Source organism: Stegostoma tigrinum, chromosome 14, assembly GCF_030684315.1.
Source record: "Stegostoma tigrinum isolate sSteTig4 chromosome 14, sSteTig4.hap1, whole genome shotgun sequence".
Classification (NCBI taxonomy): Eukaryota; Metazoa; Chordata; class Chondrichthyes; order Orectolobiformes; family Stegostomatidae; genus Stegostoma; species Stegostoma tigrinum.
Genome location: NC_081367.1, coordinates 57,986,286 through 58,117,547, shown reverse-complemented (window position 1 = coordinate 58,117,547; position 131,262 = coordinate 57,986,286). Strand labels below are relative to the sequence as shown.

At 46.5% G+C, this 131,262-nt stretch overlaps 1 protein-coding gene across 1 annotated transcript; it reads left to right on the top strand.

Moving 5' to 3' along the window:
* The first annotated feature begins 37,546 nt into the window (after positions 1–37,546).
* ghsra (growth hormone secretagogue receptor a) lies at positions 37,547–85,164 on the top strand. Its single transcript, XM_048542469.1, has 3 exons — positions 37,547–37,748; positions 39,056–40,027; positions 83,439–85,164. The coding sequence occupies exons 2-3, from the start codon at positions 39,247–39,249 to the stop codon at positions 83,741–83,743; spliced, it is 1,086 nt and encodes a 361-aa protein (XP_048398426.1). The 5' UTR covers positions 37,547–37,748; positions 39,056–39,246; the 3' UTR covers positions 83,744–85,164.
* Positions 85,165–131,262: the final 46,098 nt, after the last annotated feature.

Genomic DNA, 131,262 nt, shown 5'->3' with positions numbered 1-131,262 from the left:
GTACACCAACTAAAGGAAAAAAAAATCAAAGAAGAAATCAAACAAAGCAAAGAAAACACCCCGGCAGTCGTCATCCCGCACAGTCCCAGTTGGCCCCCTGACCAGTTGGGGAAGGCGCCAGCTGGGCCCAGTTACCAGATAGGGTTCTTTTACCTATTCTGGACGAGGGGGTTCATACAGTGGTCTTTCCTCACTGTGCCTTGGCGGCAGCTGCCCCAAGCTTTAGCGCGTCCCTCAGCACGTAGTCCTGGACCTTGGAGTGCACCAGTCTGCAACACTCGGTCGGGGTCAGTTCTTTCAGCTGGCAGACCAGCAAGTTGCGGGCAGACCAAAGAGCGCCTTTCACCGCATTGATGGTCCTCCAGGCGCAGTTGATGTTGGTCTCGGTGCGCGTCCCCAGAAACAGCCCGTAGAGCACGGAGTCCCGCGTCATGGAGCTGCTCGGGACGAACCTCGACAAATACCACTGCATCCCCCTCCAGACCTCCTGCGCATAGGCACACTCCAGTAGGAGGTGATCGACAGTCTCATCCCCCCCGCAGCCACCTCGAGGGCAGCGTGCGGTGGCGCAGAGATTCTGGGCATGCATAAAGGATCTCACTGGCAGAGCCCCTCTCACCGCCAGCCAAGCAATGTCCTTGTGCTTGTTTGAAAGTTCTGGCGATGAGGCATTCTGTCAAATGACTTTGGCAGTCTGGGTGGGGAACCACGCGACGGGATCCACCCTCTCCTTTTCCCGAAGGGTCCCGAGGATACTACGTGCTGACCACTGCCTGACAGCCTTGTGGTCAAAGGTGTTTCCTTTCAAAAATTTCTCCACGAAGGACAGGTGGTACGGAACGGTCCAACTACTCGGAGCGTTCCGCGGCAACGAGGCCAGGCCCATCCTTCGCAACACCGGGGACAGGTAGAACCTCAGCAAGTAGTGACACTTGGTGTTTGCGTACTGAGGATCTACGCACAGCTTGATGCAGCCGCACACAAAGGTAGCCGTCAGGGCGAGGGTGGCGTTCGGTATGCCCTTTCCCCCATTTTCCGGGTCTTTGTACATGGTGTCCCTGCGGACCCGGTCCATCCTCGACCCCCAAATGAAGTGGAAGATGGCCCGGGTGACCGCAGCGACGCAGGTCCAGGGAATAGGCCAGCCCTGCGCCACATACAACAGTACCGAAAGCCCCTCGCACCTGACAACCAGGTTCTTACCCGCGATGGAGAGGGACCGGAGCGTCCACCTGCCCAGCTTCTGCTTCAGTTTGGTGATAAGCTCCTCCCAAGACTTAGTGCACGCCCCAGCTCTACCAAACCAAACACCCAGCACCTTCAGGTAGTCTGTCCTGACGGTGAAGGGGATGGAGGAGCGGTTGTCCCAGTTCCCGAAGAACATGGCCTCGCTCTTACCCCTATTGACTGTGGCACCCGAGGCCAGTTCAAACTGGCCGCAGATGTCCAACAGTCTACTCACAGACCGACGATCCGTGCAGAAGACGGCAACATCGTCCATGTAGAGGGAGGTCTTGACCTGAAGGCCTCCACTGCCTGGGATAGTCACGCACTTCAGGCTCACATCCTAAGTAATGGATGCGGCGAAGGGCTCCACACAGCACATGAACAAGGCAGGAGAGAGCGGGCAGCTCTGCCTGACTCCAGATCTCACAGGAAAACTGTCCGATTCCCACCCGCTGATCGAGACTGCGCTAACAATGTTGGGGTAGAGCAGCCGGATCCAATTGCGGATGCCCTCCCCGAACCCCAATTTGGAGAGGACGTCCCTCATGTTAGCATGAGAGACCCTGTCGAAGGCCTTCTCCTGGTCCAGGCTGACGAGGCAGGTGTCCACCCGCCTGTCCTCCACGTAGGTGATCGTATCCCTGATGAGCGTGAGGCTCTCAGCCATCTTCCTGCCCGGTACAGCACAGGTTTGGTCAGGGTGAATCACTGACTCCAGGACAGACCTGACCCGGTTGGCTATAACCTTGGCCAGGATTTTGTAGTCCACGTTCAAAAGTGAAATGGGACGCCAATTCTTAATTTTTTCCCTCTCCCCCTTCCTCTTGTAAATGAGGGTGATGATGCCCTTCCTCATGGACTTGCACATTTCCCCTGCCCGAAGCGCACTAGCGTACACCTCCAGCAGGTCCTGGCCGACCAGGTCCCACAGAGCGGAATACAGCCCGACCGGTAAGCCGTCGCTCCCGGGAGTCCTATTCCTCTCCAAGGATTTGAGGGGTCTGGTAAGCTTGACCAGGGATATCGGCCGGTCCAGCCACTCCCTCGTGCCGTCGTCTAAGACCTCCGTGATAGACGACAGGAACGACTTGGAGGCCCTGCTGTCCGTGGGCTTCGTGTCGTACAGTCCGGCATAGAAGGATCTGCTGATCCTCACAATGTCGGGCCGAGACGACGTCACCGAGCCGTCGTCCTCCCTCAGCCGGCTAAGCCCAGAGCTCTCTTTGTGCACCTTCAGAAAGAAGAAACGCGAGCACATCTCATCCTGCTCCACGGAGTGGACCCTGGACCAGAATATTATCCTGGAGGCCTCCGCGGCAAAGAGCGAGGCTTGCTGGCCCCTCACCTCGCGGAGGTCCTCTGTGACATCGACCCCCGTCAACTGCAGAAGGAGCACGTTCTGCACCCTTTTCTGGAGTCGCGACAGCTTTCCCCGCCTCTCTCTCGCCTTCCGAACACCCTTGAGGACAAAGGACCTCTTGATGTTCTCCTTCACCGTCTCCCACCAGTCACCTGGAGACTCAAAGAGGGGTTTCACGGTTCTCCAACCGGCATACTCCCTCTTAAGCTCCTCGACGTTCTCTGGGGTCAACAGAGTCGTGTTCAGCTTCCACGTCCCCTTGCCGGCCGGCTGGTCATCCTGTAAGTGACAGTCGGCCAGCAGGAGGCAGTGGTCAGAGAAGAACACCGGCTCGATGCCGGTGGACCTGACCGAGAACGCCCGTGACACAAACAGGAAGTCTATCCTTGAGCGAATAGACCCATCTGGCCGCGACCAGGTGTACCTCTGCTGCGCTCCGTCTGCAGGGGTGCTGAAGACGTCGAGCACCTTGGCGTCCTTCACCGTGCCCATCAGGAATCTGGACGTGACGTCCAGTTGACTCCCCCCACCCGCTGTCCCCACGCCGGATCTTCCATCTGCATCGATGATGCAGTTGAAGTCTCCGCCTAGGATGACCGGCCTGGGCGTAGCCAGCAGGGGTGGAAGCCGCTGCAGGACGGCCAACCGCTCACTCCGTACCGCTGGGGCGTACACGTTGATCAGCCTCAGGGGAGCGTTCCTGTAGATGAAGTCAGCCACTTAGGCGCCCCCCCACCACCACCTCCTGAACTTGAGAGATGGTGAAGTCGCGCCCCCGCAGCAGAATAGCCAGGCCCGAGGAGCGACAGTCGTTACCCCCCGACCAGATCGAAGGCCCACGGGTCCAGGCGCCGGACCATTTCCCGTACCTGCCGAGGTGCGGTATCCCGCACTCCTGCAGAAACAGGAGGTCCGCCTTGATGGTGGTCAGGTAGGCCAACGTGGAGACACATCTTGCGGTGGACTGGACACTACGCACATTAATGTTTGCAACTCATATCCCCATTGTGGGCAGTGACCGTAGTACCCTCCCCAAGTCCAAGGTCCAGCACCCCCATCTGTCCCTTTATGCCCATTGCCCGGGCTGACTGCTGGACGCTCTCTGGGCTCAGGAAACCGTCCATACTGCCTTCCGGGTGGCATCCCCCCATCGGGGGTGCGGAGGCAGGAGGATCCGGCTCTGGGTCAGGCTGGGGACGCGCTGTTTCCTCCTTCCCGCCTGGAAGCTCCGGGCGGCCCTCCAGGGCCCCAGCGGCACTTGACTGGGTGTCGGAGGGAGCCTCAGGACGCCTCCCGTCACCTGGAAGCGTGGTGCTGCTTTCCTTCTCCCTCGAGATCTTTAACTTCTGCTTCGGGTGGGCCCTCTCCGAATCCCCGTCGTCAGAGGAGCTCTTATAGCCCCCCTGTAGCTGCCTCTTCCCGCCTGATGCTTGCAGTTCCTGGGCCCGTCGACGTACCTTCCTCCTCGCTTTCCGGACCGTTGTCCACTCCCCTCGGTCGCCTATTGCCGCCTCCATCGACTCTGGGTTGTCGGGGGGGGAGCGGACCCCGCAGCGGCGCTTTGCTGGTCTCGGGCCAATCCTGCGGGGCTGGGCCCTCCTGCACGACCTGGCCCTCCTGCACATTAGTGGGGTCCTTGCTGGGCCCTGGTGCCTTCCTCTCCTCCGGTGGAGCTGGCCCCGCATTGCCCTTGCCGGCGACCTGGGCGTAGGTGGTACCCCGCCGCGGGCATGCCCTATAGAAGTGGCCCGCTTCCCCGCAAATGTTGCAGCTTCTCTCTCGTGGGCAATCCTTTGCAAGGTGTCCCTCCTCCCTGCAGATGGTGGTTTTGCAGTCGGCCGCCACGTGACCTGACCTACCACAGGCATGGCAGACTTTAGGTTGCCCTGCATAGGTCAGGTAGCCCTTGCTCCCGCCGATCGCGAAGCTGGACGGTGGGTGTATGACGTTCCCGTCCACACCCATCCTCAGTATCACCTTGACTTGCCTCTTACTGGTCCAGATGCCAAAGGGGTCCATGATGTCAGTTAGGTCCCCTTCCACCTTCACGTACCTTCCAAGGAAGGTCAGGACATCAACTGCTGGCACATGCCGGTTGTACATGTGTACAGTCACCATACGGCTCCTCTGTGCTGGCATCACGAACAGCGGGACAGCGGTCAATACAGAGAGGGGGCCCTCACCTCCTTTCTCCTTGAAAACCTCCAGGAAGCACTCGCAAAGCTTGGCAGTCCTGAAGATCACATCGTAAAAACCTCCTCCGGGGAAATCCTGCAGGCAGTAAATGCCCGCATCAGCGAACCCACAACAGCCCAACAGGGCCCTCTTCACGAAGAAGGTGCGGTCCACAGGTGCACCTTCATCCACCTTCTTTACAGAAACACGGATGGTGTTCCGGACCCCCTGACCTGGGGCGTGAGTACTTGCCGCAGCCATCGTTGCAGGTTGGCTGCTCCCCTGAACCAGTGTTAGTCCGAAGCCAGCATTAAGATCCACTGGTCGCAAGGGTGCGCAGCCAACCCGACGTCTTCCTTTCACCTCCAACACAGCGCTCTCCTCCTCTCGGTCCACAAGAGAGTGGGTCTTTATTTTGTTCCAGATGTAAGCTGGTTCACTGAGCTGGGAAGTTTGTTCCCAGATGTTTTGTCACCTTTTTTTTTATTTGAAAAAATATACTTTATTCATAGAATGTACAAAAAATAAAACATTTATACACCTACCCAGTCATGCAAGCCACTCCGGGTTACCCGGGGGTACGTACACCAACTAAAGGGAAAAAAAAAACAAAACAGAGAAAAAAGAAACAAAGCAAAGAAACCGCCCCGGCAGTCGTCACCCCGCACAGTCCCAGTTGGCCCCCTGACCAGTTGGGGAAGGCGCCAGCTGGGCCCAGTTACCAGATAGGATTCTTTTCCCTTTTCTGGACGAGGGGGCTCATACGGTGGTCTTTCCTCACCGCGCCTTGGCGGCGGCTGCCCCAAGCTTTAGCGCGTCCCTCAGCACGTAGCCCTGGACCTTGGAGTGCGCCAGTCTGCAACACTCGGTCGGGGTCAGTTCTTTCAGCTGGCAGACCAGCAAGTTGCGGGCAGACCAAAGAGCGTCTTTCACCGCATTGATGGTCCTCCAGGCGCAGTTGATGTTGGTCTCGGTGTGCGTCCCCGGAAACAGCCCGTAGAGCACGGAGTCCCGCGTCACGGAGCTGCTCGGGACGAACCTCGACAAATACCACTGCATCCCCCTCCAGACCTCCTGCGCATAGGCACACTCCAGTAGGAGGTGATCGACAGTCTCGTCCCCCCCGCAGCCACCTCGAGGGCAGCGTGCGGTGGTGCAGAGATTCCGGGCATGCATAAAGGATCTCACTGGCAGAGCCCCTCTCACCGCCAGCCAAGCAATGTCCTTGTGCTTGTTTGAAAGTTCTGGCGATGAGGCATTCTGCCAAACGACTTTGGCAGTCTGCATGGGGAACCACACGACGGGATCCACCCTCTCCTTTTCCCGAAGGGTCCTGAGGATACTACGTGCTGACCACTGCCTGACGGCCTTGTGGTCAAAGGTGTTTCCTTTCAAAAATTTCTCCACGAAGGACAGGTGGTACGGAACGGTCCAACTACTCGGAGCGTTCCGCGGCAACGAGGCCAGGCCCATCCTTCGCAACACCGGGGACAGGTAGAACCTCAGTAAGTAGTGACACTTGGTGTTTGCGTACTGAGGATCTACGCACAGCTTGATGCAGCCACACACAAAGGTAGCCGTCAGGGCGAGGGTGGCGTTCGGTACGCCCTTTCCCCCATTTCCCAGGTCTTTGTACATGGTATCTCTGCAGACCCGGTCCATCCTCGACCCCCAAATGAAGTGGAAGATGGCCCGGGTGACCGCAGCGGCGCAGGTCCAGGTAATAGGCCAGGCCTGCGCCACATACAACAGTACCGAAAGCCCCTCGCACCTGACAACCAGGTTCTTACCCGCGATGGAGAGGGACCGGAGCGTCCACCTGCCCAGCTTCTGCTTAAATTTGGAGATACGCTCCTCCCAAGTCTTAGTGCATGCCCCAGCTCCACCAAACCAAACACCCAGCACCTTCAGGTAGTCTGTCCTGACGGTGAAGGGGATGAAGGAGCGGTCGTCCCAGTTCCCGAAGAACATGACCTCGCTCTTACCCCTATTGACTTTGGCACCCGAGGCCAGTTCAAACTGGCCGCAGATGTCCAACAGCCTACTCACCGACCGACGATCGGTGCAGAAGACGGCGACATCATCCATGTACAGGGAGGTCTTGACCTGAAGGCCTCCGCTGCCTGGGATAGTCACGCCCCTCATGCTCACGTCCTTCCTGATGGAGGCGGCGAAGGGCTCCACACAGCACACGAACAAGGCAGGAGAGAGCGGGCAGCCCTGCCTGACTCCAGATCTAACAGGAAAACTGTCTGATTCCCACCCGTTGATCGAGACTGCGCTAACGATGTTGGCGTAGAGCAGCCGGATCCAATTGCGGATGCCCTCCCCGAACCCCAATTTGGAGAGGACGTCCCTCATGTAAGCATGAGAGACCCTGTCGAAGGCCTTCTCCTGGTCCAGGCTGACGAGGCAGGTGTCCACCCGCCTGTCCTGTACGTAGGCGATCGTATCCCTGATGAGCGCGAGGCTCTCAGCAATCTTCCTGCCCGGCACAGCACAGGTTTGGTCAGGGTGAATCACCGACTCCAGGACAGACCTGACCCGGTTGGCAATGACCTTGGCCAGGATTTTGTAGTCCACGTTCAAAAGTGAAATGAGACGCCAATTCTTAATTTCTTCCCTCTCCCCCTTCCTCTTGTAAATGAGGGTGATGATGCCCTTCCTCATGGACTTGCACATTTCTCCTGCCCGAAGCGCACTATCGTACACCTCCAGCAGGTCCTGGCCGACCAGGCCCCACAGAGCAGAATACAGCTCGACCGGTAAGCCATCACTTCCGGGAGTCCTATTCCTCTGCAAGGACTTGAGGGCTCTGGCCAGCTTGTCCAGGGATATCGGCCGGTCCAGCCACTCCCTCGTGCCGTCGTCTAAGACCTCCGTGATAGACGACAGGAACGACTCGGAGGCCGTGCTGTCCGTGGGCTTCGTGTCGTACAGTCCGGCATAGAAGGATCTGCTGATCCTCAAAACGTCGGGCCGAGACGACGTCACCGAGCCGTCGTCCTCCTTCAGCCGGCTAAGCACAGAGCTCTCTTTGTGCACCTTCTGAAAGAAGAAACGCGAGCACGTCTCGTCCTGCTCCACGGAGCGGACCCTGGACCGGAAGATTATCCTGGAGGCCTCCGCGGCGAAGAGCGAGGCTTGCTGGCCCCTCACCTCGCGGAGGTCCTCCGTGACATCGACCCCCATCAACTGCAGAAGGAGCAGGTTCTGCACCCTTTTCTGGAGTCGCGACAGCTTTCCCCGCCTCTCTCTTGCCTTCTGAACATTCTTGAGGACAAAGAACCTCTTGATGTTCTCCTTCACCGTCTCCCACCAGTCGCCTGGAGACTCAAAGAGGGGTTTCACAGTTCTCCAACCGGTGTACTCCCTCTTAAGCTCCTCGACGTTCTCTGGGGTCAACAGAGTCGTGTTCAGCTTCCACGTCCCCTTGCCGGCCGGCTGGTCGTCCTGTAAGTGACAGTCGGCCAACAGGAGGCAGTGGTCAGAGAAGAACACCGGCTCGACACCAGTGGATCTGACCGAGAACGTCCGTGACACAAACAGGAAGTCTATCCTTGAGCGAATAGACCCATCTGGCCGCGACCAGGTGTACCTCTGCTGCGCTCCGTCTGCAGGGGTGCTGAAGACGTCGAGCACCTTGGCGTCCTTCACCGTGCCCATCAGGAATCTGGACGTGACGTCCAGTTGACTCCCCCCACCCGCTGTCCCCACGCCGGATCTTCCATCTGCATCGATGATGCAGTTGAAGTCTCCGCCTAGGATGACCGGCCTGGGCGTAGCCAGCAGGGGTGGAAGCCGCTGCAGGACGGCCAACCGCTCACTCCGTACCGCTGGGGCGTACACGTTGATCAGCCTCAGGGGAGCGTTCCTGTAGATGAAGTCAGCCACTTAGGCGCCCCCCCACCACCACCTCCTGAACTTGAGAGATGGTGAAGTCGCGCCCCCGCAGCAGAATAGCCAGGCCCGAGGAGCGACAGTCGTTACCCCCCGACCAGATCGAAGGCCCACGGGTCCAGGCGCCGGACCATTTCCCGTACCTGCCGAGGTGCGGTATCCCGCACTCCTGCAGAAACAGGAGGTCCGCCTTGATGGTGGTCAGGTAGGCCAACGTGGAGACACATCTTGCGGTGGACTGGACACTACGCACATTAATGTTTGCAACTCATATCCCCATTGTGGGCAGTGACCGTAGTACCCTCCCCAAGTCCAAGGTCCAGCACCCCCATCTGTCCCTTTATGCCCATTGCCCGGGCTGACTGCTGGACGCTCTCTGGGCTCAGGAAACCGTCCATACTGCCTTCCGGGTGGCATCCCCCCATCGGGGGTGCGGAGGCAGGAGGATCCGGCTCTGGGTCAGGCTGGGGACGCGCTGTTTCCTCCTTCCCGCCTGGAAGCTCCGGGCGGCCCTCCAGGGCCCCAGCGGCACTTGACTGGGTGTCGGAGGGAGCCTCAGGACGCCTCCCGTCACCTGGAAGCGTGGTGCTGCTTTCCTTCTCCCTCGAGATCTTTAACTTCTGCTTCGGGTGGGCCCTCTCCGAATCCCCGTCGTCAGAGGAGCTCTTATAGCCCCCCTGTAGCTGCCTCTTCCCGCCTGATGCTTGCAGTTCCTGGGCCCGTCGACGTACCTTCCTCCTCGCTTTCCGGACCGTTGTCCACTCCCCTCGGTCGCCTATTGCCGCCTCCATCGACTCTGGGTTGTCGGGGGGGGAGCGGACCCCGCAGCGGCGCTTTGCTGGTCTCGGGCCAATCCTGCGGGGCTGGGCCCTCCTGCACGACCTGGCCCTCCTGCACATTAGTGGGGTCCTTGCTGGGCCCTGGTGCCTTCCTCTCCTCCGGTGGAGCTGGCCCCGCATTGCCCTTGCCGGCGACCTGGGCGTAGGTGGTACCCCGCCGCGGGCATGCCCTATAGAAGTGGCCCGCTTCCCCGCAAATGTTGCAGCTTCTCTCTCGTGGGCAATCCTTTGCAAGGTGTCCCTCCTCCCTGCAGATGGTGGTTTTGCAGTCGGCCGCCACGTGACCTGACCTACCACAGGCATGGCAGACTTTAGGTTGCCCTGCATAGGTCAGGTAGCCCTTGCTCCCGCCGATCGCGAAGCTGGACGGTGGGTGTATGACGTTCCCGTCCACACCCATCCTCAGTATCACCTTGACTTGCCTCTTACTGGTCCAGATGCCAAAGGGGTCCATGATGTCAGTTAGGTCCCCTTCCACCTTCACGTACCTTCCAAGGAAGGTCAGGACATCAACTGCTGGCACATGCCGGTTGTACATGTGTACAGTCACCATACGGCTCCTCTGTGCTGGCATCACGAACAGCGGGACAGCGGTCAATACAGAGAGGGGGCCCTCACCTCCTTTCTCCTTGAAAACCTCCAGGAAGCACTCGCAAAGCTTGGCAGTCCTGAAGATCACATCGTAAAAACCTCCTCCGGGGAAATCCTGCAGGCAGTAAATGCCCGCATCAGCGAACCCACAACAGCCCAACAGGGCCCTCTTCACGAAGAAGGTGCGGTCCACAGGTGCACCTTCATCCACCTTCTTTACAGAAACACGGATGGTGTTCCGGACCCCCTGACCTGGGGCGTGAGTACTTGCCGCAGCCATCGTTGCAGGTTGGCTGCTCCCCTGAACCAGTGTTAGTCCGAAGCCAGCATTAAGATCCACTGGTCGCAAGGGTGCGCAGCCAACCCGACGTCTTCCTTTCACCTCCAACACAGCGCTCTCCTCCTCTCGGTCCACAAGAGAGTGGGTCTTTATTTTGTTCCAGATGTAAGCTGGTTCACTGAGCTGGGAAGTTTGTTCCCAGATGTTTTGTCACCTTTTTTTTTATTTGAAAAAATATACTTTATTCATAGAATGTACAAAAAATAAAACATTTATACACCTACCCAGTCATGCAAGCCACTCCGGGTTACCCGGGGGTACGTACACCAACTAAAGGGAAAAAAAAAACAAAACAGAGAAAAAAGAAACAAAGCAAAGAAACCGCCCCGGCAGTCGTCACCCCGCACAGTCCCAGTTGGCCCCCTGACCAGTTGGGGAAGGCGCCAGCTGGGCCCAGTTACCAGATAGGATTCTTTTCCCTTTTCTGGACGAGGGGGCTCATACGGTGGTCTTTCCTCACCGCGCCTTGGCGGCGGCTGCCCCAAGCTTTAGCGCGTCCCTCAGCACGTAGCCCTGGACCTTGGAGTGCGCCAGTCTGCAACACTCGGTCGGGGTCAGTTCTTTCAGCTGGCAGACCAGCAAGTTGCGGGCAGACCAAAGAGCGTCTTTCACCGCATTGATGGTCCTCCAGGCGCAGTTGATGTTGGTCTCGGTGTGCGTCCCCGGAAACAGCCCGTAGAGCACGGAGTCCCGCGTCACGGAGCTGCTCGGGACGAACCTCGACAAATACCACTGCATCCCCCTCCAGACCTCCTGCGCATAGGCACACTCCAGTAGGAGGTGATCGACAGTCTCGTCCCCCCCGCAGCCACCTCGAGGGCAGCGTGCGGTGGTGCAGAGATTCCGGGCATGCATAAAGGATCTCACTGGCAGAGCCCCTCTCACCGCCAGCCAAGCAATGTCCTTGTGCTTGTTTGAAAGTTCTGGCGATGAGGCATTCTGCCAAACGACTTTGGCAGTCTGCATGGGGAACCACACGACGGGATCCACCCTCTCCTTTTCCCGAAGGGTCCTGAGGATACTACGTGCTGACCACTGCCTGACGGCCTTGTGGTCAAAGGTGTTTCCTTTCAAAAATTTCTCCACGAAGGACAGGTGGTACGGAACGGTCCAACTACTCGGAGCGTTCCGCGGCAACGAGGCCAGGCCCATCCTTCGCAACACCGGGGACAGGTAGAACCTCAGTAAGTAGTGACACTTGGTGTTTGCGTACTGAGGATCTACGCACAGCTTGATGCAGCCACACACAAAGGTAGCCGTCAGGGCGAGGGTGGCGTTCGGTACGCCCTTTCCCCCATTTCCCAGGTCTTTGTACATGGTATCTCTGCAGACCCGGTCCATCCTCGACCCCCAAATGAAGTGGAAGATGGCCCGGGTGACCGCAGCGGCGCAGGTCCAGGTAATAGGCCAGGCCTGCGCCACATACAACAGTACCGAAAGCCCCTCGCACCTGACAACCAGGTTCTTACCCGCGATGGAGAGGGACCGGAGCGTCCACCTGCCCAGCTTCTGCTTAAATTTGGAGATACGCTCCTCCCAAGTCTTAGTGCATGCCCCAGCTCCACCAAACCAAACACCCAGCACCTTCAGGTAGTCTGTCCTGACGGTGAAGGGGATGAAGGAGCGGTCGTCCCAGTTCCCGAAGAACATGACCTCGCTCTTACCCCTATTGACTTTGGCACCCGAGGCCAGTTCAAACTGGCCGCAGATGTCCAACAGCCTACTCACCGACCGACGATCGGTGCAGAAGACGGCGACATCATCCATGTACAGGGAGGTCTTGACCTGAAGGCCTCCGCTGCCTGGGATAGTCACGCCCCTCATGCTCACGTCCTTCCTGATGGAGGCGGCGAAGGGCTCCACACAGCACACGAACAAGGCAGGAGAGAGCGGGCAGCCCTGCCTGACTCCAGATCTAACAGGAAAACTGTCTGATTCCCACCCGTTGATCGAGACTGCGCTAACGATGTTGGCGTAGAGCAGCCGGATCCAATTGCGGATGCCCTCCCCGAACCCCAATTTGGAGAGGACGTCCCTCATGTAAGCATGAGAGACCCTGTCGAAGGCCTTCTCCTGGTCCAGGCTGACGAGGCAGGTGTCCACCCGCCTGTCCTGTACGTAGGCGATCGTATCCCTGATGAGCGCGAGGCTCTCAGCAATCTTCCTGCCCGGCACAGCACAGGTTTGGTCAGGGTGAATCACCGACTCCAGGACAGACCTGACCCGGTTGGCAATGACCTTGGCCAGGATTTTGTAGTCCACGTTCAAAAGTGAAATGAGACGCCAATTCTTAATTTCTTCCCTCTCCCCCTTCCTCTTGTAAATGAGGGTGATGATGCCCTTCCTCATGGACTTGCACATTTCTCCTGCCCGAAGCGCACTATCGTACACCTCCAGCAGGTCCTGGCCGACCAGGCCCCACAGAGCAGAATACAGCTCGACCGGTAAGCCATCACTTCCGGGAGTCCTATTCCTCTGCAAGGACTTGAGGGCTCTGGCCAGCTTGTCCAGGGATATCGGCCGGTCCAGCCACTCCCTCGTGCCGTCGTCTAAGACCTCCGTGATAGACGACAGGAACGACTCGGAGGCCGTGCTGTCCGTGGGCTTCGTGTCGTACAGTCCGGCATAGAAGGATCTGCTGATCCTCAAAACGTCGGGCCGAGACGACGTCACCGAGCCGTCGTCCTCCTTCAGCCGGCTAAGCACAGAGCTCTCTTTGTGCACCTTCTGAAAGAAGAAACGCGAGCACGTCTCGTCCTGCTCCACGGAGCGGACCCTGGACCGGAAGATTATCCTGGAGGCCTCCGCGGCGAAGAGCGAGGCTTGCTGGCCCCTCACCTCGCGGAGGTCCTCCGTGACATCGACCCCCATCAACTGCAGAAGGAGCAGGTTCTGCACCCTTTTCTGGAGTCGCGACAGCTTTCCCCGCCTCTCTCTTGCCTTCTGAACATTCTTGAGGACAAAGAACCTCTTGATGTTCTCCTTCACCGTCTCCCACCAGTCGCCTGGAGACTCAAAGAGGGGTTTCACAGTTCTCCAACCGGTGTACTCCCTCTTAAGCTCCTCGACGTTCTCTGGGGTCAACAGAGTCGTGTTCAGCTTCCACGTCCCCTTGCCGGCCGGCTGGTCGTCCTGTAAGTGACAGTCGGCCAACAGGAGGCAGTGGTCAGAGAAGAACACCGGCTCGACACCAGTGGATCTGACCGAGAACGTCCGTGACACAAACAGGAAGTCTATCCTTGAGCGGATAGACCCGTCTGGCCGCGACCAGGTGTACCTCTGCTGCGCTCCGTCTGCAGGGGTGCTGAAGACGTCGAGCAGCTTGGCGTCCTTCACCGTGCCCATCAGGAATCTGGACGTGATGTCCAGTTGAATCCCCCCACCCGCTGTCCCCACGCCGGATCTTCCATCTGCATCAATGATGCAGTTGAAGTCTCCGCCTAGGATGACCGGCCTGGACGTAGCCAGCAGGGGTGGAAGCCGCTGCAGGACGGCCAACTGCTCACTCCGTACCGCTGGGGCGTACACGTTGATCAGCCTCAGGGGAGCATTCCTGTAGGTGATGTCAGCCACTAGGAGGCGCCCCCCCACCACCTCCTGAACTTGAGAGATGGTGAAGTTGTGCCCCCGCAGCAGAATAGCCAGGCCCGAGGAGCGACAGTCATTACCCCCCGACCAGATCGAAGGCCCACAGGTCCAGGCGCCGGACCATTTCCCATACCTGCCGAGGTGCGGTATCCCGCACTCCTGCAGAAACAGGAGGTCCGCCTTGATGGTGGTCAGGTAGGCCAACGTGGACACACATCTCGCGGTTGACTTGACGCTGCGCACATTAATGCTCGCAATTCGTACCCCCATTGTGGGCAGTGACCGCAGTACCCTCCCCAAGTCCAAGGTCCAGCCCCTCCATCTGTTCCTTCATGCCCATTGCCCGGGCTAACTGCTGGACGCTCTCTGGGCTCAGGAAACCGTCTGTGCTGCCTTCCGGGTGGCATCCCCCCGCCAGGGGTGCGGAGGCAGGAGGGTCCGGCTCCGGATCAGGCTGGGGACGTGCTGTTTCCTCCTTCCCGCCTGGAAGTTCCGGGGGGCCCTCCAGTGCTCCAGCGGCACTTGACTGGGTGTCGGAGTGAGCCTCAGGGCGCCTCCCGTCACCTGGAAGCGGGGTGCTGCTTTCCTTCCCCCTCGAGACCTTTAACTTCTGCTTCGGGTGGGCCCTCTCCGAATCCTCCTCGTCAGAGGAGCTCTTATAGCCCCCCTGTAGCTGCCTCTTCCCTCCTGATTTTTGCGGCTCCTGGGCCCGTCGACGCACCTTCCTCCTCGCTTTCCGGACTGTAGTCCACTCCCCTGGGTTGCCTGCTGCCGCCTCCATTGGCTCCGGGTTGTCGGGGGGGATCGGAGCCTGCAGGGGTGCTTTGCTGGCCTCGGGCCCATCCTGCAGGGCTGGGCCCTCCTGCACGGCCTGGCCCTCCTGCACATTAGTGGGGTCCTTGCTGGGCCCTGGTGCCTTCCTCTCCTCCGGGGGGGCTGGCCCCGCATTTCCCCTGCCGGCGACCTGGGCGTAGGTGGTACCCCGCCGCGGGCATGCCCTATAGAAGTGGCCCGCTTCCCCGCAAAGGTTGCAGCTTCTCTCTCGTGGGCAATCCTTTGCAAGGTGTCCCTCCTCCCTGCAGTTCCTGCAGATGGTGGCTTTGCAGTCGGCCGCCATGTGACCTGACCTACCACAGGCATGGCAGACTTTAGGTTGCCTGCGTAGGTCAGGTAGCCCCTGCTCCCGCCGATCGCGAAGCTGGACGGTGGGTGTGCGACATTCCCGTCTGCGCCCATCCTCAGCGTCACCTTCACCTGCCTCTTACTGGTCCAGATGCCAAAGGGGTCCACGATGTCAGTTAGGTCCCCTTCCACCTTCACATACCTTCCGAGGAAGGTCAGGACATCAACTGCTGGCACATGCGGGTTGTACATGTGTACAGTCACCATACGGCTCCTCTGCGCTGGCATCACAAACAGTGGGACAGCGGTCAATACAGAGAGGGGCCCTCACCTCCTTTCTCCTTGAAAACCTCCAGGAAGCGCTCGCAAAGCTTGGAACTCCTGAAGGTCACATCGTAAAAACCTCCTCCTGGGAAATCTTGCAGGCAGTAAATGTCCGCAGCAGCGAACCCACAACAGTCCAACAGGACCCTCTTCACGAAGAAGGTGCGGTCCACAGGTGCACCTTCATCCACCTTCTTTACAGAAACACGGATGGTGTTCCGGACCCCCTGACCTGGGGCACGAGCACTTGCCGCAGCCATCGTTGCAGGTTGGCTGCTCCCCTGAACCAGCGTTAGGCCGAAGCCAGCATTAAGATCCACTGGTTGCAAGGGTGCACAGCCAACCCGACGTCCTCCTTTCACCTCCAACACAGCGCTCTCCTCCTCTCGGTCCACAAGAGAGTGGGTCTTTATTTTGTTCCAGATGTAAGCTGGTTCACTGAGCTGGGAAGTTTGTTCCCAGATGTTTTGTCACCATTCTAGGTAACATCAACAGTGAGCCTCCGACGAAGCGCTGGTGTTATGTCCCGCTTTCTATTTATCTGGTTAGGTTTCCTTGGGTTGGTGATGTCATTTCCTGTGTTGGTGATGTCATTTCCTGTTCTTTTTCTCAGGGGATGGTAGATTGGCTCCAAATCAAGGGGTTTGTTGATGGAGTTCCGGTTGGAATGCTATGCTTCTAGGAATTCTCGTGCGTGTCTCTGTTTGGCTTGTCCTAGGATGGATGTGTTGTCCCAATCAAAGTGGTGTCCTTCCTAATCTGTATGTAAGGATATGAGTGATAGTGGGTCATGTCGTTTTGTGGCTAGTTGATGTAAGAGGCAGGTCAAGGTGACGCTGAGGATGGGTGTGAATGGGAACGTCGTACACCCACCGTCCGGCTTCGCGATCGGCGGGAGCAAGGGCTACCTGACCTATGCAGGGCAACCTAAAGTCTGCCATGCCTGTGGTAGGTCAGGTCACGTGGCGACCGACTGCAAAGCCACCATCTGCAGGAACTGCAGGGAGGAGCGACACCTTGCAAAGGATTGCCCACGAGAGAAAAGCTGCAACCTTTGCGGGGAAGCGGGCCACTTCAATAGGGCATGCCCGCAGCGGGGGACCACCTACAACCAGGTCGCCGGCAGGGGCAATGCGGGGCTAGCCCCCACCCCCCCGGAGGAGAAGAAGGCACCAGGGCCCTGCTAGGACCCCAGGATGGGCCGGAAGCCAGCAAAGAGTCCCTGCATGCTCTGCTCCCCTCCAACAACCCGGAGTCGATGGAGGAGGCGACAGGTGACTCAGGGGAGTGGACGACGGTCCGGAAAGCGAGGAGGAAGGCACGTCAGCGGGCCCAGGAGCCACAAACATCAGGCGGGAAGAGGCAGCTTCAGGGGCGCTATACGAGCGCCCCTGATGAGGGAGATTCAGAGGAGGCCCGCCCAAAGCAGAAGCTAAAGATCTCAAGGGAGAAGGAAAGCAGCACCCCGCTTCCAGGTGACGGGAGGCATCCTGGGCTCCCTCCGACACCCAGTCACGTGCCACTGGGGCAGTGGACGGCCCCCTGGAACTTACAGGCGGGAAGGAGGAAACAGCGCTACCCAGCCTGACCCAGAGCCGGCCTCTCCTGCCTCCGTACCCTCCTGTTTCTGCAGGAGTGCGGGATACTGCACCTCAGCAGGTACGGAAAATGGTCCGGCGCCTGGACCTGTGGGCCTTCAATCGGGTCGGGCGGTAATGACTGTCACTCCTTGGGCCTGGCTATTCTGCTGCGGGGGCGCAACTTCACCATCTCTCAAGTTCAGGAGGTGGTGGGGGGGAGCACCTCCTAGGGGCTGACGTCACCTTCAGGAACGCTCCCCTGAGGCTGATCAACGTGTACGCCCCAGCGGTACGGAGTGAGCGGTTGGCCGTCCTGTAGCGGCTTCCACCCCTGCTGGCTACATCCAGGCCGGTCATCCTAGGCGGAGACTTCAACTGCATCATCGACAGCGGGTGGGGGGAGTCAACTGGACGTCACGTCCAGATTCCAGACTCCGGGTTGTTGGAGGTGTACTATAGTGATGGGCACAGTGAAGGACGCCAAGCTGCTTGACATCTTCAGCGCCCCTGCAGATGGAGTGCAGCGGAGATACAACTGGTCACGGCCAGGCGGGTCTATTCGCTCAAGGATAGACTTCCTGTTTGTGTCACGGGCGTTCTCGGTCAGGTCCACCGGCGTCGAGCCGGTGTTGTTCTCTGACCACTGCCTCCTGCTGGCCGACTGTCACTTACAGGATGACCAGCCGGCCGGCAAGGGGACGTGGAAGCTCAACACGACTCTGTTGACCCCAGAGAACGTCGAGGAGCTTAAGAGGGAGTACGCCGGTTGGAGAACCGTGAAACCCCTCTTTGAGTCTCCAGGCGACTGGTGGGAGACGGTGAAGGAGAACATCGAGAGGTTCTTTTTCCTCAAGGGTGTTCGGAAGGCAAGAGAGAGGCGGGGAAAGCTGTCGCGACTCCAGAAAAGGGTGCAGAACCTGCTCCTTCTACAGTTGATGGGGGTCGATGTCACGGAGGTCCTCCGCGAGGTGAGGGGCCAGCAAGCCTCGCTCTTTGCTGGGAAGGCCTCCAGGATAATCTTCCGGTCCAGGGTCCGCTCCGTGGAACAGGACGAGACGTGCTCGCATTTCTTCTTTCAGACGGTGCACAAAGAGAGCTCTGTGCTTAGCCGGCTGAATGAGGATGACAGCTCAGTGACGTCGTCTCGGCCTGACATTTTGAGGATCAGCAGATCCTTCTATGCCGGATTGTATGACGCGAAGCCCACGGACAGCAGGGCCTCCGAGTCATTCCTGTCGTCTTTCACGGAGGTCTCAGACGTCAGCATGAGGGAGTGGCTGGACCGGCCGATATCCCTGGATGAGCTTACCAGAGCCCTCAAGTCCTTGGAGAGGAACAAGACTCCCGGGAGCGATGGCTTACCGGTCGAGCTGTATTCCGCTCTGTGGGACCTGGTCGGTCAGGACCTGCTGGAGGTGTACGATAGTGCGCTTCGGGCAGGGGAAATGTGCAAGTCCATGAGGAAGGGCATCATCACCCTCATTTACAAGAGGAACGGGGAGAGGGAAGAAATTAAGAATTGGCGTTCCATTTCACTTTTGAACGTGGACTACAAAATCCTGGCCATGGTCATAGCCAACTGGGTCAGGTCTGTCCTGGAGTCGGTGATTCACCCTGACCAATCCTGTGCTGTACTGCGCAGGAAGATCGCTGAGAGCCTCGCGCTCATCAGGGATACGATCGCCTACGTGGAGGACAGGCGGGTGCACACCTGCCTCGTCAGCCTGGACCAGGAGAAGGCCTTCGACAGGGTCTCTCATACTTACATGAGGGACATCCTCTCCAAATTGGGATTCGGGGACGGCATCCGCAATTGGATCCGGCTGCTCTACACCAACATTGTTAGCGCAGTCTCGATCAACGGGTGGGAATCGGACAGTTTTCCCGTCAGATCTGGAGTCAGGCAGGGCTGCCCGCTCTCTCCTGCCTTGGTCGTGTGCTGTGTGGAGACCTTCGCCGTATCCATCAGGAAGGACGTGAGCCTGAAGTGCGTGACTATCCCAGGCAGCGGAGGCCTTCAGGTCAAGACCTCCCTCTACATGGACGATGTCGCCGTCTTCTGCACGGATCGTCGGTCGGTGAGTAGGCTGTTGGACATCTGCGGCCAGTTTGAACTGGCCTCGGGTGCCACAGTCAATAGGGGTAAGAGCGAGGCCATGTTCTTCGGGAACTGAGATGACTGCTCCTTCATCCCCTTCACCGTCAGGACAGACTACCTGACGGTGCTGGGTGTTTGGTTTGGTAGAGCTGGGGCGTGCACTAAGTCTTGGGAGGAGCGTATCACCAAACTGAAGCAGAAACTGGGCAGGTGGACGCTCCAGTCCCTCTCCATCGCGGGTAAGAACCTGGTTGTCAGGTGTGAGGGGCTTTCGGTACTGTTGTATGTGGCACAGGCCTGGCCTATTCCCTGGACCTGTGCCGCTGCGGTCACCCGGGCCATCTTCCACTTCATTTGGGGGTCGAGGATGGACCGGGTCCGCAGGGGCACCATGTACAAAGACCTGGGGAATGGGGGAAAGGGCGAACCGAGCGCCACCCTCCCCTGACGGCTACCTTTGTGTGCGGCTGCATCAAGCTGTGCGTAGATCCTCAGTACGCAAACACCAAGTGTCACTACTTACTGAGGTTCTACCTGTCCCCGGTGTTGCGAAGGATGGGCCTGGCCTCGTTGCCATGGAACGCTCCGAGTAGTTGGATTGTCCCGTACCACCTGTCCCTCATGGAGAAATTTTTGAAAGGAAACACCTTTGACCACAAGGCCGTCAGGCAGTGGTCAGCACGTAGTATCCTCGGGACCCTTCAGGAAAAGGAGAGGGTGGATCCCGTCGTGTGGTTCCCCATGCAGACTGCCAAAGTCGTTTGGCAGAATGCCTCATCGCCAGAACTTTCAAACAAGCACAAGGACATTGCTTGGCTGGCGGTGAGAGGGGCTCTGCCAGTGAGATCCTTTATGCATGCCTGGAATCTCTGCGCCACCGCACGCTGCATTCGAGGCGGCTGCGGGGGGGATGAGACTGTCGATCACCTCCTTCTGGAGTGTGCCTATGCGCAGGAGGTCTGGAGGGGGATGCAGTGGTATTTGTCGAGGTTCGTCCCGAACAGCTCCGTGACGCGGGACTCCGTGCTCTACGGGCTGTTTCTGGGGACGCGCACCGAGACCAACATCAACTGCGCTTGGAGGACCATCAATGCGTTGAAAGACGCTCTTTGGTCTGCCCGCAACTTGCTGGTCTGCCAGCTGAAAGAACTGACCCCGACAGAGTGTTGCAGACTGGTGCACTCCAAGGTCCAGGACTACGTGCTGAGGGACGCGCTAAAGCTTGGGGCAGCTGCCGCCAAGGCGCGGTGAGGAAAGACCACTGTATGAAACCCCTCATTCAGAATAGAAAAAAGGGCGCTATCTGGTAACTGGGCACAGCTGGCGCCTTCCCCAGCTGGTCAGGTGGCCAACGGGCACTGTACGGGGTGACGACTGCCGGGGTATTTTCTTTGCTTTGTTTTTTTTCTTCTTTGTTTGTTTTTTTCCTTTAGTTGGTGTACGTTCCCCTGGGTAACCCGGAGCGGCTTGCATGACTGGGTAGGTGTATAAATATGTTTTATTTTTTGTACATCTTATGAATAAAGTGTATTTTTTCAAATAAAAAAAAGGTGATGAAACGTCTGAAAACGAACCTTCCAGCTCAGCGAGCAAACTCACATCCAGAACCTCAACCTGAGCTACAAATCTTCTCAAAACTCGCTGACAATTGCACGTCCAGATTGTCGCTCAGAGACTGAGATTGTTCGAGAGAGGAAGGCACTGTCACACACACTTACATACGGAGGCTAGCTTCTCACTGACAGACTAAGTAAGGAAGACAGGACACTGTCAAGTCGCAGACAAATAGGTCAGGATCTTCCAGGCCTTAAATGATGTTAGCACTGGCAAGTAATTTAGGAGAATCATGTGAAACTCAGCTTCCCACTGTTAAAAGTAAGAAGTCCCATTTTCCAACCAAGTGAGGAAGAGAGGGATGTGATTTTTGTTCGTGGGCAACAAGTGGGCTATTTGTTGGAGCAAGTTACTGCAGATGCTGGAATCTGTCCTGGAACTAAAAAATGCTGGAAATCACAACCAGTGAGGCAGCATCCATGGAGACAGATCGATCTAACGTTTCGAGTCAAGATGACATTGGTGGTGGGCAAGGTTATTGGTTGGAATCCTGAGGCCTAGGATTTACACGTATTTGGAAAGGCAGGGACTGATTAGGGATGCCAAGATGGCTTTGTGCATGGGAAATCATATCCCACAAACTTAAGTTTTTTTGGAGAAGTAATAAAGAGGGCTGATGAGGACAAAGCAGTGGATGTGATCTTTACTCATTTTTGTAAGGCATTCGACGAGGTTCCTCATGGTGGACTGGTTAGTAAGGCTCAATCACACAGAACAGAGGGAGAACTGGCTACTTGGATACAGAACTGACTCAAAGGTAGAAGACAGGGAGTGGTGATAGAGATAACAAAGTTAACAAAGGAGCACAAAAGCTGACGTTTCGGGCCTAGACCCTTCATCAGAGCTGATAGTGAGTGATCGAGAGTTGCTTTTCAGACTAGAGGCTTGTGACCATTGTGCCGCAAGGATTGGTGTTGGTCCACTGCTTTTTGTCATTTATATAGATGATCCGGGTGTGAACATGGGAGGTATGGTTAGTCAGTTTGCAGATGGCACTAAAATTGGAGGCGTAGTGGACAGCAAAGAAGGTTATTTCAGAGTACAATAGGACCTTAATCAGATGGGCCAATGGGCTGAGGAGTGGCAGATGAAGTTTAATTTAGATAAATGTGAGATAGAAAGGCAAGTCAGGGCAGGGCTTATACACTTACTGGTAAGGTCCTGGGGAGTGTTGCTGAACAAAGAGACCTTGGAGTATGGGTACATAGTTCCTTGAAAGTGGAGTCATAGTTAGATAGGATAGTGAAGGAGGCATGTGACATGCTTGCTTTTATTGGTCAGTGCATTGAGTGGAGGAGTTGGGAGGTCATGTTGCATTCTCTTCACAAAACCTAGATGGTGATAACTGCTGACATGAATGTCGGAGTGAACAGTTGGATAAATCATACAATCCTTACAGTGTGGAAGCAGGCCATTCAGCCCATCGAGTCTAAAGTGACCGTTAAAAATGCATCCTACCCTATCCCTGCATTTCCCACCCTGGACACTATGCCCGGAGGAAACCCACGCAGAAATGGGGGAGAATGTGCAAGCTGCACACAGGTGGAATAAAACACAGGTGCCTGGCACTGTAAGGCATCAGTGCTAACCAGTGAGCCACTGTCCCGCCCTAATCACAGAATCCCTACAGTGCGGAAGCAGGCCACTCAGCCCATATCAACCCTCCAAACAGCATCCTGCCCAGACCCACCCGTTACTGTTTAACCCTGCATTTCCCATGGCTTTCGACACAGCCTGAACATCCCTGAACACTGTGAGCAATTTAGCATGGTCGATTCACCCTAACCTGCATGTCTTTGGACTTTGTGAGGAAACTGGAGCACCCAGAGGAGGCCTACGCAGCCACGGGGAGAATGTGCAAACTCCACACAGACAGTCGCCTGAGACTGGAATCGAACCCAGGTCCCTGGTGCTGTGAGGCAGCAGTGCTCACCACTGAGCCGCCCTCTGTGCAATCTTGGTGACTGCAGCTCAATGCTTGCTCCTGTGGACATCCATCAGATGCCAATTTCTTGGGACACACTCTGTGGGCACTGACTGCATGTGTCCCCTGATCTGCAGAGTCTCCAGATCCTCATTGGCAAAGACAATTACTGCCAGTCTGACATGCCTGGGGCAAAGAAGACAAGCTGATCTTCGAATTTAGCTCTGGCATTAAGAATCTTGAGTAGTCGGTGCCATAAGGGGGCTCAGGTAATGAGCTAAGCTTTGGAAGATGGAGTGAGGAAACTCAATTGACCTTACAGTGAGAAATCTCTATGAATTTCACCAAAAAATGACAATTGTCTGATTTCTGGCAAGTTTCATCGATAAGTTTTGCATTCAAAAGTTGCACTGCAGAGGCTAACAGTTTCAGGGAGCTGCCAGTAAGTGGCACTGTGAGACCAGAAACTTTCAGACATTCCTGCGCAATGCTCCCTTCTCGAAAGCCAAACTGAAATGAAAAGATATCGACCAGCAATGGAATATTTTTGGGAAACTGCAGTCTGCCTGGAAATGAATTAATACATAGTTTCAAACCACAAAGGCGGCTGATGTTCTTGACTGCGCTGATCTTTACGTAATCTCATTTTTCTCCTGAAATTGCTATACCGTGTGATTAGGAGCTCATTTCGTGTGTGACAGAAGGAATCAAGGGCTGTGGGGAGAGTGCAGGGAAGTGGAGTTGAAATGCCCATCAGCCATGATTTAAATGGCGGAGTGGACTTGATGGGCCGAATGGCCTTACTCCCACTCCTATGTCTTATGGTCTTATGGTCTTAACAGAAGGAGTGAAATTGACTTTGGGATAAATGAAAATGAAAAGGCGGATTGCCACACTTACTTCCTGACCTGAGTGGAAGTGAAACTAACCAGAAGAGCTGCCAGAAGAAATTTAACTGTCACCTTGTTCTGGTGTTGGTTTAAATAACTTCTGGCAGGTCTTCTGTTCAGTTTCCAACACCAATTCTATTATACCCTCTGTGACTCAACTTAGCATGAAAGTTTTAATCCAAAATGTCACCTCTTTAAACTTAATTTGCCAACAATATTAGCCAGCCATACTTCATTTATATAGCGCCTTTCACAACCTCAGGATGCTCCAAACCACTTTTCTGGCAGTGAAGTACTTTCATAAATGTAGTCTCTGTGTAACTGTTGAGGTCAAAACATTGAAGATTTTCAAGAAAGATGTTGATATTGTTTTTAAGATTAAAAGATATGAGGAGGAAGCAGGTACAAGGTACTGAGTACGATGACGAGCCATGATCATATTCAATGGTGAACTTATAACCATTGTATTTAAATGGCAAGTCTCTGGTCAATGGTAACCCCCAGGATGTTGATAGCAGGGATTCAGTGATGGTAACACCATTGAATGTCAAAGGCTGGTAGTTAGCTTGTCTTTTGCTGGAGATGGTCATTGCCTGACATTTGTGTGTTGCAAATGAGACTTGTCAGTCCAAGCCTGGATACTGTCCAGGTTTTGCCGCATGTGAACATGGACTGCTTCAGTTTCGGAGGAGTCGCAAATGGTGCTGAACATTGTGCAAACATTGGCAAACATCCCCACTTCTGACCTTATGATGGAGGGAAGGTCACTGTTGAAGCAGCTGAAGATGGTTTGGCCTAGGACACTACCCTGAGGAACTCCTGCATAGATATCCTGGAGCTGAGATGACTGACATACATCAACCATAACCATCTTCCTATGTGCCAGGTCTGACTCTAATCAGCAGAGAGTTTGCCCCTGAATTCACATTGATGCCTGTTTTGTTAGGGCTCCTTGAAGCCACACTTGATTGAATGGAGCCTTGATGTCAAAGGCTACAACTTTCACCTCACCTCTAGGCTTAAGCTGTTATGGTCGTTGTTTGACCAAGGCTGTAAGGAAGTCAGGAGCTAAGTAATCTGAGTGGAGCAATCCTTAACAATCTTGAATCTAGTGGAGTTGTGACCACTGTCTGCAAAATGCTTTCCCACTGCTACTTCAATCACTTATCCCGGCATCATTTTCAAAAATTAAGTTCAGGACCACTCCATCTACTGTTCTGACTAAACCACACACCCCCGGCCCCTGCCCTGGATGCATTTTAAGAGTTCTGCTCTCATCAAACGTCTCATACTTCAACCACCCCAGTTAATGTTTGGGAAGTTGGAATGCCACTCTCATTATTACCTCTCTGCAATGTGCTTAGCTACTTTTCTGTTTTTGTCTTGTGACCCAGTTGATCTAATCACATTTACCCATATGACTGTCCCGAACCTTCAGCCCCTCTTCCTTGATCTAGTGTAATTGGATCAGGAGTGTTGCTTCTCATGCTGGAAGCGAATTCCAAATTGGTTTCAATTTAAATCTCCAGTATTCAATCTTGTAATCATGGCAGAATTTTACAACCCCAAAGGTGGGTTTTTGCAGGTGGAAAGGCCCTCAGACTTCTGTGGATATCCTAACCATTGCCTGTCCCTAATCCGGCCACGATTGTACAGATACTGAGTGGAAAAAGGCCAATCGGCCCCTCGAGTCCATATCAACCCTCCGAAGAACATCCCACCTGCTACCCTCTCCATCTTACTCCTGTATCTAATCCATTTAGCCTGCACATCCCTGGATTCTGAGCAACTTTAGTACCGCCAATCCAGCTAATCTGCACATCTTTGGACTGCGAGGGGAAACTGGAGCACCCAGAGGAAACCCACGCAGACACAGGGAGAATGTGCAAACTCCACACAGACAGTCGCCCGAGGGTAGAAATTGAACCCGGGTCCCTGGTGCTGTGAGGTAGCAGTGCTAACCACTAAGCTGCCATATGTATTACGGGAGATTACGGCTGCCTGATTGTGATTCTACTGAGACACAGAAGATGATGTATTACAGGATCTTACTCTCTCTTGCAGCCCTGTAGCAAGATGAAGTGATGAAAAGATGTTTCTTAACTAAAATTAGTGTTTTCTTCCTTCAGCACACTCTGCAAATATTCATTAGCAGCACATCGATAGTAAGATTATTATAAAACTAATACTCTTCAGGCCAGGATAAGCACTGATGTTTCTCCTGAGCCCCACCAAATTTCTCCTGAATCCCTGACTGAATTATTTAGTATGTGGTGTACTGTATCCACTGTACCCAGTGTGGCTTCCTCTACATTGGGGAAATCAAGCGGAGGCTTGGGGACCGCTTTGCAGAACACCTCTGCTCGGTTCACAACAAACAACTGCACCTCCCAGTCGCGAACCATTTTAACTCCCCCGCCCATTCTTTAGACGACATGTCCATCATGGGCCTCCTGCAGTGCCACAATGATGCCACCCAAAGGTTGCAGGAACAGCAACTCATATTCCGCTTGGGAACCCTGCAGCCCAATGGTATCAATGTGGACTTCACAAGCTTCAATATCTCCCCTTCCCCAACTGCATCCCAAAACCAGCCCAGCTCGTCCCCTCCCCCCACTGCATCCCAAAACCAGCCCAGCTTGTCCCCGCCTCCCTAACCTGTTCTTCCTCTCACCTATCCGCTCCTCCCACCTCAAGCCGCACCTCCATTTCCTACCTACTAACCTCATTCCACCTCCTTGACCTGTCTGTCCTCCCTGGACTGACCTATCCCCTCCCTACCTCCCCACCTATACTCTCCTCTCCACCTATCTTCTCTGCTATCCACCTTCGGTTAGCCTCCCCCTCTCTCCCTATTTATTTCAGAGCCCTCTCCCCATCCCCCTCTCTGATGAAGGGTCTAGGCCCGAAATGTCAGCTTTTGTGCTCTTGAGATGCTGCTTGGCCTGCTGTGTTCATCCAGCTTCACACTTTGTTATCTGGGATTCTCCAGCATCTGCAGTCCCCATTATCTCTGGATTATTTAGTGACTGTTTTATACTGATAGTCCTCAACATGCTCTGCATATGCAATCTATGCAAACTCTTTATCAAAACAAAGATTTCATTTTGTTCATGCTGTTACATTTTATTTTCAAGAGGACAGACTCCAATCTGTCCATCCTCTCCAAACGTGTAGAACCTCACAGTGTTGGTTCTATTCTGCGAATAAAATTTGAATGAAAATGAGGACAAAAAGTCTGGCATGGGGATATTTTTGAAATATTGAATAGAGAAGCCCAGAAAAAAAGTAGACCTGTCAGCCTGGCTGTCTATGAAAGTGGATGGAATGATATATAAAAGTTCAGGGTGTGGAGGGGCCAAATGCTAAAGGATAAGGTGTTTGGAGTTGTACTCCTGATGTTCGGACTGGCTCAGGCCCAGATAGATTTAAATGAGGTCCAGGAGCTGGAATCAGCATGGCCTTTTCTCTTTGTTAAACAGCCCAGTCTCGGTTGCCCTTGAATTAAAGTTGGCATAAATTCTCCCTTCAATGACAAGATGGTTCTACATGATTTTACAGCTATCCCTACTTACCCATCCCTGCTGGGTATAGCCTGAAAAATGCAAAACTATTGACTGAAATCTCACTCATAGAAGCCAACAATATACCGAGTTGAAAAATACGTCATACTAGTACAGAATCCTCTGCCTGCAATGCATGTGTTTTGTAAAGCATGGGTTAAGTACTGAGTAAAACTCTCTCTACACTGACCTAACGAAACTCCCCAACAGCAGGTACACCTTGGGTTCATGTACACAGTAAAGCTTCCTCTACACCGTCCCATTGAACAATCACAGGATAGGTAAAGCACGTAGTCAGATACAGAGTAAAGCTTCCTCTACTCTGTCAAACACTCTCAGGAGGGGTAAAGCACACAGTTAAATATGAACAAAGCTTCCTCTACACTCTCCCCATCAAAAACTCCCAGGACACACCCAACACAGAGTTAGATAACAGAAGCAAAGTTTCTGTGGCACTGTTCCTGTAAAACAGTCCCAGGACAGGTGGGGGCAGCACCGAGTTACAATGTAACAAAGTTAACATTTTAATTCTTTATTTCAAATCACTCATGGAATTGCTTGGACTGTGGAGTAGTTGAATCTGAAACTAGGGCCCTCAATCTAAATAAAGCAAACTCCAAAGATATGAAGTTTGAATAGTAGAGAACAGATAGAGAGCGATTCGTAAAATGGTTGACATTGGATGGCAATAGTTCATATTGAATGAACTTGTGCATGAATTACAACAATTATTCATTCCTGTCTGGCACAAATTAAGGTAGAAAGGTGGCTCAACCACGTTGAGGAGGCTTGCAAAAGAAATTATGGATTGTTTAGATCCAAAAGAGTGGCATAAAATCGCTCAAAAAAAGTCAAAGGACTGGGGCCAAAGCGTTTGACCAATAGGGAAAAATAACAGAAGACAATAAATTTGCAAAAGCTGACAGTAAAAGCTTCTATAAATATGTGAAGAGAAAAAGATTAGTAAAGAGTTACTCCCTTACAATTAGAAACCAGGGGAACTATAATGGGGAACAAAGAAATGGCAGCAGACTTGAAGACATACTTTGGTTCTGTCCACACAAAACAGGGTACAGATAACCCCCCTTAATGTTAGGGAACTGTGAGTCTTGTGAGAGGGTGCAACTGAAGTTAATCAGTATTCACAAGAATATAGTTTAAAGGAAATTAACGGGTTTAAAGGCTGACAAATCACCAGAGCCTGACAACTTATATCCCCCGACTACTATAGGATGTGGTCCTGGAAATATTGAATGCATTGGCGGTTATCTTTCAAAGTTCTATAGACTCTGGCGGTTTTTACAGATTGGAGTGTGGAAAATGTAACGTCACTATTTAAAAAGGGAGGGAGAGAATAAAATTGAACAACAATTGCTTTTTGTGTTTTATATGAATCACCTGGTTGCGAACATGGTATGGTTGGTAAGCTAATAAAATGTGAGGCTGGATGAACACAGCAGGCCAAGCAGCATCTCAGGAGCACAAAAGCTGACGTTTCGGGCCTAGACCCTATCCTCTCTGATGAAGGGTCTAGGCCCGAAACGTCAGCTTTTGTGCTCCTGAGATGCTGCTTGGCCTGCTGTGTTCATCCAGCCTCACATTTTATTATCTTGGAATCTCCAGCATCTGCAGTTCCCATTATCTATGGTTGGTAAGCTTGCAGGTGACACTAAAACTGGAGGTGCAGTGGGCAGCAAAGAAGTTTACCTCAGGGTACAATGGCATCTTGATCAGATGAGCTATTGGGCTGAGGAGTGGCAGATGGAATTTAATTTAGATAAATGTGAGGAGCTGCATTTTGGAAAAGCAAGTCAGGGCAGCACATCCACACTTAATGCGAAGTGCTGCTGAACAAAGTGGCTTTGGAGTGCAGGTTTGTAATTCCTTGAAAGTGGAGTCATAGGTAGAAAGGATGGTGAAGAAGGCATTTGATATGCCATTATTGGTCAGTGCATTGAGCCGAGGAGTTGGGATGTCATGTTATGGCTGTATAGGACATTGGTTCGGCCACTTTTGGAGTATTGCTTACAATTCTGGTCTCCCTGCTATAGGAAGGATATTGTGGAACTAGAAAGGGTTCAGAAAAGATTTGCGAAGATGTTGCTAGTGTTGGGGCTTTTGAGCCTTAGGGAGAGGCTGATTAGCCTGGTGCTAATTTCCCTGGAACATTGGAGGCTGAGGAGTGACCTTGTAGAGTTTATAAAATCACGACAGGTATGGATAGGGTAAATAGACAAGGTCTTTTCCGCAGAGTTGGGGGTCCAAAGGTTTAAGGTGAGAGGGGAAAGATTTAAAAGGGACCTAAGGGGCAACATTTTCACTCAGAGAGTGGTGTGCGTATGGAATGAGCCAGAGAAAGTGGTGGAGGCTGGTACGATTACAACATTTAAAAAGCTTCTCGATGGGTATATGAATCGGAAGGGTTTAGAGGGATATGGCCCAAATGCTGACTAATGGAGCTAGATTTATATAGGACATCTGGTTGGCATGGACGGGTTAGACCGAGGGGTCTGTTTCCATGCTGTACATCTCTATGACTCGATGATTCTCTAACTAACTAGTTAGACAAACGTCACGAGTGGGGAAAGTACCAGAATCAGTTACAAAAGACAAAATAACAGAACATTTGGAGATCATTAACAGGATTGGGGAAAGCCAGTATGGGTTTATGAAAGACAAATCATGCTTTAAAACAAAAATTACTGGAGTTTTTTGAGAATGCAATCAGTAGAATAATAAGGAAGAGCCAGTGGATGTGTATTTGATTTTCAGAAAACATTTGATGACATCCCACATAAAAAGTTAGTGGCCAAAAGTAAAGCAAATGGGATGGAAGTAATATGTTGGTCTGGACTGGGAACTGGTTGACAAACAGGAAACAGAGTAGGAGTAAATGGGTCTTTATCCAAATGGCAAGCATTTTCTTGTCAGGTATCGTAAGGAACAGTGCTTGGGCTTAAGCTATTCACAATATTTTTAAATGACCTGGATGAGGGACACAATGCAACATTTCCAAGTTTGCTGTTAACACCAAGGTGGGCAGGATTGTGAGTTGTAAGGAGGATGCAAAGAGGCTTCAAAGTAAATTGGAGTTGAGTGAGTGGGCAAGCATAAAGTAGATGCCGTACAAATGGTTAAAGGTAAAGTTATACAGTTCAGTGTGAAAAACAGAAAAGTGGAGTATTATTTAAATGGTGGTAGATCGGAAAAGTGGATATACAATAGGATCTTGTATGTTCTTGTACACCTAGCAATGGAAGTAGACAGGTAGGTGTAGCAAGTAATTAAAAGGGCAAATGGTATACTGGCCTTAGTTGCAAGGGGTTTGGAGTTCTGAAGTAGGTCTGTTTTATTGTAGTTATACATGGGCTTGGTGAGATTCCACCTGGAATACAGTGCACAGTTTCACTCTCCCTACCTCAGAAATGATGTACCTGCCATCAAGGGAGTGCAGCAGAGGTTCTTTGGGTCAATACTGGGGATAGTGGAACTGTTCTATGAGAATGGATTGATTTCATTATGCTCAATAGATTTTAGTAAGGTCAGAAGGGATCTGAGTGAAGCAACTAACATTCTAACAGGGCTGGACAGATTAAATGCAGAAAGCCCTGTTTTCCCCGGTTGGGGAGTCTTGAATAAGGGGTTACAATCTCAAGATGGGGAGAAGGCTAGGTCATTTATGATTGGGTAGTCAACCTGTTGAATTCTCTATCACAGAAAGTAGTGGAGGCTAATTGGCTAAATATATTCAAGAAAGAGATTACTTTTTTGAGATTTTAAATGCATCGAGGGATATGGCAAGAAAACAGGAATATTATATTGCATTAGAGGATCATCCATGATCATATCGTTTGGCAGAGCAAAGGGTGGAAGGCCTATTCCTGCTCACAGTTTCTCTGTTTACTCTCCCAGATCTCTGCAATGCTCTAACTCTGACCTCCTGTGAACCACCATTTGTTTTAACTAGCCATCCTTTCAGCAAAGAGTATAAACTCTGGGATTACTCCCAAACCGTCTCCCAAACTCTCGCCCTTGAAGATGCTCCTTAAGGCCCAGTTCTTTGATGTAGCTTTAAATGCCTGGTCCATATCTTGGGGAGAGATAGTAGGAACTGCCAATGCTGGAGAATCTGAAATAGCAAGATGTAGAGCTGGATGAACACAGCAGGCCAAGCAGCATCACAGGAGTACGAAAGCTTTCCTGCTCCTCTGATGGTGCTTGGCTTGCAGTGTTCATCCAGCTCTACACCCGGTCCATATTTTGGGTTTTTCTTTGGTCTGGTTTCATTCCCCTAAAATGCTTTGGGCATTAGAATTGCTGTATTAGACTCCAATATTTAATCACATATAAGTTCCTGCTACATTTAAGTGTTTCAGATCGTTGTGCATTAAATTGGTGCTTAATGTAAATACAAGATGGTATAAAACCAGCCCACCTGCTTTAGTCATGGACACTGACTGACATACAGATTTGAAGAAACTCAGGAAGGGTCTTCAATGGTCTCACTGATTGTCTCTGTATACACGACTGTGCCAGAAACCAGAACATTGATATTCAAATACATTGGTACCCAGCTCAGAATATTTTAGCCGATTCGTTTCTGTGACTGGCAGTGATGATGAGGTTTGCATGAGGACTGATCAGGGTGAATCAGAGCTATGGGATCAATGAAGCTTATCTCTGGAAGTTTTCAGTTATTTCTTTGATAAGCTGCTCTCCTCTTTCCATACAGAGCAATTGGTCCTGTTATCTACGGGACCAGCTGTTCTCTCTGGCTTTAATAGTTTGCATTTCAATCGTAGATTTCACCAACTCAGAACATCCCAAGTGCTATGGAAATGCTGAAGGGTTTTTGAAGTGTAATATATGAAATTTGGCAGATAATTTAATAAGAGCAAGATACCTCCAATAGTCTTGTGATAATGGCGAGATAATGTATTTTAGAAACATACAACATGAGCAGGCCATTCGGCCCACTGAACCCACTCTACCATTCAACATGATCATGGCTGAATTCTAAGTCAATGCAATTCTTTTACTCTTTTCCCATTCCAATTGATGTCTCTGGCCTTTAGAAATTTGTTTCTTTCTTAAATATATTCAGTGGCTTGGCTGACATAACCTCCTGTGATAGAGAATTCCATGTGTTCACTACCCTCCGAACAAGGCCATTTTTCCTTCTCTCAGTGCAAAATGACTCACCATGTCCAGGGGTGACATCACTTCTGCACCTTGTCTTTCCAGCCCTGTCAGATTTTTGTGTATTTCAATGAGGTGTCCTTTTATTCCTCTAAGCTCTGTCAGCCCCAGTCAACCCAATCTCTTCTTATAGGACAAAGGCGCCATCCCAGGAAACAGTCTGATCGCGTTGTTTGAGGGATGAATACTGGCGGCAGAATTATGTTGAATTAGTCGATTAGCCATGGCCATTTTGAATGGCAAAGTGGGCTCCCTGGGCCGAATGTTTTGCTCCAACTTTTATTTTCTATGTTTCTAAATAGCTGATCTGGCCATTATCATAATGCCACTTGTGGCCAGCACAATGGTTGGGAGATCCCTTGTTGATGTTCCTCCTAGGAGGACAAGCGGAGCCTCAGTTTAAGGTTCCCTTGGAGAGTTAGCATCTCCAATCGTGAAGAATTCCCTGATGACCAACATTGAGAACCATTAGCCTATTTATTTTGTAAAGCCTATCTGGGAATGAATGGAAAGTGCAGTTTGATATTTCTCAATAATTTTCTTCCTATTCTCTCAGATAACAATAAGCACCATCCTCATTGCCAAGTCCTGAAGGTTATGGTGCCCTGATAGGGAGAGACCCTCATCTTTACCATCTTGACAGTTCATTTTGGTGAGCTATTTAACTGCTTGTGGCATCATTTTTCAAGCTGCTGCAGTCCACACACAATCCCAATGTGGGTTCAATGGTCTGCCTATGATTGGCCCAGATCACTGTGGACTCTCCTACCTGTAAACCTTCATAATCTTTTGATGAACCTGAATATTTGAAGATGGTTCTGAGAGTCAAATTTTCCAAGGCAGCTCAACCTGAGCAGGATAAAGATACAACATGCTGGAAATACTCAGCAAGTCTGATGGCACCTGGAGATAGAGAAATAGAGTTAACTTTTCAGATCAATAACCTTTCATCACAACTCCTATTCAGGTCTCATACACATATGGCCCAATGCCTACGACTCAGTGTGTGAGTGTGTACCATTTTATATGCTGCTGCCAAGAATTCAATACAGGCTTGAATGTACAGCTGCACAGATAAGAACTTAAGAAGTGGGAGTAGGAGTTGGCAACTCAATCCCTCAAATTTGCCCCACCATTCAACAAGATAATGTCTGATCTTCCCCCAACCACTACAGCTCTTTTAAGCCAGCTCCTCAGAACCCTCACCTCACCCCTATTTCAGCAATCTATTTACCTCCTCTTGGACCATAGCATTTTGTAACAACAGATGTTAGGCCAACTGACACTTACCTGGAGTGGTGTGGTTTCAATAATACTCAAAGAACTCCACACCATTCAGGACAAAGCAGCCCGCTGATTGTTATCTTGTGCACCCACCTTCTTCATTCATTCTTTCCACCCGTAATGCACCCCAGCAGCAGCAGCTGTATGTACTGCCCACATGACACGTTGTATTAAATCATCAAGGATCCTCTGAAAGTACCTTCCAAGCCCATGACCACAACCATCTAGAAGGATAAGGGTAGCAGATGTCTGGGAACACCACAACCAAACTACTCACCATCCTGACTTGGAAATATTATCACTGTTCCTCCAGTGTTGGCAGGTCAAAATCCTGGAATTCCACAATCTATTTGGATTTGTGGAAGGCCTTTGACAAGTTGTTACATAAGTGGCTGTTAAATAAGATAAAAGTCTATGGTGTTTGGTGCACAGATTAACTGACTGGCAGAAGTCAGAGAGTGGGGATAAAGGGGTCTTCTTCAGGATGGCAGCTGGTGACTCGTGGAGTTCCGCAGGGGTCAGTGTTGGGACCACAACTATTCACAATATATGTTAATCCCAGCTGGGCAAAGGAGCCGATGGCATTGTTGCTAAGTTTGTAGGAGGCACAAAGATGTGTAGTGAGACAAGTAGTATTGCAGGGAGGCTGCAGAAGGACTTGGACAGGCTAGGAGAGCAAGGTAAAGAAGTGGCAGATGGAATGCCACGTGGGAAAGTGTGAGGGTGTGTACTTTGTTCAGAAAATTAGAGGAAAAATAGTCGACTATTTTCAAAATAGAGAAAGCCTTTAGAAATCTGAAGCGCGAAGGGAATTAGGAGACCTCGTTCAGGATTCTTGTTTTGTTAACAGGCGGGCAGTTAGCAATTCGGAAGACAAACGCAATTTTAGCATTCATTTCAAGAGGACGAGAATGCAAAAGCAGGGATGAGCTGCTGAGGCTGCTTTAGGCTCCGATCAGACTGTATTTAAAACATTGTGAGCAGTTTTGGGCCCAGTAACTAATGAAGAATGTGCTGCCTTTGGAGGGAGTCCAGAGGAGATTTACAGGCCTGTCACATGAGGAGTGATTGAGGACTCTGGGTCTGTATTTGATGAAGTTTAGGACAATGAAGGGGAGATCTCATTGAAACATACAGAATACTGAGAGGCCTGACTAGAGTGGACGTGGAGTGAATGTTCCCACTAATAAGAGAGACTAGGGCCTGAGAGCTCAGCCTCAGAGTCAGGGGATGACCCTTTAGAACTGAGATGAAGAGGAATTTCTTTGGCCAGAATGTGGTGAATTGGTTAAGCTAATTACTGTGTAGGCCATGTCATTGAGTATCTTTAAGACAGAGATAGATAGGCTCTTGATTAATAAGAGGGCTACCGAGGAAAGGCAGGAGAATTGGGTTGAGAAACACATAAGCCATAACTGAATTGTAGAACAGGCTCAATGGGCCAAATGGCCTAATAGTTCCTCTATATCTTGCAGTCTTATGGAAAACACTTTCCTTGGCTGGTGTACACAACCACAATGGCCAGCAGCTTAGTAATAGGCACCAGTGGTACAAACAACAACCCAGAATGACAGAGATAGTAGGAACTGCTGATGCTGGAGAATCCGAGATAACAAGGTGAAGGGCTGGATGAACACAGCAGGCTAAGCAGCATCAGAGAAGCAGGAAGACTGATGTTTCAGGTCTGGACCCTTTGTCAGAAATCAGAAATTCAGAAATTTCTGAAGAAGGGTCCAGATCTGAAATGTCAGCTTTCCTGCTCCTCTGATGCTGCTTGGCCTGCTGTGTTCCTCCACTCTGCACCTTGTTAACCCAGAATGACACTATGTAGCTGCACAGAGCTGAACGTATTTATTAAACATCAGCTCTTCAATCATCAGCAACCTACACCACGTGAAGACACTTTGTTTGAAATGCATTGTTCACTGCATGACGGTTATCTGCCGTAGCGTGAAGATTAACAAAGCTCCTTAGACAGGACCTTCCAAACCCATTACCAACACATCCCAGAAGGTCAAGGACAACAGATACACAAGAACAGCACCACCTTGAAATTCACCTCCAAGCCACACGCCATTCTAACTTGTTCCTTCAGTGTCACTGAGACAAAATCCTGGGTCTCACTGTTCGACTATATCTCTCAATAACTGTGAATCTAAAATTACTTTACATTAAAATCAGATAAGGTGTGAAGAGGTGCCATAAACTGCTTCCATTTCTGTTCAAAACTGAGAGAACTGTGGATACTGGGAATCAGAAACAAATTCAGAAGTTGCTGGAAAAGCTCAGCAGGTCTGGCAGCGTCTGGAGAGAGAAATCAGTTAATGTTTCAGGTCCAGTGACTCTTCCTTAGAGGAAGGGTCTATTTCTGTTCGGCAAGCTAGGTTAAAATCATGGAATTTGCGATATTTGTCTACTTGCATGTGCGCTTGTACAAAGCTATCTCTAACTGCCTGCATTGTTTGTGTGCGAGTGGCACGCAGAGAAAGGGAGAGTTCTTCCCTTTATTCTTTCAAGCTGTTGCTGGCAAGACCAGCATTTGATGCCTATCCCTAATTGCCCTCATCATTAGGCAGTTAAGAGTCAGCCACATTGTTGTACATCTAAAATCATCCAGATTAACAGCCCAGTGATGCATCTAGACCTGCTGAGTTTCGCTGGCAATTTATCTTTTGTATAAAGAATCACAGAATTGTTAAAGTACAGAAGGAGACCATTGAGGCCATTAGGAAATGAACATCTCACCTCATGTCTTTCTTCTGTCTTTTCTCCATCTTTTTCAAATGATAATTTAATTCCTTTTGGAAATCCCCAATTAATTGTAGCTACCTCTACCACACTCTCAAGCAGTCCATTCCAGACTCTAACCATTTGCTGCATGGAAAATGTTTCATGAAATCATCTTTGCTTCTTTTATAGACTACTTTGAATCTGTCTCACCATACTTAAAATTCTTTAAATGGGAACCTTTTCTCACTGTTCAGTCTGTGCACACACCTCTTCCCCACCCCACGTTTAACACAGACAATCCAGCTAACCTGCACATCTTTGGACTGTGGGAGGAAATTAGAGCACCCAGAAGAAGCCCACACAGAGACGGTGCGAATGTGGGGTAAACTCTACACACACACACACACACACACACACACACACACACACACACACAGGAACTGAGAGGCAGTGGTGCTAACCACCGAGCCACTGTGTTGCCATGGTTTTAAAGTAAACCAATCCCTGCTTCTCCAATCTATCCTTACACCTGAAGTGCCTCAACCCCGGCTCCATTCACATAAACCTTTCTCCAATGCCTTACCTCCTTTTCAGATCTGAATGCAGTACTCCAGCTCAGGCCAACATAGTGCCTTTGCAAGTTATGCATCATGTACTTGATCTTGTGCTCTCTTCCCCTATTTATGAAGCCCAGAATACTGTATGTATTTTTAACGGCTCACTCTCTACTATCCTACCAACATTAATGACTTACACACATAAACCCCTAGAAATTATATTTCAGAATTCCAATACTTGCAGTCCTTTTTTTCTGTTTTTTTCTTCAAGTTAGGGGAAATTAGGAGACCTGCCAATGTTGTTTGCAGCAGCCTAGGCAATTTAGCTCTTTTTTGATAAAACCTCGTGAAATTGATCAGTCGAACATCAGTCATTTCTCCTTTGCAACTTTCTCTCCAATGAGAGGAGCCATTCATTGAAACAGTTTGTCTCCCACCCCCAGGCTGTGCCTTACTCCAAACCTGCTGTCCAAGATTTATAATCAGACAGTTTGTACACTAACCTGCACAGTCTGCGTTTTCACCCCTCCCCCTGCTCCCCACTGGCCCCCACCCTCTCTCTCTCTCTCTCTCTCTCTCTCTCTTTCTTTGAGTAATTGTGTGTGAGTTAGCTGGGAATCTATCAGTTAGGAGCTGCAATCTCCTTCGTTGGTTGTGGCAGGGCAGAGCTCTCTGTCTGTTTATCAGTTGGGGGATAATGAGAGACTGTGATCTGCTTCGCGTTCCTTTCTCTTTGTGGTTCTCCTCCAGTAACTATTTCACACAAAACAGCCACTTATTTAGTGTTTCAATGGATTTCCATTCACGCTCAGACCAAAGGGCCAGTTAAAATCTGGACAAAAGGTAAGAATCCTTCAGTACTCAGCATAGAGAGTGGCCTCTCAGCATCTCTATCTGAGAGATTTATTGCTTCTGCAGTTTTTTTTCACTTTGCCAATGTTTAATTTTAGTCATTATCAATAATTTTATCATTTGACTACTAATTTCATTTGTTTTCATTTTTGGTAATTTGTTTTGATTATTTTCAGTATGTTTATCATGATTGCTTATAATCTGATGAATATCTCTGTTTGTTAACTTTCAATGTGAGCTTTCCAGTAACTCTGTCTCTATTCCTGGATTATTGTTTTTGTCTGTCAGTGTCTCGGTCTCTATATTGTTGCCTCTCTCTCTCTATCTCTGTCCCTGCATACTTGCTTCTCTCTTTCTGCATGTTAGCCTCTGTTTCTTTCTGGTTTAATCTGTCTCTCTCTCTCTCTGCTGGTCTCAGTCTCTCTCTGTTTCTGTCTCTCTCTTCGTGTTAGCCTCAGTCTCTCTCTCTCTGTGTGTGAGCCTTTGTCTCTCTCTCTCTGTGAGCCTTAATCTCTCAGTCTTTCTGTCCTAGCTTTGTTCACTTTTCCTCTGAGTTAGCCTCAATTTCTCTCTGTCTTTGTCTCTGTGTTAGCCTCAGTCTTTGTCTCTCCCTGTGTGTTAGCCTCAGTCTTTCCCTCTCTCTTTTTTAGCCTCGGTCTCCCTCTGTCACTCTATCATTCTGCTTTAGCTTAATTTTCTCTCTGTCCCTCTACTTCTATGTGACAGCCTATGGTATTATTTGCCCCTCTTTCTCTGGCTTGAATTTGGGTTTCTCTTTGAGCGCAGCTCTCCTTCTCTCCCTCTTTCTCAATCTTTCGTTTTGTCTCAGGGAAATAAAGCAAGCACAGACTCTGTGCAGGATTTTGGTTCATTTTTGAGCTGGATTTTGTTTGTGGAATATGAGACGTTTTCTTGAATCTGAAGGGAGCCCATAGCCTGGGAAGACAGGAACTCTGGCATGCAGGGAACGGGGTCTGGGACGATGGGTGGGTGCCTGTAAAATGCAGTTCTTGAGCTGAGGACAGTACGACAAAGAGGAACATAATTACCCACGGACAAAATACAGGAGAAGAACAGGGAACTACGGAGAGTGATAGAGCCAGTGGTAGAGACATCAGTGACAGGGAACTGCAGGGGTAGAGAAAGATGGAAAGAAAGAGATGGATGTAGGTAATTAAAGAGGTTCAGACATGAAAAGGAAAGAAACTTGTGGAGAAAGAGAGAGATAGAGAGACACTGTTTCTGGGCAGACCAAGTGCCTGGCTGTGAATGGTAATTTTCTCCCTCCTCTCCTTTAGAGATAAAATGTGGCCAGAAGATGTTCCTAACTCTGGGATTCGGCAGATTGGTCCAGTCTTCAGTTTCCTGCGCTCTCCTAACTTCCTTTGGCTGCTGAGATGGTGAGGACTTCTAACAGTCTTGCCCATGCAGTCTGACAGTGCACTTGGACTTCCTGCCAATTACCCCAGGCCCATGTTGTGTTAGCAGCATGTCCAACCGCTCCACCAACATGAACTGTAGTCAGAACTGCAGCTTCTACGACATAGACTATTTCGATGTTTACTCTGCTTATCCTGTCAATCTCTTCCCCATTCCTATCTTGACCGGAATCACCATTACCTGCATTCTGTTGGCATTGATTGGCATCAGCGGGAATGTCATGACTATCCTGATTATGCTGAAGTTCAAGGACATGAGGACCACGACTAACTTCTACCTATCCAGTATGGCTTTCTCCGACCTCTTCATCTTTGTGTGCATGCCCCTGGACTTGTACAGGATTTGGCAGTACAGGCCCTGGAACTTTGGCAGTTTGCTCTGTAAGCTGTTCCAGTTTGTCAGTGAGAGTTGCACTTACTCCACAATTCTCAACATCACGGCCTTGAGTGTGGAGAGATACTTTGCCATTTGCTTCCCACTCAAGGCCAAAGTGGTCATCACTAAGAGCAGGGTCAAAGGGCTTATCTTTTTCCTCTGGTCAGTGGCGTTTGTCAGTGCAGGGCCCATCTTTGTCTTGGTTGGGGTCGAGCACATAAATGGAACTGACCCCCTGCTGACTAACGAGTGCAAAGCCACGGAGTACGCTGTCAAGTCTGGCCTCCTGAATATCATGGTGTGGGTGTCCAGCATCTTCTTCTTCCTGCCCGTCTTCTGCCTTTCAATACTCTACAGTTTAATTGGGAGGAAGTTGTGGCGACGCAAGAGGGAGAGCGTTAGACCCAGCATCAGCAGCAGAGAGAAGAACAACAAGCAGACGGTGAAAATGCTCGGTAAGCATGCAGAGAAAGGGCCTATCTTTCAGTAGCGTCTTTCACAACTGTGGGGCATCCCAAAACCTTTCCAGCCACAAAGTACTTTATAATCACAAGCACCAGGATTTTGTTTTCTGCAGTGTGTCTCGATTATTTTGCTACTCTTCAATCTAATACCACAGGATTCCTGATTCTATGTTCCTGAAAAGCAGAGGCTCTGAGTATTTTCAAAATGGAGGTAGATCGATTCTTGATAAGCAAGATGATTAAAGGTTCTCAAGGGTAGGTGGGAATGCAGATTTAAAATTACAACCAGATCAGCTATGATCTTATCAAATGTTAGTCTGGAGGGCCTGAATTGCGTATTCCTGCGCCTAATTTATATGTTTGTATATTCCTGAAGCTGAGTGATAAAGGATAACGTCGGAGTCAATCTTTATACATATTTGTGTATTTATGCTAAAGATATAAAGCAAAACATACACCTCGTAATCCAATGGTTGCCATTTCAGTCAAATTATGAAGGTACAAGTGACAGGGAGCCCCAACCCAGATTTCTGTGTTTCTTTCTCTTAACTCTAACTTGAACACACAGCCTTCTTGACCAAGCTGTATGTGTTGTACCTTACACTTGAGAGAAAGATTGTACACAGAAACAAGTCTCTTGAGTCTTCAAAGTGTGTCCACTGTTGACAAGGCCTAAGTTAGGAATGTGACAGAATACTCCCCATTTGCCTTGATGGGTGAAGTTTCAACAACAGCCAAGTAGCTTGACAATATCCAGAACAAAGCAGTCCTGTTGATTGGCACCCCAGTGATCCCTGTCAACATTCACTCACTTTGCTATCAATGCACAGTGGCAGTATTATGTGCCATCCAGAGGATGCACTGCAAAAACTCACCAGTCCCTTTTGACAGCATTTTCCAAGTCTGTGACATCTACCATGTAAAAGGACAAGAGCAGTTGTTTCATGGAACATGATTAATGAGGACAGAGCAATGGATGCTGTCCACATGGACTTTAGCAAGGTCTTTGAGGAGGTCCCTCATGACAGGCTGATACACTAAGTCACATGGGATCTGTGGTGAGCTGATAAGATGGACATAGAACTGGCTTAGTCATAGAAGACAGAACATAATGATGGACGAGCATTTTCTGACTGGAGATCAGTAATTTCCACAGTGATCAGTGCTGGGACCCTGTGTTGCTTGTAATATATATAAATGATTTAGAGGAGAATCTAGATGGTCTTATTAGGAACTTTGCGGATGCAACAAAGGTTGATGGGAGCTGGGGACAGTGAGGAGTATTGCTAGAGGATACAGCAGGATATAGATAGACTGGTTACTTGAACTGAGAAATGGCAGATGGAATTTAATCCAGACAAATATTTTTTGGAAGGTCCAATACAGTAAATGGTAGAGCCATTAGAAACAATAACATCCAGGGCATACAGGCCCACAGTTCCCTGAAAATGGCAACTCAAGTCGATAAGCTGGCTAAGAAGGCATATAACATGCTTTCCTATATCAGTCAGGGCACTGAGTAGAAAAATTAGCAAGTCATGTTGCAGTTAGTTTTAGTTAGACCACATTTGGAATATTATATACAGTTCTGGTTGCCACAGCACCAGAAGAATGTCACTTTAGAGAGGGCACAGAAACAGTTTACCAGGATATTGCCTGGTTTGAAGCATATTAGCTATGAGGAGAGATTGGACAAGCTTGGTTTGTTTTCACCTGAACATCAGAGGCTGAAGGGTGAAGTTTACAAAATTGTGAGAGACATGGATAGAATGGGTATTTAGAGTCTTTTTCCTGAGTTGGAATGTCAATTACTAAAGGAGACAAGTTGAATATAACAGGGGTAAGTTTAAAGGAAATGTGAAAGGCAAGCTTTTTACACAGAAAGTTGTAAATAGCTGGAATGCGCTGCTGGAGGAGGTGGTAAGAACAGATGTTATAGCATGAAGCAACTTGACATATACATGCATAGACAGGGAATAGAAGGATAACGACTGCACAGTTGCATAAGGTTTTTGGTGCAGAAAGGCGTAAAGTATTGGCACAAGGTTGCTGTGCTGTACTGTTCATTGAACTTTGTTCTCTGTATCTCCACCTGCAAGCTCTCATCCCAGTCATACACCATACTGCTGGTCCTTCGCATTGCAAGCTCAAAATCCTGGAACTTGTCCTCTAACAGCACTGCGTGTAGCAGCTCACATTGACACTGAAGCAGCCATAAATTTCCAAGTCAGGACGGTAAGTGGCTTAGATGGGAACTCACAGGTGGTGGTGTTTCCATGTATGTGCTGCTCTTGTCCTTCTACATGATAGGGCTAGAGGACTTGATGGACCCTTTGAGAGAAATTTGATGTTGTGCATTGTATAGATGGTATACTTTGCCACTATGTTGCGTACATCGAGGAGTGAGCAACATAATAATTGAGCCAGTTTTACTATTTGAGACATTGAGCACCTCATTTTCACAAATAATAGCAATGAGCAGAAAACCATGGCTGAAGCACAGAGGTAGTGCATGGTCAGATGTCAATACTGATGGATTACTGTACTGTCAGATTCCATTACAGCAAGAGTGCTGCACCATCAGTTGGCCAGTATTGAATGAATTCCATTCTATAGCAGGATCAGTACTGAGGGAATGCTGTGCTGTAAAAGAGCCAGTATTGAGGGACTCCTGCTCTGTTGCAGTGTCAGCAGGGAGCACTGATCAGTGCGGAGGGAGTGTAGCACTGTCAGAGGATCATTACTGAGGTAGTGTTGCATAGTCAAAGGGTCAGTACTGAGGGAGCGCAACACTGCCAGAGGGTCAGTACTGAGGGAGCGCAACACTGCCAGAGGGTCAGTACTGAGAGAATGCAGCACTGTCCAAGGGTCAGTGTTGAGGGAATGCTGCACTGTTGGAGGGTGAGTACTGACAGAGCACTGCATTTTTAGAAGGTCAGCACTAAAGGCGTGCAGTTCAGTAGGAGATCAATACTGAGTGAGTGTTGCATTGTTGGATGGACAGCAATGCCATAAAATATTATGCATTATGCTAAGGAGATGTGCTTATAGCAAAATGAGATCAGACATGACTTATCAAACAGTGTAGCAGGCCTGAGCGGCCAAATGGCTACAAATGACTCTAAACCATATATATGTATTTGTGCTGATCAACATATGTTCCTAAACCAACATGATTTGAGCAGCTGTGTGAGAACTTTCCATCTGTGACTATGCTTCAAGAAGTGCTTTGTTGGCGAGGAAGCTCTTTGAGACACCTGGTGGTCACTAAATACATTACAGAATCTCAAGACCTTTTTGTCTGGTTGATGACTGCATTAATGCTCAGGCTGATGTAGTGTGCAACGAAAAAACATACAGTTATAATAACCCAGGCATTGTGGTTGAAGCAACAGTGAACTGTCAGCATTTGCGGTCATTACACTCTGAAACTGACAGTGGCTTCTGGTATCCACCTACGCTTAGTGCAGTGTGAAAATTTAGATAGATCTCTCCTCCAGAATATGCAGATGATTTTCTAGCAAGCAGAAATCTTGGGAAATTACTTGATTTGCTGTGAAACTCTTCTGTTTATGCTGTCAATCTCACTCTAAAACTCTTGAAAAAGTTGCTCCTTATTGAATGAGGTGTAAGTGGGTTTTTGAAGATGCACTGGATCATAATTACTTCTGAAAATATTAATTCTATCATTGGGAAATGTCAATGTTAATCCAATATGTTAAAACAATTACATTTATTTTTAAAAAATTCCTATGGTATTTCAGCTTCGACTTTATTCCAATGCCATCTTTTCTTTCCACTCTCTGTGAAAAGAGTAAAAGATGATGGATTCAGTGCTTAATGCTCTAGTTTGCTCTCTGTGAGAATTCTCTAATACGATTGGTTGCTTAGCTCATACATTGTTGCTGATGTTGAGGGTCCCAAGCAGCAGATCCTGGAACTGAATTATTATCTTGAAAGGTGAAAATCTATGCCATAGAAGTTGCGAGATAATGCTAATTATCTTAAAGGAGCTGTTCGTGTGGCTATTTGCACACTTGTGACTGTTCAGCAAATGCTGCCCAATCACAGAATCACAATTTCCAATCTTTACTGTGTCACTAACTACAGAGAACCAACTTCCGATAATCATTTCAATTTACAATATGATAAAACAAAGAACTGCAGAGGCTGGAAAAATTGCTGGAGAAACTCAGCAGGTCTGGCAATGTCTGTAAAGGGAAAGCAGAGTTAAAATTTTGGGTCTAGCGACCCTTCATAGGAACTGACAGTAGCTAGGGAAAAGTAGTATTAATGCTGACAATGGGAGAGGAAGTCCAGAAAGACACAAAGACAGATATGGCCTCAGCTATGTGTGGCCCATTTCCTGCGCTTCCACCCTCACCCCTTCTCTTTCCTCCACAACAGGGATGGGCTCCCTCCAGTCTTTATCTGCCAATCCCCTAATGTCCTCATTCAAAGAATCATTAGCTGCCATTTCCACCATACCCAGTCGCATGCCACTGCCAGATACATTGATTGATTGAAGTACAGTGAAAAGCTTTGTTTACATATTCCCCTCCCCTCCCTTGTCAGCATTCAGCAGGGACCGTTCCCTCCAGGACACTGTGATCCAATCTTCCTCCACTCCTAACACCTTTCATAGCCCCATGGCACCTTCCCATGCCATCCCAGAAGGTGTAACATCTGTACTTCCTCCCTCGTCATGATCTAAGCCCCGGACACACCTACCAGGGGAAACCTGCACTGCATTCAGTCTGGACTACCGGATTCGCTTTTCACAATGTGGTTGCCTCTGCACTGGAGAGGCAAAATGCAGACTGGGCAACTGCTTTGTGGAACACCTACATTCTACGCACAAAAATGACCCCAAGCTCCTAGATAATGGGAACTGCAGATGCTGGAGAACCCAAGGTAACAAAGTGTGGAGCTGGATGAACACAGCAGGCCAAGCAGCATGATGGAGAGGTCTAGGCCTGAAACGTCAGCTTTTGTGCTCCTGAGATGCCAAGCTCCTCGATGCCTGCTACTTCCACACACCAATATTGGCCAACATCTCTGCCTCAGGTTTGTTGGAGTGTTCCAGTGAAGCTCAATACAAGCTGGAAGAACAGTGTCTGATATTCCGCTTGGAGACCCTGCAACCATCAGGACTCTATATTGAATTCAATGATTCTAGAACTTGAACACCTTCTCCCATGCTATTTGCCCACTCCCACACCACAGGCTCTGTCATGATACTGGCTTTTTTGAGGACAGCCAACCCACTTCTGTCTGGTTATGTTTCCCATTATCAAGTTTTTCTCCTGAGCATTCCATCACCTATTCCTTGTTTCTGCTGAACTATCATTCTCTATTTCAGGGCTCCATCTCCAGCTGCCTGCTCACACCTTTTTCTCTACAGTCTCTGTCATCAGTATAAGCTCCACTTTTCCTAGATATCATCAAATCTAAAAAAGGGCCATTGGACTCAAAACATCAATTCTACTTCTCTCCACAGATGCTGACCGACCTGCTGAGATTCTCCAGCAATTTCTGTTTTGAATTTATAATATGATTCATTTATGTTTGCTCGAAGCAACATGTATTTGTGTGCAGGAATACGTTCTCTGCAATCTAAAGGCATATGTTCAAGCCTTGGACATTTTCTGAATTATGCTGGACCTTCAGAAGCCTATAATACCAAGTTGCTTTTTCCAGGGCAGCAGCTCTGCCAATCAGACTTGATTTGACAACCTACCAGCACCCTGTTCTCTTATTGCACAAGCTGTCATGATCATTTGACATTTGGCATTCTTGTGTTGGTCCTGAAGTGTGCAAGATTAAAAAAAAATGCTGTGACGACATCACTCTCTTTTCAGCTATTTTCAAAATCTGCACTGCCAACATCGAAACTGAAAAGTTTAGAAATGATCAAACTGGCTGAGACCCTCATCATTGAAAAAGACTGAGAGACGCTGCTAAATGTATCAAATGGTTTAATCGGGTAGGTTCAGAGAAGATGTTCCAACTCGCAGAGTGACAAGAACTAGATGTCATAAATACAAGATAATTACTAACAAATCAAAAGGGATTGAGGGAAAATGTTCTTACGCAGAGAGTATCTACAGAACTTGCTACCACAAGGGAGGGCTGTGAAGAATAGTATTGACAAACTGAGGGGAAAATTGAAAACAATGATGTGCTGAGTGGGAGAGATGGATTGAGAGGAGGCTCAATCGCATCATAAATAGTAGAATAGTCCAGTTGGGTCGAATGGCCTGTTCCCATGATATCAAACATTCTGCCTAAGAACTCCAGGATATCATAATTTATTTGAACAAGCAGGTTGCTGACTTTTAATAATAGCAAGTAATTTTAAACAGGCTATAAAGCTGTGAATATCCAGAGGAAATTATTTCGCACAGTTCATTTGACCCTCTGTTCCTGTGCCAATCCTTGTAAACTTTAAACTCCATTTCCTTTGAGATTATCAGGTAATGAGGTTAGTAATTGGGCACACCAGTCTGACCTCAAACACTCCCAAGGCAGGCACAGAGCAGTATTTACAATTTAGCAAAGAGGCCTGTACATTGTCACCATCAAATTCTCTCAGGACAGGTACTTCTTGGGATTAGGCTCGAAGTAAATGTCCCTCTGCTCATTTAAACTGAAAGTAAAGCTTCCTCGACACTGTCTCAATCAAACAGGTGTGGCATGATTTAGATGTAGTGTAGAGCAGTGTTTACGGTGTGGGATTTGTAATCCAGATCCATGGATTAACAATCCAGAGGGTAGGAGTTAATATCCCACTGTGGTGCATTGAGAATTTGAATCTCAGTTCTAAAACTGGGGAATTAGAAAGCTGGTATCTGCACAATCGACCATAAATCTATTGGAATAAAGACAGTATGCATTGGAGATACTCAATGGGCTTTGCAGCAACAGTGCAGTAGTAAATAGACTCAATGTTTGAAGCTTTATGTGACTCTTTTTAAGATCTGAGGGAAGGTAGAAGTGCAATGGATTAAATGCCATTGAAATGGGAAGGAGAACCAAAACGAAAGGGAAGGTCTGGGACAGGATGAAAGTGATTAGTTAACAAAGATGTCATGGAATGAAAGGTTAAGGATTGATAATGATTGTAGTAAACAGACAAAATATTTTTCCAGAGTGAGTGATATTGGTAGAATAATTAACAGCTGTTCCTGAAGGCAAAAACAACAGAAACAAAACTTACAATTGGTAAGCGTGAAAAAACAAAATGATTTCAAAAAAATCCAAATTAAGGATTCATGCCCTGAAGTTGTACAACTCAGTGTTGAAGCTGAAAGGCCGTGAAGTGCCCACATTGGGGAATGAGGGTGCTGTTCCTTGAGGGAGGGTTTCACTGGAGCACTGCAGTAGGCCAGAATTGGGCTAAAATTGTCGGTCATGCTTGCAGACTGACCGGGCTGTTCCACAAAACTGGGTTCGCATTGTCTCCCCATCGTACAGCATACTGCATTGAAAGAAAGACAAGCAAATCGTTCCTACAAAAAACTGAAAGGACTGCAGATGCTGGAAACCTGAAATAAGAACAGAAATTGCTGGAAAATCTCAGCATGCCTGGCAGCATCTGTGGAGAGGAATCAAAGTTAATGTTTCGAGTCCCGTGACCCTTCTTCAGAACTGATGGTAGCTGGGAAAAGGATGGTTTTTATACAGAAGATAGGGTGGGTTGAGGTGCAAGTATAAACAATAAGCGGAGATAGAGCCCAAAGAGAGAGAAACACAGTTGTACCGACAAAAGAGTGGTTAAAGGTCAGTCTGGGGGAATGAGCAACTACTAATGGGGACTATTAGTGGCTGACAATGGGTAGTGTGTGGTAGCAGCCCATGTGATGCCAAGGTCTAGTGTATGGTGATGGGGAAAAGCATGGGGAAAGATGCCTCCACCCCTAATGTTGTTGAGCTTGATACTGAGGCCAGAAGGCTGCAGGGTTCCCAAGCAGGAAATAAGGTGTTGTTCTTCCAGGTTGCACTGAGCTTCACTGGAACACTGCAGCAAGCTTGAGACAGGAATGTTGACCAAGGAGCAGGGAGGTATGTTAAAGCGGCAGGCAACTGGAAACTCAGGGGCTTTTTTGCAAGCAGAATGTAGATGTCCTGCGAAGTGGCCACCCAGTCTGCGCTTCGTTTCCTCAATGTACAGGAGTCCACACTGTGAGCAGAAAATGCAGTAGACTAGATTGCAGGAAGTGCAGGAAGTGAAGCCACTGCTTCACCTGGAAGGTATATTTGGGCCCTTGGGTACTGAGGAGGGAGAAGTAAATGGGCAGGTGTTACACTTTCTGCAGTTGCAGAGGAAGGTACCATGGGGCTGTGGGGGGTTGTTGAGTGTGAAGAGGATTAGACCAGGGTGTCCTGGAGGGAATGGTTCTTGCAGAAGGCTGACAAGGGAGGGGAGGGGAATATGTGCCTGGTTATGGCATCTTGCCGGAGGTGGCAGCTAATGATTCTGTGGACATGGATGCTGGTGTGATGGTAGGTGGAGACAATAGGATCTTATCACTGCTGTGGGAGGGAAGGAGGGGGTGACACATGGCCACTTTTTGACCTGCGTGGGCCGCAGTTATGCCTGTCTCTTTGTGGGGTATGTGGAGCATTCCTTGTTCCAGACCTATTCTGGGCCCACTGACAACTCTTTCTCGAGTATATTGATGACATTATCAGTGCTGTTTCCCGCTCTTGTCTGGAATTAGAAAAGTTTATCTATTTCGCTTTCAATTTTCACACTGCCCTCACTTTCAGAGGGTCCGCCTATAACTCTTCCGTTCCCTTCCTCAATATCTCTGTTTCTATTTCTGGAGATAGGTTAGCCATCAATTTGCATTACAAGCCCACCAACTCCCGGAGTTATCTTGACTATACTTCCTCACCCCTTGCTTCTTGTATTCCGTTCTCCCAGTTCCACTGTCTCCATGACGTCTATTCTAATGACATCAACTTTGAAAAGAGAACCTCCGAATGTTTACCTCCTTCCTCAACTGAAGATTCCCCAGGACAGTAGTTGATACAGCCCTCAGTTGGGTCCGACCCATTTCTTGTACAATTTTACAGCTTAAAGCACTTTCCCCATGCTTTCCCCCACACCCACACACCGAGCCTTGGCATCACACAGGCTGCTATCACACACAGAACTCAATGTCAGTCCCTACTAGCCCCCATCCATTCCCCTAGACTGACTTTTAACCACTCCTTTGTCTTTCCAACTGTTTTTTTCTACCTTTGGACTCTCTAGTGTAGACCTATTGTTCACACCTCTCCCTGCTCCCAGCCCACCTTCTGTATAAATCAATCTTTATACCAGATATCATCAGTTCTGAGGAAGGGTCACTGAACCTGAAATGTTAACTCTGATTTCTCCCCCCTGATACTGCTGGACCTGCTGAGCTTTTCCAACAGCTTCTGTTTTTTTGTTTCTGATGATTCCTTTAGTTGGAAGGGGTGTTAAGTCCTTGGGTAGTGAGGAGGAAGGCAGTAAAAGGACAAGTATTAAAGCCCCTGCAATGACATGGGAAGATATCATGGGAGGAGAACGCAGTGCTGGTTGTGACTATTTCAGTGAGGGGCTGATCCCTCACAAATGGTGAAAGGGGAGAGCTGGGGGCCTGAGGAAGTTGTGTGAAACTTTCCAATTGCAGTGAAAATCAAACTATCTTATCAATGTCCTTCCAGGTAGTACCCCTGTTGTTCCGACCCACCCAAATCTATATGTGACTCCAGTCCAAAGCCAATGTGGTTGATTCTTTGCTTTTCTTTCGTGGCATGGTAGCTCAGTGGTTAGAACTGCTGCCTCACAATGCCAAGGACCTGGATTCAATTCCAGCCTTGGGTGACTCTTTGTGTGTTTTTTTGTTCTGGGTGCTCCAGTTTCCTCTGATTGCCCAAAGATATGCGGGTTAGGTGCATTGACTAAGTTTCCCATAGTGTCCAAGGAGGTGTAGATTAAGTGCATTAGCCATAGGAAATGCAAGGTTACGTGGATCTGGGTAGGACGGCCAGTGTCAACTCAATAGGCTGAATGGCCTGTAGAGATTCTTTGATTCTTTGAAGTGGGCTAGCAAACCTTTGTCTCAAACTTCCATGAGGAGATCAGGAAGGAGTTAAACATCTTCCACCCATAACCCATTACCTTCTTAGCTCCGTTAGGGATGGGTAACAAATGGCAGCTTTGGCATTGACTCTTAATCCTAAAATAAATGAAGAGAAAACACCATGAAGGTCTGAATGTGAAAGGCTAACATGTACATTCTTTCATTACCATTGGCATCCCTATAAACCAGTTGGAATGCTCTTCGGAATTGCAATCCAATCAGTGCAGGAGAATCACTCAATAATGATAATGATATTAACAATATTTCCTCAGTGATGGATGCAACTTCAGATTTAATGAATAAAAATGGGTAATTTGCCTCAATAAACATCTTGATCCTTTCCTGATGCATCATCTTTCTCCAAAAGACTGCCTGGCTGTCTCTGAAACCCAATTTGCACAGTCTGATTCAACTCCCATTCCCAGACTATCTCATAAAATCTGATGACATAGAGTCATAGAAAATGGAGAAGGTGGCATAAGGCAGTGGGCCCTGAGGAATAGATGAGGGGCTACTTCAGGATAGTGCCCTGATGGAATCCCAGTTCTGGTGGTGGGGTGTTTGGTGGGGGTTGGATGGGGGATTTCCAGGGTGTACTGGGACAGCTGCCCACCACAGAGACAGGCAACGAATCAATCCAATAAAGAGCCATTCAGCAACAATGAATTCCTAAGGAATGAAGGGATATGGGGAAACAGGAAGCTGGAGTTGAGAAAGAAGATCAGAAATGACTTTACGGAATGTGGAGTAGTATGAAGGGGGAGAAATGATTGAATGACTGATTATCAGATTGAAAACACAAGTATAAAACACACTGTCTTCTGGGGAGTCAGGGGGGACATGGGAAGAATTTAAAGCAGCAAAGAGTAATTATGAGCAGAGATTAGCAACTAATATAAAAGAGAATCTAAGTCTTCCCAAAGCATGTTACTAGTAAAAGGATGGCAAAATATAGTGTGGGACTGATGAGGAAGGAAAAGGGCATTTATACATGAAGGCAGCAAGTATGACTGAGATTGCATCTATTTTTAATAAGGAAGAAGCTACTCGCAAAGTCATAGTGCAAAAGAAAGTAATTGAGAAACTGAAAAGGATAAAACATTGATAAACTGGAGGTATTAGAAACTCTGGTTGTATTTACAGATGATAACTCACCAGGACCATATGAGATGCATTTGAAGATGCTGAGGTGAGTAAGGGAGGAAATTGTGGAGGCACATGACATCTTCTTCCAAACCTCTTAGAGAAATGGTGGTGACACAGGAAAATTACAAATGTTGTGCCCTTTGTTGACAAAGTATGTAGGGGTAAGGAATAAAGATATTTAGGAAAAGAGGAACAGATAAAGCTCTAGAGTGATACGGGTCTGCCAGAAAGGAGCTGAAGAAAGGGCTTAGGTGAGCTATAAGGGGCCATGAGAAAACCTTGGCAGATAGGATCAAGGAAAATGCCAAGGTTTTTTACATATATGTGCAGAATAAGAGAATGACCAGAGAAAGGGTAGGGCCGATCAAGGATTGTAAAGGAAATTTGTGCACGGAGCCTAAAGAGATAGGAGAGGTCCTTTTCTTCAGCATTCACAACTGAGAGGGATCTAGTTGGAGAGAAGGATGTTGTGAAACAGGCTTGTAAGCTAGAGGAGGTCGATGTTAGTAAGGAAGATATGCTAGGAATTCTGAGGAAGTTGAAGATAGATGAGTCCCCTGGGCCTGATGGGATTTATCCTAGGATTCTATGGGAAAGAAGGGACGAGATCGTACGGTCGTTGGCGATGATCTTTTCGTCCTCGCCCTAAGTGGATATAGTGCCAGCAGATTGGAAAGAGGCAAACATCATTCCCTTGTTCAAAAAAGGGAACAGGGACAACCCTGGAAATTACAGACCAGTTAGTGGTGGGCAAATTATTGGAAAGGGCTCTGAGAGACAGGATTTATGATCACTTGGAAAGGCACAGTTTGATTCGTGATAGTCAGCCTGGATTTGTGAGGGTAGATCATGCCTCACAAAAGTTTTGAATTCTTTGAAGAGGTGACCGGATACATGGATGAAGGTGGAGCAGTGAATGTGGTATACATGGATTTAAGTGCGGCGTTTGATAAGGTTCCCCATGGTAGGCTCATGCAGAACATAAGAAGGCATGGGATAGGGGGAAATATGGCAGATTGGGTTCAGAATTGGCTGACCCTTAGAAGACAAAGGGTGGTAGTGGATGGAAAATATTAAACATGGTGCTCAGCTATGGGTGGTGTACCACTAGGATCTGTTCTGGGTCCTCTTCTATTTGTGATTTTTGGAAATGATTTGGATGAAGGAGTGGAAGGATGGATGAGCAAGTTCGCAGATGATACAAAGGTGGGTCACGTTGTGGACAGTGGGGAGGGTTGTTCTAGGTTACAAAGGGACATTGATAGGATGCAGAGCTGGGCTGAGAAATGGCAGATAAAGTTTAACCCTGAAAAGTGTGAGGTGATTCATTTTGGAAGGACAAACTTGAAAGCAGAATACAGGATTAACGGAATGATTCTTGGCAGCGTGGAGGAGCAGAGGGATCTTAGGATTCATGTTCACAGTTCCCTGAAAGCTGCCACCCAGGTAGATAGAGTTTTTAAGAAGGCGTATGGTGTGTTAGCTTTCATTTAAGACGGATTGCATTCAAGAGCCATGAAGTTATGCTCCAACTATACAAAAGTCTGGTTCGGCCACATGTGGAGCATTGTGTCCAGTTCTGGCCACCTCATTACAGGAAAGATGTGGAAGCATTGGAAAAAGTGCAGAGGAGATTTACCAAGATGTTGCCTGGAATGGGGGGAAGGTCTTACAAGGAAAGGCTGAGAGAGCTAGGGCTTTCCTCTTTAGAACAACGAAGGATAAGAGGTGACTTGATAGAGTTGCACAAAATGATCGGAGGTATAGGTAGAGTGGACAACCAGAGACTTTTTCTTAGGGTGGAGGTAGCTTTTACAAGGGAACATAGTTTTAAAGTGAATGGAGGTAGATATCGGGGAGACGTCAGAGGTAGGTTCTTTACTCAGAGAGTGGTCGGGGTGTGGAATGCATTGCCGGAGAGGGTAGTGGAGTCAGCGTCATTAGGGGCATTTAAGCGGCTAACAGATAGGCATATGGATGATAGTATAAGGTAGCGGTGGAAGTGAGATAGACTTTAGGATTAGGGTAAATGTTTGGCACAACATCGTGGGCTGAAGGGCCTGTACTGTGCTGTACTGTTCTATGTTCTATGTTCTATGTTCTTTAAATCAAATAGATGCAGATCAGTCAGTTTAAATTAGGTGGTGGGAAAGCCTTCAGAAACAATAATTTAGCACAGAGTTAATCATCACTTGGGCAATTAAGAAAAACCATCAGAGATATTTACTTAGGGCAACTTGTATTTGACTAACCTTATTGAGATTTTGGGGAAGTAACAGAGTGGTTGATGAGGGCACTGTGGTTGATGTGGTATACATAGACTTCCAAAAAGCCTGTGATAAAGTGTCACATCATAAGCTTGTCCACAAATTTGATGTCCAATGTTAATACAAATATAAAATAGGTTACGTGACAGCGAACAAAAGAGTAGCAGGGGATGGATTTTTCCTCTGGTCTGGGAGGAAAATAAATAGTGTAGCCCTTCAAGGGTTAGTATGAGATTCAAAGCTTTCCTCCATCTATATTAATGATGCAGACTTGAACCTATGGGACACAATTTCAAACTTAGCAGAGCACTCAATATTTGGAAATATTGTGAATTTTGAGGAGGATTGTGGTAGAGTTCAGGAGGACAGAGAGAGCTTGGTGGAATGGTTAACAAGTGGCAAATGAACTTTAATGCAGAGAAGCGTGAAACGATTCATTTTGGCAAAAAGAGTGAGAGGCTATGTGAAAACATAGGCATTATTCTCTGTTGTGTACACCAACTCCATTTACTTACCTTTGCTCTACAGAGTTTGACTGGTACAGACTCAGTTGGCTGAGGAGCCTTCTTCGGTGCTATAAACTGCTACAAAGCTATGACTCTAAAATTTCAATTCTTTTCTAATAGTTGGTACAACTAAATGACTTGCTAGGCCAGTTCGGAATCAACCATAGTTCTGTGGGTCTGGAGTGATATGTAGGCTAGACCAGGTAAGGACAACAGATTTGCATTGGTAAGCATATGGGATTTTCATAGAGTCATAACAGTGTTGAAATAGGCCATTCAGTCCAACAAGTCCACACCACCCCTCTGAAGAGCATCCCACCCAGAGTCATTCCCCTAATTTCCCCATGTCTAACCCAAACGTCCCTAGGGCACTATAGCATGGCCAATCCACCTAGACTGCACATCTTTGGACTGTGGGAAGAAACTGGAGCACGCAGAGGAAACCCACACAGACAGACAGAGAGAGAATGTGCAAACTCCACACAGACAGTCGCCCGAGGGTGGAATTGAACCTGGGTTCCTGGTGCTGTGAGGCAGCGGTGCTAAACACTGAGCCACCATGTCACCCTTTACAGCAGTCAACGATGGTTTTATGGCCATCATTAGACTTGTAAGCAGCTCACCATCACCTTCTGAAGGGCAAGTAGGGACGGTCAATAAATGCTGAGCCATTACATGGAAATGAAACCACAGCTTATTAAAGGGATATTTACACTGTCAGGATTCATGCCACATTCTTATTGAGAGGGGTGAAGAGCCAGCTGGGAACATTTCAACGTGATACGGCTTCTTTTAACATGCTTTATGTTTTACCTTTATTCGTTCAGATGATGTGGGCCTTTCTGGCTGAACCAGAATTTATTGTTCATCCCTGATTACCCTGAATAAGTGGTGGCTAGTTGCTTTCTTGAACCGCTGCAGTCCATTTTGCGTATCTACCCTCACCATGCCTTTAGGGAGGGAGTTCCAAGATTTTGACCCAGTGACATAGAAGGAACAGCGATATATTTCCAACTCAGGGTGGTGAATGCCTTGGAGGGGAACTTGAAGGTGGTGGTGTTCCCATGTATCTGTTACCCTTGTTGTTCTAGATGGAAGTGAGTTTGGAAAGTATTGTCTAAAGAACCTTGGCGAACACCTGCAAATACAGCTTGGAAATGCAATGCCTGCTGCTGCATGCTGGTGGTCGAGGAAGTGGATGTTTGTGGTGCTAATCGAGCCAGCTACTGCCGGATGTTGTCAAACTTCCTGAGTGTTGTTGGAGCAGCATTCATCCAGGAAATTAGGAAGTATTCCATCATACTCCTGACTTGTGCCATGTAGATGGTGAATAGACTTTGGGAGACAGGACGTAAGTTACTCCCTGCAGAATTCCTGGCCTCTGAACTGCTTTTGTAGCCGCACCAAGTCCAGCTCAGTTTCTGATCAATGGTAACCCCAGTAAGGATGTTGAAATGGAGGATTCAGTGATGGTAAAATCATCAAAGGGTGATGGCTAGATTCTATCGTGCTGGATCTGTGAATGGTGCTGACCTTTGAACAGTCAGCGGGGATTGCACATCCCCATCTCTGACCTTATGATAGGGCAAAGTCATTGATGAATCATCTGGTGATGGTTGGCCCTAAGGCACTAACCTGAGGAGCTGCTGCAGAGATGGCCTGAGCTGAAATGACTGACCTCATTGCTCCAGCAATGTTTAGGAAGCTTGACATCACCCAGGACAAAGCAGGCTTGTTTGGCACCACATCCATAAATATCGACTCCCTCCACCACCAACACTCAGTAGCAGCTGTGTATACTATCCACAAGATGCACTGCAGAACTTTGCCAATGATCCTTAGAAGCCAATGAGATAATGGGAACTGCAGATGCTGGAGAATCCAAGATAACAAAGTGTGGGGCTGGATGAACACAGCATGAAATGTCAGCTCTTGTGTTCCTGAGATGCTGCTTGGCCTGCTGTGTTCATCCAGCTCCACACTTTGTTACTTCCAAGCCCATGACTAGTTCCATTTAGAAGGACAAAGGCATTAGAGACATGGGAACACCACCTCCTGCAAAGAATTGGAATGATATTAGGAATTATGGATTTTAGATACAATAAAATTTTAGAGAAATTAGGCTTATTCTCATTGGAGCAGAGAAGATTAAGTGGATGTTATTGAGGTGTTCAAAATTATGAACGATTTTGACAGCATAGAAGATACTCCGGTTCCACTAGTCGGTATGTCGGTAACTAGGGGGTCACAATTTCAAGACTGTCAGCAAGAGGGCTAGGACTGAGATGTGGAGAAACTTCTGTACTCAGAGAAGCTCGGATTTGGAATGCGCTGCCTGGGAGAGTGGTGTAGGTAGATGCCATACAAGGGTTAAGAGGAGAGCTGAATATATAATTGAAAGTGACGAATTTAGAGGGCTCTGAATATAGGGCTGGACAATGAGACTGGCTGGGGAGCTCCTTCAAGAGCTGGTACTGTAAAAGTCAATGATTTTAAGTTCCCCTCCAAGCAACTCACTATCCAGACTTGGAATTATATTGTTGCTCCTTCACAGTCGCTGGTTCAAAATTCTGGAATTCCCTCTATTAGGGCACTGTGCAACAACTTCCAACACATGGACTGCAGTGGTTCAAGGAGACAGCTCACCAGCTCCTTCTCAAGGGCAGCCAGTGATGGGCAATAAATGCTGGCCCAGCAAATAATGTCCATGTCTCATGAATGAATACAAAAAAGCCCACAACCATCTTTCTTTGTGCTAGGTGTGGGTTCGGCCTGTACAGTGCAACCCCCTGCTATCCCCCGGCCTTTATTTGTTTTCCCCAAATCAACCTGTTCAGAAATGCTATTACAGACTTTTAGAGCAGGTGGGGCTTGAACCTGGGTCTACTCATTCCAGGGGCAGGGGCATGCACACCGCATCACAACAGTCTTCTATGGCCCTTTAAGAGTCTCCCTAAAACAATCAAGCTTTTGAACATCTGCCCTGCACCTTGCTTTGTGGCCTTTGATGTCATTTCTTTCTCATAATAGACCTGTTGAGCCCAAGGGATAATTTGCTGTTTTAAGAATGGTATATAAATACAAATGCTTAAATATTTCCTTCAATTTAGCAATCAGTGAATAATCCAGATTAAATAAAATGATAATTATCACATGATATCATCACAGCCTCAATATTCAGGGCATTCAGCCATCTCCAGCACAGTCTGCTGCCTTCCAGCTACACTGAGTGACTCATCACCTTGGTGATATTGATGCTTTTTTGCTGATAAATAATAACTACCCTTGCTACATATTGTGTGCCAGGTGCTGGCTTAGTGCAGCTCTAAGTATGAAAAGGGAGTGTGAGCTAATGGAGCCAGCTCACTGCCAATTATCTTGGCATGTGAGAACTAAGATCGATCGCACCCCAAGTCTAGTCAGGGACAGAGTGAGGTCAATCACCTGTTATTGTCAGGTGGGCTTCAGATTAAAAAAGCAAGAGAACAAGGGAAAAATTGATTCAATGTACAGAACAGTGAGATTGATCGTTGAACTTAAAAAATATTCAAAAAAGATACAGTTTGGATTCCTGATGCATATTTGACAACATCAAGACAATTATTAAGGACTCTACAGACAGTGATGTAGTTCCTTAAGTGTAAGAACTCTTGCACTGTTGGAAACACGTCAGCTAATTTACCTACAACAAGATCCCAACAACTTCTCCATCAGTCAACCTCCCCCAACAACATAGCACTCCCAGTTGGATGTAGGACTGGATTTTGTAGCCAAATCAGTGGAGCTGGGGTATGGGTGGGGCAGGGAAGTGGAGTCCATAAGCTACCATCAGCCCGTAAGGCAATGATACATAGGAGTAGAATTTGGTTATTCAGCCTATTGAGACTGCTCCATCATTCGACCATTAGGCCCCATTCTCCTACCTTTTCCCTGTAATCTTTGATCCCTTTACTAATTAAAAATCATCTATCTCTGCCTTGAAAACTCTTGACTTGGCCTCCACAACTTTTTGTGGCAATGAGTTCCAGATTCACCACCGTCTGGTTGAATAAATTTCACGTCACCTGAGCTCTAAAGTGTTGTCTCTACATTCTGAAGCTGGGCCCTCAGGTCTTAGTCTGTCCTACAAGTGAACACATCTTCCCCATATCCACTCTATCCAGGCCTTTCAGTATTTTCTAAGTTTCAATCAGATCCCTCCCTTATCGTTCTGAACTCCACACCCAAAGTCCTCAACCTCTCCTCAAACGACAAACCCTTCATTGCTGGCATCATTCTTGTAAACATCGTCTGGACTCCCTCTGAGGCCAGCACATGCCTCCTTAGACAAGGGACCTAAATTTGCTTACAATATTCCAAATGCGATCTGACCAGAGCCTTATACAGATTCAGTAATACATTCCTGTTCTTTGTTCTCTGCTCCTGTATTCTAGCTCTCTTGAATTGAATGATTACATTGTATTTGCCTTTCTAACTGCTAGTTAAAACTGCATGTCACCCATAACAAAATCCTGAAGTAGGACTCCTAAGTTCCTTTATGCTTCATATTTACAAAGCTTTCTCCATTTAGAAAATAATCTATGCCTTTATTCTTCCTACCAAAGTTGGAAGTAATGTCACACTTTCCCACTTTGTATTCTATCTGCCACATTGTTGCCCACTCTCCTAGCGCGTCCAAGTCCTTCTGCAGGCTCTCCATTTCACCAACACTGCCTGTCCCCCACCTATCTTTGTGTCATCTGCAAACTTAACAACAATGCCATCAGTTCCTTCATCCAGATTTTTGGTGTTTAACATAGGTCATTGTGGTCCCACCATTGATCCCTGTGGAACTCCACTAGTCACCGGCTGTCATCCTGAAAAAGACCCTTTATCTCAACTTTCTCCCTTCTGCCAGTCAGCCAATCCTCTGTCCATGCCCATACCTTGCACCAAACACCATGGGCTTTTATCTTATTCATCAGTCCTTTGTGTGGCGCCTTCTGGAAATTCAAATAGATCATGTCCGCTGCCTCTCCTTTATCTAACTTGCTCGCTACCTCCTCAAAGAGGGAATCATACTATCTACAGAGCCACAACCTGTCTAAAACTGTCAAGGGACAAAATTTCATTCAACAATCTGCCCTGACCCCTGTTTCCAACCATTGAATGGATAATGAGAATGGGGAATTCTCTCCTTAATTCCTATAGCACATGGACTGCAGTGGTTCAAGGAAGCTGCTCACCACCCCTTCTCAAGAGCAACTAGACACGGGCAATATATGCTGGTCAGCCAGCGACACCCATGTCCCAAAAATGAATAGAATAGAAAGAAAATTCTTTCCACTAAACTTCTGTACATTAACATTAACTCATGCAACAGACAAAAGATACTATGGAAACCATTCTCCCCCTCCCCCACTGCATCCCAAAACCAGCCCAGCTCGTCCCTGCCTCTCTAACCTGTTCTTCCTCACACCTGTCCCCTCCTCTCACCTCAAGCCGCACCTCCATTTACCACCTGCTAACCTCATCCCGCCTCCTTGACCTGTCCGTCCTCCCCGGACTGACCTATCCCTTCCCTACCTCCCCACCTATACTCTCCTCTCCACCTATCTTCTCCTCTATTCATCTTTGGTCTGCCTCCCCCTCTCTCCCTATTTATTTCAGAACCCTCTCCCATCCCCCTCTCTGATGAAGGGTCTAGGCCTGAAATGTCAGCTTTTGTGCTCCTGAGATGCTGCTTGGCCTGCTGTGTTCATCCAGCTTCACACTTTGTTATCTATGGAAACCATTGACTTGTTGTAAATAGCCATCTCACTCACTGGTGCCCTTCAGAGAAGGAACTCTATCATCATTCCCTGGGCCTTCATGTGAGCCCAGACCCACAACAACGTGATTGACTCTTAATGGCTCTCTGGGAATTAGGAATGGGCAATAAATGATGGCCTAGCTATTGATGCCCACATCCTGTGGTGTCGGAATTGCTGAGTGTATCTGTCATTTTCTCCCTTTAATTCAATCAGACTAGAGCTGCCAGGTTTGCAAAAGGAGGAGGCCATTGAACTCCCCAAAGCTGCTTTGCCATTCATTGAGATTGTGGCTGCTCTGTGAGCTAACTCCATATGCCCATCTTAGACTCCAAATCCCTGAATGCTTTATAATCATAGAATCTCTACAGGGTGGAAGCTGGCCATTTGGCCCAGCGAGCCCACACTGACCCTCCGAACAGCATCCCACCCAGACACACCTCCTAACCCTATAACACTGCATTTCCCATGGCTAATCCATCTAACCTGCACAAACCTGAGCACCCGGAGGAAACCCACGCAAACATGGAGAGAATGTACAAACTCCACACAGTCGCCCAAGTCTGCAATTGAACCCAGGTCCCTGGCACTATGTGGCAGCAGTGTTGCAAACAGAGTCATTGTTTAGCTTGCAATAATCTATCAATTTTATATTTAAAATTAAGAATTGACTTAGAACGAATTGCCATTTCCGGAAGCAAGTTCCACTTTTCTATCACGGTTGATGCAGACGTCAATTTCTGAGGCACATTCCTTAAAAGGTTTTGGATTTATTTCTCTCATTCTACACTCTGCAACCAGTGCAATTCCCCTTATTATTTTGCAAATTTTTATCTGATCATCGCTTAACCTTTTGAGTTTCATGGGAATATTACCCTCGAAGTTTCTCCTCCCTTAGGAAAGTTCTGTGTTCCTGGGAGATTCTTTACCCTTCGGATGGGTTTTTGTTCATATGAACAGAAGGAGGCCATTCAGCCCTCTGTGTGTTTTGTGGATACTGTCTGGACTGGCATTGACTTTCAACCAATTTTCTCACAAGTGGCTACACAAACATTTGAGTTAACCCCAATTGCAAGATGCAGTCAAAAACATTTTCAATAATCTCTCTCCCAATAACTGAATTGGTTCATTGAGTGAAAAATCAAACGTGGAGCAAAGATAGGCCAGGGGCTCATACTCTAAGGATACAGGGTAAGTCATTTAGGACAGAGATGAAGAGAAATTTCTTCATGCAGAGAGTGGTGAGCCAGTGGAATTCATTCCCACTGAAAGCGGTTGAGAGGAAAAAATTGTATGATTTCAAGAAGAAGTTGGATATAATATTTGGAGCTAAAGGGATCAAAGGATAAGGGAGGAAAGCAGGAACAGGCTATTGAGTTGGACAATCAGCCATGATCATAATGAATGGTGGAACAGGCTTAATGGGCCATGGCCAACTCCTCCTGCTATGTTTCTGAAGAAGGACCCAGACCTGAAACGCCAGCTTTCCTGCTCCTCTGATGCTGCCTGGCCTGCTGTGTTCATCCAGCTCTACACCTTGTTATCGCCGATTCTCCAGCATCTGCAGTTCCTACTATCTCTCCTGCAATTTTCTGTGTTTCTATGTAAATGGAGTTCGGATTAACCAGGAACTAAATCAGTGAAGGACTGGCCTGGAGGGGCATTTAAAGGTGAAAGGCAGGAGGACATTTGAGGAAAGCATTTTACATCCAGTGGGTATGGAATGCACAGACTGGAAGGGTAGTTGAGGCATGTAGTCTCACAACCTTTAAAAAGTATTTGTTTGAGGATTGAAGTTAAATTCTTGAAATTAAATTCTTGATCTCACAAGGAATCAAGGGCTATGGGGAGAATGCAGGGAGGTGGGGTTGAAATGATTTAAATGGCGGAGTGGACTGGATGGGCTGAATGGCCTTACTTCCACTCCTATGTCTTATGGTCTTATGGAAGTCATAACTTCAAGCTTCATGCTGGAAAATAGGACTAGGGTACATTTAATGAGTCTTTTTGGCAGAACACCATAGATTATCTTCCATACAGTATGATTCTAAGATTCTATGAATGCCTTCTTACTGTTCCTGTGTTGTAATAAGATGCACAGAGCATGTGTGTCCCACATTTTGTTTGCACTGATGGTGCAGATTTGCCCTTTCCAGGTTGAGGTTCGGGTTAGTTTTATTCCACACTTCCAGTTCCGCTGAGACACCGAGCACCTTTAAACTGTGACCTTTGCTGCATGGGCTCATTGGGGAAAAAAAATTCACCTTTATAAGTCCTCCTTAAGCATTTTGCCCCCCTTTTCTTTACTAACTGCTTCCCCACTAATCTCTGTTTCTATGATTCTTTGAAGAATTCTCTGACAACTCAATTATTGGATTAGACAAGATCCTGGATACTTCAACTGCAAATACCAGAGAGAAAGACTTAATTAAAAGGTCACCATGACTTTCACTTCAGTCTGTCTTCCTACCTTTGCATGCAGAGACTATTCTTTTCTAAAACTACTTACAACGTGGCCAAATCTTGTTTTGCTCTCAAGAATTGTTTCTCAATTTTTCTTTTTTGACTCCTATAGCTTTCTGTAAATTTTAATGATTGTTTTTGAGGAAGATTCCTTCCCCACCATGAATCATTTCAAATTCTCTTTATTTCTTTTAACTTGTCATTTTGCCTCCACTCCCATCTTTGCTACATAACTTCTGACAGGTCTCCCATTCTACCTACGAACAGCTATTACTCTCATGTGGGTTTTCAATCATGTATGCTGAATAAAGCAACAACAGTCTGCAATACAACTCCTGCATCAGTCTTCCAGTGGAAGATATCATTGGGTATTGGTCACATAGAAATCCTTGAGGGAAGGGGAGCTGGACTAATTCAACAGTTTCTTTCAAAGAGATAAAATTGACATGATGGGCCAAATGGCCAATCTTGCAGACATCACTACCACCATCTCCCACCGACAGGACAAACCCAGCGGAGATGGCAGCACATAGGTAGGAGGGAGTTGCCCCGGCAGTCCTCAACAGAGACTGTGGAATCCCATGGCATCGGGTCATACTGGGAACCTCCTGCTGATTACCACCTACTTTAGGCCCCACCCTCCTTCCTGACGGCTGATGAATCAGTACCAATCCAAGGTGGAGACTGCTCGGAAGAGTTTCTGCAATTAGAGGGTTTATTGTACGCTGTTTGGCTTGAAATCTCAATGGCCATCACCAAGATTAGCTCAGCAGTACCACTACTGACCAATGCTGGTCAAGTCCGAAGGGACATTGCTCCAGACTAGATCTGCGGGAGGAGGTAGGGGCATCAACAAGAGGAGGAATGTGCTTGACCTGTTCTTCACATATCTGCCAGTTGTACAAATGTCTGACCTTGATGGTATAAGTAAGAGTGACCACATCACAGTCCTATGGAGACCATCTTCACATGAGGATACCATGCATTTTGTTTTGTGGAACTATCACCATGCTAAATGGGATAGGCTTCAAACAGATCTAGCAACTCAAGATTGGGCAATCATGAGGCACAGTGGACCATCAGTTGCAGCTAAATTGTACTCAAAAACTGTCTGAAATCTCAAAGCCTCGCATATCTTCTTTAGAATTGTAACCTTTATTTTATGTTGCCTCTCTGGTTTTTCCTAATCAAATGAATCACTTCACACTCCTCTACTTTAAATTCAATCTAATACTTGTCCTCCCATTCCACCAAAATATTTATATCCTTTTTGAAGCTCTACACTGTCTTCCTCAAGATCAGAATGCTTCCAAGTTTCGTATCATTAGCACAGTCTGAAATTATGCCCTGTACAGAATGGCCTAGGTGATTAATATTAAAGATCAGGAATGGCAGGGGCCCCAGTGCCAATTCCTAGGAAACTCCATTACAAATCTTTCTCAAGTCTGAAAAGTAACTGTGAACCACTTCTCTCAGTTTCCTGTTACTCAGCCAGTTTTGGATTAATGTTTCCATGGCCTGTTTTGTTCCATTAATTCTAACTTTGCTGACAATTCTGTTGTATGACACTATATCAAATTAGTTTGGAAGTCTATATACACCAAAGTGGTTATGCCACTGAACTACTAATCCAGAATCCCAAGCTAACCATACTGGGAACATGAGTTCGAAAACTACTACAACAGATGGAGAAATTTGACTTCAGTTGAAAATCTCTGATGAAGAATGCTGGACTCATGGTGACTACAAAAATACTGTCCATTGTGGTAAAAACCCATCTAATTCACTGATAGCCTTCATAGAAGGAAAATGCCACTGTTACCTCATTTGACCTAAATGTGATTTCTGACCCACCAGAATGTGGTTGAATTTTAATTGCCATCAGAAATGGCCTGACCGAGCCACCCATATTAAGGGTCAATTATGGGTGGACAATAAATGTTGGCTCAGCCAGCTGAAATAACTCCACAGAGGCCAGTAGCCCATCACCAAGTCAGCCTTTATTTACACTGATTGACACTGATCCAGTCAGAGCCAGCTCTCAGAGTGAACAGGATGTCTCATATTCCTGTTTATATCTGTCAGCCTGGGCTCCCTGATGAGACCAGATTATCAGATCCAATCAGGGCACTCATATTCTATGAGGTCTATCTGGCAAACCTCATTACACCAGCAACACACACATCCCACAAGTAAATAAAACAAAAACATTAATTGCTTTCATCCTCCGTGTTACTTTATCAGAAAAAAAACTTAAGCAGCTAAGTTAAACATGACTTGCCCTTCACAAACCCATGGTGGCTCTCCTTCATTAACCTGCATCTGCCCAAATTTTGATTACTGTTTCTAAAAGTTTCCCCAAAGTGTGGTCAAACTGTCTGACCAGATAGTTGCTGAACTTATCTGTAAACCCTGTTTTGAATTTGGAATTCTCCGTTCCTTTGGTACCAGCCCTGAGAGGCAAATGGGAAGTAATGGCCAGTGCCTTACATATCAGACATTAACCTGAGGCATTCAACTCCTGGAATGGATATACCCTTGACAGTGTGGATGTGGAGGATATTTCCCCTCATTGGAGAATCTAGAACAAGGATTACGGTTTAAAAATTAGGAACTGACCATTTAAACATAGAACATAGATCAGTACAGCACAGCACAGGCCCTTCAGCCCATGATGTTGTGCCAACTTACTATCCTACTAAGATCAAACTACCCTGCATAGCCCATATTTTAATATCCTCCAGATCCCTATCCTAGAGTCGCTTAACAGTCTCTAAAGTATCTAACTCCACTATCACTGCCGGCAGCGCATTCCACATGCACAACACTCTCTGTGTGAAGGGATTAGGCCAATTTTTTTTCTTACCATGATGTCATAACCATTAATTGCTATCGGAAATGGCCTTACCAAATCACTCAGATTAAGTGTCAATTATGAGCGGACAATAAATAAACCATTAAAAACTCTCCTCCTGAAAAGGTGGTGGAAACAGAGTTCTTGAATAATTTTAAGGCAGATGTCGATAGATTCTTATTAAACAAAGCATTGAAAGGTTATCAGGATGCTGATTTCAGGTTACATTCAGACCAGTCACTATCTTATCGAAATGTGGAGCAAATTTGTGAGCTGAACAGCCTACTTATGCTCCAGATTCATATGTTTGTAAACAATTCCCACTGTTATGACCTCAAAGCAGAACTTAGATGAGCAGAGTGAATGCAAGATGAGGCTAAATTTAAAGATGACACCAAAATAGGTGCAGAATATCTGTTGGGAGACAAATATATGAAGCATGCAGACAAATAAATTGACTGTGTGCAGAAAACAGTCTGGCAGATGGAGTACACTGTGGGAAAGCTTGAAGGTGTGTGCTTTGGCAGGACAAATAAAAAAGCAGGGTATTATTTTAATAGAGAACAACTTCAGAAGTCCGAGGTGCAGAGGGTTCTAGGCTTTTCAGTGCAGGAGTCACAGAAGGTTGCAACTACATGCAACTTCACGAGTAATTAAGAAGACGAGTGGGATGCTATCTTATATCAAAAGAGGAATTGAACATAACTGTAAGGATTTATGCTTCAGTGATACAAGGCATTTGTGTGACCACATTGTGAATACTGTGTGCAGATTTTGCAATTATTTAAGGAAGGATGTAAATGAATAGGAGGTGGTTTGGAGGAAGTATACTCGATTGAGAGCCAGAATGAATGGGTTATCTTAAGAGGAAAGATTAAACAGACTGCAATTGGAAAGAGTGATGGATGAGTTGGGTGAAGTATATGGGGGAGGCAATGGTCTAATGGCATTATCACTGGACTGTTAATCCAGATACCCAGATAACTTCTGGGCACCTGGGTTTGAATCCCACCACAGCAGATGGATTTGAATTCAACAAATATCTGGAATTAAGAATCTGATGATGAATCTGTGAGTCCATTGCCGATTGTCAGGAAAATCTCATCTGGTTCACTAACATCCTTTGGGGAAGGAAACTACTGTCGTTACCTGGTCTGGCCTACATGTAACTCCAGACCCACAGCCATGCAATATAATAAAGTGTGAAGCTGGATGAACACAGCAGGCGAAGCAGCATCTCAGGAGCACACCTGAGATGCTGCTTGGCCTGCTGTGTTCATCCAGCTTCACACTTTATTATCTTGGATTCTCCAACATCTGCAGTTCCCATTATCTCTGATGCCACAGCCATGCAGTTGACTCTTAACTGCCCTCTGGGCAATTAAGGATGAGCAATAAATGCTGCCTAGCCAGAGACACCCTCATCCCATGAATAAACAAAAATAGAAGGCCCTGAACACCAGGATCTTTGTGGTGCAATGAACCTGTTCCTATCCCTGAACCAGAAAGGCTAAGTTCAAATCCCATGTGCTCCAGTGTTAAGTCATAACCTCTCTGAAAAGGTTGTTGTTTTTAAAAATAAAGACTGTAAATGGTCTTGACAAGGTGGATGTGGAAGTGGTGCGTCGTGCTGCGTGTGAGTCCAGGGGACACAGCTTTAAAAATTAGGATTGCTGTGTTTTTCCTCTGTCAGAGGACTTTGTGACTTTGGAACCTTTTGTCTCATTGGCGATGAGGATCATTTAATATTTTTAAGGGAGAGATAGATAAATTCTTGTTAGTGGAGTGAATTAAAATTATTGGGAGAATTCGTGGAAATATAGAATTTGAAACCAGACAAATTAATGAATGGTCCACATCTGCTCTTACTTTGTATATTCACAATGTAACTTGGTTTATTCTAGTCACTACTCATCCCTCAACTAATGTCACAAAAAGTTCGGATGATTTGATCATTATCACATTGTTGTTTTGTGCCCAAGTTGGTTGCTATGTTTTCTGCTTGACAGAAGTGGCTAGGCTTTGAGATGTCCAGTGGTTGTGTATAGCAAGATATAAATGCCAATCTCTGTTTTCCCTTTCAGCGATGCCAACATGGATTGTGTTGTCTGTGGGATTACCAGTCACATTCCCAAGTGGTGACAGCTCGCTGCCAGTCCACATCACTACCCGCAAACTGTCCAGGAACAACTGTTAAAGTCCATCCAGGTCCCCTCTTGCTTTTCCTTCTGTTCTTGGAAAGGAACTGTGCAGTCAGAGTAGATGTTGGAGATATTTTAAACAGACGAAGTCTATACTGTATGGGAGATATTTAATCAGGATTAGCCCTGTCAGATACAACAGCTTGTAAAGGGTCTAGTCAATTTAATTAAGCCTAAGTTTATGCAGCACTGAAAACCTATTTATCACCATCTGTGTACTGGCAGCTAGAGCACAATTATTAAACTCTATGGTTCGGAGTCATTTTTAATTAATCTAATTTTCTCTTTAAAATGAAATCGAATGAGCTTAATTCTTTAATTGGCAATGGCTAAAAGGTTACCTGCAAACTTTCACAAACAGTTACACAATAGACATGTGGCAGCAAGAAATATTCGGTATAAACTCTTCCATTCTCAATGTAATAGGCCCTGATCCCATCATCAGGCCAACTCTACATATCCATACAGATACACATAAACATACTCACTCACAGATGTACACATAGACACCATCACTCACACTGTCTCACATAGACACGGACCACATTAAAACTCTTGAAAATATGATTCACATTCACACACAGAGACTGATACAGTGAAACAAAATCATTCGTACTCACAGTAATGCACTCAAACATACTCACGTTCCCAACTGTACACACTCTCAAACACGTACCTTCACGCACAGAGATATGTTCACACATACTCACTCACACCTACACATACCCACAAACATACTTGCACTGACAAATGCCCTTACAGATACACTTAAAAACATACTTACTCACATTCATGCACACACACTCACACATACTCCCTCACACATTCATTTATCTACACACACTCATTCAAACAATGCACATTTGCACTCACACTGAGGTACAAAGAGAACAAAGAACAAAGAAAATTACAGCACAGGAACAGGCCCTTCAGTCCTCCAAGCCTGCGCCGATCAAGATCCTCTGTCTATCCTGTCATCTATTTTCTAAGGGTCTGTGTCCATTTGCTCCCTGCCCATCCATGTAGCTGTCCAAATATATCTTAAAAGACGCTAATGTGTCTGCGTCTACCACCTCCGATGGCGACACGTTCCAGGCACCCACCACCCTCTGTGTAAAGAACTTTCCACGCATATCTCCCTTAAACTTTCCTCCTCTCACTTTGAACTCATGACCTCTAGTAATTGAGTCCCCCACTCTGGGGAAAAAGCTTTTTGCTATCCACCCTATCTATACCCCTCATGATTTTGTAGACCTCAATCATGCTCCCCCTCAATCTCCATCTTTCTAATGAAAATAATCCTAATCTACTCAACCTCTCTTCATAGCTAGCACCTTCCATACCAGGCAACATCCTGGTGAACCTCCTCTGCACCCTCTCCAAAGCATCCACATCCTTTTGGTAATGTGGCGACCAGAACTGCACACAGTACTCCAAATGTGGCTGAACCAAAGTCCTATACAACTGTAATATGACCTGCCAACTCTTGTACTCAATACCCCGCCCAGTGAAGGAAAGCATGCCATGTGCCTTCTTGACCACCCTATTGATCTGCATTGTCACCTTCAGGGAACAATGGACCTGAACACCCAGATCTCTCTGTTCATCAATTTTCCCCAGGACTTTTCCATTTACTGTATAGTTCACTGAAGGTAGTGCACTGAAATCAAATCAAATTTCTGGAGTCATCACAAATAAGAAACTCTGATCAAACCACCAAATTGCCTACTTTACCTGCATAATTCAGTTTAAAAGAATATGCACACTCAGCTTTTCATCAACAGGAAAATAATTATTTCTTGCAATCAAGCTGTTTATAAATGGTAGCAAGAAAGATGAATTTTAATTTATAAATCTAAATCTTAAATTCTACTCCTTTTTAAAAATTCCATGCACATACAAACAGACACACAGAAAGACAAGACAAGCCACGCATATTACAGGTAGTGAAGGACCATCATTAAAGCAACACCATTCTGGGATCAGTGCAGGTCACCAACATCAAAAGCTTGTTTTATTTCACTTGTTGCCTCGTCCTTGCAAAATACCGGAGGTTGGAGATACACTGATTCTCAGTCTTTCACTCACTGGTTGAGGTTTTTCCCTTTCAGTATCTCTGAAGGGGTTTTCTTTTTACCTTTCTTCCCTTCAAAAAGGGGTTTTACAGAGTGCCATTCACAAGAAAATGGAGAGTGAGACCAACTCCTCGGAGATTTGCAATTTGCAATTCCAACTCCTGACAAGAGGGACAGAGAGACTGAAGTGCTTTCTCTTTGCAGGCCTGCATCTTCTCTTCCATTGTTTGGATGCAAGACCGTAATCACTTGTCCAAGAGCCAACCAGGAAGGTGTTACCGTGCTGAGCTGTCCTGAACTCACATAGCCAGACAAGAAAAACAAAGCAAATAACTGTCTCTGAGAAAAAATGCCCTGAAAACAAAAACACACACACACGTGCAGACACACAAAATTCGCACAGACACCCCCATACTCAATTTGCATGCACTCACACACACACTACTGAGACATGCTGTCACACATACACTCTCACTGTCAATCCTGTGCACACATATTCCCCCACTCTCACATATACACACACAAATCTAGAGTCAAATATTCATTTATTCTTACACTCAGACACACAATTATTTTCCCAAATTCATCTACGTCATTCATTCAGCTGCTCACTTTCTCATACACACAAACACAAGCACAACCCATAGAGGCTTTCCAGTGGGAATCATTGCTGATAAGTAGGAGTAACAATCCCTTCCTGAGCTGAAGTCTTTTCATAGTCCCATGCCTCCCAAATTGATAATCTTATTTGGAACTGTGATTCTGGGGAATCCTTTCATTCTGGCCACTTGTCAATTCATCATTTGAATTTTTGTTGAATGAGGTAATGGGCTCTGAAAAGATCAATATTGGAAACTACAGTCAGCTTCATCCAGTCTGATGATATCATGCTGGTTTGAATGAGGATAAGGAGGAACAATGTAGGCTCTCACCCGGGTCTCCCCACACCCTTAGTAACAATATCTAACATATTAATGGAACATGTCTGTAGTTGCTATCTTTGCAATAGACCATATCTTGTTCAGACAAGATTGTCTTCTTGTTAAGACTCCTCACTGGTGTTTGATCCTTTGCCAGTGTAAGCTAACTAGTCCCTTGTTATGTTCCTAGAAGGATCAGGAGGCCAAAGCATTAAACAGCAGTTATTTTTAAAGAGATATTCACTCTGCAGGTAGCCAGGTTAGATTAAGTTCCTTCCGGCCTGACACAAATGATGATGCCACTATTATGTCACATGATTGGACTCTTAACGTGCCAGTCCACCATATTTATAGAAATACACAACATACCTTCATCTTTACATCAGAAGGTTCTGCAATGAAAACATTCATAATATTTACAACCATATAAAAAACAGCCAGTAGGCAAGCTGTTCCAGATGACATCATTACATGTGTGGCTGACAGTGCACCTCAGATGTCTGTTAATTTTTCCCACTGCTTGTAAGCTTACAAAGTAAGATGCCCCATTATTGTTCTGTCCTTGGGTATATCTCTTTGGACTGACACCACATCCAACCCCTCCACTACCAACTCTCAGTAGCAGTAGTGTGTACTATTTACAAGACGCACTGCAGAAATTCACCAAAGATCCTTAGACAGCACCTTCCAAATGCACAAGCCATTTCCTTCTAGAAGGGCAAAGACAGTAGATGCATGGAACACCATCACCAGCATATTCCCCTCCAAGTCACTCACCATCTTGACTTGCAAATATATCACCGTTCTTTCATTGCTGCTGGGTCAAAATCTTGGAATTCTCTACCCCCCACCCCACCTCAAAGGGATTGTGGATCAACCTACAACACATACACTGCAGCAGCTCAAGAAGGCAGCTCAACGAAACATTCTAATGGGCAACTAAAGACTGGCAATAGATGCTGGCCAACCCACAAGTGAATAACAAAAATCTCTGCTCTTACTGTTTGTCATTCAGTAAGGGAGTGAGACAATATCAGTTGGTGTTGTCAGCAATGGTCAGTGAGCTTAGTAACATAGAACATAGAACATAGAACATTACAGCACAGTACAGGCCCTTCGGCTCTCGATGTTGTGCTGACCTGTCATACCGATCCGAAGCCCATCTAACCTACACTATTCCATGTACGTCCATATGCTTATCCAATGACGACTTAAATGTATCTAAAGTTGGCGAATCTACTACCATTGCAGGCAAAGCGTTCCATTTCCTTACTACTCTCTGAGTAAAGAAACTACCTCTGACATCTGTCCTATATCTTTCACCCCTCAATTTAAAGCAATGCCCCCTTGTGCTTGCCACCACCATCCTAGGAAAAAGGGTCTCCCTATCCACCCTATCTAACCCTCTGATTATTTTATATGTTTCTATTAAGTCACCTCTCAACCTTCTTCTCTCTAATGAAAACAGCCTCAAGTCCCTCAGCCTTTCCTCGTAAGACTTTCCCTCCATACCAGGCAGCATCCTAGTAAATCTCCTCTGCACCCTTTCCAAAGCTTCCACATCCTTCTTATAATGCAGTGACCAGAACTGTACACAATACTCCAAGTGCGGCGACACCAGAGTTTTGTACAGCTTCACCATAACCTCATGGTACCGGAACTCGATCCCTCTATTAATAAAAGCTAAAACACGGTATGTCTTCTTAACAGCCCTGTCAACCTGGATGGCAACTTTCAAGGATCTGTGTACATGGACACCAAGATCTCTCTGCTCATCTGCACTGCTAAGAATCTCACCATTAGTCCTGTACTTTGCCTTCTGGTTACTCGGAAGGAAAGTTCGGGTTTATCTCACGTCCTTTTTGTGTCATGTACCTTTTCTTCCTACTCTTCCTTCTCTGTAATTTTACTGTAAGTTGTTTGTGTTTCTTCCTCACACACACACATTTGATGTGCCCATGTATTGCCTCAGTTTCTATCTGCAGCTTCTTTATTCCAGAAATTTGCTGCTGTGTCACCTGTTTCTGCACAATGATGGCAGTTTCAGGCCTGAGTTGTTGCTCATCTCTCAGCTGCCGATATGTGAGCTCAAATATTTGACCTCAGCCGTTGAGCCTCCTTAGCTGCTAGTTCCACTGAGACAGCAACTTCTGGTACTTTCTTTAAGTCTACGTTCCTTTCTGTCAGAAATCTCTCGGGATTGGTTCACATCTTAAACGACACACCAGTCAGTTTCATTTCAGTTGTCTCAAGTTTGCAGAATTCTGCATCTTTAGAATTGCTACAAACTTGGAGATAGCCACGTCATCACACACTGGCTATGTTTGTGAAATTTGACCCTTTCAGCAATTGCCAATGGTTTTGGTGAAAAATGTTTCAGTAGGATTCCTAGTATTCCTCCATATGTTTTGGAACCCAGCATCTTTGGCTGTGAAAAGAATATTGCCTGTATAATACTTAGGAACACAGAGATGATTATAGTCTGCGTCAATTTTATTAGCTTGACCAGAATAATGGAATCTGTCTGTACAGGAGTTCAAGTTCTATGTATTTTTATCATGCGGTCCCACAGTGACAAAGTTTTGAGCCATATGTGGTAAATGCAAAGGGCCTATATAGCATGATGCATATAAAGTTAAAAAAGTTTTAACTTTACTTCACTTCTTATTTAAAACAAGGTATTCTTGAGACTGCCTTTTTCTTTGCGAGTCTACACCCTTCGCTCAAGATATTTCCTTCAGTGTAGGAGATTTGTTACTTACAGGTGTTCTTTAGGGTGGAAAACATGGTGAGCTTCCTGTACATTGTTCACCTCATCCTTGGGGTGAATTTTTTTTGTGATGAATCAGTGGCTTACCCCTGTGGATCTCCATTTTTATCCCCATTGCCAGTTTTCTCCTTGTATTATGTTCCAAGAAGGACCAGGAGAGAAGGAGTGATAATGGGAACTGCAGATGCTGGAGAATCCAAGATAATAAAGTGTGAAGCTGGATGAACACAGCAGGCCAAGCAGCATCTCAGGAGCACAAAAGATGACGTTTCGGGCCTAGACCCTTCATCAGAGAGGGGGATGGGGTGAGGGTTCTGGAATAAATAGGGAGAGAGGGGGAGGCGGACCGAAGATGGCGAGAAAAGAAGATAGGTGGACAGTAGCAGTTTCAAGGCTGAAGAGATTACAAGAGAGTTGCAGTGGGAGAGAGATTCCCTGAGGTTGGTCCGGAGGGAGGAGGGTAACTTCTTCAGGTTAGGCATCCCTGGAAGAGGCTTCGCAGTGAGGTTAAAATTGTATCAGTGATAACGGGAACTGCAGATGCTGGAGAATCCAAGATAACAAAGTGTGAAGCTGGATAAACACAGCAGGCCAAGCAGCGTCTCAGGAGCACAAAAGCTGATGTTTTGGGCCTAGACCCTTCGTCAGGGAGGAGTCTAGGCTCAAACCGTCAGCTTTTGTGCTCCTGAGATGCTGCTTGGCCTGCTGTGATCATCCAGCTTCACACTTTATTATCCAGGAGAGAAGAAGCTTTATTATGGAGATGGTTGAGTTATTTCCTGCCCAAAATGGCTCATGATATACAGCCATACAGTTATAGAGCACAGAAGCAGACTTTTCAGTCCAACCTGTCTGCGCTGACTGTGATTGCAAACTAAACTAGCCCCAGATAACAAGGTGTAGAGCTGGATGAACACAGCAGGCCAAGCAGCATCAAAGGAGCGGGGAGGCTGATGTTCTGTGTATTTTTATCATGTGGTCTCACAGTGTCAAAGTTTTGAGCCATTTGTGGTAAATGGAAAGGGCCTGTATAACACGATGTATGTAAAGTTAAAAAAGTTTTAACGCCAGCCTTCCTGCTCCTCTGATGCTGCTTGGCCTGCTGTATTCACCCAGCTCTACACCTTGGTATCTCAGATTCTCCAGCATCTGCAGTTCCTACTATCTCCTAAACTAGTCCCACCTGCCTGTGCTTTGCCCATATCCCTCCAAACATTTCCTACGCATACACTGATCCGAACATTTTTTAAACATTGTAATTGTACCTGCATCAAGCACTTCCTCTGGAAGATCATTCCACAGATGAAACACTCTGTGTAAAAAATTGCCCCTCATGTCCGTTTAAGCCTATCTCCAATCACCTTAGGAATAGCCCCCTCCCCGGTTTGAAACCCCCACCCCAGGGAAAAGATACCTTCCATTCACTTTATCATATCCCTCATGATTTTACAAGGCCACCTCTCAACTTTCTGTACTCCAGTGAGAAAAGCCCCAGCCTCTCCTTCTACTCAACCCTTCCATTCCCGACAACTTCCTGGTAATTCCTTTCCAAATCCTCTTCAATTTCATGATATCCTTGCTACAACAGCAAGAACAGACTGCACGTAGTTCTCCAGAAGAGGACTCACCAACATCCTGTACAACCTCAACATAATGTCCCAACCTCTGTACGCAAAGATCTGACCAATAAAAGCAAGCATACTAAATGTCATTATGCCAAGTGGCTCTTAAAGAGACAGTCCACCATACTTGCATAAATACACAACATCCCTCAGACCTACCTTAGCCATTCACCCTCCTAGCCAGATTGTTATCCTTTCCTTTGCCTGTCCAACAGTCCTTCTCTTTCTTTGGGCTCTATCCCCACAAATCATTTACTCCTTAACCCCTTCCCACCACCCTGTCTTCTGCATATAAACTGACATATTTTCTTAGCTCCCATCAGTTCTGAGAAAGTGTCACTGGACCTGAAATTTAACTCTGATTTCTCTCCACAGATGCTGCCAGAGCTGATGGGCATTTCCAGCAATTTGTTGTTGCACCCTTTAGACTCAGTCAAGGGAGGGGGACTGGTGGCAGCCTGCTCCCCCAGCTACAAACATTTCATGTTGTTGGTGCTTGTTCCTTCAGCTGCCTAACCCTGGAAATCTCTTTCTCCAGTTTAAGGCGCTCCTTTGGAACTCTGTTTGACTGAGCTTTTGATCAATTGCCTTTCTTTTTAAGTGGTTCAGTGACAAATGATGTGAAGGGATACTCATATGAAACTCCAATAAGGGTTTTAGATCCACTTAAAATCAGTTATGATTTAGCCTGTCCATTGGTTGTCTTCATTGTCCTTAATAGAGTTTGCATGTTAATCAGTAGAAACATGGGTGATTTACTGGTGGTGGTTAACGGATGAAAAACAAATCCATGGGTGATTTAGTGCTGGGAAAAAGAACATTCTGTTGCGTGTAACAGCACTCCTGGCTGTAGTATTTATATGTTTAAAAAGTGCCAAATAAATACAAGTTGTTGTAAGTGAGCACTACCTACAGCAGGGGCAGTTGAGTTGAAGTACAGAAGGAAGGGTAGTAAATGTTTACGTTGGATGTGGATATTGTCCTGGGAGTTTAGAACACAAGCTGTACACTTTGTTCATAGCTCATAGTCCATTTTTTATGAATACGAATGGAAAATCATTTGGGTTACTTCAACAGTCTTGGATGTGTGTGTGTGTGTGTGCAGATTACAGCAGATAAATTTGCCCATGTATACTTTGTTCTAAAAGTCTGCAGTTGAACTTTTCAATCCTTTAGATATCATGGAATTAATCTAAACCAGTAAGCTGCAGTGTTTACTTGCTTGCACCAGTTAAAAGCATTCCAGAGCCATTCCCAACCCTGCCCGCTCCCCCGCGCACCCACCCCCCCCCCCACCTCTGGGATTAAGGGTTATGCCAACAACATGGTGAAAATACGAATTGCCGGACTGGATTCACTCTCAGGAAGGGAAAGAAGCTGTTTTCTAAACAACCTGTTCAAAGCAGCTGTCTGTCCGCTGAAGGGAAATCGGAGGTGGAGGCTCTGTGAGATAGAACCCTGGGAAGAGACAGACAATCAGAAACAAATAGCCTACTGTTCACTTGCAGCCCTGCCTGAATTCTCTCTCTACGGTTGGGGGCAATCTCCCTAAAACAACAACTGGAAATGAAGGGGCTCTACAGTCGTGTTTTAGCTCTCTGAAAGACCGATTCACTTAACCTCATGCAATATATTTGGACATTGCCATACACTTCAAGGAGTATTGTCATAGAATCCCTACAGTATGGAAACAGCCATTCAGCCCAACAAGCCCACACCACTCCTCTGAACAGCATCCCACTCGGACTATTCCCCATGCCAAACGCACCTAACCATCCCTGAACACTACAGGCAATTTAGCATGGCCAATTCATCTACCCTGCGCATCTTTGGAATGCAGGAGGAGACCTGAGCACCTAGAGGAAATCCACACAGACACAGGGAGAATGTGCAAACTCTATACAGTCGCCTAAAGCTGGAATCAAATCCGGGTCCCTGGTGCTGTGAGGCCGCAGTGCTAACCACTGTGCCACCCTGAACAAAACTTCGGCCACTGCCTTATAGTCCCCCAAACTTGTCCCAAAAAAAGGTCTAAGATAATCTGAAACCCACTCCCACAAATTTCCATGGATCCCGGTGATTTTCTAGGACTTCCATGACTTGAGTTGTGTACATTTCTGTTGGACAAGGATGTTAAGGAATACTGAGCAGTGATAGGTAAATGGTCATGATCTAAAAGATTGAGGGAACGTGCTGGAGTGAGGGCTGCATGGCTTCCTCCTCTTCCTATGATCTTTGGGTTTATATCATAACCACAACAGAATTTCCCATGCACATGCTGAGCAAATACTTTGCCATTGAGTAATCAGTCAATGGGAATCTCATAGTGTTGTCTTGGACTAATAAACCAGAAAGCCATGCTAAGGTTTTGAGGACATGGGCTTAATTCCAACATATCCGCTGGTAGAATTGAAAACTGGAAAAACTGAGTAACGGTAACTGCGAAACTGTCCCTGCTTGTTTCAAAGACCTGTCTGATTCCCTGCTGTGTTTCAAAGAAGACAAATTACTATCTCCACATGGTCTGACCTAAAATGTAACTCCGCCCCTACAGCAATATACTTCACTCTTAATTGCCCTCTAAAGTGGCTGGATAAGCCACTCAGCTCAAGGGTAATTAAGGTTGAGCACCAAATGCTGGCCTTGCCTGTGATGGCCACATCCCACGATACAATAAAGTTAAAGAGAAATAATTCCACCCAACAGGAAGTGATATTGGGAGGGAGACTACAGGCTTGGTGAAAAAAGATGAGTTTTAGGGAAAGTCTTAATGGAAAGGTAGAAGATGAAAGGCTGAACAGAATTGAGGAGTCATTTGGCTGAAACCATAGCTGTTAATGACAGGGTGAAAGGAAATGCATTTTGTAAAAATTCTTTCAGGAGGTATGGATGTTGCTCATCCTTAATTTCCCATTAACTGAGTGGCTTGATAAAGCTATTAGAGCACAGTTAGAGGTAATCACATTGCTGTGGGTCCAGAGTCACATTGAGGCCAGACCAAGTAAGGACAGTGGATCACCTTCACTGTAGGACATGAGATGGGCATTTCAGCAAAAAATTTCAATTCACATTTATAACTTCAGAGTTATTGGTATTGTAACATTAACCATCGGACCTCTGTCTCCCCACAGTAACCATCACACCACTGTCTCCCCATAGTAACTATCACATCACTGTCTCCCCACAGTAACCATCGTACCACTGTCTCCCCACAGTAACTATCGTACCGCTGTCTCCCCACAGTAACTATCGTACCGCTGTCTCCCCACAGTAACTATCGTACCGCTGTCTCCCCACAGTAACCATCGTACCGCTGTCTCCCCACAGTAAACACCACACCACAGTCTCCCCACAGTAACCATCGGACCACCGTCTCCCCACAGTAACCATCGTACAGCTGTCTCCCCACAGTAACTATCGTACCTCTGTCTCCCCACAGTAACTATCGTACCTCTGTCTCCTCACAGTAACCATCGTACAGCTGTCTCCCCACAGTAACCATCGTACCGCTGTCTCCCCACAGTAACCATCGTACCGCTGTCTCCCCACAGTAACCATCGTACCATTGTCTCCCCAAAGCAACCTTTGTACCGCTGTCTCCTCACAGTAACCATCGTACGCTGTCTCTCCACAGTAACTATCGTACCACTGTCTCCCCACAGTAACCAGCGAACCGCTGTCTCCCCACAGTAACCATCGTACCATTGTCTCCCCAAAGCAACCTTTGTGCAGCTGTCTCCTCACAGTAACCATCGTACCACTGTCTCCCCACAGTCACCATCGTACCGCTGTCCCCCGACAGTAACCATCGAACCGCTGTCTCCCCACAGTAAGAATCGTACCGCTGTCTCTCCGCAGTAACCATCACACCATTGTCTCCCCACAGTAACCATCGTACCACTGTCTCCCCACAGTAACCATCGTACCGCTGTCTCCCAACAGAACCATCGTACCTCTGTCTCCACACAGTAACCATCGTACAGCTGTCTCCCCACAGTAACCATCACATCGCTGTCTCCCCATAGTAACTATCACATCACTGTCTCCCCACAGTAACCATCGTACCACTGTCTCCCCATAGTAACCATCGTACCACTGTCTCCCCATAGTAACCATCGTCCCACTGTCTCCCCACAGTAACCATCGTACCACTGTCTCCCCACAGTAACCATCGTACCACTGTCTCCCCTCAGTAACCATCGTACCACTGTCTCCCCACAGTAACCATCGTACCGCTGTCTCCCTACAGTAACCATCGTATCGCTGTCTCCCCACAGTAACCATTGTACCGCTGTCTCCCCACAGTAACCATTGTACCGCTGTCTCCCCTCAGTAACCATTGTACCGCTGTCTCCCAACAGTAACCATCGTACCGCTGTCTCCCCACAGTAACCATCGTACCTCTGTCTCCCCACAGTAACCATCGTACCGCTGTCTCCCCACAGTAACCATCGTACCGCTGTCTCCCCACAGTAACCATTGTACCGCTGTCTCCCCACAGTAACCATTGTACCGCTGTCTCCCCTCAGTAACCATTGTACCGCTGTCTCCCCACAGTAACCATCGTACCACTGTCTCCCCACAGAAACCATCGTACCACTGTCTCCCCACAGTAACCATCGTCCCACTGTCTCACCACAGTAACAATCGTACCGCTGTCTCCCTACAGTAACCATCGTACCGCTGTCTCCCCACAGTAACCATTGTACCGCTGTCTCCCCACAGTAACCATCGTACCACTGTCTCCCCACAGTAACCATCGTAACTCTGTCTCCCTACAGTAACCATCGTACCTCTGTCTCCCTACAGTAACCATCGTACCTCTGTCTCCCTACAGTAACCATCGTACCGCTGTCTCCCTACAGTAACCATCGTACCGCTGTCTCCCCACAGTAACAATCGTCCTGCTGTCTCCCCACAGTAACCATCGTACCGCTGTCTCCTCACAGTAACCATCGTACCTCTGTCTCCCCACAGTAACCATCGTAACTCTGTCTCCCTACAGTAACCATCGTACCTCTGTCTCCCTACAGTAACCATCGTACCTCTGTCTCCCCACATTAACCAGCGTACCGCTGTCTCTCCACAGTAACCATCGTACCGCTGTCTCCCCGCAGTAACCATCGTACAGCTGTCTCACCACAGTAACCATTGTACCGCTGTCTCCCTACAGTAACCATCGTACCGCTGTCTCCTCACAGTAACCATCGTACCGCTGTCTCCCCACAGTAACCATCGTACCGCTGTCTCCTCACAGTAACCATCGAACCACTGTCTCACCACAGTAACCATCGTACCACTGTCTCCTCACAGAAACCATCGTACCGCTGTCTCCCCACAGTAACCATCGTACCGCTGTCTCCCCACAGTAACCATCGAACCACTGTCTCACCACAGTAACCATCGTACCACTGTCTCCCTACAGTAACCATCGTCCCACTGTCTCACCACAGTAACCATCGTCCCACTGTCTCCTCACAGAAACCATCGTACCGCTGTCTCCCCACAGTAACCATCGTACCGCTGTCTCCCCTCAGTAACCATCGTACCACTGTCTCCCCACAGTAACCATTGTACCACTGTCTCCCCTCAGTAACCATCGTCCCACTGTCTCACCACAGTAACCATCGTCCCACTGTCTCACCACAGTAACCATCGTACCACTGTCTCCCCACAGTAACCATCGTACCTCTGTCTCCCCACAGTAACCATCGTACCGCTGTCTCCTCACAGTAACCATCGTACCTCTGTCTCCCTACAGTAACCATCGTACCTCTGTCTCCCCACAGTAACCATCGTACCGCTGTCTCCCCTCAGTAACCATCGTACCGCTGTCTCCCCACAGTAACGATCGTACTGCTGTCTCCCAACAGAACCATCGTACCTCTGTCTCCACACAGTAACCATCGTACCTCTGTCTCCCTACAGTAACCATCGTACCTCTGTCTCCCCACAGTAACCATCGTACCGCTGTCTCCTCACAGTAACCATCGTACCGCTGTCTCCCCACAGTAACCATCGTACCTCTGTCTCCCCACAGTAACCATCGTACCTCTGTCTCCCCACAGTAACCATCGTACCGCTGTCTCCTCACAGTAACCATCGTACCGCTGTCTCCCAACAGAACCATCGTACCTCTGTCTCCCCACAGTAACCATCGTACCTCTGTCTCCCTACAGTAACCATCGTACCTCTGTCTCCCCACAGTAACCATCGTACCGCTGTCTCCTCACAGTAACCATCGTACCGCTGTCTCCCCACAGTAACCATCGTACCTCTGTCTCCCCACAGTAACCATCGTACCTCTGTCTCCCCACAGTAACCATCGTACCGCTGTCTCCTCACAGTAACCATCGTACCGCTGTCTCCCCACAGTAACCATCGTACCACTGTCTCCCCACAGTAACCATCGTCCCACTGTCTCACCACAGTAACCATCGTACCACTGTCTCCTCACAGTAACCATCGTACCGCTGTCTCCCCACAGTAACCATCGTACCACTGTCTCCCCACAGTAACCATCGTCCCACTGTCTCCCCACAGTAACCATCGTACCGCTGTCTCCTCACAGTAACCATCGTACCTCTGTCTCCCCACAGTAACCATCGTACAGCTGTCGCCCCACAGTAACCATCGTACCACTGTCTCCCGACAGTAACCATCGTATCGCTGTCTCCTCACAGTAACCATCGTCCCACTGTCTCCCCACAGTAACCATCGTACCTCTGTGTCCTCACAGTAACCATCGTCCCACTGTCTCCCCACAGTAACCATCGTACCGCTGTCTCCCTACAGTAACCATCGTACCGCTGTCTCCCTACAGTAACCATCGTCCCACTGTCTCCCCACAGTAACCATCGTCCCACTGTCTCCCCACAGAAACCATCGTACCGCTGTCTCCCCACAGTAACCATCGTACCACTGTCTCACCACAGTAACCATCGTACCACTGTCTCCCCTCAGTAACCATCGTACCACTGTCTCCCCACAGTAACCATTGTACCGCTGTCTCCCCACAGTAACCATCGTACCGCTGTCTCCCCACAGTAACCATCGTACCACTGTCTCCCCTCAGTAACCATCGTACCGCTGTCTCCTCACAGTAACAATCGTACCGCTGTCTCCCCACAGTAACCATCGTCCCACTGTCTCACCACAGTAACCATCGTCCCACTGTCTCACCACAGTAACCATCGTACCGCTGTCTCCCCACAGTAACCATCGTACCACTGTTTCCCCACAGTGTGCAATTGGCCATAACAGGGGTGGACATATTTTGGAACTCACAGAGATAATGAGGGGTAAGGAAATTGCTGGGGTGGAAGTGGGATGAATTTGATCTTTAAAAGAACTGAGTGTCAATATAAATTTGGCAACAACAGGGTGACCTGTGAATAGACCTTGTGAACTGGCAAAGAAGCAGTCCAGTTGGGAAGAGCTGAAGTTTATGGAGGATGGAAGTTACATCAGGCGATGTAAAAGTTGAGTCCAGGAACGCCAAAAGCATGAAGACGGGCTTCAGCAGCAGCAGGACCCCAGCTGAGCAGGATAGGATTGCTGTGGAAGTAGACAGTCTCATTGAGGGTCTGGTTAGAAGTTCAGCTCTCGATCAAATCAGGTGGCCAAAGTTGTGAATGGTCTGGCTCCATCTTCGACAGTGAACTGGAAACGGATGTAGTTGGGTGAAGGGGAATGGATTGAAACCAGAACCATCACCCACAAACAAATTAACATTTTTATTGCAGCACTCATGACTTAATATCTTAAAGGCGTTAAAACCAAAGAACTACTTCTGAAGTATTCATTGTTATAAAATAGGAAATGTGGAAGACCGTTTGGACACCGGTACTTTCCAGAGATAGTTATGTATCATAATCACCAGAGGGCTATTTTGAATTATTGCACAAATGCAGATCCCTATTGGAAGATCAATCCTCACAGTGGTTGGTCATGTTAGATTGAGCTATCTGGAAGAGTAGCTGCTACTAGCTTGTTTCCAACAGGTCTGATGTGGGAGAGAAAAACAACCCAGTAAACTAATAAATGGAGACTGTAATCTTAAACGAGATGCCATTTATTGAATGACAGCACTGAGGTATAAGTTACACATACATAACAGACATCATTATAGAGATCATTGGGTCTGATGGTGGCTCTTCAGCTTTTAGCTTCTAAATTGTCCATCCGCTAAGCCCATATGACATAGTTGGTGATGTTAAGACACTTGTCAGCATTAATTCTTTCACATTTGTGTACCCTTGTACTACAATCCCCAAAGTCAAATAATCTGCTCCTCGCTTACTGAGTTGAAGGTGATCTGTTGCCTCTTCGTTAGTTGAGGGCACACTCCTCTGTACTGTGTAGCATTGTTTGTGTCTCTCCACAAATGTCGAACCAGTTTGTACAAAGGCCCTGGCAACGGAGGTACATTTGAAGAAAACAGGATCAAAGATCAAAACCAAAAATGACCAAGCTTGCTGGACGCAGCAGATTACCATATGTGATTACCATATGTGATTACCATATGTGATCCTTTGTCTTTTCCAGCTGTTGACCTTGTACGAATGTCTGCCTACCCAAAAACAATGCTGCTGGAGATTATTTCTATCACTTTCAGGAGAGTTCAACCTTTGCAATGCCTAACTAATCTCTGTTTCTTGCTCACTTCCAGTTGTCGTCGTGTTCTCTTTCGTGCTGTGCTGGCTGCCATTTCACGTCGGCCGCTACCTCTTCACCAAATCCTCAGAGGTGGGGTCCTTTGAGATGCTCCAGATCAGCCAATACTGTAGCTTGGTTTCTTTGGTTCTCTTCTATCTGAGTGCTGCTATCAATCCCATCCTTTACAATATCATGTCCAAGAAGTACCGGGTGGCTGCTCTGAAACTGTTCCATGTCAAGAAGGCCCCGAGGAGAACTCCGTCAACAGTAAAGGACGAAAGCTGCCCAGCCTGGACAGAGACCAGTATAAGCACTTGATCACTGCAGAGCAACCAAGAGTTATGGCTGTGATGTCTGCTTGTAGCCATGCACAGCCACTGGCTGCATGGGCTGTAGGGGTGTTGCCCCTGTGAGAAGGAGCATGATATGGGCACTGTATTGCTAACCGCAAGACAAACAACAAACAAAAATTCAAACGATTCTAAAGGATTCAGCATCCCTTTCACCTTTCAGTGTAGACTGCAGATCAAGGTTATCCAGTTAAAAAGTATTGGACTGCTGTTTTGATGCAAACACATAAATATTTCAGCTGCTGCTCTGAAAGAAATAAATTTATGTTGGTGTCCGGTCAACTGGTTACTTGAACTTACTGTGAGATAATGAACAGGGTAGTGTGGTAAGCCATTTAGAATGTTGTAAATAATTCTCGATTTCATAGCCTGCATAGTGTGCTGGAAGAGTTTCCAAAGGCAATTTCTGTTTTCTTTGTTTCAAGAAAAGTGTCTTAAACCAGTAAGGGAGACCATGGGAACTGCATCGTAACAGAAAGACCGTCAAGCTCACTCACTACCATCCTAATTGTCACATGGTATGGTAATAATGGATTCATTGATTAACACATCAATCACTCTCTATCAATACAGCTTCAACAGTAAGTACATGAGGTCAGAAAAACTTTTAGTGTTAGGGTGCTTTGGAAACCAGAAGTCCTTCAACTTCACTTGCCCCAATCCTAAATAAAATCAAAAAGTGCTGGAAAATCTCAACAGACCTGACAGGTTGGATCTGAAAAAGAGTCACATTGGACTCAACACATTACATCACTTTCTCTCTCCACAGATGTTCCCAGATCTGCCGCATTTCTCTAGCAATTTCCGGTTGCCATTTTATTCTGTTGTCCTTTGGTTTTGGATGGCTTTATAAATATGGAATCTTGGATACAACACAGAGATAGGAAATTTGGTGCAGGACATCTGTGCCGTACCCAAATCTTACGGTGCCAAATCATGTAGACATTGTCAGTGTCAAACCCCTTGCACTAAATATCCTGAGCCAAGTTGCCCAAAGCTAGATTGCCCTATAACAGATTGTTCTGGAGATGTACCTACCAGCACCAAATCAACCAGAGCCAAATTTCCTAACGTTCCACATCGTACTCCTGTACTCTTCCCATACCTTTTGATGTCCCCTGGTTTGAAATCACCTCCCCCATATCCTGTGGCACTGACCCTTTGTTCTGGATCCGTCAGCCAAGGCAAACATCATCAAACACCATTGAATTGGTTGGAGGATGTGAGAGTCAGGTTAATGAGAGGCAAGAGATAATAGGGTATGGTTGGATAAATTGGAATCCATGGGAGGACCTGTAAACACAGACAGTGGAGGAGATAACTCATCCAGAGATAGTCAGAACTGTCAATGCTAGAGTCAGAGATAACACAGTGTGGAGCTGGAAGAACTCAGCAGGCCAGGCAGCATCAGAGGGGCAGGAAAGTTGAGGGTCGGGACCTTTCTTCAGAAGAAGATACCCATCCTGAAATATCAGCTTTCCTGCTCCTCTGATGCTGCCTGGCCTGCTATGTTCCTCCAGCTCCACACTATGTTATCAGTGGAGAAGACACTTAGAATTTCTAACATTTGCCAGCAGCCTTTTGGTTTTGGGATAATGACAAATTCCAGCCTTTAAATAAACTCCTGAGAGCCGAATGAGGCTGTGGATTAGAGTGAGTGATACCCCTCTCTTAAATCCCTTGGTTTAGTGAAAGAACTATGTAATGAGCACAAACATGATTCACAGCTAATTGAACTCGGATGGGATTACACACTCCCTCAAGAGGATAATTCGAGACCTGGGGTGAGTGGGCAGTGTAGGGATAGTGTGAAGCTATAACAGAACTCAAAGTGGATAAGGTATCAAGCCTTTGCCATGCTGTTCTGGAAATGTGATGGACTGAGCTGGCTTGCTTGGATCCACAATAACTCCTAGCCCATCAGAGCAATCAATCAGGTTAACTGTGGCACCACCATCATTAAAATGGTAAATCCAAAATTGAAAATAGTGGAAATGCTCAACATAGTGTCACAAAGCCATACAGCACAGAAACAGCTGAACACATCCATGTTGACCAGGTTTCTTAATCCCATCTTCCTGCATTTGGTCCATATCTCTCTGAACCTTTCCTATCCAAGTACCTGCCCAAATGCCTTTCAAATATTGTAATTGTGCCAGCTTCCATCACTTCCTGTGGCAGCTCATTCCATATTCACATCACCCACTGAGTGAAAAAGTTGCCCCTTAGGTGCCTTTCTCCTCAAAGCTGTAACCTATGCCCTCTAGTATTGGACGCCCCTACTGTGGGGAAAAGATCTTAGTTATTCACTGACAAAAATAGATATTGCTGGAAAAGCTCAGCTGGCCTGGCAGTATCTGTGGAGGCAAATCAGAGTTAACGTTTTGGGTCAAGTGACACTTCCTTCCTCCCCCATTCTGTGGGAGGGTCACTGCACTCAAAACGCTAACTCTAATTTCTTTTCACAGATGCTGCCAGACCTGCTGAGCTTTGCCAGTAATTTCTATTTTTGACTCTGATTTATAGCATCCACTGTTCTTTCAGTTTTTATTGACTGTTCACCTTTTCTATGCCCCTCATGGTTTTATAAACCTCTGTAAGTTTACCCTTCAGACTCCTATGCTCCAGGGAAAGTAGACCCAGCCTATCCAGCCTCTCCTTATAAATAGAACCCTCTAGGCTCAGTCACATCCTTGTAAATCAGTTTTGCACCCATTCCGGTTTATTAACATCCTTCCCATAGCAGGGTGGCCAGAATTGGACGCAATGAGAAAAAAAAGCATAGCATCATCCTTGGCTCAGTGGTAACCGTATTGCAATGGCAGTTCATATCTCACAGCTGAAGACAGAATTCTGTGATGAAATTTTATTGTGCAGTATTGAGGGAGCGCTGCACTTTCAGAGGTCCAATGCAATATTAAGAAGCTGCAGAAGGATGCCTATTTGACTGTGCGCCAGTTCAAGTCCCACTCCATGACTTGACGGCCAAGGAAGGTGTGCTCATAATGTGACCAAACAGTTTGAATATCAACTTGTAAATTTGTCCAATGCATGTCAATGGTGGCTGTTAAGAGTGGGAGAGATCCTTAGGACAGCCAGCACCGTTGTGATGGGCTGAACAGCCTCCTTCTGTGCCGTAGCCATTCTGTCATTCTCTGATAATCGCTGCACTTTGCTTTACTACCCAAGGCCAACAATAGGACCATAGAGTATGAAAGAAAGGCAACTTGGCCCATCTGTCTGTGGTAGCTCCTTCAAAGAGTTAGCCAATTGGGTACACCCCTATAATCTAACTCCATAGCTCTGTTTTTATTCTTTTCCTCTAGTGGAGATGTTCATGGTTTAATACTCAGATGTTGATTTACGTGGAGAACTATTTGCAAGCGGACAACTTTGGTTTTTGGGTTGATTTTTATTTAAGGTACGACTCACAGTGTCACATGTCAGGAAGCGGAGGGTCTTATGAGTATCCTTAACTCTGCAGTGACATACTCACTTTTCTCATTCTTGCACTGGGATTAAACTGTACATGTGGAATGCAGGAATGCCTATGTAAAAATTATTTTGATGTAATAAATGTAATTTATTGTTGTACAATTTTCAGCGATACCTATTTATTCTTTGCTGTGACCTGCAAAATGTGAACACTGGTGTAAATTTTATTAAAAGATGGGCTGAGAGAACCATTCTTTTGCTGTGAATTATTCATTTGTTTCCAAGGCAGGATGGGTTATGTAAAGTTATTCACACTTAACCTCCTCAATGATTTAATTCATTAAATGGAACAGAGAAGGTTAGGAAACAATAAAGAGAAAACACAATGTCGAGCTGGAGGAACATAGCAGGCTGAAGAAGGGTTTGGGCCCGAAATGTCAGCTTTCCTGCTCCTCTGAAGCTGCTTGGCCTGCTGTGTTCATCCAGCTCTACACCATGTTATCGTTGAAACTGAATGCCTTGGTGAAACATTGATCACCTATACTGCTTTTGCTTAGATGGATTGAAATCAGAGTTTGTTTCTTAATGCTCTTGGGAAGCATCGGAGCACATTTCACACTGTTAAATGTTCTTGATAAATGGAGGCTGTTGTCACTGATTGCCCTTCAGTTTTTGTAGACTTTGAAAGGTCAAAATAAACGACTGTTAAAACTGAGATCACTTCTACGCTAAGCAACAGCCATTTCACAGCAGAGGGGAGGATTATTATAGATGTTTTCCAATCAACCTGTTTAGAGATGCAGCTATAGTGAACGAGTTAGGACTTGAACCCAGGCCACCTTGCCCGGAGGTAGGGACTTTACCAGCTCACACAACAGCCAACTGTAAACAAATCCTGGCACAACTACTACTCAAAATATGTTGTAGCCATAATGGTCGATTGCCTATCTGTTGTCATGGGTGATCTCAGGTTATGGTGACCATGACAACCATCATTGATTGTTGTGAAAACTCATCTGATTTATGAATGCCCCTTCGGGAGGGATATATGCCATCCTTACTTGGCTTGGCTTACACGTGGCTCCAGACCCACAGCAGTTTGGCCGACTCTTAACAGCCCGCCTCAGAAATGGCCTTAAACAACCACTGAGTTCAAGGGAAACCAGAAATGGGGAGCAAATTCTGGGCCTTGTCAATAATGTTCACATTCTACACCAAAACAAAGACTGGACTGCACGTTCATTGGTAAGATGTCACCAGCATCTCATTCACCCCGTCTCCCAGAGAATACTGATCCAAAGCAGGAAGCCGGTGAAATCCGTCACTCTTCTGTTGCCTCTCCAAAGTAAAAGATTAAGAGGGCAGTGACACACCTCTCTTCTGAATTCTTGGAATGAGTGGGAAATTAAATATATTGATGTGGTGACTATAGCAAGGTCAGGCAGCTGGACCTCAGAGAATATGAATTCCCTAATTGGCTCTATTAACCTGGTTCAATCAGGGAGACCTAGCTGACAGATAGAAACAGGTGTGTCAGAGGTTCTGCTCACCCTAGGAGCTGGCTCTGAGGAAGCTGGACCAACGTCAAGTACTATATACGTGTGAAGAAAGGGGGACTTGGCAATGGGATACCAAGCTCAGTAGAGTTATTTCAATTGACTCTGTGTCTTTTGTAGTTGCAGCTATTAACTAGCCTTTCAAATATTGTTAAAAATGTCTTGAGATTCCAAGATGAACTGTTATCAGAAAAGAAACTTGATGCTGAGTCACTTAAGATGATAGTAGGACACATGACAGAAGGAATGGTCAGAGGTAGGTTTAAAGGAGCATCCAAAAGGAGAAAATTGAGTGAAAGTTCTATAGAGATTGATAGAGGGAATCCTGAGGTTTAGGTTCCAGGAGTATGAACATAAAAATTAAGTTTGGGCCATTTGGCCCGTCGATCTTGCTCCCCCAACAATACAATCATTGCTGATCCATTAGTTATCTCAACTTCTCATTCTTGTTTATCTTGGCTTGAGTTTCCTGAAACTGAGCGTTTTACCTGATGTGGCAAGCCTTATGAAGTCCCCTACAATGTAAAATATTGGACGTGGTTGTCATGGTGTTGAAGAATCCAATAGACATTTATTACATCGCACTATTATATAGAAACATTACATTCACATGCTAGTGCCTGCCTGGGCTAAAACTAAGATATAATTGTAAAAAGGAACATGCTTTCCATATAGTGACATGCTTCAAGTGTTCTGAGTACTTGTAAGATGGAGTATGAATGTTTTTAGGTCATATACTAGGGTGCACTGTTAATGCCAGGATGATAAGGTTACACTGATGTACTGACCATAAGGTACAACATAACAATTATCCACCCAGCTCATACCCACCCTGATACCCATTGATTTTTTCATTAGTCAAGAATCTCTGTTCCTCTATCATTTCCTCTCTATTCTGAGACTGATCTCTGTGCAAGGGATTTCTATAGAATTATAACCCTCTAAGAGAGAAAAATTCTCATCTCAGTGTTACATCAGAGATCGCTTATCTTTAAACTATGTTCCCTAATTTTAGTTTCTCCTGCAAGGAGAATCATCGTTCAGCATTCGCATTGTGAAATTTTCTCAGGATCTTATCTTCACTAAGATCACCTCTCATTTTTCTTAACTCCAAGAGAAAGATGTCCAACCTTTTCCTCAAAAATAATATTGCTTCATTCAAGGTGTTCATTCTAAATTGTCTCGAATACATTTTCATCCTTTCTTACATAAGGAGACCAAAACAGTACACGAGCTGAGATAAAAACCGAAAGAACTGTGGATGCTGTAAATCAGGAACAAAAACAGAAGTTGCTGGAAAAGCTCAGCAGGTCTGGAAGAATCTGTGAAGAAAAACAAAACAGATTTAATGTTTCGGGTCAGGTGAACCTTTTTCAGAACTGACTCGACCGGGCCTGAAACGTTAACTCCTGACTTGTTCTTCACAGATGCTGCCAGACTTGCTGAGCTTTACAAGCAAACTGAGTTGAGATGTGGTCTCACCAATGTGCTATGCACTGTTAGCAAGACATTTATAGTCCATTCCCCTTTCAATGCACCATAACAATACATTTGCCTTCCTAATCATTTTCAGTTACTGTACAGCAACTTTTTATGATTTACATACCATGACACCAAGATCCTACTCTATCACTGAGGTCAGCAATCTGTCTATATTTAGCTCGTCGGCAGCTAAAACAATAACCACATGAATCAAACTTGGCAATAACGAAAGATAACAAGGTGTAGAGCTGGATGAACACAGCAGGACAAGCAGCATCAGAGGAGCAGGAAGGCTGGTGTTTAGGGCCTAGGCCCTTCTTCAGAACAAGGGTCTAGGCCCGAAACATCAGCCTTCCTGCTCCTCTGATGCTGCTTGGCCTGCTGTGTTCATCCAGCTCTACACCTTGTTATCCTGGATTCTCCACCATCTGCAGTTCCTATTATCTCTGGTAATAATGCAACCTTTGGCAAACTTCCATCATGTGATGTGATGTGCTGTGATGGTCACTGTGCTAAACATGGCCTGATGCGACCCAGGACCCTGGTAATGCAATCTCAGCCACATTCACTGCAGAGGAAGCCCCTTCCACACTCACAACTACAATCATCTAGGAGGATAAGGACAGCAGAAACACAGAAAGTAAGGGATGTGGTCAGACAGCGCAAGAAGACACAAAGGCTGAGACAGGAGGCATTCTCCATGCCTGCCTCTTCAGGAAGGATAGACTGTAAAATTGGGAAGGCATCTAAGTCTCATTATCAATATGAAAACTGAATGTACTGGTGAAACTCAGCAGGTTTGGCAGCATCTGTGGGGAGAGGAACAGAATTGATGTTTCGAGTCTGACGAATCTCTTTGAAAAATCGAAAGAACTATGAATGCTGTAAATTTGAAACAAAACAGAAATTGCTGGAAAAGCTCAGCAGGTATGGCTGCATTAGTGGAGACAAATCAGAGTTAGTCAACACTCAGGGGAAGAGTCATAGAATCATAGAGTTTTACAGCCCAGAAACAGGCCCTTTAGTCAAACTCATCCATGATGATATCCTATATAAATCTAGTGCAATTTGCCAGCATTTGGCCCGGATCCCTCCAAATCCTACCGATTCATATATTCATCCAAATGCCATTTAAATGCTGTAATTGTACCACCCTCCACTACTTCATCTGGCAGCACATACGTGCACCACCCTCTGCGAAAAAGTTGCCCCTTAGGTCCCTTTTAAATATTTTCCCTCTCACCTTAAACCAATGCCCTCTAGTTTTGGACTCCCTCACCTTGGGGAAAAGAGCTTGTTTATTTGCCCTGTCCATATTCCTCATGATTTTACAAACCTCTGTAAGGTCACCCCTCAGCCTCCAACACTGTAGGGAAGAAGGCCCCAGCCTATCCAGCTTCTCCCTATAACTCAAACCCTCCAACACTGACAATACCCTCATAAATCTTTTCTGAACTTTTCTAGTTTCACAACACCCTTCCTATAAGAGGGAGATCAGAATCGCATGCAATCCTCCATAAGTGGCCTAACCAATGGCCTGCTTTGACCCCCTCCACCCACACATCAACAAATACCGGTTATATTTGGACATAGAGCAGTTTTTCTGCCGCCTCCGCCTCCACGCTTACTTCTTCAACCGTGAGCATAACCCTCCCTCTACTGACCCCTTCTCCTGCCTCCAACACTCACCCTCCTCCTGGACACCACCCCAAGGCTTCCTACTCTCCCTCAACCTTTTTATCTCTGACTGCCTTCGTCAAACCAATTGCCTCAACCTCTCCACCCCTCTCATCCACTCCAACCTCTACCCCACAGAGCGTGCAGCCCTCCACTCCCTCCGCCCCAATCCCAACCTCACCATAAAACCCACGGACAAGGGAGGCACAGTTGTAGTATGGCGCACTGACCTCTACCGTGCGAGGCCATACGCCAACTCCCCAACACCTCAGCCTCCTGTCCCCTTGATCATGGCCCCACCCCTGACAACCAAGCCATCATCTCCCAAACCATCCACAACCTCATCACTTCAGGTGACCTCCCACCCATAGCCTCCAACCTCATTGTCCCCCAATCCCGCACGGCCCGTTTCTATCTCCTTCCCAAAATCCACACACCCGCCTGCCATTGTCGACCATTGTCTCTGCCTGCGCCTGCCCCAATGAACTCATCTCCACCTATCTGGACTTCATTTTCTCCCCCTTGGTCCAGGAACTCCCCACCTATGTCTGTGACACCACCCACGCCCCCCACCTCCTCCAGAACTTCCAATTCCCTGGTCCCCAGCACTTCATTTTCACCATGGATGCCCAGTCCCTATACACCTGTATTCGCCATGCAGATGGCCTGAAGGACCTCGGCTTTTTCCTGTCCCGCAGGCCCGATGAGCCCCCTCCACCGACACCCTCATCCGCTTAGCTGAACTTGCCCTCACCCTCAGCAACTTCTCTTTCAATTCCTCTCACTTCCTACAGACAAAGGGGGTGGCCATGGGCACCCGCATGGGCCCAAGCAATGCCTGTCTCTTTGTAGGTTACGTGGAACAGTCCATCTTCTGTGCCTACACAGGCCCCAACCCCCACCTCTTCCTCCGTTACATTGATGACTGTATCAGTGCTGCCTCGTGCTCCCACAAGGAGCTCGAACAGTTCATCCACTTCAACAACACCTTCCATCCCAACCTTCAGTTCACCTGGACCATCTCCAATACCTCTCTCTCCTTCCTGGATCTCCCTGTCTCCATCACCGGCAACCACCCAGAAACCGATATCCATTTCAAGCCCACCAACTCCCACAGCTACCTAGAATACACCTCCTCCCACCCACCTTCCTGCAAAAATGCCATCACCTGTTGCCAATTCATTCCTCTCCACCGCTTCTGCCCCCCGGATGAGGCATTCCATTCCCGTACGTCTCAGATGTCCTCGTTTTTCAAGGACCGCAAACTCCCCCACTCAGTGGTCGAGAACGCCCTTGGCCATGTCTCCCGCATTTCCCACAACTCATCCCTCACACGCCCTCCCCACAATAACAACCAAAACAGAATCTGCTTCGTCCTCACGTACCACCCTGCCAATCTCCGGATCTAACGCATCATCCTCCGACACTTCTGCCATCTGCAATCTGACCCCACCACCAAAGACAGTTTTCCCTCCCCATCCTTATCTGCTTTCCAGAGGGACCACTCTCTCTGTGACTCCCTTGTCCACTCCACACTCTCCTCCAGCCCCTCCTCACCTGGCACTTTTCCCTGCAACCGCAGGAAGTGCCACACCTGCCCCTACACCTCCTCCCTCACTCCCATCCCAGGCCCTAAGATGATTTTCCGTATCAAGTAGATGTTCACCTGCACATCCTCCAATGTGATGTACTGCATCCGCTGTTACCGTTGAGGCCTCCTCTACATTCGGGAAACCAAGCGGAGGCTTGGGGGCCACTTTGCAGAACACCTACGCTTCGTTCACACTAAACAACTGCACCTCCCAGTTGCGAACCATTTCAATTCCCCCTCCCATTCCTCAGTCGACGTGCCCATCCTGGGCCTCCTGCAATGCCACAAAAATGGCACCCGAATGTTGCAGGAACAGCACCTCATATTCCACTTGGGAACCTTGCAGCCCAATGGTATCAATGTGGACTTCACAAGCTTCAAAATCTCATCTCCCTCTCCCACATCCCAAAACCAGGCCAGCTCGTCCCTGCCTCCCTAACCTGTCTTTCCTCCCACCTATGACCTCCTCCCACCTCAAGCCTTACCCTCATCTCTGACCTACCAACCTCATCCCGCCCCCTTGATCTGTCCTTCCTCCCTCGGATGACCTATCTCCTCCCTACCTCCCCACCTACACTGACTTTTATTGGCTCCATCCTTGACTCTTTGACCGGTCTGTCTCCTCTCCACCCATCTTTTCCTCTATCCATTTTCTATCTGCCTCCTCCTCTCTCCCTATTTATTTCAGATCCCCCTTGCCTTCCCCCATTTCTGAAGAAATGTCTAGGCCCAAAACATCAGTCTTCCTGCTCCTCTAATCTGCTTGCTCTGCTGTGTTCATCCAGCTCTACACCTTGTTACCTCCTATGCTCAATGCATTGTCCAATAAAGGCAAGCTTATCAAGCACCTCCTTCACTAGCCTGTCTACCTGTGACTGCATTTTCAAGGAACTATGAACTTGCACTCCAAGTCCCTTTGTTCAGCAACACTCCCCAGGATCTTACCGTTAAGTGTATATGCCCTTGTCCTGTTTTACCTTTCTCAAAAGTAGTACGTTGCATTCATCTAAATTAAACTCCATCTGCCATCCTCGACCTATTGGCCTCTGATCAAAATCCTGTTTGACTCTGAAGTAACCTTCTTTGCTGCCCACTATACCTCTCATTTTGTGTCATCTGCAAACTTACTAATCATACATCCTGTGTTTACATCCAAATCAGTTACACAAATGACAAAAAGCAGTGGACCTATGACCAAACCTTATGGCATGTCACTGGTCACAGGTCTCCGGTCTGAAAAGCAACCCTCCACAACTGCCCCTTGTCTTCTCCCTTCAAGCCAGTTCTGTATCCAAGTGGCTAGTCCTCCCTGAATTCCTTGCAATCTAACCGTGTTAGCCAGTCTACCATGAGGAACCTTGTTGGATGCCTTACTGACGTCCATATAGATCACATCCACAGCTCTGCCCTCATCAATCATCTTCGTTACTTCTTCAAAAAACTCAATCAAGTCAGTGAGCCATGATTTCCTACACACAAAACCATGTTGACTATCCCTAATCAGTCCTTGCCTTTCCAAATGCATGTAAATCCTGGCCCTCAGAATTCCTTCTAACAACTTGCCCACCATCAATGTCAGGCTCACCAGTCTATAGTTCTTTGGCATTTCCTTTACTCAACCTGAACCGTTAACTCTGATTTCTCAGGATTTTCTCTGATTTATGCTGCCAGGCCTGCTGATCTTTCCAACAATTTCTTCTTTTGGATCTCTTTGGAACCTAGTTTGAGTTTCGAATAAGTGCTATCCTGGGCCCTGCAGAACTTCCTGTTTTTATTTTGGATCTGCAACATGCATACTATTTTGTTTTCATTGCACTTCATCAACTTCTCTGCTCAACAGGACAGAATTGAAGTCGAAACTGCTCAATAACAATTCTGGTTGCAGTTTGCACACGTCATAAAATTCTACCTATAAGAATCAGCTTAATACAAAAGGACTCAAGGCTATATTTAAGTGGAACTCAAAAGTTGTGAACGTTTCATACACCCATGAGATTTTATTCACAGTTGGAATAAGCAAGATATGAACAACATTACAATATTTATAGAAAATGCTGGAAGAGAAATGCTTCTTTAAATGTAAATAACATAAACATGCAGAAGAGATTTATACCTATTGTGACGGTGGAATTGATCTCAAAGCTCCCCCGCAGTGCTATATCTCAGTTTGAATAGGGCCATGTGCACAGATTGAGAGGATGTTCAAATCAGAGGGGCTGTGATTATAGCTAAAGGGGTGAAAGACTAGCCTGTTCTAAACTCTGCACACACTTTTCTCTCCTGTGAATAATAAAAACCAAATATGGTCTGAAATGGACCACGATTTGTGATTTATCATTCAATAAATGATAAACTGCAGTTGTTTGAAAACCCTGGATGGTAACCAAACAAAGAGAACTTGGCAGAACAAGTCTGGCAGCACCTGTGGAAAGACAAACACATTTAATATTTTGAGTTTGATATGATTCTTCTTCACTGCAGAAGGCCCTCTTATCTATACTCCAATCCCCTTCCATCCCCCTAAATCCCACCTGTCTCCTCCTCTCCCCAACTCACTTCCCACCAAGCTTCCCCCCACAATCCCCCCAAACACTACCTGTTATAAAGGTAGGCAAACAGGGGGCTGTGTTCTTGTTTGTCTACCTTGGCGTTCAGCATCTGCAGTCTTTTTTTGCCTCTAATTACTGGTTGTGAAGTTGTGTAGAGTAATCGTGAATTGGAAGGCAGGAAGTTTGAAACTAGCAGTAAGAAAACTAACAACAAGAGTGCATGAACACCAACTGGCTACAAAAAGGCACAGCCAATACTCACTTATCTCAATCCACATGGACAAGAAGAACGACAACTTTGACTGGGACAACACCAAGATCCTGGGAGAGGCTAGGCAGAGACAGGCACAGGAATTCCTAGAAGCATGGCACTCCACAAAGCAGGCCATTAATAAACACATTGAACTCGACTCCATACACATTCCACTATGAAGGAAAACCAGAAGTGAGGTAATCCATCTCAACGGACACTAAGAGTATAAAAACCCGGCAGGAAAACACACTGACAATTCATCAGAGTCTGCACTGAGGATATTACTGAGCATGGTAATGAAACATCTACAAAACAAGAAACCAGCTCAGCGAGACAACCAACTTCAAAAACCTCAAAAAGCTAGAATTTGTTTGCTTCGAAAAAATGACAAGAGAGAAGAATACATGGCCCTTTTAAGAGATGAAGTGCTTTTCTAAGCTTAAAGGTTTGTACAGAAAATATGTCTAAGCAGCTGAAGATGTGCAACCAGTTCTGAAATTGAAACATGTATCAATTGGCTGTTCAATTGAAAACCTTCTGCTTGTTTGGATATTTTGGCAACTAGCTGGAATCAGCCAAATAATTTAAACCCAGCGCTTAGCGATTGAGAATCAGTTGAGTATAAATCTGCTGGTTTTGACAACCTTGGACCAATGCTATTGTAAGAAAATTGATATGTCATCCAAGGTAGAAAAGGAGAGGGCTGTTGAAAATCGGTGTGAGAGCGAACTGCCATCTGAGAAATAAACATCTCGGTCTAACAAGAAATTGCCAAGCGCTCTAAGAAAGTACCATCCATCCATGAAAGGTACCATAGCACTTCTAGCTAAGAGTTTTCACAGATGACTGCGTAGAGAAAACGCTCCTGACAGCCAGATTAGCAGAAGAAAGGCATTTATGTCTTGAGAACAACAGAAGAAAGGTATGTAGACTTTGAGAGACAATATTTTAATTTATTTTCTTATGACTTGTGTGGATATAAGTGGGACTTGTGTTTATTGGAACAGTGTGGCAGTATAATTTAGATCAATTAGTATAATTAGTATAATTAGTAGAATAATTAGTAGTTGAGGGGGAATTGTTCAGTTTGTTGTTAATCCATTAATTTTTTCACTGTTAGAGTTAAATAAATAAATTGCTACTCATTACTTATAAAGTGAATATCAGTGATTTTTTTCATTTAACCTTTCCATCTCCATAATATTTTAACAGATTAAGCAAAGTGAGGCAGGCTTCTCTGGGTTCCTGGGGTTAATGATTAGAAGGGGGCCTTTGCACCTGCTGTGACACATTGAGGTCTTGTGTTTTGATTTAATTACCAAAGGGGTTTGACCTCCCCTTCCCAACATATCCACCCCACACAACCCCCCCCCCCACTCCTTCTCCCTTGTATCCACCCTCATTTTTGTCCCTACTTGCTCCCAGCCTTACATACACCAACAATCTCACCTGCAGTCCCACCAAGGGAATTTGCCAGACCATGAGATGTCATGAATATTCAATGCACAAACGCTTTAAAAGCAAAGGCCTCGTCTCAACTTGTATGCAGCACTTGCTAAACAGATGAATTAGACAGGATTTACGGTATCCAAACTGAACAAAGTAAAATATAAAGTAATATGGAAATACAGAGCCATTGCAAGACACCCAGAATTAGTGTGGAGCTGGTATGCAGAGGTTGTAGGATGAGAGAGTCTTTGATCAGAAGGATACAAGACGTATTACTTAGTAAAGACTGACAGAAATCTGAACTGGATTTCCGTTTTAAGGTGATAAGAGCCATTCTAACCGGGAACAGTCATTTCCTTTTGTTTAACTCCGGGAGATTCCTGTGCAATCCTGAAGGGTTATCAATTTTAATCAACGGGACATCCGTTCTCAGGAATCTTTGAATAGGTGGCAAAGGAAATTTGCATGTCCAAAGCGACCTTGACAAGGTACCAATGCTCATGTACAACATAACTGCGTCTTAGTGATGTTGCAAAACATGTGTAAGTTGGGGAGTATATGTAAAGAGGTGGGGCCGGAGTCTACCAACACTCGTACATTGCTTTAAGTAAACAGAGTTAGAAAATAAAAGACAATGAGGAGGCCATTCAACTCCTCAAGTCTGTTCCCACCTTCAATGAGATCATGGTTGATCCAAATCCTAGCTCCACCTGCCCACCTTGGCTCCAGATCTCTCTCTTGGTATGCAAAATTCTATCCATCTCAGATATCATATCCTTTTGGAGAAAAAATGCACGTTAACATTTCTTGCCGAATTGCCCAGCAATTCTGATTTTAAGATTATGCCCCTTTCTCCCAAGACTTGCTCACCTGTGAAATAATATTCTGTTGATTCCTTTCAAAATCCTACAGAGGGTGAAGATAGATAAGTCCCCTGGGCCGGATGGGATTTATCCTCGGATCCTCTGGGAAGCCAGGGAGGAGATTGCCGAGCCTTTGGCATTGATCTTTAACTTGTCATTGTCTACAGGAATAGTGCCAGACGACTGGAGGATAGCAAATGTGGTTCCCCTGTTCAAGAAGGGGAGTAGAGACAACCCTGGTAACTATAGACCAGTGAGCCTTACCTCAGTTGTTGGTAAAGTGTTGGAAAAGGTTATAAGAGATAGGATTTATAATCATCTAGGAAAGAATAAATTGATTAGGGATAGTCAGCACGGTTTTGTGAAGGGTAGGTCGTGCCTCACAAACCTTATAGATTTCTTTGAGAAGGTGACCAAACAGGTAGATGAGAGTAAACCGGCTGATGTGGTGTATATGGATTTCAGCAAGGCGTTCGATAAGGTTCCCCACAATAGGCTATTGTGCAAAATGTGGAGGAATGGAATTGTGGGAGATATAGCAATTTGGATTGGAAATTGGCTTGCTGAAAGAAGACAGAGGGTGGTAGTTGATGGGAAATGTTCATCCTGGAGACCAGTTACTAGTGGTGTACCGCAAGGGTCGGTGTTGGGTCCACTGCTGTTTGTCATTTTTATAAATGACCTGGATGAGAGCGTAGAAGGATGGTTTAGTAAATTTGCAGACGACACTAAGGTCGGTGGAGTTGTGGATAGTGACAAAGGATGCTGTAGGTTGCAGAGAAACATAGATAAGCTGCAGAGCTGGGCAGAGAGGTAGCAAATGGAGTTTAATGCGGACAAGTGTGAGGTGATGCACTTTGGTAGGAGTAACCAGAAGGCAAAGTACAGGGCTAATGGTAAGGTTCTTGGTAGTGTAGATGAGCAGAGAAATCTCGGTATCCATGTACACAGATCCTTGAAAGTTGCCATCCAGATTGACAGGGCCGTTAAGAAGGCATACAGTGTTTTAGCTTTTATTAATAGAGGGATCGAGTTCTAGAACCAAGAGGTTATGGTGAAGCTGTACAAAACTCTGGTGTCGCCGCGCTTGGAGTATTGTGTATAGTTCTGGTCACCGCATTATAAGAAGGATGTGGAAGCTTTGGAAAGGGTGCAGAGGCGATTTACTAGGATGTTGCCTGGTATGGAGGGAAGGTCTTACGAGGAAAGGCTGAGGGACTTGAGGCTATTTTCATTAGAGAGAAGAAGGTTGAGCGGTGACTTAATTGAAACATATAAAATAATCAGAGGGTTAGATAGGGTGGATAGGGAGAGCCTTTTTCCTCGGATGGTGACGGCGAGCACGAGGGGGCATAGCTTTAAATTGAGGGGTGAAAGATATAGGGCAGATGTCAGAGATAGTTTCTTTACTCAGAGAGTAGTAAGGGAATGAAACCCTTTGCCTGCAACGGTAGTAGATTCGCCAGTTTTAAGTACATTTAAGTCATCATTGGATAAGCGTATGGACGTACATGGAATAGTGTAGGTTTGATGGGCTTGAGATCGGTATGACAGGTCGGCACAACATCGAGGGCCGAAGGGCCTGTACTGTGTTGTAATGTTCTAAGTTCTATGTTCTATGTTCTAAAATCCTAAAAACTTAGCTAAAATCCACGCCCCCACCCCTGCCCCAAAGATTCTGAATTGACACATTCTCTAAACACATTGTAACCATTGCAGCCTGGCTGTTATTCTATTTAATTTGTAACGCTCTTGCTCAAAAATCAATATATCCTTTCTAAGATGTGTAAAATTCTTTATCTTTATTTGTTGACGGGGTGAGGGTGTTGCTGGCTAGGCAGCATTTATTGGCCATCCTGTATTGCCCAGCAGGCAGTTGAGAGTCAACTATATTGCTGTAGGTCATATGTAGGCCAGGCCAGGTAATGATGGCAGTTTCCTTCCCTAAAGTGCACTAGTGAACCAGATGGGTTGTTCCTGACAATCAACAATGGACTCACATTTATCATTAGATTCTTAATACCAGATATTTTATTGAATTCAAACTCTACCATTTGCCGGTGCAGGATTTGAACCTGGGCCCCCAGAATGTTATCTGGGTCTCTGGATTAACAGTCCAGCGATAATACCAATAGACCATTGCCTCCCCTGAGAAGAGACAGGAGTTTGGAACTGTGGGAGAGGAAAATGATTTTGATGGACAGAAATTACACAAAAATGCCTTGTGAACAATTACAAAGCAAAATGTGCAATTCTTCTGATGGAATGTCAGTGTTGATGTTAAGAAAGCTGAAAAGGTCATTGCAAAAGATTGTATGGGAAGTTTTATTAATCTCAATAGCTGAAGAAGATTTCTTTGAAGCGAGTGTTTGCAGCTGAATCAAACTTATTACAACATCTTTTTGACCAGACTAGAAAAGCAGAGATCGCTCTCTGTGAACAGAGTATGGTGAGATTTAACTGAAGTCTTCAAGATTATGGAAATAAACAAATTCTTGCATTGATAATAACACCTTTCATGATTTTCTTTGCTCATTAATGGAAGATGTGAGTGCCATTGGCTGCGCCAGCGTTTATTGTCTTTCCCTGATGATGCAGAAGACAGTTAAGAGTTAACGACCAGCTTTGGATTTGGAGTCTCATGTTGGCCAGACCAGGTAAGGACAGTAGATTTCCTTCCCTAAAGGACATTAGGGCAACAGATGGGGTTCTAAGGCAATTTACAGCGATTGTCATTAGGCTAGCTTTTAATTCAAAATTTTTATTAAATTCAAATTTCACCATCTACCATCGTGGGATTCAGACATATGTTCCACATTAGCCCAGGGTGCTGGTCTCACTGATGTTGGATTAGATTCCCTACAGTGTGGAAACAGGTCCTTTGGCCCAACAAGTCCACACTGCCCCTTGAAGCATCCTACCCAGACCCATCCCCCTCTAACCCACACACCCCTGAACACTACGGGCAATTTAGCATGGCCAATCCACCTAGCCTGCACATCTTTGGACTGTGGGAGGAAACAGGAGCACCCGGAGGAAACTCACGCAGACGCAGGGAAAATGTGCAAACTCCACACAGTTACCCGAGACTGGAATTTAACCCAGGTCCCTGGTGCTGTGAGGCTGTAGTGCTAACCACTGAGTCACCGTGCCGCCCTGTAAATATCCAACCAACTCCTGTAAATTGCTTCATTGCCAATGAAATAATTTTCTGTGCTAGGTATGGAGCAGAGGAGTGGGATTAACTTGATAGCTCTTTCAGAGAGTTGATAGCTAGATGGACTGAATCCTTGCCTGCCTCATTGTAAATTGCACAGTTCAATGAACTTTAAAACATGGAACATTGTAACTTAGGACTTGACATTCAATTAAAGAACAGCATCAGAAAGTTAAATCCAGCCCAGCTGGATTCAATAAAGAAAAATTTCATTACTTTACCATGTCATCACCTCCTGAAAAATTCATGGCCAAAACATGCCTGGCTAAATGTAGGTACAGAGGATCTCCTATTTACAAACCTCCAATTCATCAATACTTGTACTTATGAACACAATTCCATACATGGTTATAGACCAAGTAAACAAACATTTCCTGTACTTATGAACAGCTGCTTTCCATTGTCCTGCATTGTGTTTAGACTTGTATACATATCGAAAATTACTCCACAGAGGCAAGCTGTCTCTCAGGCGTAGATGAGTCTTGTGTCTGACATTGGAGTTCTTAACACCATCCAATGGCCACCTGCCATGTCTGGGAAGAACAGATTGAATCTGCTGCAGAGTCTTCTCCCCATCAGCAACTCTGCTGGAGCTGTCCCTGTAGTTTGATATCCAGTGAAGCTGTAGGCTGTTTCTTTAATCCTGCCTTCAGAGTTTGGACTGCTCTTTTTGCCAGACCATTGGGCAATGGATAGCATGGAACCGTCCTTAAATGTCAAATACCATTTGGTTTTAGGAAATACTCAAATTCCCTTCTCGTAACCAATATCCTTTTATCTGCTATCAAAACCTCTAGGAGCTTGTGTATTGGAAAAGATGTGCACAGTTTTTCTACTGTCATCCTTTGTTTGATGGATGAACTCTATGCACATCCAGCCACTTTGAGTGGGTGCCCACACTGACCAAGAGCTTTGGGCTCATGAAGCCTGCACAGTTGACATGTGGCTGTGTCCAGGGATTACCCAGCCATTCCGAAGAATATAATGAGGTACCGCTGCTGGTAGTAACTTGTATCCTTGTTGGCACTCTGGGCACTGCCCCATCAACAGGGCAATGTCTGCATCCCATCCTGGCCACCAGACATAACAGCCAATATCTGATGGTAACCTTTGCTCAGGATGATCACTTTTGCTCCATCATACTATGCCAGCCTCTACAGTGATTCTGTCTCTCCAGGTCCAAAAACTTACAGTTCTGGCCCTTTGGTTTTCCTCCTCACTACTAGCTGTTTCGGTTTTCCAGGACTGGATCTTTCTGAGTTCAATGTCTAATATTGTCAACTGTGACTGGAAGTGTGTCCAGAAAATTGAAATCCATTGCAGACTCTTCCATTGGCAGTGCCACTGGTAAAGTATCTGCCAGCAGGAGGCAGCTCAATGCATCCATATTTGCGATTTAGGCTCCCAGATTGAGTCCCAATTTGTAGTTATATGTACTTATTACTAGTGCCCAATGCTGAAGCTATGGATGGCACTGCCTTGTCCACTCGATGGAGACCTAGCAGAAGTTAATGGTCTGTTTTTATTACAAATTTATGCCTGTAAAGGTATTGATGGAACTTTCTGATTCCAAATATGACAGCCAATCCTTCCTTCTTTTTCTGGGTGTATTTTTGCTCTGCTTTAGCCAAAGTTCTGGATGCATAGATTGTTGGGCGTTCCTCTTCTATGAGCTAATATGACGACAAAGCCTTATGGGGAGGCATCGCATGTCAGTGCTAGACCTCATTTGGGATCATAGTGTGCTCACACTTTGGGGGTGATAGCTGTTTCTTCACTTCCCTGAAAGCTGTGGCTTCGTTACACAACCATTTCCAAGGCTAATCCTTTCTTCAGAGTTGATGCAAAGATGCAATGTGGAGCCCTTATTATGTATGAATTTTCATAATAATTTATCAGGCCAAGGGAAGACCTGAGCTCCAATACAGTCATGGGAGCTGGGGCACATTTGATCGTCCTCATTTTATCTTCTAATGAGTGTAATTGGGTCTTGTCAACTCTATAACCCAAGTAGGTCACTTGGAGGGACTGGAAATCACATTGTTCCTTTCTAAGGCTTATGCTCACCTGGGAGAAATGTCTAAGGACTATGTCGAAGTTCTCTAGGTGCTCCTTTGTTATATGCATGTTATCTGGGGTGTGGCAAAAGACTTTGCGAAATGTTCTCCATCATCCGCTGAAAAATTGCACAGGCTGATGATGCCACGAATGGCAGTCTCTTGTATTGGTACAAACCCTTATGGGTATTAATTGTAGCATACTTCTGGGAATCCTCATCTAACCTCACTTGCAGGTAGACATGGCTCATGTCCAGCTTTGTGAAGGACAGCTCCCCACTGTCAGGTTTGCAAACAAATCGTCTATGCAAGTGATTGGGTATTTATCTGGCTGTGAAGAACAGTTCACTGTCTGTCTAAAATCCCCAAAAAGGCAAGCCGACCAATTGGGTTTCGCACTTAGTATGACCAGAGCTGCCCATTCTGCAACCTGGATGGTTTGATGATCCCTTCACTTTCCAGCCTCCTCATTCCTGCCTCTACCTTTGCCCATAAGGCAAATGGCACTGAGCAGAGATAACAAAGTGTGGAGCTGGATGAACACAGCAGGCCAAGCAGCATCTTAGGGGCGCAAAAGCTGACGTTTCGGACGCAGACCGTTGATGAAGGGTCTAGGCCCGAAAAGTCAGCTTTTGCGCTCCTCTGATGCTGCTTGGCCTGCTGTGTTCATCCAGCTCCATACTTTGTTATCTTGGATTCTCCAGCATCTGCAGTTCCCATTATCTCTGGCACTGAGCAGGCCTTGCAGAATCATGGAATTGCTTCCTGGCCTATATGCAGCCTATCCTTGTCTCCTTTGATATAGTCCCTCGACCTTCCTGAAAAACTTCCTTGTCTTTACTTAGGATTTCACTTTGGCAGCCATTTTCTAATCAAAAAATGTTGAGCTAATTGAGGTGAATCTTTCTAAACCAATTTTAACCCACCAGGCATGGGCCCAAGCTTTTTACTGTAACCAGTGGTAACTGAACCAGCTGATTCTCATAAGAGACCAGAGCCAAAGTTATAACCGTAATCTGTAAAGGCTCCCTGTTACAGATTCTCCATCATGCACGAACCTAAGGGTTGGAATCCAGCGAGAATTTTGTTAAAGACTGGTTCTATGATAACTGTAATGGCCATGCTGGTATCAACCTCCATTAGAACCAGGTAACCATTTAGCCAGACATTTATTTTGATTGGTTCTGATGTGGATGTTGTTAAGCAATTTAACTGTTCTAAAGCAGGCATAGGTAGGCTTTTGAGGGTGTGTATTCTTCTGGGTAGAATCACAGAATACCTACAGTGTGGAAATAGGCATTTGGCCCAACAATTCCACACCACTTCTTCAAAAGGCATCCCACCCAGACTCACCCCCTACCCTGTAGCCCTGCATTTTCCATGGCTAATCCCCCTAGCCTACATATCCCTGGATATTACAGGTAATTTAGCATGGCCAATCCACCTAAACTGCACATCTTTGGGCTGTGGGAGGAAACTGACGCACCTGAAGGAAACCCACACAGACATGGAGAAAATGTGCAAGCTCCACACAGACATTTGTCTGAGGCTGTAGTTGAACCTGGGTCGCTGGTGCAGTGAGTTAGCGGTGTTAACCACTGAGCCACACACCCACCCCCAACTCAAAGACTACTGTTGCGAGGAAAGTTCTTCAGGAGAATGCTTTTCTCTTGTTGCGACTGAAATAATTCCACAGAGGCCAGTATCCTATCTCCAAGTCATCCTTACATGTGGAGAGTCCTCGATGCTGATGCAGTTCCCTCAGAGCCAGTTCTCAGAGTGAGCAGGATGTCTGACACTCCTGTTCTTATCTGTTGACCAGGGTTCCTGATTGGACCAGATTAACACCCCCAATCATGGAACTCTTATTCCATTCGGTCCACCTGGCTGATCTCATTACAATCACTGCAATATCCACGTGCAAACAGACTCCAGAACAGAACCCCGTTCCCAACCCAGGGTCTGCCTGGAGTCTTGTTTTATAGAGAAATCCAGAGCTGTTCTCTACAGAGATAGAGTTTGGAGCAAACCAAGCGGAGCTTGAGACCGCTTTGTAGAACACCTTCGCTCGGTTCGCAATAAACAACTGCATCTCCCAGTTGCAAACCATTTCAACTCCCCCTCCCATTCTGCAGACAACATGTCCATCCTGGGCCTCCTGCAGTGCCACAAAGATGCCACCCGAAGGTTGCAGGGACAGCACCTTATATTCTGCTTGGGAACCCTGCAGCCCAGTGGTATCAACGTGGACTTCAAAAGCTTCAAAATCCCCCCTCCCGCTACCACATCCCAAAACCAGCCCAGCTTGTCCCCATCTCCTTAACCTGTCCTTCCTACCACCTATTTCCTCCTCCCACCTCAAGCCCCACCCCCATCTCCTACCTACTAACCTCACCCTGCCCCCTTGACCTGCCCATCCTCCCTGGGCTGACCTATCTCCTCCCTACCTCCCCACCTACACTCACCTATACTGGCTCCACCCCCATCTCTTTGACCTGTCTATCTCCTCTCCACTTATCTTCTCCTCTATCCATCTTCTTACCGCCTCCTCCTCTCTCGCTATTTATTTCAGAATCCCCTTCCCCTCCAGCTTTTCTGAAGAATGACCTAGGCCCAAAACATCAGCTTTCCTGCTCCTCTGATGCTGCTTGCCCTGCTGTGTTCATCCAGCTGTACACCTTGATATCTCTGTTTTCTGCATAGCAAGCTTCTATGGTTGCCAACTGAGTTAGATGGCCAATTAATTCTGGTCTTGAATGCTGGAAACTAACAACGGGGAATGCCCTATGGAAATGATGGGGTTTTGGAATGACACTAATTCAGAAATCCAGAAGCCCAGACGAATGAAGCAGATGGTGGAATTTGAATTCAATTAATAAGATCTGAGATTGAAAGCTTGCCTCATTAATAAAGATCATGAACCAAGTGTTGATCGCCATTAAAAGCTCACCTGTTTTACTAGTGCCCGAGAAGGAAGGAAATGTTGTCTTTGCCTGGTCTGACTTAAATGTGACTCCCTAATGTGGTTGATTCTTAAGTGGTCTCTGAAATGACTGAGTAAGCCCCTCAGTTCAAGCTTAATTAGGGTTGAGCAACAAACACAGGCCTTGCCGGCCATACATATACCAGATGAAAGATTCGAACAGACATTGAAGACAGCAGCTGAGAAATTCCAAAGGCAGTGCTAACTCCTTGATCGCATTTTCATCTCATGTTAACCAGCACGACCGATGTGTCGGGTAAAAGGTTCGAGCTACAAGATCCTTGTCTGTGGTGCGGCAATGGCGAGAGGTAATTTGATCATGTTGTTTAAAATGCGAAAGTGTTTAGATTCAATAAACCAGGAGAAATTTTCTCATGACTGGAGAGTTGTTAACTAGATTTAAGGTGGTTGGTAAAACAAACAGAAGTGACAGGAGAATATAATAAAATGTGAGGCTGGATGAACACAGCAGGCCAAGCAGCATCTCAGGAGCACAAAAGCTGACGTTTCGGGCCTAGACCCTTCATCAGAGAGGGGGATGGGGGGAGGGAACTGGAATAAATAGGGAGAGAGGGGGAGGCGGACCGAAGATGGAGAGTAAAGAAGATAGGTGGAGAGGGTGTAGGTGGGGAGGTAGGGAGGGGATAGGTCAGTCCAGGGAAGACGGACAGGTCAAGGAGGTGGGATGAGGTTAGTAGGTAGCTGGGGGTGCGGCTTGGGGTGGGAGGAAGGGATGGGTGAGAGGAAGAACCGGTTAGGGAGGCAGAGACAGGTTGGACTGGTTTTGGGATGCATTGGGTGGGGGGGAAGAGCTGGGCTGGTTGTGTGGTGCAGTGGGGGGAGGGGATGAACTGGGCTGGTTTAGGGATGCAGTGGGGGAAGGGGAGATTTTGAAACTGGTGAAGTCCACATTGATACCATATGGCTGCAGGGTTCCCAGGCGGAATATGAGTTGCTGTTCCTGCAACCTTCGGGTGGCATCATTGTGGCAGTGCAGGAGGCCCATGATGGACATGTCATCAAGAGAATGGGAGGGGGAGTGGAAATGGTTTGCGACTGGGAGGTGCAGTTGTTTGTTGCGAACTGAGCGGAGGTGTTCTGCAAAGCGGTCCCCAAGCCTCCGCTTGGTTTCCCCAATGTAGAGGAAGCCGCACCGGGTACAGTGGATGCAGTATACCACATTGGCAGATGTGCAGGTGAACCTCTGCTTAATGTGGAATGTCATCTTGGGGTCTGGGATGGGGGTGAGGGAGGAGGTGTGGGGACAAGTGTAGCATTTCCTGCGGTTGCAGGGGAAGGTGCCGGGTGTGGTGGGGTTGGAGGGCAGTGTGGAGCGAACAAGGGAGTCACGGAGAGAGTGGTCTCTCCGGAAAGCAGACAGGGGAGGGGATGGAAAAATGTCTTGGGTGGTGGGGTCGGATTGTAAATGGCGGAAGTGTCGGAGGATAATGCGTTGTATCCGGAGGTTGGTAGGGTGGTGTGTGAGAACGAGGGGGATCCTCTTGGGGCGGTTGTGGCGGGGGCGGGGTGTGAGGGATGTGTCGCGGGAGATGCGGGAGACGCGGTCAAGGGCGTTCTCAATCACCGTGGGGGGAAAGTTGCGGTCCTTAAAGAACTTGGACATCTGGGATGTGCGGGAGTGGAATGTCTTATCGTGGGAGCAGATGCGGCGGAGGCGGAGGAATTGGGAATAGGGGATGGAATTTTTGCAGGAGGGTGGGTGGGAGGAGGTGTATTCTAGGTAGCTGTGGGAGTCGGTGGGCTTGAAATGGACATCAGTTACAAGCTGGTTGCCTGAGATGGAGACTGAGAGGTCCAGGAAGGTGAGGGATGTGCTGGAGATGGCCCAGGTGAACTGAAGGTTGGGGTGGAAGGTGTTGGTGAAGTGGATGAACTGTTCGAGCTCCTCTGGGGAGCAAGAGGCGGCGCCGATACAGTCATCAATGTACCGGAGGAAGAGGTGGGGTTTGGGGCCTGTGTAGGTGCGGAAGATGGACTGTTCCACGTAACCTACAAAGAGGCAGGCATAGCTGGGGCCCATGCGGGTGCCCATGGCCACCCCCTTGGTCTGTAGGAAGTGGGAGGAGTCAAAAGAGAAGTTGTTGAGTGTGAGGACGAGTTCCGCTAGGCGGATGAGAGTGTCGGTGGAGGGGGCCTGGTCGGGCCTGCGGGACAGGAAGAAGCGGAGGGCCTTGAGGCCATCTCCATGCGGAATGCAGGTGTACAGGGACTGGACGTCCATGGTGAATATGAGGTGTTGGGGGCCAGGGAATTGGAAGTCCTGGAGGAGGTGGAGGGCGTGGGTGGTGTCACGGACATAGGTGGGGAGTTCCTGGACCAAAGGGGAGAAAATGGAGTCCAGATAGGTGGAGATGAGTTCGGTGGGGCAGGAGCAGGCTGAGACGATGGGTCGACCGGGGCAGGCAGGTTTGTGGATTTTGGGAAGGAGATAGAAACGGGCCGTGCGGGGTTGGGGAACAATGAGGTTGGAGGCTGTGGGTGGGAGGTCCCCTGAGGTGATGAGGTCATGAATGGTGTTGGAGATGATGGTTTGGTGCTCGGGTGTGGGGTCATGATCGAGGAGGCGGTAGGAGGTGGTGTCGGAGAGTTGGCGTCTGGCCTCGGCGATGTAGAGGTCAGGAGTGACAGGAGAATGGGATTACTCTTTGAAAGAACCAGCACAAAACAAATTGGCAGAGTGGCCTTTCTCTGTACTATACTGTTCAATGATTTTATGATTCTGTATATGGTGTGGCGTCGATAATATATTTAAGCACTTAAAATGAGTTTGAACCCGCAAGTTTTTAATTCAGAGATGACCGACTGAGTCAAAATTTTATGGTGGTGTGTAATAGTGGCATTATTCATTGTGCTTTAATTAAATCTGACGTTAAAATAAAAGATTCATCAATTCAAAAATCCATTCACTTTTAGTCAAGGTCAATGCAGAGTAACATTACTCAAATGGAACCATTATTATGGTAGCGCTTTCTAAAAAATGATTAAAACAACATCAAACATCTTCAGCTGTCTGGAGATGTTTCTCATTTGTTTCGAAGTCACTCTAGGCTTTTAACTCTTATCTCACAACAGCCATTCACTCACAAAAATAAAAGGCACAGGTACAGGAGGAGGCTATATTCCCCCGTAAACATTCATACAAGCGTGGCTGATCTTTGGCTTTAATGCCACTTTCCCACCAAATCCCATGACCCATGATTTCCTGAGCACACAAAAATCTATCTCGACCTTAAATATATTCATCATTGGACCGTCCACAATTGCCTGAGATAGAGAGTTCTAAACATCCAGAGACCCTCAGAGCAAAAAATTCCTCCTTGCCTCAGTCCGAAATAATTAATGTCTTATTCTGAGACTGCATTCCTATGATCCCGATTTCACAACAGGGGGAGCAGAAGCAACCTTTTAGTACCTACACTGTAAAATTTCTTCAGAACCATGTCTGTTTCAACAACATCCTCATTTTTCAACATTATATAGAATAGGGGCCAATCTGGTGACCTGGAAGCTCATCTGACAACTTCCCTATCTCAATCGGGCAAATTGCCTCACCAGGACAGCAAATTTCACAGCTTTGGACATTTTGGTGGGAACTATGTCAGTTTGCAAAACCCTGAAAGTGGGTCAGTTACACCCATGGCTTGGAAATCAGGTTATGGAGACAGGAAAGAAAAGGGATTGTGGATGTCAAGGGGAGTCAGTAAATAACTAGCAGAAGAAAGAAATCGAAAGAAGCAAGAGTAAGAATGAGCCTTGAATACTTTTTAAAAATTAATCCAGGGCTTGTGAGTGCCATTGGCTGGATCACCATTAACTGCTTGTCCCTAGTTGCTCTTGAGAAAGTGATGCTGAACTGTTTTCGCGAACTTCTGCAAAACATTAACTGTAATTCCACCCAATGTTATTAGGGAGGGAAATCTGGAATTTTGATCCAGTGACATTGAAGGAACAATGATATATTTCCAAGTCAGGATAGTAAGAGGCTTGGAGGGGAATTTTTTTTTAGTAGCATTCCCATGTATTTGTTGCTCTTGCCCATCTAGAGACTAGTGGTCATGGGTTTAAAAGGTATTGCATGAGGACAGCTGGTGAATTTCCACAATACTTTGATGGCACACATTACAGCTACTGAGAGTCAGTAATGGAGGGAGTGGATACTTGTGGACAAGGTGCCAGTGAAGCAGTATGCTTTGTTATGGATGTTGTTGAATTGAATTGAATGATTTATTGCGGCATGTGTTAAAAAAAAACACAGTGCAAAGGGTGAATATTCACCTGCTGTGGTGCCATTTTGAATATGGATGGTGTTAAGCTTCTTGAATGGTCCTGGAGCTACACCATCCAGGCAAGTGAGATGTATTGTCACACTCCTGACTTGTTGCTTCTAGTTTGTGGCAGGCTTTTTGGGGATCAGGAAATGAGCTACCTGTGACAGGATTCCTAGCTTCTGACCTGCCCTTGCAGCCACTTCATTTATATGGTTGGTTCAAGTCAGTTTCTGATCAATGGTAACGGCTAGGATGTTGATAGTGGAGGATGCAGTGATGGCAATGCCATTAAATGTCGAGAGACGATGGCTAGATTTTCTCTTGTTGAAGATTGTCATTGCCTGGCACTTGTGTGGAGTGAATTTTGCTTGTGAGCTGTCGCTTCAAACCTGGATATTGTCCAGGCCTTGCTGCATTTGGACAGTAAACAAAACAAAAACAGAAGACTGCAGATGCTGGAAATCTGAAACAAAAACTGGAAACTGGAGAAAATTAGCAGGCCTGGCAATATCTGTGGAGAGAAAGCAGAGTTAACATTTGGGTACAGTGTGGATGGCAAAAGGTGCTGAAGACGGGAGGTTAGTGGGGGGAAGAGTGGGAAGCGAGAGCAGTCAATGACAGGTGCAGAAGGAGTCTAGAGTGAGAGATAACAGCAGTTGGGCAGACAAAGGAAAAGGGACCATTAGTGGGGGAAATGTTTTGGCTGCGATGAAAGCAACCATATGATGACAAGGCCCAGTGTATGGGGATGGAGTAAAGAGATGGAAGATGGTGTTCAGGCCGTGAAATTATTGAACTTGATATTGAGCTATGAAAGCTGTGGGGTCCCTAAGTTGTGACCTCCATACTCCATCTAATCTTCAGCATTTATACCAGCCTTTTCCTAGTTACAGTCAATTCTGAAGAAGGGTCATTGAACTCAAACATTAACACTGTTTTCTCTCCATAGATGTTGCTAAGTTTCTCCAGCTATTTCTGTTTCTGCATTTACAGTGTCCTCTTAAGTGTCTGAGGAGTCATGGATGGTGCTGCACATTATTCAATCACTGGTGAATATCTCCACTTCTCAGCTTATGATGGTGGGAAGTTGATTAGTGAAGCAGCTGAAGATGGTTGGGTTTAAGACTCTACACTGAGGAATTTCTGCAAAGATGCCCTAGAGCTAAGATGATTGACCTCCAATAGACACAACCTACATTCTTTAGGCTAGGCATGACATGTATGAGAGAGGGTGGGGAGTTGGATGGGGTGCAGTGTGTGTGTGAGAGGGTGGGGAGTTGAATGGAGAGAGGATGGCAGGTTGGTTGGTGTGTAGCTTGTGTGAACAAGGGTGGGGAACAATGAGTGGAGAACGGTGGAGAGCTGGATGTGGTACAATGTCTCCTTGATTGATCAGTAGTGACGCAAATGAATGAAACTTCTAGAAATTCGAGGTTCAGTGGTATTCCCTAGGGAACTTGTCTCTTCATCTTTTGTTGAATCCTTTCAAGGTTTGGATTTTCACTCTGACCTTTCTTGTCCTTGAGTTTGTTGGCACAAAGTTTGCTAATGGGCTAGTGTGTTTATTTCCAACCCAAGTTATACATTCCATGCAAATATTTGTCTTCTCCTGTCAGGCCTGTTCTTTAGTTATAAGCTTTTTAAGGAGCTTTTTAGGCAGCCTTTGCTAGAACATAGAACAAAATAACACTGTAACAGGCACTTTTACCCACCAAGCCTGTCCCAACCATGACCACATTCCAAATTAATCCTATCTGCCTGAAATGGTCAGTATCCCTCTATTTCCTGCCTCCTCATGTGTCTGTCTAAATGCCTCTTAAACATTGCTGTCATATCTGATTCTACCACCTCCGCAGGCAGCACATTCCAGACACCTATTGCTCTCTGTGTGTAAAAAAAATTGCCTCACACATCTCCTTTAAATTTTTCCTCTCTCAACTTAAACCTATGCCCACTAACATTTGACATTTCCACCCTGGGACAAAGAGTCTGACTATCCATCCTTTCCATGTCTCTCATAACTTTATATACCTCTAATGGGTTGCCCCTCTGCCTCTGACTCTCAGATGAAATCAATCCATGTTTGACTAATCTCTCCTTGTAGCTAATACACTCCAATCTAGGTAAGATGCTGGTAAATCTCTTTTGCACCTTCCAAAGCCTCCACATCCTTCCCTTAATATGGTGATCAGCACTGCACACAATATTCCAATTATAGCCCAACTAAAGTCTTAAATGGCTACAATAGGACTTCCCAACATTAATACTCAATGCCCTGACCACTGAAGGCAAGCGTGCCGTATGCCTTTTTTACCACCTTATCCACTGTGTTGCCACTTTCCAGGAGCTAAGGGCTTACACTCCAAGGTCCCTCTGTATCTCAATGCTCTGAAGCTTCCTACTATTTGCTGTATAGGTTCCTCGACCTCCCAAAATGCTTCACCTCATGCTTGTCCAGATTAAACTCCATCTGCCATTTCTCCACCAACTTTCCAACTGATCTATATGCTGTTGTATCCTTTGATGTCCTTCCCCACTGTTCATAATTCCACCAATTTTCAGCTGGTGATGAAGTTAAGATTAGGGTCCCCACTACACAGGGAAGGAACAAGGTTGAGAAGGTACATGGTGACCTGAATAGATTTAGGAATTGGACCCCATGCTCTTTTGCATCAAACTGAATAGTAGGTCCACTGTTCAGTCCACTGAGCTAACTGAACCCTGAACAAGAAATGGACGAAATGGTTTGAGAAGTTAGATGTTTCCATTTCCACCAGAGCCAGGTGATTTAAGTACCTAAACCAACAGAGGGCTGTAAATCCAATGAAGAAATCAGGAGTAACCTTCATATGGAGAGTGCTGAGAATATAGAACTTCCTACCACGGGGAATGGTTGATACATTTTGGGGGAAGTCAAATAAACACAGGAAAGAGAAACAAATAAGAGTAGGGTAAAATGAAGAGGAGGTGGGAGAAGGATCATGTGGATCGTAAACACCAGCATGGTGCAGCTAGATCGAATGGCCTTTTTCTGCACTTTAGACTTAACAAAATACCATAGAACACAGGAAGTGGGAAGATGGAGAGTGGCGGAATGTTGAGAATTTAAAAACAATGATGAAAAGTAAGAAAAATATGTTAAACATACATAGAGTGGCTGTTCTACCCTGGAAAGATTGTGTTGGGAATTTCAATGGTATTTTTGGAATTTATTATCGTTCGGAGGAAATGAGAATATTTGAGCCACTGCACGGAATGACAATGTGAAGATACGGAGAAGGAATCTGATTGCTTAATGCTGAAACTAAAGCTGCCTGGTCTGTGAATGGTCCAGTGAGCTCCTGTTCAAGGATGAAGACTTCCCTTGCTTCAATTGAGCCAACACTGGATGTCAATGTGGGATATGTGGCTCAGTATGTAGTGTGCTTGCCTCTGAGACAGAAGGTCATCTCCCCTCAGAAACTCAAGCATGGGATAGTGAATGCTGACCATCTTAATGTCATAATGAGAGAGGGCCGCACAGTTCGATGATCAGTACTAACAGAGTGCTGCATTGTCAGAGGGTCAGTGCTGAGGGAGTGCCACATTATTGGATAGTCTATACAGAAGGGATGCTGCACTGTCAGAGGGTCAGCATTGGGGTAGTGCTGCTCTGTTGGAGGGTCAGACTGAGGGAGTGTTGCACTGTCAGAAGGCTAGTACTGAGGGAGTACCACAATGCCGTAGGGTCGGTATTGAGGGAGTGTTGCAATGTTGGAGGGTCAGTACCGAGGAACTGCCACACTGTTGGAGGATCAGTAATGAGGGATTGCCGCAATATTGGAATGTCTGTACTGAAGAATTGCAGTCCCTGATGCCATCCAAATATATGAGTATTTTGAAATGTTTCCTTATTGTCAATGCTCCTCACCAGTTTGTATATCTAATCTAAGAACAGCCCCTTAACAGTCAATGTCTGATAATGTATCAATTATAAAACAGACCGGGAATGCATTATCTCAGACCACATGGAATGTATTCACTAAGGATATTCAGTGTTGCTAGCTCCTGTTTCTCCTCAAGCATTTTCATTAAACTCAGATTACCAAGAACCTGAAACAAATGAAAAAATATAGGAAGACATTTCTGGCAGTATTCAGTTGTTTAGGTATACAACAATGATTTTAAAAGCTTGAGCTCTGAACCCTGTTGTGAAGATCCAAGGAAAATAGTCTGCAAGAAAGCATTCATATTCTCACAGTACCTGATCTCAGGATGATCCAAAGCACTTTGCAGCCAATGAAATATTTTCTTGTAATGTTGTAATGTATCCAATTTGTGTACATCAAGCTCCCACGACCAGCAATGTGAAAAATAATTTTGTTGTATTCTTCAGTAATGTTGACAGATACCTGCTGAACCACAGTTATGTTAAGTTGTCAATTTATGGAATCTTGCTGTATACACAATTGGCCGTACATCAATCAGTATACATTAAACCACTGTGGAGCACTTTGAGATATTATTGAGATGTGAGAACAATGTTTCCCTCTCTTTTTTTTTCTTTCTCTTTCTCCTTGGCTTTTCTTCTATCTCTCTCCTCCTTTCTTTCTCTGTTGATGAAAGGAAAGACTTACCCAACTGCTGTGTGAGAGTATGGCTTCTCTGTGCCTGCCCTTTAGAACACCTGGCCATTACTTTCACTATAACAGAGAGCTCTTTCACCATGACTAAAATGTTGGAAGGTGTCAGAAATCCAATAACGTGGGCCTCTGAACCTGGCATCTCTCTTTTTTGCAGGGGCAAGTTTGAGAGTGGGTTATAGCTTACATTATTGCAATGATCAGCTGCCTGTTGGGTAAAGGGATAAAGGGTGATGGATGGAAGCAGCAGTAAGTTTGAATAGGAGCGTAGACTGAATAGAAAGCATTACATGCTATGGGTTGGTGTAGATGGTGTGTATGAGGAAGTGAAGGAAATGGTGGTGTGTGAGGGGTCGGGGCTGTTTTATATACCTCTCCTTTTGAAGTGGCATAATAACCCCTTGGATCTAGACTCATCGGTGGAGGTAAAGCACCTTTGCAAGTGTGAACAGGCTTGCTTACATAAAAACTGCATAAATGCATGAAATAGGCAAAGTTAGCTAGAAACTGTGCAGTTAAAAAAGCAGTGCTAGCTATTTCAGAATACCTGTTCATATTACTATCAGTGTAGGATCTGTACTGCATGAATAATTTCCTAAACTACAGTTGTCACATTGATGTGGTTTTGATGGCCAGCTCCAGTTACTTATTAACTGAAATGTTTGCTGACATCAGCGGTTAAAAACGTTAGGGAAATAATTTTTTCCATAAGATATTATTTGTTTTCATAAAGGATTAAATGAAGCAATTTCAATGTATTGAATTTTAAAATTGTTCTATGTTGTATCAACAGTTATCTCATGAATAAACTATTAATTTTATTTTCTGTCTGAATGCCTCGTTATTAATGCCCATACTAGATGATAGGCAAGATGTCATTGGGAAGGAAGTGTAGGAGGTGGTGGAGGGGAATATGTGTTGGCAGTGAGTTGGCATAGAAGCGATTAAGGGCTATGGGATTGATTGGGGCCATATGTGATATGAGGGGCCATAGGGAAACTGTTGGTTGGTTTAAGAGTATGATAAGCCCTGGGAAATGGGAAGAATAGCATGGAGGTATTTGGAATCATGAGCAGTGGACAGATGGTCATAATGTGGCATGGGGTTATAAGAGGCCATGAGGAGTTTCTGATCCTGTCTCCAGTAGGGAACAAAGTCAGGCCCATAGGAGCATTGAGTTTAATTCTGGGCCCTGCACTTTAGGAAAGGGAGTCAAAGGCCTTAGAAATGATACAAAGCAAAATGGGAGGTTTAGGTTCAGGTTTAAGAGTTATGATCGTTCTCCCTAGAGTAGAGTGTTTAATGGGGAGATTAAACAGCTGTTAAAAATTGGAAATAGATTTAATTGAGTAGATAGGGAGAAAATCTTAACTGCAGAAAAAAAGTTACCATTCTGACTTGGAAATATATCATCCTTCCTTCAGTGTTGCAGAGCTAAAATCCTGAACCTCTCTCTCTAACACCTTTTTAATCGATACATGAAACGGACTGCAGCAATTCAATATGGCAGCTCACTACTACCCTCTCTCGGGATGGACAATAAATGCTGACTCAGCCAGTGAAGCCCAAATCCCATTGTGTCACGCAGCACGGAAACGGAGGACCCTTCGATCCAACTCATCTGTGTCAACCAGGTTTACCAAAACAAACAATTCCCATTTGCCTGCATTTGGTCCCTACCTCTCCAAACCTTTCCTATCCATGTACCTGTCCAAATGTCTTTTAAATGTTCAAACTGTACCAGTATCTACCAATTTCTCCAGCAGTTCATTCTACAGACGAACCACCCTCTGTGTGAAAAGTTGCCTTTCAGGCCCCTTTAAAACCTTTTCTCTCTCACCTTAAAAATATGCTCTCTAGTTTTGAACTCCCTGCCCTGGGGAAACGATCTTGACTATTCACCTTATCTAAGATTTAATAAACTTCTGCCACTCCAGGTGCTCACAGCCAATTTCTTTCGCATTGCATGATGGAAGGTGACAGCAAATGCTGTTCAGGAAGCATTTTCCAGCGTCCATCTCTATGTGTCAGTGAGGACCCTAACATCCAGATCCCCATCCTGATGGCCCTTCATGTAAACCCCATAAGTTTCAACCACCCCAGGTGGCCACCGAACATGCCTATATAAGACTGCACCTGGCCATGCTTTCACACCGGCTCCCTGCATATGCCAGGTGTGGTCATGCAATGTCCACCCCTCCTTGAAGCCATGCCTTTCCTGACCATGGACAAATACCTCTCCTGCAAAAGGGAATTGAAGGATTTCAGGGTAAATGGGAATATGAAATTTGAAATGCAAACATATTAGCCATGATCTTATTGAATGGTGGTAGTCTTCAGAGACTGAATGATCTGCATCTGCTTCTATTTTATATGTTCTGATGTACATATGTTCATAACCAGTGTTGTAGATTTAACGTTAAATTCAACGTCAACATTGTTGCACTTTGGAACATGCTACCTGGAAGGGATGTGGAAGCAGATTCAGTAAAAACTTCAGTAAGAAGAAGTTGGGGATTTGCAAGACGGTGTGAAAGTGACACAGGTACTGAAGAGTTCTTAGAGAGAGAGACAGAGCACAGACTCGATGGGTCAGATATTTGCTGTAAAATCTTACAATCTCTGATAGCAGCTGAAGTGAAATAATTTACCTCAGAGACACAGTCAGCATCAGTATAACTTAAAACACAACAGCCCATAACTCAAACTAATTGAGGTAATCTCCCTCAGGCAACAGTGGCATTTGATGTGGGAAATGATCTATTTCTATGGTTGTGTCTAGATGTTTAGTGAGATGATAGCTTCTAGCAGGCTGATGTTACACCATATTGACAGAGTTTGTATCTCTCTTGGGTTATATCCCTGATCTTACTGCTGCAGAATATTGAGTCAAAAATTAGACAAAACGAGCTAGAGTTTCCACCTCTAAATACACTGTACACTGAAACCACACTATGAATTTCTGATAAAATTCATCTGCAACTTTCAGGCCTCCTGGGAATGTAATTGCTACTAGTTTGGTTTTCCACGCTGTGTTTGTGTAGTTTCATAACTAACACTAAAAGTGGGTTTATCACAAAATATTGGCATTTGTAATTAGATGTCTAATCCTTTGCTGATCAATTTGAATGTAAATGATTCAAAAAGTAATGCGAGGAGTTCTCCCCAATATCCTGACCAATATTTACCCCTTAACCATAACATAGCCACTTCAGATTATCTGGTTGGTAGTACCTAATTTCCTCTGGGTGTTTGCTGTGTGCAAATTTGCTGCTGTTTTGTTTTCTATACCAAAGCAAGGATGATACTTCAATAATACTTCATTGACTGTGAAGCTTTTTGAAACAGCGATAATGGGAACTGCAAATGCTGGAGAATCCGAGATAACAAAGTGTGGAGCTGGATGAACACAGCAGGCCAAGCAGCATCTTAGGAGCACAAAAGCTGACGTTCCGGGCCTAGACCCTTCATCTGATGAAGGGTCTAGGCCCGGAACGTCAGCTTTTGTGCTCCTAAGATGCTGCTTGGCCTGCTGTGTTCATCCAGCTCCGCATTTTGTTATCTAAGCTTTTTGAAACATTGTGTTGAGGTCAATCACAGATCATTAAAAGAAAGAGGCCAATCAGCGCATTTTGAATGCATTGTGAAGATTATATAAATGCAAGGCCATTTAGTTGGCCAATCAGTCCAGTGAATCTGCTCAGCCATTCAGTGAGATCGCGGCTCATTTGATAATCCTTGACTCCACTTTCCTGCCTTTTCCCCATTACACTTGATTCCTGATTGGAAATCTATCTCAGCCTTGAAGATACTCAATGATCCACCCTTGTCAGCCCTCTGCAGTAAAGGATTTCACAGATTCACATCTCTCTGCCAGAAGAAATTCCTCCTGAACTCTGTTTTAAAAGTGCGATCTCTTATTCTGAGATTAAGCGCCTGACTGTCCACAGGGGAAACAACCTTTCTGCATTGACCCTGTCAAATTCCTGAGAATCTTGTATGTCTCATTAAGGTCACCTCCCATTCTTCTATATTCCAATGAGCACAGACCCAACCTAAGCAACCCCTCCTTATAAAAATCTTCCTTCGTAACTGGGATCAGGCTGGTGAATATTCTCTGAACTGCCTCCAATAACAGTACCTCTTCTATTAGGAAAGAAAACCAGAATTCTTTATAGTATTTCAATTGTGGTCAAGTTATTTTCTTTCTATTTTCATCATGATCTGCACCCAAAAAACATGGAAGGAATCTGAGTCTTCAGCATTTACACTTACTGCAGCTACTGCCTCTAACTATCTTTCTTGCAGATGCTGCTTGGTTAATTCTGCTCTTCTGTCACAATGCCTTTACCACTCTACCTGATCAATAAGCTTAACACATGCATGATTTGATTCACTTCACTATCAATGTGTGAATCTTTCCGAGCTATGTGCTACTGAAAATGCAAGTAATGAAAATCCCTTTTGAACCTACAACAATCATGTTTTCTAAAAAATAATCAATCAGAGTTTGAAATTACATGATACAAAAAGGGAGCTGTTAGATAGTGACGTGGAGATGATTTTAACCACATCCTCCCTTCACAGTATGTGGGAAAATTTTTTCTCAATTTTTGGTTTCTTTACCTCTTCACTCAATCCCTCACTCTCTCCCACCCTCACAGTGAGGCCAAAATCATGAGCGTTCCCAGGGCCAGATTTACACTGTGAGTTGTTTGTGAACAAGTAAAATTACCAGGGAATACAAATAGGGTGGCATGGTGGCTCAGTGGTTAGCACTGCAGCCTCACAGTGCCAGGGACCCAGGTTCAATTCCCACCTCAGGCAACTGTCTGTGGAGTTTGCATATTCTCCCCGAGTCTGTGTGGGTTTCCTCCAGGTGCCAGTTTCCTCCCACAGTCCAAAGATGTGCAGCTTAGGTGGATTGGCCGTGCTAAATTGTCCATTGTGTTCAGGAGTGTGTGGGTTATAGGGGGATGGGTCTGGGTGGGATGCTTCAAGGAGTGGTGTGGACTTATTGGGCCAAAGGGCCTGTTTCCACACTGTCGGGAATCTAATCTAATCAGTACTCAACACTTTCCACCTCCTATTGCCCAGTAGCTACTCCTTAGGTCCCCTTTGTCCCAATTTTCCTCTCAACAATTTACTCTTCTGGTTGTGTAAAAATGTTATCTTGAAGGGGCTATCTCTCTAATATGACATTATGGCTTCCGAAACCCAGATTTTAACCCAACCTTTCAATCTCCACACACAAGATTGGAGGATGAGGGTAATTGGGTTGTATATGTGTGTGCTGTCTGATGGATAAATATACGTGCACACACACACACACACACGCGCAGATATACATTCACGCACAAATACACAGTGAGTGTCAGTTGTGGTGCAATATAGTTGAAAATTGAAGGTGCTTATGGTGATAATGCAACTTTTACATCACCAGTCATATGTTATTGGGGCTCTAAGTGGAGGAGAATGGAGAGACTGTGCTGGGGAGCAGTGATCAGTATTCAGTGTTATTTAGTTATTCTGAGATCAGGTAAAGATAGAAATACTGCAGACTCAAAACAGGGACTGTCTAGTGTAATAAAACAAACTCAAGTATGCATTACAGGTACCTATCACCCAGACACCCTGGGGTCGTTAGAATGCAGGCTTAAGACCATGGAAGTAACACAGTCCATTGGTGACAACAGTATCAGCATGTGTCCAAACGAGATGTTAGGAGATACTTACCGTATAGAAACAAGCCATCCAGCCCAACGACTCTACACTTGTATCTATTCTGTATTCCTTCTACCCCCCTCGCTCTCAACGCATCAGCAAATCCTTCTATGAGTTTCTTCTGCATTTATTTAGTTTTCCACTTAAGGGCACCCTTGCTGTTCATTTCAACATTTATGACCTTTAGTTCTGGTCTCCCAGAAGTGGAAATGTCTCCTCTATGTCTACCCTATCGCAGTACTTTCATAATTTTAAGAATATTTAACGGATCACGTCTCATGTCCAGAGACAGAGGCCTGGCTTATTCAATCTGCCTGATATTTAATCAGAAATTGCCACAGACTTCAGATGAGAAAACGAGAAATGCTGACAGCTTGCAGGCTGTTGGGTTGTGTTGTGATATTGCAGTGATTCTTATGTCATTGTTTTATATCTGGCAACAACACTCAGGGAACAGAGGCAAAGAGAAAAAGAAGCAGGAAGTTATGCTGAAAACTCCTGGCCCCTTTAAAGAGTTGTGCCCAATTCTAGATATCAATGTTTTAAGACTGACTGCAAAGTTTTGGAGAGGCTGCAAAACAGATTAACATGAATAGTTTCAAGAATAATGGGCTATGTGAATAAACTAGTGTCGTCAAGAGTGTTCGCTTTCAAACAGGGAATGTTGAGGGAAGAGTTGAGAAAGATGCATAATTTCGTATAGGGTTTGGCTAGAGTAAATTTTTGACAAAAACTATTACCTAAAGCTTCATTAGATAGAGGGCTTCTATTTGAGCTCACTGTCAGAAGAAACAGATTAAATGTGAAAACTTTTTTTTTGTTCAATGGGATGAGGATTTGAAGGCAGTGTTGGATAAAATAGAGATTAGATCAGAGATCAAAGGGAGTAGGACAATGACCTGAAGAATAGAAATTTTCAGGGATAAGGGGAAAGAGTGAGGGAACAGCTGACTGATTCGCTCTCCAGGAGATACTGAACATGTCCGATGGACTGAAAGACCCTGTGGTTCTTAAGAAATGAAATTGAACCAGAATTATGATTGTGCTGCCTGAAATGCTAATGAAAGTAAATCTAATACCAACTCTTGAAAGGGAATTAGACAAATGTTTGTAAAGTTCTCTGTTGTGATCAATAAATTTAGAAAAACATATTAAATTTCATGTTGACAGCTGAAAGGATGATGCAACACACTTTTATATTTTAAGACTTTATACTGTAAGAAAAAAGACTAAAAGCTCCATTGACTAAGAAATATTTATATAAACAACACATACTTCAAGGTACATATCAGAACTTTTCTCTCCTACTTACAGCACAACTGAGAAACCTAAATCATAGATATACTTTAGATTGTCTCTTAAGTAGTCAGTTGCTTTGTCTGGACCCAGGGCAAAATGGTTCTTACTTCCATTCTTTTCCTTTCATTGTCAGGTAATTTTTAGCCCTGGAATAGTTTGTCATGGTAAGGGCCTATTTCCTGGAAATTCGTTCTCTGGCACAAGTTAGGTGAACCTTTCAGTCTTGATTCAAATTCTTATGGTGAACCCGAGAAGCTTGGGCCTATAACTGTTTACAGTCTCCTAGAACCTGGTAGACTGCCTGAGTCTGGAAGTTTTCAGAGGTACCTCTCCATCTCTATGGCAATGTGAATCACATAGGACTTGTATCCATGTAGACTTGCTGATTATCTATTCTTGAGTCTCTGCCATTCTTTTAACTTAAAAGTAGTTTGACAGTTTAAAGCAGAGATAATGGGAACTGCAGATGCTGGAGAACACAGCAGGCTAAGCAGCATCTCAGGAGCACAAAAGCTGACGTTTCAGGCCTGGACCCTTCATATGTGTTTTTAACTCAACATTGTCAATACCTTCCTGAGATTTTGAGACTAGACAAAGGACTAATTCCAAGTACATTTAACTATGATTAACTCACACCAGTCCGTGAATCTGCTAAATCAAGCTCCAATTATCCAAGTAATAGCTGAGCAGTGGGCTTCTCGGTACACCAAGAGCTTCAAGTAGTGAAGTCCCACCTTACCGAGACTATAGGCTAACCAGAGACTGGTTGCTTCAGGGAGCTGGAGACCATAATTTGAGGCCCAGAAAGTGAAAAGTTGCAACAGCAAGTAGGTGAGCCAATTTTGTTAGAGGTTTGTGAGGTGATAGTCATTTGGAGAGGGACCTTGGGCTCTGAGACAAAGGCAGGTTTCGGCATCCATCAAACAAACCCTTTTCTACAATTGGTGACTCCAATTGTCTCCAGATTAGGGGCAAATAGAGCCCTCCAGCCTTTTGAAACAAGCAGGCTGCCCAGCCTGGTACCCCAGCTGGGGAAGGCACGTTAGTTAGGCTGTTAGTTGACCACTTAAGGCCCTTAAATGACTGATGGAACTGGGAACTCACCAACTCATCCCCTCCCAGAACTTAATAAAAACTGAAAGAATTGTGGATGCTGTAAATCAGGAACAAAAACAGAACTTGCTAGTAAAGGTCAGAACATCTGGCAGCATCCTTGAAGGAAAAAATCAGAGTTAACGTTTTGGGTCGATCGTTTAACAGAACCCTCCCAGAACTTAACTGGTGAGGTTGGGGAAGAAGAGGGCAGGTAACCCAGCAGTGTCAACCCACCCATTTGCCTGTTCCACCATCTGCAGCCAAAAGCATCTAGGGCGGTGGAAATCCCACAATTATCAATCTAAGCACCGTCAACACAAATGCTATGAATCTGATCGCCTTACATCTTCTTTCAAAGAACCGCAGCTTCCCATCAATTTTTCAAAAGTTACCCCAGCCAGGTCTGTTATCAGGTAGGTCTCTGAAAAGGTCACATGACCCTATTCATAGTCCCAAAGTGCACACCCTTATGCTCATTGTGTTTATCCCCATACTTAAACAATGAAAACAATTGCAGGGTTATCGGGAAAGACCCGGGCAATGAGCCAATTGGATAGCTCCTCCAGAGAGTTAGTGCAGACACACTGGTAGATTTACCTCCTCCTGTGCTGCACGCGTGTCATGGTCAATATTAAACCCATTGGACAAGAACGGGTGTCATTGGTGGAACAGGGAGCCGTGAACCATAAAAAAAACACAAAGCATCACCTCATGAGAATGTATAGATGCCTGTTGTCAAGGTGTGGAGTGAGATGAAAACAGGAAAGCTTTCCTGCTCCTAAGATGCTGCTTGGCCTGCTGTGTTCATCCAGCTCTACACCTTGTTATCTTGGGTTCTCCAGCATCTGCAGTTCCTATTATTTCTCATGCCTGTTGTCAGTTTAGTGTGGGGGGTGATGAGGCAAGTTAGGGCTTTTTTGGACAGATGGGGCATTCCACTTATATATTTAAAACGGGCTATGACAGCACCATTCTAATCACAATTTCAATTCATAGAAACATAAAATCTCCACAGTGTGGAAGTAATCCATTCTGACTCTCTAAAAAGCTTCCACTCTTGCCAATCCACCTAGCCTACACACTACAGCAGGGCCAATCCACCATACCTGCACATCTTTGGACTGTAGGAGCAAACCCACACAGACATAGGGAAAACATGTAAACTCTACACAGACAGCGACCCAAGAGTGGAATTGAACCTAGGTCCCTGGCACTGTGAAGCAGCAGTGGTAACCATTGAGCTACAATGCCAACCTAACAGGGGCAACAGAGACTGGCCATGATTCCCAGAGGTCAGGCAAAACCTAATCAGTGAAGCTCACAGCTCACATTACATGAAAGAAGCACTACACAATATTGTAGATCAAGTAAAACCAATAAGTTTAAAATATGGTTTGAGTTTGAACACCAAGAAGGCATCAAGAATATGTCAGAAGAAACTAAAGATAGAAGTGAAGAATGTCACGCTGGAACAAGGTGATGGTGTTTTTTAAAATTTAAGATGTGATAACAGACAATGACAGCTGTGATGCAGAAGTTGGAAGAGGGGCAAATATAGGCAGAGTAGCTTTGTGAAGATGATGGACGTGTCAGTAATAAGAAAACACAAGCTTGTTGTAAGGTAAAAAAATCCATAAGATGCTACTTTCTTTCCACTTTCCTGTGTGCCTGAACAATGAGTAAAGATCAGTGGGAGAAAAGCTGTTTGAAATTTAAAATCTAAGGTGTCTGCTAAATGTTCCATATACAGAGCATCAGACACCTGAAGAGATTGTTGAAATTGCAAGAGCAAAGAGAACTCTAAAAAGTGGCATCCAGAAAGAAAATGTCAGTATATTGGCCATTTGATCACGGCTAAAGAGCTACAATGATCTCTTCTGGAGGAAGAAGTGGAAGGCAGAGGTAGTTCTGATTTGATTTGATTGATTATTGTCACATGTACCTTGGTACAGTGACAAGTTTTGTTTTGTGTGCTGTACAGGCATTTCATACCACACAACGTGCATAAGGGTGATAGAAGAGAGCAAGGGATACAATGCTACAGCTGCAGAGACGGTGTAGAAACAGCAAGATTAACATTGAATTTAAAGTTTAGGAAGTTCATTCAGAGTTGTGATTGGTCATGATATGGTCACAGGTGAGATTATAGTGGGTGTGTGAGGTTGGGGCAAGACAAGTGACTGTAAAGCCCTGTGATAACAGATCTCCTGGCAGGGAGATAATCAGCATCAGGAGTAATGATGGGGGAAAGCTGCCATCTCCTGGAGGTAGGGTCTTCTCCTGTACTTGTGGTCTAGGAAGATCACAAGTTCTTCCTCATTACCACAGCAATTACCAAGCCACCACCCCTCTACCTCATACCACTCAAGCTCACCATCAAACTTCTCCTCTGTTGTTTGCTGCTTTGCTATCACAGCCTGACTGCAATCAGGAGGTTGGGATTCCCCTCCAGTTTTGGTAAGACAGCAGTCACTGGATTAAATACGAAGATAATAAAATGTGAGGCTGGATGAACACAGCAGGCCAAGCAGCATCTCAGGAGCACAAAAGCTGACGTTTCGGGCCTAGACCCTTCATCAGAGAGGGGGATGGGGGGGAGGGAACTGGAATAAATAGGGAGAGAGGGGGAGGCGGACCGAAGATGGAGAGTAAAGAAGATAGGTGGAGAGAGTGTAGGTGGGGAGGTAGGGAGGGGATAGATCAGTCCAGGGAAGACGGACAGGTCAAGGAGGTGGGATGAGGTTAGTAGGTAGCTGGGGGTGCGGCTTGGGGTGGGAGGAAGGGGTGGGTGAGAGGAAGAACCGGTTAGGGAGGCAGAGACAGGTTGGACTGGTTTTGGGATGCAGTGGGTGGGGGGGAAGAGCTGGGCTGGTTGTGTGGTGCAGTGGGGGGAGGGGACGAACTGGGCTGGTTTAGGGATGCAGTAGGAGAAGGGGAGATTTTGAAACTGGTGAAGTCCACATTGATACCATATGGCTGCAGGGTTCCCAAGCGGAATATGAGTTGCTGTTCCTGCAACCTTCGGGTGGCATCATTGTGGCAGTGCAGGAGGCCCATGATGGACATGTCATCTAGAGAATGGGAGGGGGAGTGCAAATGGTTTGCGACTGGGAGGTGCAGTTGATTGTTGCGGACTGAGCGGAGGTGTTCTGCAAAGCGGTCCCCAAGCCTCCGCTTGGTTTCCCCAATGTAGAGGAAGCCGCACCGGGTACAGTGGATGCAGTATACCACATTGGCAGATGTGCAGGTGAACCTCTGCTTAATGTGGAATGTCATCTTGGGGCCTGGGATGGGGGTGAGGGAGGAGGTGTGGGGACAAGTGTAGCATTTCCTGCGGTTGCAGGGGAAGGTGCCGGGTGTGGTGGGGTTGGAGGGCAGTGTGGAGCGAACAAGGGAGTCACGGAGAGAGTGGTCTCTCCGGAAAGCTGACAGGGGAGGGGTTGGAAAAATGTCTTGGGTGGTGGGGTCGGATTGTAAATGGCGGAAGTGTCGGAGGATAATGCGTTGTATCCGGAGGTTGGTAGGGTGGTGTGTGAGAACGAGGGGGATCCTCTTGGGGCGGTTGTGGCGGGGGCGAGGTGTGAGGGATATGTTGCGCGAAATACGGGAGACGCAGTCAAGGGCGTTCTCGATCACTGTGGGGGGAAAGTTGCGGTCCTTGAAGAACTTGGACATCTGGGATGTGCGGGAGTGGAATGTCTTATCGTGGGAGCAGATGCGGCGGAGGCGGAGGAATTGGGAATAGGGGATGGAAGGCCTCAAGGCCCTCCGCTTCTTCCTGTCCCGCAGGCCCGACCAGTCCCCCTCCACCGACACTCTCATCCGCCTAGCTGAACTCGTCCTCACACTCAACAACTTCTCTTTTGACTCCTCCCACTTCCTACAGACTAAGGGGGTGGCCATGGGCACCCGCATGGGCCCCAGCTATGCCTGCCTCTTTGTAGGTTACATGGAACAGTCCCTCTTCCGCACCTACACAGGCCCCAAACCCCACCTCTTCCTCCGGTACATTGATGACTGTATCGGCGCCGCCTCTTGCTCCCCAGAGGAGCTCGAACAGTTCATCCACTTCACCAACACCTTCCACCCCAACCTTCAGTTCACCTGGGCCATCTCCAGCACATCCCTCACCTTCCTGGACCTCTCAGTCTCCATCTCAGGCAACCAGCTTGTAACTGATGTCCATTTCAAGCCCACCGACTCCCACAGCTACCTGGAATACACCTCCTCCCACCCACCCTCCTGCAAAAATTCCATCCCCTATTCCCAATTCCTCCGCCTCCGCCGCATCTGCTCCCACGATAAGACATTCCACTCCCGCACATCCCAGATGTCCAAGTTCTTTAAGGACCGCAACTTTCCCCCCACAGTGATCAAGAACGCCCTTGACCGCGTCTCCCGTATTTCCCGCAACACATCCCTCACACCCCGCCCCCGCCACAACCGCCCCAAGAGGATCCCCCTCGTTCTCACACACCACCCTACCAACCTCCGGATACAACGCATTATCCTCCGACACTTCCGCCATTTACAATCCGACCCCACCACCCAAGACATTTTTCCATCCCCTCCCCTGTCAGCTTTCCGGAGAGACCACTCTCTCCGTGACTCCCTTGTTCGCTCCACACTGCCCTCCAACCCCACCACACCCGGCACCTTCCCCTGCAACCGCAGGAAATGCTACACTTGTCCCCACACCTCCTCCCTCACCCCCATCCCAGGCCCCAAGATGACATTCCACATTAAGCAGAGGTTCACCTGCACATCTGCCAATGTGGTATACTGCATCCACTGTACCCGGTGCGGCTTCCTCTACATTGGGGAAACCAAGCGGAGGCTTGGGGACCGCTTTGCAGAACACCTCCGCTCAGTCCGCAACAATCAACTGCACCTCCCAGTCGCAAACCATTTCCACTCCCCCTCCCATTCTCTAGATGACATGTCCATCATGGGCCTCCTGCACTGCCACAATGATGCCACCCGAAGGTTGCAGGAACAGCAACTCATATTCCGCCTGGGAACCCTGCAGCCATATGGTATCAATGTGGACTTCACCAGTTTCAAAATCTCCCCTTCTCCTACTGCATCCCTAAACCAGCCCAGTTCGTCCCCTCCCCCCACTGCACCACACAACCAGCCCAGCTCTTCCCCCCCACCCACTGCATCCCAAAACCAGTCCAACCTGTCTCTGCCTCCCTAACCGGTTCTTCCTCTCACCCACCCCTTCCTCCCACCCCAAGCCGCACCCCCAGCTACCTACTAACCTCATCCCACCTCCTTGACCTGTCCGTCTTCCCTGGACTGACCTATCCCCTCCCTACCTCCCCACCTACACTCTCTCCACCTATCTTCTTTACTCTCCATCTTCGGTCCGCCTCCCCCTCTCTCCCTATTTATTCCAGTTCCCTCCCCCCATCCCCCTCTCTGATGAAGGGTCTAGGCCCGAAACGTCAGCTTTTGTGCTCCTGAGATGCTGCTTGGCCTGCTGTGTTCATCCAGCCTCACATTTTATTATCTTGGAATTCTCCAGCATCTGCAGTTCCCATTATCACTGGATTAAATACTTGTCAGTTTGACTGGCTACCATATGTAGATTACATTGGGCAGGACCGTGGCTCAGTAGATAGAACTGCTGCCTCACAGACCTAAGGGCCAAGATTCTATTCCAGCTTTGGATGACTGTCTGTGTGGAGTTTGCACATTCTCCCTGTGTCAGTGTGAGCTTCTGCTTTGTGCTCCGGATTCCTCCTACAGTCTAAAAACATGTAGGTTAGGTGGATTGGCCATACCAAATAGCCCATAGTGTGTAAGATAGATACATTAGCAATGGGAAATGCAGGCTTAAGACATAGGGTGAGGGGCAGTGGGTGTGAGTCTGGGTTTGATTCTTGTTGGAGAGTTCGTATGGACTTGTTGGGCCAAATGGCCTGTTTCTACACTCTAGGGATTCTATAGAGCACTAAAGGGATCTGCAGTTAGATTGGATGTTGCCTCAGTACCCAATGCCCCTCTGGAGTTTCCCCTCCCCTTGCTTTGCATCCCACCTCAGTAAGAATCAAACTCAATGATTCAAAGTCATCAAAGGAGTTCGAAAATGTTCTTCATTGTAACTGCCATGGAAAATCGCCTAAAATGGTTAATTAAGTCATTACTTGCAATATTTTCCCAGTCTGTAGAACTAACTGCTCTTTATAGCGAAAGAACAGACGGGACTGGGATATTTCAACACAAATCAATTCAGCTCTAATGATATTTTGTAATCTGTTGGTTGAAAGTCCCAGGCTGATTAATTTATAAAATATTATAGGCTGTGGTTAAGTCTCAGACCTAATCCATCTTCCATGGATTCCTCCACAAACATTTGGGAGAGCCCGACTTTACTAAACTAATCGCTCTTTATATTGTCCAGTCCCAGAACTCAGGGCTGCAATTTGCAAAACCTTGCTTATCTTATACTGGAGACAGGAATGACATTCACAGCCTCTCTCAGAACATCCCAAACCACCTTTGCATGCACTTAAACAATCTGAGTTATTGCAGAGTTTATACTGGAGCTGGGAGCTGGTCAGTGATTAGCCATTTAGCACACAGAAAGATCCCACAAAATGCAATGCAATGAGTGAGCTATTTATTTGTTTTTGGTCTTGGTATTTATCAGCAATTTTAATTCCCTTGCATTTTTGTGTATCAGAACACAGAAGGAGACTGTGTTATGGGTAAATTAGGAAACATATGTCAGTAATACTTCAGTTTATAACTAAATAATAGATTGAATAAAGAATAGCTCTGGTCCCACATTTCGCTAACTGACTTGGGGGTTGTATCAGCATTTTGAAGACCTTTAATCAAAGGAATCAAGGATAATGAGGAAAAGGCAGGAACGAAGAGTTGGGGAAAATCAGATCCATTGAAAATTGGAACAGACTCAATGGGCCAAGATTTCTGTCCCCACATTTTATGGTCTTATGGAGTACAAGGATGGCAGGAACTTTAAGACCATTCTGATGGAGTGAAAGTCAGTTGTATTGTCTTTACTACTTGCCCTAATCATGAGATTCAGAGCATAAACAGTTCATTAGTCGATCATGTCATACTCTGATTAAACAGAAGGGTAAAATCAGTTGGGATGCGACTGGGAATGGGTATGGGGACAACATTCCAAATGATTTGTCCAGATTGTGTCACATGCTTATAAACCCTTGCTTGACAACACTATGATCGGCACCTTTGATTGAAGAAGACCCTTGTGGAGATTGTCAATAATGCAGTAAGCTGGCATGCCTTCACAATCTCCAATCTACCTGTGGTCATCTCGATGCTGAGTTCTCAGTGAACCTCAGTAACAC

What these genes read in the sequence shown, in the direction of transcription:
- ghsra (XM_048542469.1), top strand. Translation starts at nt 39,247, where the DNA reads ATGTCCAACCGCTCCACCAACATGAACTGTAGTCAGAACTGCAGCTTC. An exon ending in GCAGACGGTGAAAATGCTCG is followed by an intron (nt 40,028 to 83,438) that starts GTAAGCATGCAG and finishes GCTCACTTCCAG; the next exon opens with TTGTCGTCGTGTTCTCTTTC.